General features: G+C 39.3%; 5 protein-coding genes across 9 annotated transcripts; 2 read left to right on the forward strand and 3 right to left on the reverse strand.

The window, feature by feature from the left end:
- Positions 1-6,688: 6,688 nt before the first annotated feature.
- On the reverse strand, positions 6,689-10,237 carry LOC131699439 (small ribosomal subunit protein uS11). The gene is made up of 5 exons (XM_058996085.1): positions 10,142-10,237; positions 8,986-9,136; positions 8,401-8,562; positions 7,144-7,220; positions 6,689-6,799 (listed from the first exon to the last, which is right to left on the reverse strand). Exons 2-5 carry the CDS (start codon positions 9,132-9,134, stop codon positions 6,732-6,734), a joined length of 456 nt encoding a protein of 151 aa, XP_058852068.1. The 5' UTR covers positions 9,135-9,136; positions 10,142-10,237; the 3' UTR covers positions 6,689-6,731.
- A 3,963-nt stretch (positions 10,238-14,200) lies between these two features.
- On the reverse strand, positions 14,201-86,697 carry LOC117431462 (bifunctional heparan sulfate N-deacetylase/N-sulfotransferase 1). Of its 3 annotated transcripts, none has more exons than XM_034926823.2 (15): positions 86,521-86,697; positions 37,402-38,254; positions 34,931-35,413; positions 34,078-34,165; positions 33,424-33,578; positions 30,949-31,134; positions 29,134-29,262; positions 27,231-27,413; positions 24,402-24,498; positions 23,168-23,291; positions 21,924-22,098; positions 21,042-21,212; positions 20,644-20,753; positions 20,321-20,423; positions 14,201-19,891 (listed from the first exon to the last, which is right to left on the reverse strand). In XM_034926823.2, exons 2-15 carry the CDS (start codon positions 37,909-37,911, stop codon positions 19,772-19,774), a joined length of 2,634 nt encoding a protein of 877 aa, XP_034782714.1. In that variant the 5' UTR covers positions 37,912-38,254; positions 86,521-86,697; the 3' UTR covers positions 14,201-19,771. The 3 variants fall into 3 exon arrangements, with proteins under 3 accessions (XP_034782714.1, XP_033908276.1, XP_058852069.1); XM_034052385.3 differs by lacking the exon at positions 86,521-86,697 and adding an exon at positions 86,119-86,387; XM_058996086.1 differs by lacking the exon at positions 86,521-86,697 and adding an exon at positions 40,426-40,508.
- Positions 86,698-92,292: 5,595 nt separating this feature from the next.
- On the forward strand, positions 92,293-100,631 carry LOC117431162 (pre-mRNA-splicing factor RBM22). Its single transcript, XM_034051839.3, has 11 exons — positions 92,293-92,474; positions 93,362-93,415; positions 93,824-93,853; positions 94,430-94,562; positions 94,730-94,830; positions 95,195-95,367; positions 97,651-97,851; positions 98,039-98,203; positions 99,144-99,232; positions 99,578-99,709; positions 100,073-100,631. The coding sequence occupies exons 1-11, from the start codon at positions 92,421-92,423 to the stop codon at positions 100,210-100,212; spliced, it is 1,272 nt and encodes a 423-aa protein (XP_033907730.1). The 5' UTR covers positions 92,293-92,420; the 3' UTR covers positions 100,213-100,631.
- Positions 100,632-100,732: 101 nt separating this feature from the next.
- LOC117431163 (myozenin-2-like) lies at positions 100,733-108,600 on the reverse strand. 2 transcript variants are annotated; one of them, XM_034051841.3, is made up of 6 exons: positions 108,447-108,600; positions 106,649-106,748; positions 104,752-104,906; positions 103,632-103,776; positions 102,952-103,126; positions 100,733-101,097 (listed from the first exon to the last, which is right to left on the reverse strand). In XM_034051841.3, exons 2-6 carry the CDS (start codon positions 106,731-106,733, stop codon positions 100,914-100,916), a joined length of 744 nt encoding a protein of 247 aa, XP_033907732.1. In that variant the 5' UTR covers positions 106,734-106,748; positions 108,447-108,600; the 3' UTR covers positions 100,733-100,913. The 2 variants fall into 2 exon arrangements, with proteins under 2 accessions (XP_033907732.1, XP_033907731.1); XM_034051840.3 differs by having other exon boundaries at positions 103,632-103,782; positions 108,447-108,598.
- A 2,083-nt stretch (positions 108,601-110,683) lies between these two features.
- On the forward strand, positions 110,684-130,741 carry LOC131699440 (soluble guanylate cyclase 88E-like). 2 transcript variants are annotated; one of them, XM_058996088.1, is made up of 20 exons: positions 110,684-110,832; positions 112,660-112,800; positions 113,685-113,825; positions 114,272-114,411; positions 115,282-115,416; positions 115,826-115,949; positions 117,685-117,804; positions 118,171-118,255; positions 119,597-119,683; positions 120,871-120,988; positions 121,208-121,337; positions 121,492-121,638; positions 122,025-122,171; positions 122,463-122,619; positions 122,811-122,920; positions 123,401-123,490; positions 128,536-128,682; positions 129,064-129,201; positions 129,558-129,638; positions 130,305-130,408. In XM_058996088.1, the coding sequence occupies exons 1-19, from the start codon at positions 110,719-110,721 to the stop codon at positions 129,612-129,614; spliced, it is 2,328 nt and encodes a 775-aa protein (XP_058852071.1). In that variant the 5' UTR covers positions 110,684-110,718; the 3' UTR covers positions 129,615-129,638; positions 130,305-130,408. The 2 variants fall into 2 exon arrangements, with proteins under 2 accessions (XP_058852071.1, XP_058852070.1); XM_058996087.1 differs by lacking the exon at positions 129,558-129,638 and having other exon boundaries at positions 130,305-130,741.
- The last annotated feature ends 13,438 nt before the right edge of the window (positions 130,742-144,179 follow it).

Raw genomic sequence — 144,179 nt, forward strand, 5'->3', positions numbered from 1 at the left:
TCACTGATTGGTTGATTTGCAGTTTCAAATAAGTGCCAGTGAAGCATACCCATGTAAGCACGCCCTGTGAGGAATCCTGGGCTCAAAGAAACAAAACATGTAATGGGCTATTGTAATACAGCAACAACCACAATCACACAAAGAGAAAGGAAAGCTTGTCCAGATTTCTTACCAGTACTGATGATTTGACTGCAGACCTGTGTTTAATTTGTTTTTTATATGTCATGTTTTAAGGGTTCAAAATGTTATGCACTAACTGTGTCTGTCTGTCCAACACACTCTGCATGGAATGTTCTAGAATCTTCAAACTTTTATCATAACCTCCTCTAGACATTTCAGATTGCAACATGTTTTCTATAATGTTTATAAGGTGATTTTAGGTAAACACACACAGTATCTCAACGCATTATTAGTTTCTTCTAGCAGCACTTATAACCTCACATCTCAGGCTGGTGTACCATTTGTGGTTCCTGAAATGAACACAGAATTTGAAAAAATAAATTGTCTGTGCTTGCTTTGTTTGTGATTAGTGTGGTTTGCTTAGCCTCTGCCTTGTCCATGTTTAACTTGGTTATACTCTGCATCGACTGTTCAATGTTATTATTACTGATTAACACAGTTAATACAGATCCCTATGCCTTTACTCCATCAATGAATGTATGAAATAATATTTCCTCATACTTCTTTTCTCAGCTACAAAGTAGAAATGACCCAGGATACAGTAAAATATTAGGTTTAGCTGTGGTTATCAGTTCAAAGTTGTCACAGTTTTATAAGGTTTGTTGAATTAATTTATATATTTATCAAGATGACTTTTCCAGTTAAAAATGAAAGATGAAAGGGAGCTCAAATAATTGCTTTTTCAGTAAAATAATAAACTCTTTTAATATTTAGTAACTACCTTATGGCATGTTGCATTAGAATAAATAGTTTTTACTGAAACCTTGTAGGCCATGTTCTTTAGTAGTAAGTTATTAAAAGGACCACAATCTGGGGTATATGGACACAGGCATAAGAAATGTCTGTTTATTAATGACGAGCCTCGATTGACTAGCGAGGTGGAGGAGGGGGAGAGGAGGAACACAAATGTCTTTAAGAAGGAAAATAATCCTGTTTATTGCACCACAGTAAACAGTGGTAATAGTGTAAAGATTTCAGGCAATCGGTTTATTTGAGAATAAATAGTTTTTGCTAAAACTTCCATTATGATTACGAATGGCTAAATGTAGATGTTGTCAGCATTGCACTTTCCCTGACAACAGCTTTGTGTCTGCTGTAACATTCACTGATTGGTTGATTTGCAGTTTCAGATAAGTGCCAGTGAAGCATACCCATGTAAGCACACCCTGTGAGGAATCCTGGGCAATTACAATAAATCGTTTTTACTGAAACCTGGTAGTTCATTAAAAAAAGGAAGCAATATTTTTTTTTTTAGCCGCAGCAGCAAATTCCCCATTTTTATGAATGACTGTTTCTCCTTCACAATAACCAGACCTGCACTTCATGGAAATCAGGGACATCTCTCTGACATCTGCAGTCATGTGCCTCCTGGCTGTATTGACATACGATTGGAGGATTTTCACTTCTACTGTGCTGTTGTGAGGAGCTGCTGCTGCAGTGAGGGAGTGTAATTCTAAATTGTGGAGAGAAACGGGGGTTAAATAACTTAATTAATCAAAATGGGCTTTTGTAAAGAGAGACATTTCTCTTTAAGACTGATTCAGTTACAGTGGCATGACAACAGATCTGACAGACTTTGATGGAGAGCTGATGGGTGCTTGGTTGGCAGGTGTTTCCATGTCCCCATCAGAACATGCTGAACTTTTAGTGGATCCAAAACATCATCTTGAATTGCTGTTCTGCTCCTCGTTTGTGGAACTCAGTTCCGGTTGACATTCGTATTATTTTAAGACTAAATTGAAAACATACTTTTTTAAATGTACTTTTATATAACTGGTTGTAGCTGAGGTGTATTGTACATATGGGCTCTCTTGTTTTATTTTCAATGTTGAATAGCACTCTGGGATGCCATGACATGCAGGGTGCTATGTAAAAATAACGTGCATTGCATTGTACATCCAAGACTACACAAATTCCTATCAGGTCTATTTACATTACCGAAACAGTGTCAGGTCTTAATGGACCTCACTTCGCTGTATATGTATTGTACATAGTAATGTAGTAATAAGTTAGAGAGACAGTGTTCAGATTATTATGTGTTGAACAATATCTGAATGATATATTTTATTCATAGACAGACAAACAGAAAGCACCACCGAGTTTGACCTGTCTCTTCAAGGATCGGAGCACAACTGGAATTCCACAACACATAAAACTCAGTGTGGTTTAGCATACAGTAAAATAGTAATTCTCCTGAACCTTGAGGGATCAACACAGCTTACTCACATCCAAGAAAGAACTCTTTAAATACTGGTTTCAAATACAGAACACATAAGTTTGAGAGTCCGATCCGAGTCTTCACAGAAGAATAATGCTCTCCTCGACAGCCTAGTTCCCTTCCCTGGATCCCACAGATTATGCAGACTTGAACTTTGACTCTGATTCACACAGCCTGGACCTGCACTGATGATTAAACAGCATGATCTCAGGTTTGATGGGCACGTTGATGCAGTGCAGTCACTGAGATTCTTCTGCTTTCCCATGATAGTTGCTGAATAGTTGCACGCAACTCTCACACAGTTTATACAGTTCTAGGGGGTCACATCGCATGACCACATATATTTGCAAACATCACAGAAGAGGGCTTTATCTTATTTTACATTCTCAATTCTTTTGGTCAGTCAGTGGATATGATGCAATAACACAGTACGTGCAGCAAGACTTGGCATTTATATATATATATATATATAATAATGGAACCTGGATTTTGCATTACAAGCATTTTCATCTTAACAGTAATTCAATCATTTTGTTTCCAGTTAGCCACCATCCACATCAAGCTAAACACATCCAAACATACACTTTAGCAGAAATATTATCAGGTTTTGATGAGCCGTATTTTTTTTTATTTAATCTTGAACTGACAGCAGTACAGGGATCCTGCTATTTATATTCAGCATTTTACACCTCTGTGTAGATTAATCACACAAAACCCCCCAAGTCAGTACAAGACTACAGATGGCTTAGACAGGAGAGGTGCCCTCCACTGATAACAAACATAAGCAACCAGATCCAATCTCACTTTTGAAACACAGGCTGCAATTTTAATACATTTCCAGGGTGTCAACATTTCTCTCTCCAGTTCAGTGCTGGTTATTTCCTCCACTTTTACACCTCCCTGGCGTTTGTTCAAGGTTTTTGTGATTTGGGCCACTGCGCCACATCTGTTTCCTGTCACACTCTAATACATATACAGTATCTGCAGACTTGACCTGTCTGAACAAGATAGCGACAGGAGTGGAGGTTTTCTGTGAAGGGCATGTTGGATACCTTGGTTAATGCAGCCACTGCGTTGAGGGACAAGTTGGTAGCACAGACCCCCACTGTCATGGCCCTTGTGAAGACTCGGAGATGCCTCTGCTTTTCCATGATTGTTGCTGCACAGTTGCACACAGCTTATATAGGTCTAGTGGATCACATGGTACGTCACGTTACCACATACATTTACAAACATTAAAGACTGTATGCAAACTTGTAAATGATCAGTGAGCCTGTCCCTCAATCTTTCATCAAATCAACCATGTGAAGCCGCATGGTTAAGTGAAATTCAAGTTTCCTGAAGCAGTATCTCAAGTATATTATCACAGTAAATCACACACAGTAGAACACGGTTTAATGCAGTAACAGGAAACTCAGTGACAAGCGTGTTGCTGCATGACTATAATTATCCACGGTGATAGATTTGTACTGTACCCTATCCTATATTTATTGTGCCATGCATTCATTCATTAAAATTACTTTCAGGTAAGGAACACTAGTTTAAAAGTTGTTCATCCCCATTCTTATTACAAGGAAGAAAGTATTGACAAAAATTATAATCCACAGGCAATAATGAAAACTGTAAAAAAAAAATGTATATAAAATAATATCACACTAATATGCAATAGTGGCAAATGAAGTAGTAATTTAAAGCCAGCGACTCCAATCAGATGCCTGTGTTTAATATTAAACCATTTGATCTTTACTATTTGCTTTTCACCGGATATCTTAAAAGCACAGTCTTAGCACAAACCGGCACACAGGATATCTGCATCACTGAAACACAGAACACATATTTAATACAGTATCATGCAGATACAATGCAGTAGTTTATAGGCTGCAAACTTTACAATGTTGTATCCTTTGTGTTCTATGTTAAGACAATATGGCTGTTTTCTTACAGATAAACATGATCATTAAAATATCAAATAAACTCTACAATACTCAGTGTGGATAAGGTCAATAAGGTATGATGATTCAAGGGTCTGGTTGTTTTGTTACATTTGTTGTAAAACTGGTCAAATAAATAAACAGAGAATGCTACTTTTCTAATATGCAGCCATAAAATGTCACTTTTTTATTTCACTTCTGCAGCAAAATGAGTGCTTTTGTACTACTTCTCTCCCTAGCAACAAATGACTGCTGCAGCATTAGCATTGTATTTGAGGAGAAAAACCACATGTACTGTAGCCAACCTTGAACAATTACTTTTACAGAATAATAAAGGTACAATTCACATAAGGAGTTTTCCAGAGAATCAATAGTTTCATAGTAGAAAATATTTCATATACATATCTTATACTGACCATTAATTTATTGGACAAATTCATTTTTTATAGAATATGCAAAAGAAGTTGGATTAACAGTTAAAGATAATAACACAAATAGTAAGAGGTTAAACTATATATTGTTGAAGTGCATAAATGAAACATCTGAAATTCCTAAAATACTATGATGTATATTAGCACTCAAGTATATTTTTTGTTGGCAGGTTTTAATACTTACTTAAAAATGGTTTGTTGACAACATTTTTTTTTAGTGCTTGCCATGGAACCAACCCCAATAAAGCTCCCAACAAAATGAAACATTCTGAATCTATCAGAATGTGCAAGTCTTAGATTCCTTATGAGACACTCAAGTGAAACAAGAAATCTCCAATGAGATAAAATAATTTGATATACCAGTAAATTGAACGATGTACACATCCTCAACGCTATACCTTGTGGTAATGCTATTAAAAGTAAATATATTTAAAACACACCGTTTTCAGATCACTACAGGTGCTTAATATACTTTAAAAATCAAGACAACACCCTAACCACATCTTTCTTCCAAGCTACGCTGCGGGCCCATAAACGATTAAGATTTTAGCACCATCTAGTGGCAAGATACAACATCTTTCAGCATCACCTCAAAGGGATTCATATTTTTGTGATTGTTCAACAAATGTCCACTAGGTGCGGTGGAAAGACCCATTAATGTGAGAGACATTAACTGGAGTGTGACAATAACCAAGATAGTACTGATAATAAATACCAAGACGCCATTAAAGGCAGGAAACGTAGCTTGGTTTTTAGAAAAAATGTAATTAAAAAAAGCAGTAGTATTTCATAAAATGACTACCTTAGCTTTACACAGCCCATCTGCTGCTACAGAGCCAGTCAGGATTAAAGCACTGTGCGTTTTCACCTGTCCATAGGAAGTACATCACTGTTCTAAGACATCTCTAAATCTGCTTTTAACACCAGATCATTGCACCTTACTGCAGCACTTCCAGGCTACTGCTTTTGGGCCTGGTAACCATTCCTAAACTCACATGACCAACAAATCAAATTGGAAATGGATTTGAAACAGGTTACTCAAGTCCTTGGATCAGATTATAAGAAATCTGATAATTAGACACAAACCAATTCCAAACTGAGAAATGAACACATCTAGATTTCTGAATCCCGTTCTGTAGATTTGAATAGGATTCCATGATATTTATATGTACTGACAAAAAGGGAACCTTTTACCAATTGCACCAATCGCATGTGGAGAGGTAAACCCTAGATTGCCAATCTGCAGATTTTAGTTTCCACTCACCAATTCAGATGTGACTCTTTCTTGCCCTTTCCTTATAGGATGCATTTAACTTGGTATCTTAGTTTGAACCAGGGAGTGAGTGTTGTTTAAATAAACATTAAAACCATCAGTTTGGGGGTTTATTGTTTTAGTTCAAACCATCACATAGACAGCCTTGAAGCTGCTTTTGGGGATTGGATCTGGGGTGGGAATGCCTTCAGAGCTTTTTTGATCCGTCCCCAGGCAATCTTTGAGCACTTCAAAAGCTGCAACAATTTTCTGCTGGTGTATTTCCAGGTATCTATTGCCTTGCTGTTGACTTTAATTAGAAATATGCTTTCAGGAGCTACTTCGAATGACCAACATGTCCAACTTCCAGGGTCACCAGGATAAAAGGGATTATTTGATGAATATGAATCAAAGTGATTCGCAAAGCTCTCCCAAAGAGATTAGAAGATAAATCAGAAGAGATTAAAAATCTCCTTACTAGCAGCACTTGAGTCACAACCCCTAGAGACCATGGTTTTATTTAACAAAGCTACAGTAAGAAGTGAATCCAGCCGACTAAAGAAATTTGGCCATCACTTATTACTTGCGCATTCATTCTCGTTTAGTTATTTTGATCACCAGAATATTGTTTTGAAATATCCAAAGATAATATAATAAATAAAGCAGGGACCAGATGCCAATTAGATTTTTCTTTTTTATTGACAGTAGCAGGAAACATTTTACAGACGACGTCCGCGACGGCCACCCTTTCTGCGGGTGCTGTCTGATGGGATCGGGGTCACATCCTCTGGAAAAAGAAGCACATGCCACTCATTGGTATCTTTTCATACATTAGCTTTCAGATGCATATACAGACTTGACTACAGAACAAGCCCAGCAGAAGGAAAAGTGTTCCAATATGGACTAGATAAGCCCATGCTATAACCAAATTATACTAAAAGGCATGTAGTCATAAATCCAAGGATTACATTTTCTTCTAATGGAACCCATTTCTTCTAAATGGAACCTCTATTGACTTGTCACCTTGTAGATAATGCTGGAGACCAGGATGCATTTCTTATACTCTGCCTCCTATTTAATAGTTTTTTGTTTTTTTTAAAATATAATGCAATTTTCTACATAAATCCTTACCAATACGTCCGATCTTCATACCAGAACGAGCCAGGGCTCTGAGTGCAGACTGCGCACCAGGTCCGGGGGTCTTAGTTCTGAAATAGACAAAACAGCATTTCATGAAGCCCTTAGAATCAACCCAAGAGAACAGTTAAACTGTGCTCGGAGAAAATAGACTATCTTTATCAAACACATCACACGGTTTTAAAATGACGACAACACGTCTGAATTTAAAGTAATCATCACTTTGCTTCCCAAGAACTAAGGGGAGATGTCAATATGTACCCCCATTAATAGCTTTCAGTTATGAAGGGGCTACCAGATTTGCGTTAAGCATACATAAGTTCAATATAGGGCAGCAGTGTGGAGTAGTGGTTAGGGCTCTGGACTCTTGACCAGAAGGTCATGGGTTCAATCCCTGGTAGGGGACACTGCTGCTGTACCCTTGAGCAAGGTACTTTACCTAGATTGCTCCAGTAAAAACCCAACTGTATAAATGGGTAATTGTATGTAAAAAATAATGTGATATCTTGTAACAATTGTAAGTCGCCCTGGATAAGGGCGTCTGCTAAGAAATAAATAATAATAATAATAATAATAATAATAATAATAATAATAATAATAATAATAATAATAATAATAATAATTTTACTTTTATCACCCTCCAAAATGATTGAAAACTAAACTATTTTGCAAAGCATGTATTAGGAAGATTGAATTTGAGGATACCAACCCTGTCCTACCTTACAACCTTGAATCAATTGAACAGACCTCATTCTACACAAATAGTGTTGCTGCTGTTAATTACTCAGTCACCATGTGGTTAGATCCAGAGTGCACAATTTTATCTGTCATCTTAGTTACAGGTCACCTAAAATAACTGGTCCCTGAAGGTTACCACATTTGGTCTCTAGGGTTTTCACATTTTACACAATAGAAGATTCCCAATAAATGCCCAGATTTCCCCAATAGGGAGTTAGTCTGAAGCAAGGTTTTGTAGTATAAGTTCAATGTCAAAGGGTAGAACATCTTCATATAGTATCAGCGACATGCACTTTCATCCCTCACAATATGCAGTCTATATGATAGGGCAGCGAGCACCACATAAACTCAAACGGTTAAAATAAATATACTGCCAAGCCACAGTATCATATTACAAGTCACTTTTCAAACCCCACATCTGTCAGAAAATCTTGAGCATGCGAATACCTTATTCCAAACTGCAGCTTTAAGAAAAATACTGTTTGCAAGAGGTCAATGCCCAGGTGCTCTCACCTGTTGCCTCCAGTTGCACGCAGTTTGATGTGCAGGGCAGTGATGCCCAGCTCCTTGCACCTCTGAGCCACATCCTGAGCTGCCAACATAGCAGCGTAAGGAGAGGACTCATCTCTGTCGGCTTTCACCTTCATACCACCAGTCACGCGGCAGATTGTTTCCCTGGAAACAAAACCAGCACACACTTTAGCCTCACCTTTAAAAACACAGTTTTGTCACTCTTGAATGGTTTTGCAGTTTATTAAGCCTGGTATTGATGGGGCAATTTCTCATACCAAATGTACATGCAGACATCATTCAATTAAATTTGAATCGTAGCAGCATGTGAATACCTGCCATGTAAGCAGGCTATTCCAAACAGTATTCTGGTTTGCTACGCATTGTAATGGAAACCTGTTCATTTTGTTGTGCACAGCTTAATTTTAAATGCAGCAACCCCATTATTTTCCCATCTTCACTGCAAGACATTTCTCAGCAATACAAAGGCAGACCTATTAGAACCCAGGTTTACACACATGTATGACCACTTCTGAAGGAACATGGCCGTGTGGAGGTCGTGACTGAAGGTACCAGTCAGATACTTACTTGCCAGACAGGTCAGTGACATGAACGAAGGTATCATTGAAGGAAGCAAATATGTGGCAAGTTCCGAAAACATTCTCGCCCTCAGCAACCTGAGGTCCCAGGCTGATCACCTGCTCTTCCTTCTTTTCCTTACCCTTACGAGGAGCCATTGCTGGGGACAAACACAGCACAAATCAGCACCAATGTTAAGATTGAGAGAACCAGTTCATTTCTAGTTAGTGGCACTACTGCACACCGAAAAGTTACCATCTCAATCGCGGGCTATGTTCTTTTTATTTTAGGTTTTTGTCAACATGTATGAAAGCACTAAGAAATGTAGGGTTCAGGTAGCCAATACAGAAACAATACAAGGACATTGCCTAGATGTTGGTTTTAATGCACTTTGAAACAGAATTTAATCAAAACTAAGTTTACACCAAAGCAAACACTCCTAATCATTTAAAACCTAAGTTTCAATAACTCAGCGAATCTCAACAATGGATCATGAATTTGGTAGATAACACATTGCCTTCATTCACAGACCAAATTCATGTTAACAAGATTGAGGCCTGGCTCCAAAGGTTTTACTGTTTTTACAGTAAAAGTAGTTCACTGGAACTAAAAACTAGGTACAACGATACCACCCTGACGTTCTAAAAACCGTAAATGCTTTATTTATTAATGTACAAAAATACACGCAATTCTAAATCAGCACAGGGGTTATATGCAAGTTATTGTAATCGTTGTAATCTCAAGCATGAGCGTAAACATAGCACGCTGCAGGTCTCAGTACCAATACTACTGGACCAGTCAAAACAAAATGAGACCAGAGAACATTCAGGTACTGAAGTATAGTAGTACTGACATGCAGACGGCCTCTACAATAGAAAACAATTGTACTTTATTTCAAAATAAATTGCAACATAACGCGCTGCCGGCACCAAACTGCAATACACCTAAATCCACTCAACATAGCAATAGGCTCCAAAAGAGGCCTGTATCTGATTCAACCCAAGTTTCAAATACTTTGTACTATCACCTTTATATCGACCAATTTAATAAATGCTACTTGATACCAGCAGCTATGAGTTTTTATTTTCATATTATGATTTTCATTTACACATATCTTTTAAGATTACAAAGGATTTGATCGGATAAAATCTGGGAGCGCACGTACCTATGTGTGTTTCTATGCTGAGCCGAAACAGGAAAGGAAGGAAAAATTGAAACCGGGGGAAAGGTCAACATTCTATTCCGGAAATAAGTGACGTAGTAACCAATGAAAATGTTTATTTTTAATTTATAATTACCGATTTCTTAATAGAAATTGCATGTAAACGATTTTATCCTTCCACATACACGTTTTATATAAAAATTCAATAAATATAATAATATTCCAGTTAATCGCCCTCACAATGATGGCGTCTCCGTTGCAGCTAAATGAGTGTTTTTTTTAATGTTAGTTTTCGCAACATGGACAGAACAAGAGCCAGGATACAATGCACGTTGCTTATTTATACTGTGCTCTTTAATATTTTTAACAAAATAAATAGGAAGAAAACATCAAGCATAAAACAACATAAAACAATTACAAATAAATGTACAGTAGATTATGAGTCACAGGACGTGTATCATTCATTGGAGTTACGCGTTATACATTAAGCCTAATCGCCTAAGAGTTCAAATGAATGGTTTCTTTTTTTCTTCTTCTTTTTACCTTCTTTCATTGTGGGTCCTATTGCCAACAGTGTTATTTGCAGTGCCCATCACTAAATATAAGCGTAAACGTTAGCTACAGTAGAAATCAAATGGGTTGTAATTTGTAAACATGAAGTAAAATGCATATGTGAAATGGATGTGATTTCACCGAGTCAAAAACTCCAAAGATGCGTTCTGATACAGAAATGCCTAATGTCACATAGCCTCACTATGGCAACCATATTACCTCAGAATTCAATGTCATGGTAACCAACACATTTGGAATGCAGAATTTATGTAACCCTGCAAACACGTAGTCGATACTTCAAATGAGCTCTGAGATATGAGGCCTTGACAGTCCTGCGGTGTGGCAGCTTTATAAAATAACTGTCACTGAAGGTTTATTCATTTTTCTACAGTCAGGCATTTTGTTGTCTGGAAACGAGTCACATCACAAAATATTGGCCCCCTAGTGGACAGTCTGATGAATTAGCATCTCAGCCCATTAAATTGACTGGAAAGGCAAGGGCTGGACAAACCTCAAACGTCTTAACATTACAACTAAAGAGCAAGCTTTGCAGCCCAGAGGTAAGTACTGTATGTCTAATGCTAATGTAAGTATCAATAACTCGTCAGTCAGAGTCATTACAAGTTTAGCAACTTTTTATAATCACATCCTTTTTTATTGAATTGAGCAGTCCCGGGCACAGTTCCAACCAGCTCTTCAATTCTTAAATTGAACTCAATGTTTAATGAAGTGAAGAGACACAAATGATACTAATCTAAACTGAATAGGGTCCTGTACTTACAGTATGGATGGCCATTCCACACCAGGTGTAACAGAGATATAATGCAATAATTCACTGCTTTGAGGCTTAGCTGGAGGTTTAACTGGTTCAAATAAACAATTAAGAATGTGGCTGGACCTGATCTGGTCTATATGTAAGACAGCAGCAGTATCATAGGTGCTGTGTGTAAGACAATTGAATGCTTGCAAAGATACAGTTAAGTACTTATCCACAAAGCCTTTTTTTATTATTATTAGGGTAACAAGCACACCTGGCAGCCACAGTCCTAGTAGGTAACAATAGCAGAATAGGAACATTCTAGAAATAGGGATGACTGATGACATAAAACAGACTGCACAGATTAGGGATAGTGTTAGGCAGATACACCGTTGAAATATATTGGCATCCTCTGGCTTACATGGATATATAAGGGCACCAGAAAACAGCTGATCTTTTATTGAGGAGTTTAAGTGCTAAAGAGGACAAATGGGACATCATAAAGAATGCTTCCTCTGGTATAATATGTTGAGGGCTCACTAATCTGAGAGTATGGAGATTAACGTCAAAGCAGCTTGCAAAGTGTCACTGCTGATGATGTACAGTACTTAGTGCCATACAGGCATTCCCTGAGATTAAAATAAAAGGGAAGGGAGTAAATGCTTACAGTGAAGCACGTCGCTTCTCAGAAGTCTCTCCAATAGTGCAGGAGTGTTTAGCAGTTTCATATATGCAGAGATTCTCAGTTGGCTTTTTTTCTAGATGGCTGTGCAGCTGTCCTCTTAGACAAGAGATAGGAGTCTGTGCTATTCCACAGCTTCACCTATTACCAACCAAACCAACCCTCAATAGCTGGTAGTAAAATGTTGTGTCACGTCTAGTTGTTTGAATCATTAAACCCAGATTTGTTTTGGACTGTGTATAAAAGTATTTGTTAATTAATACCTAACAAATGTTCCCCGCATAAAGTCCAATATATCAAAGAGCAATTGGCTGAAATGGCCTTGTTCTGTTACTTTTCCGTGATGTTTGCAATCACTCTTAGTGGTTCTTACTGCTGTTAATCAAATATTATTTTTTATTTTATTTGTGCTTTGACTAGAAGTCCAGGATCTGCTCATCAGTTCTAGTATCCTGCTATAGACATTTGTAATATAGACTAGATGAGCCACAGAGTCTTTTTATTAGTAAGCGTCAGCACCATCTAGTGCACAGAAGTGTATTACCAGCAAAACTAAAGGAAACTTGTTTCCATAGTGGCAGACCACTCGATGGACCTGGCTGATCTTCCCTAGGTTCCACATAAACATGGCATGCAACTAGAACTGAAGATCAGTTCCTGAATTCAGTTAAAATCACCTTTACTGAGTTATCAAGAAAATCAAACAATGTATGTGAGGACTGAGCAATGAAAGAATCAAATCAAGGTAGCTCGTCTGACTTTAATTGGGTACTGATGTTAATAAACAGGTACGTATCACAGGAAAAAAACCAAAAAAACAAAAAACAAAAAACAAAACAGGAGCCTGGGAAGCAGCATAACACATTTCACGTTTGAATGGTGATGACACGGGGTATTAACTTTGTATAAATACATTGTAAAGAAGCTCATATTTATACACAAACAAGCCAACTCTTTACTAAAGCATGAAAATAATGAAATGCTAATGCAATTTGAAATGGCAGACTGTACTATATTAAATACATACCAGACTGGTTTGCATATGCAATGAAGATAAACTCATTTCCTTCCATATTTTATTAATTTAAACTTGGTTGTCAGAAGTCGAAACAGTTTGTTAAGTAAATGACATGGAATGCAAGCAAGGGAATTTCTTGTGCTGCTTTTCCTCTTTCCCCTGGGGTGTGCCAAGTGTTAAATTAAGTGTGTTATGTTGTTGGAAAGATGCAGCATATCATAAACACAAATGTAAAAGACCATTTTGATTGAGCTTGGGGAAATTTCATAGCTGTTGACAAAAAATGGCATCTGGAGAGAGGCGCTATAGATCATTGCTTCACTGACTTGTCACCTGTGCTCACGAGAAACAGAATGAGAGACAGCTGAGAAAAACACATTTTAGAATATTAAATCATGCAATAACAGAGGAAATGTGGAACAATTTCAATTTGATAAACACATTAACAAATATGACTAATAATAAATAATAAAAAAAAAGAAATGGGTTCACATCTGTTTATTGAACAAATGGGTATTTTCCAGCTACAGTAAAAGCTGATTGAACTGGATCATAGGAGTGCCCACCTCTCTCAATGGTCATGTCAAAAGTAGCTGGGCTGATTTCACAAGATACCGGTGGAGATTTAAAGCCAGAGGACCCCCAAAATGCAAGACAAATGTTATTAATTTTGTGATAATCAGAGAACGTGTTTACAGAGTATTTGATGTCCAGGCTTATTATTGTACCTACATTCTGGGGTCTGTTTTAATGATGTTAAGAATCTAAATGTCTAAACAGAAAACACATTCAAGTGTAATGTTTTTATTACAGAATAACAAAATGGTGATTTTAAAAAGGCATTTCACCTGTCAAACACCACGACAGATTTAATAATACGGACAGGTTTCGTTTTGTAGCTTTTGGTATGGTTCTACCAATGATCAGTAACACTGGGCTTTCTTTTGGCTTTAAGTCCTTGCCTGACGAGATTCAATTTGAGACTCACATTCTGGATGCCACTGGTAGGTACCAACATAAAACAAATTCAAATAAAAACAAAAACACAGAAGATATTGTTCCATGGGCTCTTTAGTCAGTTCTCAGATGAGTGTCCACAAAAAAAAAAAAAAAGTGGTGTTTTTATTTGTAATTAAAAGCACAAAAGTATGTTACACAATAAAAAATATTAACAATTACAGTCTTTTATTGTACAGTCCAGGTTATTATTATCATCATCATTATTATATATATATATTTTTCAATACTCAACATTAAAAATACAGGACTTTTAAAATATAGAAAACACAGCTAGCAGTGTGCAGTTCACATGGATTATGACCAAAACAAAAGGTGGGAATCTCCTGCCAGACAGAGAAATAAATAGTAAGAGCATATGCATGTGCATGATCCCACAGGGTGTACCATAACTTTCCAACTAGCATTTGCTGAACCTGCTTCAGCTCAGAACTATACTGTCTGCATGTAATAACTATGATGCAGCAGGTGGGTTTTCTGCATGAACTATTGTTTAATTCACTACACCTCAAATACTCCTTTGTATTAAATCAGAGTTAATCTAAAATGTACACCCTGCTGTCCTTTAACCCCTAGAATGCTGTTGCTGTACAGCCCCCCCCCCCCCCCCCCCCAATAATAGTGAAAACTCGGTTACATAACATTATTGAGTTCAAATAATTTACAAAATAAATACAACTGACATACGCATTTACAATGTTAATTGTCCTGTTCTAACTTTTAAGATGCATTCAAGGATAGCCTGCTAAGCTGCAGGTAGACCTCCCCAACCCCAGCATATTTCGAAGGGTTAAAGCACATTAAAGCAGCACAGCACCACCAGTTGATGTGTTTAATAATTGAAATGGTTTCACCATGCAGAATCACGAAAACAGCTTTAAAAAAAAAAAAAGTATTTCTTTATTTTTAAACCTGAAATGAGCAGCTGTTATAACAAGTGTTGTTCTGTAGTGGTAATACCGTTTTCTCAGACCGTCTGGTCTTTATTTGTTTCACATCACTAAATTGAGTATCTTTATACATAGTGGATTTTTTCCTTTAGCAAGAACTCTTAATACAAACAGTTTGCATTAAACCCTTTCCCTATTGTCACTGCTACTGCAGAAAGCGACTCCTGGTACAGAGTTGTTTGCCACTGCACTGCACACAGTGGTGCTGCACTGCACACAGTGGTACTGTACTGCACAATGGTCGGCATATACTGTTGAACAATAAGAAAGCTGTTTTTGTTGGTTGCTTCATCAGCAGTACAAAGCACAAGATGCTGCTTGGAGAAGTCAAAAAGACACTGATTAACGACAGGGAGGGATAATGAGGTATAAATTAGACACCGGATAACAGGAACTTACATACTGCATATAAGAATGTGTATTTACAGTGAAGTCTGATAATACAATAAAGGGGTTTAAACATCCCTACCTGGTACAAGACTGCCTGAACAACATTTTGCTGAGAAAGTGATTCATCCTCTTTCAGCCCACCAAAAGAAGTACAAAATAGAATGTATTAGTAGTAATAGCAGTAGCAGTACAGTAGTTATGCACCATCTGCCATGGAATGTAGTTCATTTTCTTAGCACTCTACACATGCTTAAGGCTCTTTGTGCCAAGATTCACTTTTTTGAACTTTGTGTTGCATTGAATCCAATTAAACACACATATCTGTAGAACATGCAGAATGCTTCACAGTTTAAGTATTTGAACAGAGATGGACCACAATGAATTAAACAGGATTACTTATTACAAACTCAGAGCTAGAAAGGAGGAGAGGGGGTAATGCGACTTTAAAAAGAGACAGGCAAGTACATTAGGAAAGTGCTCTTTCAGCTTCTGAGAGATGCACAGCTTTGTTTTCAAGGGTCAGTTTGATCCAATTTTGTTAGGGTGCAAAACACACAGCAATGCTGGGCTGCTAATAAATACATTCCCAGTAGAATCCAACTCTAGTGCGTGTGTCTATAAAATAGAGAGAGAGAGAGAGAGAGAGAGAGAGAGAGAGAGAGAGAGAGAGAGCGAGAGAGAGAGAGAGAGAGAGAGAGAGAGAGAGAGAGAGAGAGAGAGAGAGAGAGAGAGAGAGAGAGAGAGAGAGAGAGAGCGAGAGAGAGAGAGAGAGCGAGAGAGAGAGAGAGAGCGAGAGAGAGAGAGAGAGAGAGAGAGAGAGCGAGAGAGAGAGCGAGAGAGAGAGAGAGAGCGAGAGAGAGCGAGAGAGAGCGAGAGAGAGAGAGAGAGAGAGAGAGAGCACAATCTGCCTCAAATATATATTTGCGTAAAAGCGTACCTCCAAAATAGAAATGCTTTATTTCCAATAAAGCCAAAAGCGAACACAACTGGCTGAAACTAACTTTTGTAGTACAGTGGGAGAGTCACAGCATTATCCATCACTTAGATTAACACTACAACTGAAATAGTTTTTCCACATTACAACAGATGACTTCACACAATATAGAACATCTTGTTTAAAATATGCTCGCAACATACAGTTAAGTGGATATTTATATTTAGTTGTTTTTGGCAAAACCTTGTCCAGATCCTTGTCATGCCCCCCATCCCCTGTAGAAATGTGCTGATGTAATTGCAATAACCATATAAAATATCCAATAAACATGGTCTGATTTTAAAAATAACGTGGTTTGATTTTGTCAAGACTTCAATATTAATATTTCATTTTCTTGAGTTAAGCTAAATAATAATATAAATAATAAAGCCCATATTAATAATATGTGGGCTAAACAAACCTGAACAGGTTTACATTCCTACCATCCTGAATTTTCATAATTAGAATTGAAATGTGGGAAGTTAATATAGCGTGTACCATACCTACATTTAATGGAGTTTTGTCAGTACCTAATTATTTAATACAATCTCTCTGTTTTGGTGGGAAGGAAACAAACCCACCCAATAAAGCAAAACCTGCAGTTCAAAGGATGGTACCTAGGCTGTCATTCGTCTGCTCATTGCAAAGTGAATCACAATTGTTTCTCGGAACAGAGAATTAGACGGAAAGGCACAGCACTCTGCAGAGCAATTTCCTCTTAACTGTGGGGAAGCAATGACCTAAATTAGCAGAGCAGAGCTTACCCTAAGTGTGAGGAGACAGAAACCAAGGGAATTTAGCACAGCTAAACACATTTAAATGGCTTTGCAGAAACATTTGGAGGAAATCTTGGCAAGAATTACCAAGGTGCCATTTAAATTCCTGGCTTTGGTGCACCACTGTTCACAGCAGTACACCAAAAACGACCTTGTCACAGAACATTGCGTTCGATAATAAAAAAAAGAATTATAGTAGAAACTCATTACTTGCCACTACAAGCTTCAGAATGTGCACCAATCAGAAGATCCATTAGTGGATAGATATGGCTTGCACTTTGGGATCGTATTGATGCTTCTTGGTAACTATGCACAATGACGTGACGTTTAAATGCACTGCTCTTGCACAAGGCACTTTCGATCTTGCATGAAACCAACTAAAGCTTTTTCTTATGCCTGGTATTTAATAGTGCGGGTTTCCTTTTGACCTGTCTGTATAACGTCCTTCTGACTCAATCTGCAGTATAAATATCCACCCAACGCAGTTATTAAAACTCAGATACATGACAAAACAAATTAACAGTTACTGTGATGCTTTAAAACTTTGATTAAATTCAGGTCAAGAACAACATATCTGTCACTTACTGTTACTGCAAAAACAGAACAAAAGATCAATTATTGAAATGAACTGAGGAAACAATATACTGTGTATGTGTGTTTCCAAGTAAATACTACCATGGGGACCCCCTTAATACTACACCATGTGGTGGATTATGGCTTTAGCCCTTAGTAACGAATCCTAACCCTTGTGGCACTCACTAAACTTGAGTTCTGAGATTCCATGAACATTTCTGACCTTAAGAAACTCAAGGTTCCGTAAGAGAATCTGAAGGTAAATCTAGGGCTGCTGCTGGGATCCTCTGGCTCTGAAGCAGCATTCCTCATCTTTTATTTTGACCAGTTCACAAACTATACATCCCCACTGAAGCTGCACAGGATAGTTAACTTCCTCAGTTGAAGACCCATACGTCGCTGCTTGTATTGTGTGCCCTTTCTGTGACCACAGAGGAACGACTTCTATATTTGTGTTTCCCTGATCAGGTCTATCACACTCCTTAGACATGATCTCAGGTCGTGTATATCTGGTCATTCAGACAAACGAGATTGCCTTCTCAATGGACCAGAAAGACAGAAAGCGTGATTAGGGCTTGGGGGGTAATGCTGCGTGATCACAGTACAGCATGATTAATGAAATGGATGACTTAATAGCAATACTGGAACAACATTGAAATTGGCTTTAAAAAGGTTTAATAATTATTATTATTTTTTTTTATTCCTCATTGCAAATCTCACATTTGGTGCTAAACGGCATCATTATATCCAATTGCCACAAATGGATAACTCACAGCTGTTTGTATCTCTCCTCTTTCTCTCCCACTGCTTTGTAGGAGTAACTTGCCTACATTCTTCTATTAGCATTTGAATGCCTGTCCTGTTATTGTAACAATGCATCATTTCACGGGATGTTACAAACATTTAACACTGCTGGCGCATACATGGTAAAACACAGTCAGTCAGTCAGCTGGAACTAAAGACATTAACTGCATTGCAACTGAAGTTGCTTAGACTGCTGAATGAAAATCAACCCAGTTTACATTCTCCTCCAATCTCTTTCAGTGGATCAAGCTGGACAAATACAGGCTTGTGTTTTAATAGCCATATCACATTTTTTCTTCGCAAAGCAGCATTTTGTGGCAAACAGGAAACTAGTTAATGGTGCTTTTGGCCTAACCTTGCCTACCTGCTCTCTTTTGCAATATCTCTGCTCACAAGCATGTCCACATTGTTATTTAATACTGTAGAATAAAACGAACATTTTAAAAACAAATCCCAACATCTTCTGATTTCATTTCCTGTTGTGCTGCAGTAATGAACTTTTCTAGGTCTGATAAAATAACATTTTTAAAAAGCCAGTTACAAATCTCCATGATGCAGTTACCCAAATACTGTACATTACCTGTATTCCTACTGGCTATGAGAGTTAAAACACATTGATGATGGCTTTAAAAAAACTAAACAAAAACAAGGAAGGAAAAACAACAACTGGTACTGACGACATTAACCGGGAATGCACATCCTGGCACTTGTAGTTCTTACTGGCTAGTCTAATATGGCTGGACGTCACTGGCACTCACCGGTAATATTTGTTATACCACTGACTGCAGTATGCAGCGATCAACCAGACTTCAGTCTCAGCTTTACCCTCCTCCTCTGGTCCATTCCTCTTCTAAGGCAGCTGTCATTAGTTACAGCCAATGCTACTTTAGAGCCAGAGCAATAAGGACAGAGGACTACAGCTCTACAACAGTAGAAATGCAGCCAGGTCCACAGTTTGATAACTGATCGCTTGTTTTCTCCTCAAGGTTCTCAATACAGTTCCTCTCCAAGCTGCTTGCTTTCTTTGAAAAAAATAAGTATTATTTTTCCTTCTAGTTTCCTCAGTCCTCTGTGTACGTGTATTTCGCAGCTGGCTGGTACCCGTTTCTCTCGATTCTTGCTCCCGTCTCTACTGTCCTCGCTACCTGGTATTCTGCAGCTCCTCTCGCAGCCAGGTGGGCAAAGACTGTCCTGACTTATGCAGCAGCTTTGACAGCTCAATGTTGTGCTCTCTGTAATAGTCTTGCATGAAGGCTCTGGACTGAAAAATGAAAGAAAGAAAATCTAAACATTAAAAAAGGGGCACACATCTGAATAAGACAACTATCATTTTAGTGCACTGTGTAACTGGGATTAATTAACTTTCTGCAGAAAGTTAGTTTAATTGGCTATCCGTAAAACCATTTTATTACCGCTATCAACATACTGTACATTTAGGCTTGTGTTGAACCCCAAACATCCTTGAAGAGAGCTGAACATTATTCTAGTCCAGGCAAAGCTGCTGTAAATGTTAGTATCTGACTTCCCTATACTGTCACCCAGAGAGCCCCTGTCATCACCCCCTCTACACAAAGCACGTTCTGATATTCCATGTAAGGGTAGCCACACCGCATTGTTCATGCAGTGGAGGGTGTTGGTGGTTTTGCTCTACAGAGGGAATAAAGAGCATGTTTAAAACAAGCCTACGTACATCAGAATCCATTTCAGGATACTTCCTTCCTTTACTCTTCCCCAGACATTTTGTCTTCCCTCCTTCCACAAGCTGGCACCAGAACCCTTTCTTTGGATCAAACCTAGAACAAATAAATACAGGAATAATTCTGAGACAGAACTGAAATACAATCCACATATCAAGATTTCTCAGTCTTACAGCAAGTTTTAAAAGTTACAAGGTAACACTATTTTGGCAGCAGCAGGTTCTGTGGGTTCAAGTACTGAAATCACCAGAACTTTGTGCCCTGAAGGCAAATATTTCCGCCTTTCTTCGGAGATTCTAGAACAACTGCTACTTACGCCAGGATTTTGTGGTAGTTTGTGATGTTTGTTAGAGCTAGAAACTTCTGTACTTTCTCCATGACGAAAGCTGGTTCAGTTCGAAGAAGCTGCCCATCGAGCACCAAGATCTAGAAAGCCAGAAAAGAATCAGAGCAGCACCGTTATGAAAAGAAAGAGTTCATCCACTTGAAAGGGGAAGGAAACGTCACCATTAGAAATAGACCCACAAAGCATTTTCTCAGTGTTAATGCAATAAAACCTAGCAAGTGATTCCGTAATCACAGTAAATCACAGGGGGCAAACTTTACACTAAAGTAAATCCTTACAGTGGGTCTGCCCCTATGTTTTAATGCAGCGAGTTATCTCATTTATATTTTAAGCACGCATTCACACACATGCAGGAGAGACCCACACACCTGGTTCGAATGGTAATATTTGAGCCAGCGTTCAATGTGGGTAGCGTACCAGCCCGGTACCAAGCAGCGGTTCTGTAGGATACGGAGCTTGACTGGGGCATCGGGCCTGGCCGTGATCACCTCGTGAAAAGTATACTTCAGAGCCACAGGGTCATCGTGAGCACGTTGGTGCTGCAAACAAAGCAAAGGCAAGAGTGAGTTTGGGCTGGGGCAGTGCTTTAGCATCAGCCAGGTTAGAAGCAGTGATAGCTGGAGCACAGCCAGTGTGCAAAGCACTTGTTTCAGATTTTGAGAGCAAAAGCAGAGCAAGCCAAAAAAAAAAAAAAAAAAAGTTTCTTGCTGTGTGTTTCATCACTGACATGGGGCTCCTGTATGGGTGTGCAGAAAGTACTTAAATGTCTTAACTTTGATAACCCCTGTCAAAGCAACTAAAGGTAAAACCTAAAACAAAATACTTTATGTATAAACTGCAACCCCACATTGATGACATCATAAAATTGTGATCTAAATAGAAAACAGTGCATTGAAAATGAAACCACTTGTCTGTACTAACTATGCTAGTTTACCATTTTATTTTCATTTTTCTTTCATTTAGGTATTTGTGTGTTACAGACAAAACACACACTGTACATTTGTATGCCAAACCATTTAAAGCTACCTGCTTACAAGACAAACTTATTAGCGATAGAATGTACTAACACTGACAGCTTCATTACTAACACATTGGTGCAAAGCCAACACGACTCAAGATGCATTGTAGTTTGTACACTCAGTCAAATAAATCAATGGCTAGTTTAAATTGATAGCTCCCAGGCAGGCGGGCGCTGATTGCTGTTAAAAACTTGTACTGCAAGGTTTCCTCTGGACAGCACATTCTCTTACCTGGTACCAGGAGTATGCCCGGTCTGCAGGGTTGATGAGAATCGTGAGGATTTTGGCCTTGGGCAAGAGAGCAGCTGCCCGCTTCCCTGCCAGCTCTGAGTCAAAGTAGTTGGCACTTTTTTCAAAGTAGAAATCTGAGCTGGCATTGGAAGGAGTGGGAAAGTACTCCATGTACCTGTGGCAGAAGGAAAGGAATTGAGGACTACAAAATGCAATTCTGCTTTGTTCTTATTTCTGTATGAACCCCTTCAACACTGCTGACTTGTTAACAAGCATAGGAAAGAGAACTCCAATCAGACAGCAAACAGTAACGTTGTGCACGCACATACTGTATGTACTGCACTATAGTGCCCATATTTAGATATTCAATGTATTTTTGCTGTCTGAATGTACTATTACTATACCACTGAAAACCTAATGAACTTTTAATGGCAATACATATTTCTTAACATCAAAAGTCTTGATCATTAATAGTGGACACCCATTCAGTGTAGCTTTAAGAAAATGTGGTATTGATTTGTACATGTCTGGGGGATAGCTTTAGTTGCTATAACAAAGAGATCTGGTACCATACCAGGTTAATGAAAGTCGGCATTATACCTGTTATGCCTGTACTTCCTTGATCATTTCACCTGGAGAGTGGCTTCAACAGCTTGTTCCCCAGTCAATAAATACCAGCTGCCTCCCCTGCTTACCAACACTCTTCGAAGCCAAACAATTGTAGCCAGGCAAGGTGAATTGACAGAGGAAGTGCAAGTGTAATAGACTACCTGAAAGTAAGCCAAACAAGATTTCTTTAACCTAGCATGGCACCGGATCTCGCTTTGTACACAGAAAATACATGTGTGCTTTAACAGAGGCTTCTTTCAGGACTGCACATGTGATACTGCATAATGAATGCAGATCCATGACAGGCAGTTATTTCAATGCTATAACCCCTTTAAACAGGTTTCAATTAGGGTGACACCCAAAGGAGGGGTCTTGAAGATCCCATTTAGTAAGAGTTCTAGAATGCTAAGAGGAGTCACAAGAAAGAGTTTTGAACAGCCATGCTGGAGTCTGCAAAAGGAATAAATCCAGCCTACAATCATGCTGCATTGGTTGTCAAGATCCCATTCTGTATAAATCAATACACTTAGCACTAACTCAGCCAGGGTCTGACAGTACTTTAACATTCCAGCTAAGCTTAGTGTGACAACAAGGACTTCATCTGAAACTTGACTTTTGCATTGTGAAGATCGTACCAGTCAATCCCCTTGTGATAGTTGTTCCCATTGAAGAACTGGATCTCTTCAAAGGTTTCCCTGCTTGGGTAATTACTGGTTAGGTCCGGGTGCATTCCCAAGAACAGATATAGTGCTGTTGTACCTTTAAAAAAATGTCAAATATACAACCTTAATGAGGTCAAATAAGCCATGAAGAGCACTTCTTTCCAACAGAAAATATTTTTGTCAATCTCAAATTTCTAAAGTTTTACAACATACTGTACAACAGCAATGTGGTGCATATATCATTCTTCTATATGTTAATTTCTGAAGGAGTAATATTCACTCTCACACAAATCAAGCTTGATTTAAGATATTGTCATCAGAATGGTGATCTTGATAAAGCCTTGTTGTGAAATGCCAGTTCGAACACATCCACCGTGTTTTATTTCACGCTAAGATTTTGCACTGCGGAATTGTGGAATTCTATCACTGGATGGGAGATTGACACACATCTGCTCAGCGATATAAAAGCTCATGACTTCATTCAGTGATTGAAGACGTTGCTTGAATTATCTTTACAGGACCACTTCTGGAGCTCTGAATTAAAAAAAAGACTGTGGCAGGAATAGAGAGATACCACGAGGGTATGATACTGAACAAAAAGCTAAATAGCAGTAACCACACTAAGACACAGCTTCAGTAGCTTCCTGCTTATTAAACATGTAGCAGCTTATTTAAAACCCAACATCAATGTGCTGCATTTTGACAGTATTTGCTTCTAAAAAGTCTTTTGAAAACCTTGGATTTGTTGGCAGGTCTTGAAAAATCACACCAGCCCGGCTTTCAGAACTTCCCTTTTTATGGTAATTCATTGAAATTGCTAAATCTGCTTTGAACTTAAAATCGCACTCATTACATAATGAATAAGTCACACCCACATCTGTAGGTTTACTGGGAGTGGTTCATGCAACTATAACGAAAGAACTTTATTATTTTGTATTTATTTATTTTTTTACATCACTTTCCAGATTATTTCAATAATACACTTAATTGAGGGTAGCTCTGGAAGCCAGACATGAGTGCAGGGCCTAGTACGAGTTTTAAGCCCCCTGTTGACTGTCATTTGTATACTCCACCTGCCATACTTTATAGTTCTTGGGAAAATGTATTTTTTCACAACAGTATTTGAGTGAGTGCTTGAGCAATTTTAAAAGGTTAGTGTCAAATCCCCCCTCCAGGGGGCCCTAGTGGACCACGTCCAGTGCCGTACCTGTTTTCTGTGGGCCAATGATGAGCAGCTTGGGAAACCTGTCACAAGTCTTCTCTTTCGACCAGATATCTTTGTGCCTTTTGTCTTCGCATGGATCCTGAAAGGGAAAAGCAGAAAATACAAATTCAAGAGAATGCCACCAAGTCATTCCTTTTTACAACAAAGGACCTCACTCACAACAGCTGGGTGTGTGGACAGCTTTTCAAGCCTGGACAATGTGTACTTGTGCTTAAAAAGGCTTAGTCATCTTATTCTATTTTAACCCTTTAAAAGAACCAGACTCTCAATTTTAATGCTGAAATCAGAATATGTATCCAGTTATATTATGTATAGAACTCATTTCTATTTTTAGCTGTATATTGATATTCTTGCGAACCTAATGCATTGTTCAATGTGAACTTATTAACAAATACAGCTAACTTAAATTTAGGGTTAGGACGTGTTGAAAGTAAATTGTACATATAGTATATCTTCCTGTACAGTGGAGCTTGTTTATTGTTTTAAACATTTCATGACTTTTTGATGTGTCAGATAGTAAAACAACAAGGAAGCATTGAAAATAATGTTAATACAGTAGCATCCTCAGTGTTTTTGCTAGAAATTGTTATTCAGCCATTACCATAATAGATGCATTCACTTTATCTTGTAACATGGTATAGTTTGCATAGCTGAATAATTGTGTATAAACTACATTTCAGCTATCATCCAGCTATCCGGAGTAAACACTACTAAAGTGCAAATAAATGGGACTGGTGCACAAGACTTACAGCCAAGTGTAGTGTACATTAATACACTCACAGAAAACGCTATTTGTTTCAATCCACAGTTCCTCCGATAGGACAAACTGGAAGCTGGAGTCCTGCCGCGAGGACCAGGCTTACAGTATGTTCTAGTTCCCAGGCTGCTTCCCTGAGGGAGGCAACACGAGAGCAGACTGCACCACTTCCCTTCACCAGACAGAGGGTGGGAACTGACAACAGGCTTTACAACGATGAATACAGCAGGGAAAAGGCTCTGCAGTCGTTTATACTGGAGGGCACAAAGCCTGATTATATGCAGGCTCCACAGAAACCCATGATGTATATTGTATTAGTTCATTAAAAAAGTATTATTACAGAACATAATTTACCAGGGGGTGGGCGAGTACATGCATGAGGCCACAGTATAAAAGATTGACTAGTTCAAGAGGTTGGAATAGCTGCAGACTTCATAGCACCCCCTGATGAGAGAAGCAGGACAGGAACTGCTGCAGGCTCCAATGCTTTCCGAATGGGAGTGGGTGCTTTGGAATAGCCCCTTATTGAACCGTGACAGGAGGAGTCTACAGCAGACAAGAACTTCCCTGTCACTCTTCCCCCTGACACCAACGCCATGCTCAAGCTGACACCAACGCCATGCTCAAGCTGACACCAACGCCATGCTCAAGCTGACACCAACGCCATGCTCAAGCTGTTCCGTTGGTAGAGAAAAAAAAAATTCCAGATTTTTTTTATTTCTCTCACCCAACTTGAGTGTAACCAGCCGTTTACCAGAAACAACATTAATGACTTCAGCAGATTAGGAACAAAAATATACCCTGGGCGATGGTGAACCTACATTATCCTTTAAAATCAGCACTAAAATTACATTTTTGTTAGATGCTAGAAGTGGTGTCTTGCTGCATTGGCGAGTCGCATGTGCAATTTGTTAGAAACTCAGTAATGCAATTTGTTTACAGTATGGTTGATTCTACCTTAGTTCAAAAACTAGATGTTGCTTATAATATAGCTGTGCAGATCTGTATTAAAATTGCATTACTGAGTTACCCCATTGTAGACTATGCAGCAATTGGAGCGTTTAGCAACCATGTTCTAACACTACTTGATACAGCAGTGTGTATTAAAAGAAGTCCTGCTGGGCTCAAGCATGCATATTAAACAAGACCAGGTGAAAACAGCAGCAGTTGTTTCACATATAAAACAATACCACTGGAGAGAAGGCGGTCTCATACTGTGTTCTCATGAGATGGAACAGACTGCCAGTGACCAATAATACTTGACTGAACCATGTACAAATGTTACAGATGATCTTATCTGTTTGGTATTTGTTGTTTGCTGTAAAGCGTTTGCCGACAACTATGGATGGATTCATGATCCCAGGACAACCTACTGTAGTGCATCAAATTAGGGGCCATCCTGAAGAGACTACAGCAATGCTCCAGTCTTGACGAAGAGCACGGACGGGCAGATAGATATTTAGCAAGCCAGTCACTGCTGTCTTGGCTCCACCTGTTGGTGGCTCTCTCATCTCAGAAATGGCAATCCATTCAAATTGCTCTTTATTTACAAGTATTAGTGGTCTGTGTAAACCAACTGATTCAGCTTGTAAATTCAATGAATTGCTTTTGGTTTGCTAAACAAACAAAACCAAGCAGTGACTAGTGTAAGGAACCTTGAACTGAGTTAAACAATTAAAGCTATCCATTGATAAAATATTATTATTATCATCTGTTTATTTAGCAGACACCTTTATCCAAGGTGACTTAGACTACGGTGCATCAGCTGCAGAGTCACTTACAACAAAGTCTCACCCTCCTGGTTACAAGCTCTGTGTGTATACGATCAAATCTTAATTTGCTGCTTTTGAAAATCTTGTTATATGCCTTCTAACTAAAGGAAAATCTGCATAGATAAATAAGTTAACAGTTTTACTTAAATGCATTTAAATTGCTCTTTATTGCAAGGGCTAATAGTGGTTCTTGTTAAAAGCCTGACTGAACCACACTGGATACAAATAACTGAAAGCAATTTAAATGATAATGTCAGGGTGACTCATGCTGGTGGCCTTTACCTGCCAGAGCGAATCCCTCTCCTCTGGAAAGATCTGGAAGTATCTCTGTGCCAGCTGGATGGGTGGCAGGGTCTGCAGCTTCAAGTTGGTCCACGACTGGATGAACTTGATGAGGTTCTTGAAGGTGTACAGCCCAAGCCGGTCATTGCCATAGTTTGACAGGTGGGTCATGAAAATACTGATCTAAACAAAAACAAAAATAAAAAAACACACAATGACCATGCATCTCTTTAATTAACAGGAGAGCAAGTATCTATAAAGTACAGCAGATGTGACCTTCACAAATACAACAAATGTCACAGTGTCTATTTAGTTGACAGTTAGAAAGCTAGTTAGCTGTACTGATACAGTGGGGCAATTTTTTTTTTTTTTTTACTGTCTGATATGTAGGCTATTAGAAAGCAAATTACAATATCTATGAAGGGCTAATAGAGAAAACACTGCGCTGCCTATGCAACTAGCAGTACAATGTGTCTGTAACAAAGAAAAAAGAACACTGGTGACCCAATTGTTGACAGTGAAATCGCTGGTCTGTGTCTATATACATATGAGAGAATGAATTGCAAAGCGTTTACATGGTTAATTGTGTCTATACTCCTAACAGAAAAGTAACTAAACTGTACACAGTGTACAAAGGGATCAGTGTGTCTATATAAAGTAACAGTGAAAGAGTGGCAGCGGCTCACATGCACATTTTCAAACAGCATCACTATTGCATTAACACCCCCTTTCGACCAGCCTCTTAGCAAGTACAGGAGCCTTAGTCATAATTCATTCTTACCACCACTGACAAGATCAAATCAAAACAGGCAACAGGCAAGAGTTTTGCAAGGTATTTAGGCAGTTGCTTTAAAAAAAAAAAAAGTGTTATTTTTCGTTATTTAACCCTTTGCGGTCCATTGTCGGACTGGGTCCGACATTGCAATTATTCCTCACAGGTCCTTTGTCGGACTGGGTCCGACATCATTATAGCAACGCAATAAACGGGTGTCTAGTCGTTTTTTCGCCGGAAAAAGCCGAGAAAACCATTCAATTGCCGAGTGGGAGCGACAGGAGCCGAGACGAGTCGAAAAAAAAAAAAAAAAGGCGTATCTCATGATTAGTCATACATGGTATCAGGTATCAGATAACGGGGGCGGTCTGAAGTAAACAAGTTGGCTGACTGAATCAGCGCACAGAAAACACGGACATTTGCAGAGCTTTTTTGAGATGTTATAGTAATAAAATAATGACTTGGATCGCATTATTGAGGAGTTTGGTGTTAAAACGAGTGATCCGGATATGATCGATCGGTATGTACGACTATTATTATTATTATTATTATTTATTTCTTACATAGGTGAACGCTATAGCAAACGAAAGGGTGGGGCAGGGCTGGAGATGTCTAGTGAGTGCTTTGTTGATATGCAGGGCCATTTAAACCCGTTTGACTGTGAAAAAAAATACTTTTAAACAGCGCGTCAAATTAACTGCGCGTGTGAATATTAATTAGACCTGGCGTGCCTGACGCGCAATTAATAAATGGACCGCAAAGGGTTAACAGAGAATTTCTGTTAACTATATATTACGTGTTTAATACGAGGTGTGCAGTATACTTGGCTTGTAGTATTCTTAATGTATAATACTATAGAGTTTTTGTTAGGGTAGCATAACAAGATGTACACTATAGAAGCATATTCTGCTCAATAATGCTTATTATACATAGAGTGCATGTTATATTCAGAACATTACCGCAATAATTCCTAATGAATTCCAGTATATTGTCCCAAAATAGGAAAATATTCACAAATAATGCCTCTATATATACTTGCAGTATGACAGCTCTTGTATTCCAGTGCTGGCAGTTATCAGCACACACCCATGCAGTCCCTGTGCCCCCTCCCAGGACCCCAGTGTTACTCACTGGGTTGAGCAGGACAGTGAGGAAGAGTTCCCCTCCGTTGATGATTTTATCAAGCTCCTTGGGACTCCCCGGGTACTCGTTATAGAAGATGGTGTGTGTGAACAAGCCGCAGGTCTGCCGTGGAAGAACCTGGAGGAGGAGAATGCAGAGAGGTTAGAGACAGTCTCCAAAAAAAATGTTTGCTTGGAGGAACGCTATAACAACATGTGTCATATGTAACTAGACCCTGTTCCTTGTACCAAGCACAGAATAAAAAAGATCCGCCCTGCAGCACAATGTGTTGCACATGAAAACGTTTATTTTTTGTCTAATTGCATAGATCTGGAAGTGATTCATTGTAACTACTGACCTTCAAAAAGCGACAGTAACCTTTGAGGCACTGCACTAAATGAAGCACCAGCTGGAATGTCCGTTGACTTTTTTTACCTCAAGGTCATACAGGTGCATGGTCCCAATGACTTGACTCATTACATTTGTATGCCAACATAGTTGCCTTGAGCAACGGATGCAGTATTAATTCCATAAATGCTGGAGACACAAATTAGAGCAGGTTAATGTAGATCACCAAGTAAGAGTTTACATAGGATATGTGGTTTTCATTTACCATTTTCAGGAAAAGCAACTATGACATTCTATGCTTCTTTTCCATAAAGGTCCTTGGGAAACAATAGGCTATTTTACATGTTTTAGCAGCACCTCACACATTAAGCTATCAACATTATAGTCATATAATTCAATGAAAGCAACAATGTTACAGCAATATGAACAACTACCAAGGCGCTAACAGATCTCAATGTAACTTAATGTGAAAATGGTCAATGTAGCAGCTGCCTGCAATCCAGGGAGGGTTGTGACACAGTGAATACCTTATGATACAATGCTACCGAGTACACATTTCACTAGATGAACCGTGGCATTTTTTTTTATTGTGGACGTCAGAAATCAATTATTTTACGAGATCAGGGATGTCAGAAATACGAGGATGTTGGAAAGGTCGCAATAGAATAAGCGTGGAGAAGAAAACTTAAGTAGACAGTTTTTTTTTGTAAGGTAACACCCGTGTCTTCAGATCTGTCTTTAACTCAGTCTCAGGGTCTCCCTCCGTCTGACCACTACTGAAACGCACGCACACACACACTGCACCATGCGTGAAGTCATGGCTTGTGAAATAAATCCAATATTTTCAGTTGGGCCATGGCATATTCCCATGAAGGTAACATTATCTGTTACATTATTGCAAATCAGTTGATCATACTGGTTAGGGACTTTGGGTTGTTAGACCATATTTCAAGAGATCATGTGAGGGATTCCCACCTGTTAAACTAGATAATACTGAGGCTTCTTATAAAAACTAGGTCAATCTCTGCTGTGTAGCCTTGGTAATATTAGTCAACTGAAATAAAACAGGATCAAGGCTAAATGGGTGTTACTTCAGCAACAAGGTTCGGGTGCCAAATTCTATGATTGCTGATTTTTTTTTTTCTCAAAACAGTTTGCTTGGTTAGTACACTTGTGGAGATCAAATTCATGAAAAAAAATTAAAACAATTATATTATTAAAAAAAAAAAACACAACTTCACAAATTACGATACAAGGGTTGGCGAACTCCATGTGGATATCACATTTCCCCACACAGTAATTTGGGGTGGGCAGGTGGTGCTGTACGTAGGTTAATCCAACATTGGGACTAGAGTTACCAGTCCACATTGCTCCTGCAGGAAAGCTGATGAAAGCTGCCAGCTGCTTAAACCAGCTGAGACTCGGCATGCATAATGTGAAAAAAGAGGAGAAATACAGAGAGCGGTGCACCCTTACACTGATCCCGGAGTGTATGAAGCCCCTTCGATAGCGGGCAGGCTTCAGATGAGGGTACTCCTCTGTGCTGGTCACCTTGATGCCCCACACATTCTTCCAGGCTTCGTACAGCTGAACATGCACAGGGTACACTCCAGAGTGGTGGGGGGCAACTGCATAGCCCATGTTGGTAGGAATGCCATGTTCCTAAAAAAAAACACAATGTAGCGTCACAACAGATACTCTACTTTTCTTAAAAGCAGGATATCATTATGTCTTACAAATTACATGGTACTGCATAGGTCTGAAAGCAACACCCATATCCCCGCCAAGCAAACTGCACGTACGATAAAATATAATTGATTCAGAAGACATAGGGGGTCTGTTCAATTGATCTTAACACCAAAGGATCTGAATACTGCCACTATTTGCACGTATTATATATATAGTATATATAGTGTGTAATATATATATATATATATATATATATATATATATATATATATTTATATATATATATATATATATATATATATATATATATATATATATACACACACACACACACATATATATATATATATATATATATATATATATATATATATATATATATATATACAGACGTGCTCAAATTTGTTGGTACCCCTCCACAAAAAACGAAGAATGCACAATTTTCTCTGAAATAACTTGAAACTGACAAAAGTAATTGGCATCCACCATTGTTTATTCCATATTTAATAGAAATCAGACTTTGCTTTTGATTTTTTATTCAACATAATATTGTAAATAATAAAACAAATGAAAATGGCATGGACAAAAATGATGGGACCCCTAACCTAATATTCTGTTGCACAACCTTTAGAGGCAATCACTGCAATCAAACGTTTTCTGTAGCTCTCAATGAGACTTCTGCACCTGTTAACAGGTAGTTTGGCCCACTCTTCCTGAGCAAACTGCTCCAGCTGTCTCACGTTTGATGGGTGCCTTCTCCAGACTGCAAGTTTCAGCTCTTTCCATAGATGTTCGATAGGATTCAGATCAGGACTCATAGAAGGCCACTTCAGAATAGTCCAATGTTTTGTTCTTATCCATTCTTGGGTGCTTTTAGCTGTGTGTTTTGGGTCATTATCCTGTTGGAGGACCCATGACCTGCGACTGAGACAGAGCTTTCTGACACTGGGCAGTACGTTTCACTCCAGAATGCCTTGATAGTCTTGAGATTTCATTGTGCCCTGCACAGATTAAAGGCACCCTGTGCCAGACGCAGCAAAGCAGCCCCAAAACATAACCGAGCCTCCTCCATGTTTCACTGTAGGTATGGTGTTCTTTTCTTTGAAAGCTTCATTTTTTCGTCTGTGAAAATAGAGCTGATGTGACTTGCCAAAAAGCTCCACTTTTGACTCATCTGTCCAAAGGACATTCTCCCAGAAGGATTGTGGCTTGTTAATATGCATTTTAGCAAATTCCAGTCTGGCTTTTTTATGTTTTTCTTTCAAAAGTGGAGTCCTCCTGGGTCTTCTTCCATGGAGCCCACTTTCGCTCAAAAAGCGACGGATGGTGCGATCAGAAACTGACGTACCTTCACCTTGGAGTTCAGCTTGTATCTCTTTGGCAGTTATCCTTGGTTCTTTTTCTACCATTCGCGCTATCCTTCTGTTCAGTCTAGGGTCGATTTTCCTCTTGCGGCCACGCCCAGGGAGGTTGGCTACAGTTCCATGGACCTTAAACTTCTTAATAATATTTGCAACTGTTGTCACAGTAAACATCAAGCTGCTTGGAGATGGTCTTGTAGCCTTTGCCTTTACCATGCTTGTCTATTATTTTCTTTCTGATCTCCTCAGACAACTCTCTCCTTTGCTTTCTCTGGTCCATGTTCAGTGTGGTGCACACAATGATACCAAACAGCACAGTGACTACTTTTCTCCATTTAAATAGGCTGAATGACTGATTACAAGATTGGAGACATGTGTGATACTAATTAAAGAAACTAATTAGTTTGAAATATCACTATAATCCAATTATTTATTATCTTTTCTAAGGGGTACCAACAAATGTGTCCAGGCCATTTTAGAATATCTTTGTAGAATAAGCAATAATTCATCTCTTTTCACAGCTTCTTTGCTTTATTCTATGACATACCAAAGGCATGCAAGTATACATGATAAAATAGCTTTTAATTTCATCACTTTTCAGGAGGAATGAAGCATTATTTCAATGAGCTGTAAGGGTACCAACAAATTTGAGCACGTCTGTATATATATATTATATATATATATATATATATATATATATATATATATATATATATATATATATATATATATATATATATATATATATATATATATATATATACAGGTATATATATTCATAGTACTGCTGCATACAGAAGGTTATAATTAAGGTGGTTAAAGGTACAGAAAACTAACTAAAAATTGAAGCGTTTAACAGCTTAGCACAAGGTTACTACTATATACTATAACCCTTACTTACAGTTGCAAATTTTCTGTTGAGCATCATCTGTTCTGCCAGTACAGTTTGGTTGTGGAATAGATGTGGCTGCATATGGCTCCACATGTGAGGGAACCACCAGAACTCCTCCACGTATGACAGCAACAGGTCATCCCCCTGATCCTCCTCATCTGTACCTTTAAATACATCAGAGAACAAAAACTGCTCATCCCAGCTTCTCCCATTCCACTTGGCACAATCCAATCACTTCTAATCCTTCCATCAATTCTGCTTCGTTCATTAATCAATAAGGGTGTAACGATGCATTGTGTACTGATAAATCATGATACTTCTTATGGCACGGGGGACACAGCAATATCAGGAAGGAGCGATCAGCAAATACTACATATTGTTCAAATATAGTTCATTGGAGTTTTTGCAAAAAATCAAATATGAGATTTCCATAATGTGTTTACCTTCTACACAGGAACGAAATGACAGGCAAGATTGACTGGAATAATTCTCAGCTGTATGTACTTCTAACGATCTCTGTATCTTATTATACATCATATCTTATCTTGACCTACATATTGTGATACACACAGTGTTGTGAATTTAGATTATTAAATACAGTTTGCATAGACTTCATTACACATTATCCCTTAGGTAATTTGTTTTATTTTAATTTAAAATTACCTGTGTGAAAGAATTTCCCTGAGAATCCCAGATTGAAAGTGAAATTTGGAACATGGGCTCGAAGATCATTCTGAGTCTCCAGCAGAGCCTAGACACCCCAAAGAGACATGCACACCAGGTGTTAATCACTCGAGACACTGCTGCTGCAGATTCACTGCTCAAGGTGTCAGCGCTACTCCAGCAAGACATGGCATTTCAACATTTATACTCGTTTAACCACATTAAAGGGCCGGAATTTTGTTTAAAACATCTGTACAGTCTGCAGTATTTTGTTTTCATTGTTAAGTCAGCTGCACATTTAAATTAAAAAATAATAATAATAATAATAAAAAAAATTATTAAAACCGTAAGTGACACAGAACATTTTGAAATCATACGAAAGTATGAAGTTCTGGAGGTAGCCCACTTGCATGCGTTTTGCAGTTTTTCTTTCATGTTAAAAATCATATGCAGGGCCGCATTCACAAAGCTTTAATTCAAACTCTTTCAACACCAAGTAGAAGCTTTGTAAAAAGTCAACCCTACGATAACTCATCAAATACTTTCATGTCAGTTTTCACAAAACCTGATTAATACTAATCTTGCAGTACTTTACTCAAGCAGCCTAGAGTTATTTTGTCTAGTCCTCTTTAGAGGTATGCAGTGTTGAAAGAGTTGAAGGTAGCAAAAGATGCCAACAGCAGCCTACAACCTTTTCATGAATATCAAACTGTTTTTTATTCAATGTATTTATTAAATAACTCATCAAGTTTTGAGAATAAGGCCCACAGTTACTAAAAATCAGTCTTTCAATAACATGAACTTAATTTTACGAAGAGCAGACAATTTAGCACTGAACTGAAAAGCCCATGACCTTGACGTCTTCGACCTTCATGCGCGTGCCCTCCTTGCCTACGAAGATGTCATCGACGTCGACGAGGATGTAGCGGTCGAGGGACAGAGACAGCCTCTTGCCCGTCAGGAAGGACACGGCATCCACGAAGACCAGCTTGTGCAGCCAGAAGTTGAGGTTGTTCCCGAAGAGGACGCGCTGGATGCCGTCGTGGAGGCCCAGGTCCTGCACCACGGAGGTGTGCAGCGCCGCGCTCACACCCAGCTGAGGGATGCTCTCCGCAGACTTGGTTTTGGCCAACAGTACTGGCTCGTAGGTGGAGTGGTTGGACTGAAAGACGGTCCAGTCGTCACCCGGAAGGATCCCCCGCTCCACCTCGTTGGCCTTGGTGATGTACAGCAGCGGGGACTTGGGGTTCACGCTGCAGTCCTTCAGCCCCAGGTTTGAGTGCAGAAACAGTGGGAAACCTTTCAGCTGGGCACTCAGCAAACTGTTCTCGTTTGCCTTAAATTAAAAAATAATAAAAATCGTGCAACAGTCTAGAATTAAACTTTTACATGCATTCGTTCTTGAACAGTTTCTCTCTCTCTCTCTCTCAAGGACTAATGAAAACGGAAAGTGCACAAGGAGGACCAAATTAATTTGCATATTCAAATACAAAAAACAGTGCTGGAAAACACACAGTACTTATTTTTTTATTATTATTTATTTATTTATTATAGCAGATCATCTGTCCAGCAGCCAGATTTCTACCAGATGGGCAAATCACAAAGCTTAACCTAAAACTATATGTACTTAAATAAATAAATAAATAAATAAATAAACTATTTTAACTGGGGGAAAGAAGGAAACACACTTCAGCTCCACCCTGCAGCTGTGTGGACAGTAGGGATAGGTCAGTGTAGTCGAATAAAGACTTCTATTAGCTACTAGTAGAAGTGTCTTTTTTAAATGCCGAAGCTTGACAAGTGTTCAGAATCAGTGTTGAACCCTGCGCGTTCATGTGAATGAGATTGGCACATTAAACGTAAGGACCCTAATTAATCATGCAATGCTTGTAACAGCAAAATAGGCAGTAGTGAAACAGCTTCCGGAAGCACCGCACCAGCTAGCTTTAAATTTGTAAACAAATGGATATAGCAAGTGCTAAAAAGGAAGCCTAACTTTAGTAATATTGAAATTAGAACGCTAATTTAGCTTCATGTTGAATATGAAGACTAGCCTAAATGTTAAACAGACCACCGCAATGACTGGGAAAACAGCGTGGAAGTAGTTGTTTGTTTGTTTTTAAACCTGTGGACTGCAGTACAAATGTAAAACATTGACTTTCTGTGAATGGATGGAGTAACGTCAACATTTGCACTGACCATTAAAAGTACAACCAGGTATGCTCCTTGTTTTGAATTATTTACAGATTATTGAATAAGCAAAGTAACTTGAACAAATAAATCTTGCATTGGCCATTGTTTGTACACTTCTTGAACCCGGCCGGCTCCTCTGAAGCGTGTACTTTAGCGGCTCACGCTTTTTATGCTGTCTGCTGTAGTACACATACGTATGTGCCTTTTATTCTTTATTTCAGGTATTCGAATACACAAAAATGTTGGCCCCTGTGTATTCCAATAGGAAACTATTTCACCTCTAGTGGATAACCATTTGGGAGTGGAATCACATGGTAGTGGTATATACAGTAAAGACACAAACAGCTATGCAAACACTTTTTTTGTGGAATGAAATGTAATTGCATTTCTAGCAAACTATTCTTTACTGAGCAACCTTCAACAAACTGAATAAGGTATTTGAACTTTTCCCAAATTACTGTATTCTGATGTCGAGTTTCAAGAATCCGTATTTTTTTCATCTCTTTTAAAAATACACAAGGAGATGATATCATTTGAAGTATCAATTTTCTATTTTTAAATGTGTGTAGACAAAAAGGGAGCCAACCTACCCATTATTCTTGCAGCACATAATGTTAATCATTTCAACAAATGCCTTCCACATAATCCCAATGAGTATCTACTTGACTTTAGTCTTGTAGTTTCAACTCCATTATTCAAGATCCACTTCAAAATGAAAAGTGAAGGGGGGCAGAAAGAGGGGGCTTACAAGCAGCACAGAAAGTGTGGGAAAGAAGGGAAACGGCTGCGTTTAAAATGTTAAAAACACAGTGGTTCTCAGGCATTCGAAAACATTGAATAAAAAGCACGGCATTTTCACCAGCCTCACTAGTTATTATGTGAATTACTCATTTAATTGTAATTTCAGCACCTAGTCACCTACAGTTCTAACCTAAAAGTAAATAAGTGAATTCAGAGATCAAGCTCTGCATCTACTAAGCAACACTGTGTCATTTGCATTTCAACCCTGCCATTCCATCGCTGGATTTCAATGAACTCAAGATTCACTCAACAGAATTGAATACAGACATGCTATTCAGTGCTACCTGTAGATCCCTGAACACTTGTGTAGTACACAATGCTACACCATACCTTAAAGAAGCCAATGATTCCAACACCATACTCCACACAGTACTTGTCCAGTAGTTCTCTGTTCCAGGCGTCCAGGTTCACGTACTTGAGGATGTTTTCGTATATGATGAGGGCAAATCTGCCTCTGTCTGTGTCTGTGAGGGTAGGCATGTCGCCCTTTCCAGGCGCAATCTCTGTCTGGTATTTAAACCTGCTGGACTCGAGGATAGCCACAATCTCCTGGCCCAGCTGGGAGTACAGGCTCTCCACAAACACCAACACCACAGGATCTGTCCGAGAGGAGTCCACTTGCTTGAGGGTCTTGAGGGGGAGCAAGCGTGATGGGGTCACCTTGGGGTCATCGCAGTCCGGGGCCGGCACGTCTCCGGCTGGCTCCAACTCCCGCTTCACGCCGCACAGGAAGTAGGCGGAGATGAAGACGCTAACCATGCAGAAGGCGAAGAGCAGCAGCAGGCTCATCTGCAGTGTGGGCTGTCGAAAAGCCCGCCGCGCTCTCCCGCACAAATGCATTTTTTTTTTTCCTTCGAGAAAGCCTCGTCTTTTAAAAAATAAAAACTCAATAAAAACAACTGTTAAAAATTCGGAAATTCAGCACACCGGGCCTTTTCATGTCACCATTGCAGACAAGTTGTGGGTTTTGCGTCGGAGCACCCAATCATCCGCTTGAGCGGTTTTCGTTTTGTATTTCCCCCCCTAAGTTCTGGATTTCCTTGCAGATTTTGTAGAAGAGTTTGTTGGGTGGTTATCTGCTTGTGGCTGCTGAAGCAAGGTGCAGACTTCAGGAGGAGACACAAACTTGGTGCTATCACTGCAGATCATTGCCTAGGCATTTCCCTACAAACTTCTCGGTGATCTAAAACAAAAGAAGAAATAAATATTGATGAGATCTTTTGGCAGATTGTTTCATTTTAAATTTACATTTTTTTAAATTTATTTTTTTTACTCTCCTTGCTCTACCTACAGCTTTGGTTATGAAAGAAAGTCAAGGGTTATTAATAAGATGTACAGTACTGCATTTGCAGAAAGACAAAAGGGCACGTAAGCACCTTTTTATTTTATTGTGTTACATGTTCCCATGTGTTGCTACAACTGTTTACATAAGGTGTGTGTATTGTTTTAATTATTTTTTTTGTTTTGTTACATTTGGACTACTTTTTTAAACTTTTAAATTGCATTCCCTGCCTCAAGATGGCTTCCCATGTACCCGCATGGACCTCTCAGAACTACATTTCCCATCATCCTCCTGCTCACTGGTAAATCCATCTCAGTTACATATGTGAGCAGGAGGATGATGTGAAATGTAGTTCTGAGCTGTCCATGGAAAGCCATCTGAGGCAGGGAATGCAATTTAAAAGTTAAAAAAAGTGGTCAAAATGCAAATAAATAAATAAATAATTAAATAAAATACACACACCTTACGTAAACAGTCATAGCAACACATGGGAACATGTAACAATAAAATAAAAAGGTCCTTATGTGCCCTTTAAGGAAATTTTAGCAGAAGATTTGTTCATCAAATGCAGAAGAGTGGGGGGAATGGAAAGAATTTTCAGCACACACATCGGCGTTGCTTCGTTTTCAGTTAGGTTGCATAGCACATAATGTGATGTACTAGGTTTTCACATGAAAAAGTCTGGGATCAAACACAGCTTAAAATCACAAGTTAGATGGAGTACGGTCAGCTTTGACCTTCAGTCCACATCACAAATGCACCACATAAAAACATTACACTCTGACAATGTCTTCTTTGTGGATGGGCCAAGACTGGATGGCAGGCTGGGGTGAACTTCAGCTTAGGACTGAGGTGTTCACGGTGCCCCACTAAATGCTCTATACAGATATTTGTATTTCCTTCAGATATTTTTGTATACAATTACATCCTTGAAACAGTCTGAAATACACGTCTGCGTTTAGCTATTCAAACCCAACTAATCACCTACAGTACTACCTACCAGGACAAACATACTTTTTATTAGCTCCTTGATAATGAGAACAATTCCAAACTCATTGTCTTAGCCCAAGTAATACCAAATCTCCTCCAGATTCCAGACCTTTAAGAACAGTGTACTGTACTCAAGGCCTCGACACACTTATATTGCACCACGACTTTAGTGTTGCGTTACCACTTACCGTGAGAACTAAATTATGCAAAACCAACCTTATTGTGTGGGACTTCATTAAGGACTATCACAATATGTACAAAACAGCAACTGTAGGTTGTATTTGTACAAAACAGCAACTGGATCTGGGTTTGTTAGATTGTACAATGTTAAAGTTAGATGTTGAGAAGACATTTTTTTGAAATATAATTTAATTACTTCAACAGAAGAGTAAAATAAATGAAACGGTATCCTCCTGAATTCTTGTCTGTGGAGTTTGTTACAGCCAATAAGAGGTATTTAATATCCCCCAAGGAATTGATGGGGTAAAGTGAAAGCAGAAAAAGAGATCAAGTGAAACAAAGCCAGAGGAAACTCTACAGGAGCTGTAAGGATAAAATATAGAATCTTGGCCGCAACGAACATCCCTGCCTTCTTGGCCCTTTTGTAAGAAGCGCCCGCCAAAAATAAGAAAGACGTTGTCACTCTGTAATCATTACTTTAATAGCCCTTTGGTTTTCATGACAATGCTCTTTGTGAAGTACAGCAGCCTACAGTGCATTACTGAACATCTTCAGGTTATGTTAGATAAGGATAGAAAATAAAACCCCCTTGTCACAGTGGGAGTGTGGGGTGCACTACCGAATCAAACCACTTGAGGCAGTATTGAGTTTCTGGAAAGTTCTCTTATTTTCTGTTTATTATCTTTCACAATCACAAATCAAATCTTCATAATTCCACAGGCTTTCTGTTCACATGTTTCTTTAAAAATTCCTTTTACTTTGATAAATCAAAGTTCCTTTAAAGATCATATTTTCTTTACATAAATCAATAAAATGACTCAAAGAAAACCCTCCCCTCCTACCAACAATGGTATTCAGTTTGGTTAACTTAAACGTAAGAGAACCACTAACAAAGGACTTACAATAAACAAAAGAAGACTGTTTTAAAGTTTTTAAAGCTTCCTGGAGGGCTTCACTCCGTGGGAAGAGTCAGCGTCCTGCTGGTTTCTCTCTCTCTCTCTCTCTCTCTCTCTCTCTCTCTCTCTCGATCTACTTGATAAAAAATCCATACAGAGTGTTAGCGTCTTCTTTTAACAAGCACCCATGCAAACAGCATGCTTGTCTCCTTCCACAAACCAACCCCAAGCTGTTACAATCTGGGCCCTATATACACAAGGAAACGCCCCCCCCTCCAATCAACAGCACTCAATCATCTGCTGATTTGAGAATGTTCCAGCATGTTCCGGGGTTGCTGCCCCCAACAAAGATGGCGACTGCTGTAACTGCACTTCCGCCCCAACGTCAGTCCCACTTCCGGTGATCCTTGTTGGGAACTTCGTGGTTGATTCACAGCCCTCTGATTGCAGTACAGGATCACTTTACTCCGTCACACCCCTATTTGAGAGAAATCCCATCTTAAATCAAGTTTGTACTGTATGCAGCTCATGCCCTGACTCAAACAATTTAAATGATGCTTTGCCTTAACAGGCGGAATGTCATTAGAGTGGTTTGGCCACAGGCACTTGTACATACTGAATACACGTGTTTTAGGATGTACGTCTGTTTATTGGAACGGTACAGGTGATCTATTTTGTTTTGTTTCATGAGTCATTCCACTTGATGCAGCATTACCAAACTCAAATCAATGACTCAAAGTCTTTGGTCCCATATTAACGTATTTCAGAAGCTGCATTGAGTCACAGGTTACTGTAATATGAAGAGCACCTTTACTGTAGATATTACCCATAACACTAAAACTATGAATTCTGCATCCCAAACGGTTTACAATATGTTGGAAGAAACCATTCTTACTGCTCTGCTTAATAAAGACCGTCTTCTGCAGCCCCGATACAAATCTGACAGTTCTGAAATCAACTACTGCACATTTAATAATGGTGCTCTGTAAAACCCAGCCATGCTGAACAAATAGAGTTTACAGTAAAGGCAAGCTAAATAACTACATACAGGGTTGCATCCTGGGAAGATTAATTGTTCAGTAGCATTTTTTTGCAAAGGGGATACATTCTTTTCTTCTATAAATAAACTTGGAAACAGTAAAATTCGTATCAAGCTGCAATTTCCCCTCCTGCCAACACGCCGACAGTAATAAATGATGTCTCTCCATATCCAAGGCAATACCATAGCAACAACACATTCTCCATGGCAACGCCACAGTAGCAATTCTTTCCATGCCAACACCATGACAACACTACTTGCTCAGATGCAAGACCACACTTGAGTTTTAGATGGGTTGAATTAAATCGGGGGAAAAAAAATTAAACAAACTTTTTTTTTTTTTTTTTTTTTTTTACTTTCAGTACTGATTTTCATATTAAAAGGGAATACATACATTTTAGGATGTTGATCTTAATCAAGTCAATAGAAAATCACTAACCATATCAAATCACGTCTCTGTTTGTATGCACACTGGAAAACGAGAAAAACATACATACAGCAGGTACACCTACGTACTGTAAACTTAAACACATGCACAGTCCATTAAATACTACTGAACTCTGAGCTCAGTTAAAGAAGAGAATGACAAACAGAATTACATGTAAACTCCAAACGGATTGCTTTGCAACTCTTACAATCTGGGAAGGTCATGGAACCGTAATCCTAAATCCATAATCCTGTTTATCTGGACCAGTGCAAATGCACAAATAGTCAAAGACAAGCTTTTAAAACGGGCTGCTCATTAAACTCATGACCTGGTCTGACTACATTAGCATCTGTTTTAAAGGCACATCTTGGCATTCAATAGATAAATAATTTAATGCTTGTTATTTTCAGGACTACTGGCTACAGAAATGAACTCATTTTATATTCAAGTTCAGAGCACCATTGAACGAAACACTATTCTTTTACCATTCCATCAAATACTTGTGTTTTAATTCGGGGGTATTTGCAGAATTAGCAGTTTCAAATAAAAATGGTTCGATTTTATTCCCCAACATGTTTCAGATACACAAGAAAAGCAGTCTTCATACAGTAAGCAAGGTTTATACTGTATAAAAATCGCTGGTAAACAGCGGTGCAGCCGACACACAGACATGCCCCTGCCTGCTATATGGCTAGCCAGGCAGGGATTTAGGCCTAATACTGTGCAGTATGGGGATGGTTACAAGCCAATGAGAGGCAAGCATTCACACCGGCCATTGTCTAACATCTAATCCACCTTCTTTAAAAGCACTAATCTGCCCCACATGGAGAACCTGCATGGCCTCCTTGCCCCATGCTATGTGTAAGTGGATTATCGATGTTTCAGCTGAGGAGGCAACTGTCTGTCTATTGCAGGGGAGGGGTTGGGAACAGTGGGTAAGTGTCTGGTGTGTTTGAGATAAGAGACTGGCAGTGCCTCCTGGGGGCTTGTACCCCCAGGCTCCTCAGAGCTAAACACAAAATGATAATGGGCTGGGGCAGTACCAAGGGCCAAGGCTAACAATAGTACTATTTAAAACACTCTGACTGTATTGGCCTGTTGTGACAGACTGTTTGGATGGCAAAATACAAAACACGTTGTAGGCCTATAACTAGGTAAATATTAACAAGGTTTACAGTAGCAGCCGTTACGCAACTGAGATGCCACGTTTTGTTTACAGTTTGGTCACTGCAATGTCACAGGGATAACAGTCTAGAGTACAATATGGTAACGGCATTGAAAAATAATGCTAATTAATAACAGTGAAAGTTGTGAAATACTTGTGAAAATACAGTAGTAAAGTGTGTACTATTACAGCAGTGTAGTAGATGTAATAACTTACGACTTGACACTACAAAAACGCTCACTAAAATGATTACATTTGTTAATATTGCTGATATTATTTACTTGTCATTTATTATTATGCAAACTTCACAGCAAATCAGACTCGCATTACTAAATTAAAAATAAAACAATATACAGTGATCTCTCACTGTTTCAGTACTTTGTTTAAAAGAAAGAAAAAAAAAACACTTCATATTTTATAGGATGCAAATTAAGAAGCCGAAGAGAGACTGGCACTCCAAATAGGATGCAAATGAAGCACTACCACAGCCAACTGCTCCTCAACGGACTGTGAATCGCTAATCAGCTATAAAGGTTTCCTCGGATTGCTTAGCAAAGATTTGAAGTAATTTGCTCTATGGGTTACAGTCAATCTGGATTATAAAACAGCAGGGTGCCCAAAGCAGCAGGTTCCAGAAAAGCAATCTTTTCTCCTCTTCTTTTTACTGAAAGTACAAAGCTCTAATATCTTCCAGAAGGCAGTACTCGTTTTTTTGTTTGGCTGCAACGTATGTATTCATTAATTTGAAAACGCCTGAATGTTTATATTCCAATTCTATATGAGATCACTGCTGGGAAGCTCTATTTGGTTTTTTAAGCATTTTAAAAACTGGCACAGCTACAAACTCTTGGCTTTCATTTTCTAATTCTCTTTATTAACGAAAGACAGAAAACAGCTCAACACTCCAGTCTCGTTCTTAGCAGATGACTGCTATACTCTAAAGCTGCACTTTTACAATTGGGGCATGGGTTATTTTTTAATTCTTTGCACATTATTTGTTGAACTTTTTTTTTTTTTTTAGTTCAATTTGTTTTCTTACAGGCAGTTACTGTACAGAATGGAATTTCCCCATTGTGTAGGCACAGGCTGATCCATACAGCGCCCTCAAAGGCCATCATTAAAATGGTTAGGTTCACACAGCTTGAAGGGAATGGTATTCTAGAAATGCAGCATCCCCTGAACATGCTGATGACTTCTATCAAGTCAAATCATAAGACATGTTGGGTCAGAGCCAGGGCAAATACATACAGTATATTATATATTATATTATTTATTTCTTAGCAGGCGCCCTTACCCAGGGCGACTTACAGTTGTATACAAAAAATACATATCAAGAATTACAGTACAATTAAAAGCAAGATACAAAATACAATGACTTCAGTACGATTTGATATCGGGGCAGTTCAAGAGCAGATAACAGTGTTGATAGTTACATCAGGGATGGATGGATGAATGGATGGATGGGCTTCAGTGAGTTACAGGAAAATAATTCCATCTAGGGTTTATGTGACGTCATAAACTACGAGACCGTTAGGTCGAGTACTGTAGTTTATAAACTGTCACAGAAACCAGAGATGGTATTATTTTCCTTTAACTCACTGAAGCACATCTATTATTTTTTATAATACATGGATATTATCTGTGATTAAAATAAATAAATAAATGGGCGTTAAGGTTCAAATTGCAAGTGAATTTAATGAATAATAACGTAAATTAAGTCAATATTAAAGAATCATAAATATAATTTTCTTTTTGATATTTCAGGAACGGTGAATTAAACTGGGTAGATAATGAACTGCAAAAAATAACGTATTTTTATGGAAAAGGTGTTTCAATGGGGTATGCTTTTTATTTTATATTTTAGTCGCTGTCAGAGACGAAGATTATTTGTCTCGTTCGCTTGGTTGGTGCTGCCGTTGGTGGAGGATTATTGTAAATCTTCACAGAGACAGATTTGTTAAAAGTGCCTAAAAACCACGAATTGTGGCTGTTGTCGAGTCAAATATGGGTCAAGTATAATCTTCTAGACAAATATGCCATTTTGACGTCACTACTGCAGTATTATGCCTTTTTTCAAATGGCTCAGGATGCAAATCTAGCCTTCATACATGTATATACAGTGCCTTGCAAAAGTATTCAGACCCCTGATCAATTCTCTCATATTACTGAATTACAAATGGTACATTGAAATTTCATTCTGTTTGATATTTTATTTTAAAACGCTGAAACTCAAAATCAATTATTGTAAGGTGACATTGGTTTTATGTTGGGAAATATTTTTAAGAAAAATAAAAAAATTGAAATATCTTGCTTGCATAAGTATTCAACCCCTGTGCTGTGGAAGCTCCCAGTTTACACCGATGAAAGAAATTGCCCTAACAAGGACACAATTACCTTATCATTGGCCTCCACCTGTGAACCATTAAAGTTGCTGTCACATTTTCTGGATAAAAACCCCACTGTTGAAGGATCATTGGTCAGGCTGTGAATCTGAAGGAAAATGAAGACCAAAGAGCATTCTACAGAAGTTAGAGATAAAGTAATACAAATGCATAGATTAGGGAAAGGGTACAAAATAATATCCAAGTGTTTCGATATCCCAGTGAGCACAGTTGGATCAATAAATCAGGAAGCGGAAGCTGCATCACACCACCCAGGCACTGCCAAGAAAAGGCCGTCCCTCAAAACTCAGCGCTCAAACAAGAAGGAGACTTGTGAGAGAAGCCACAGAGAGGCCAACAATCACTTTGAAGGAGCTACAGAGTTCAGTGGCTGGGAATGGAGTAATGGTGCACCAGTCAACCATATCAAGAGCTCTGCATAACACTGGCCTGTATGGGAGGGTGGCAAGAAAGAAGCCGTTACTCAAAAAGTACCATCTGAAAGCACGTCTGGAGTTTGCCAGAAAGCATGAGAGTGACCGAGCTGCAATGTGGGAAAAGGTTTTGTAGTCAGATGAGACCAAGATAGAGCTTTTTGGCCAAAACTCAAAGCGCTATGTGTGGCGCAAACCTAACACTGCCCATGCCTCAAGACACACCATCCCTACAGTGAAGTATGGTGGTGGCAGCATCATGCTGTGGGGATGCTTCTCATCAGCAGGGACTGGGCATCTTGTTAAAATTGAAGGAAGAATGAATGGAGCAAAATACAGGGAAACACTGCAAGAGAACCTGCTTCAGTCCACTAAAAAACTGAAGCTTGGGAGGAAATTCACCTTTCAGCAGGACAATGATCCCAAGCACAAGGCCAAAGCAACATTGGAGTGGCTCAAGAACAAAAAGGTGAATGTCCTACAGTGGCCCAAAGTCCTGATCTCAATCCCATTGAGAATCTGTGGCACTATTTGAAAATTGCGGTCCACAAGCGTCATCCAACCAACCGGAACAACCTGGAGCAAATCTGCCAAGAAGAATGGGCCAAAATCACTCCGACACTGTGTGCAAAGCTGGTACATTTACCCCAAAAGACTTAAAGCTGTTATTGCAGCGAAAGGTGGCTCTACCAAATATTAATGTGTGGGGGTTGAATACTTATGCAAGCAAGAGATTTCAGTTTTTTTATTTTTCTTAAAAATATTTCCCAACATAAAACCAATGTCACCTTACAATAATTGATTTTGAGTTTCAGTGTTTTAAAATAAAATATCAAAAAGAACGAAATTTCAATGTACCATTTGTAATTCAGTAATATGAGAGAATTGGTCAAGGGACTGAATACTTTTGCAAGGCACTGTATATCCATATATATATATATATATATATATATATATATATATATATATATATATATATATATTAGAGAGAGAGATAGATATCTATCTGTGATTCACACATTATCCCCATCAAAATTCCACCAGCTGCTCCTTGAGCATAAAGAACACAAGCATATCCATTATTTATACAGATACAGCACTGTAGCATTTAGTTTTATTAGATCTCATTAGATTAGGCATAATATGACTCAGACAAAACTGATTTATTTGTGCGAGTGTGGGCTTTTTACTGTACTTTTACTGCCAGTGTTACAGGCTAATAATGTTTCTATTTTGAGAGTAAAAAAAAAAAAAAAAAAAAAGACTGTGGGCCGCGCTGTAAAACTAGAGGGATTAAGGAAGTCCACTGCAGTTTTAAAAGGTCAGGTTCTTTTCCTACTTAGAGCCCACTGTTAGTAACGTCAGAGTTTTATTTTTGGCCTACAGGGACTCTATAGTGTTCAAAGTATTTCAAAGCTATGACATTTGGTTAAAACTGAGGTTAGCAGTTTTACACGTGGTGCCTCTTATAATCAACACTTTAACCCTTGTAGAGTGAAAGTGTACAGTACATTACAAGCTGCAATTTAGAGTACTGTAATGCCACACTCCCCCCCCCCCCCCCTCCCCCACAGTATAACACACAGTGTTTTTCATTATTTTTGGTCACCACAATCATATCTTTATACAATCTTCACCGCTGTGTATGTGTCATATCAAATGACATGGTTTCTTTTAAAAGGGACCTTACTGCATGCAAGCAAAATCTACGAACCTCACAGCCGTAATACCCAAGCCTTGCAACTACTGTAGAGTAGATGATGATAATCTATCTATTTTCTGGCTTTTCCACGGTTCACATAACTTTAATGAAAGGTCCTTAATCTAGACCTGAATGGTGCACATTTGCCATTACTCTAGCTGGTTTAATCTTGTGTTAAAAAACAAAGAGACCACCAATTTCCAAGTGCCCCTTTATGTACCATGGGTTTTACTTTTATTATTATATGACTACTGGTATCATTTTAAGATACTAAAACAAAAAGCATGGCTTTTGAGTACCTTTCTAAAAACAGTATTTTACTTGACCCTGTTGAACCCTAACTTCTAATGATTGTTCTTTCAAATAAAACTAAAACTACCACCTCCACTCTCTGGACCAATACTACAATAAAATCCCCAGGGAACACAATAAAACCTCCTTACATCTACTGTATGATTGAATCAGTGGTGTTAGAGAAAGCATGCTGAAATGTGTGCTCTCAAGCCACCAAAAGCCCCATATTCCATTACAGAGATGAGCAGTGAGAAATGAGATTGACAGGGGTTTAGTATCACCCTACCCACCACTTAAGAGTGTTTTTTTTATTTATATATATTTTTTATTACTCTTATGATCGCTGGTAATAAGGAAGTAAAGTCATCACCCCCACCACAAATGGAAAAGACAACAGTTTATCTGTTGATTATCTGGAATATAAATGCATTTGTCTGTCTGTGCAATGTAATGGCCAATCAATGCCTGTTTTCTATCATATTGTGTACTAATACCTATAAAAGGAACTAACAAATGGTCAGATGAAATGAACACATTAACACTGATAAAAAATAGGAACAGCTGATTTATATAAAAAAAAAACAAAAAAAAAAACACAAGTAGACTTGACAGACACCAAAAAGTCTAATCTGTTGGAAAGCAAATTGGAGGCCATGCATTTGTAGTTATTGTCTTAATGATTAAAAACAAAGCAAAACAACTCCCTTCTATAAAATGATAAAAAGATTTGCACCAGCATAAAGACATAGTTTTCTGTTTAATTACCTCCTACATTTACAGCAGACTCGGGCTCAATTACGATTGCAACTGGGCAATTCCGAATGAATTGCAATTTCAATGCAGGCTAATTGTAATTGTCGTTGAATTTTGGCACACCTGTGTAATTGTAATTACCATATAATTGATCGATTACCATTCAATTACGCACTTATTTGTCATTCGATCATTATTCTTATATTTTCAACCACTTTTGGTAATCCCATTTGTTTGAAAACTATTATATTAAATATTTGACAACAATATTTGGTGACTCACACCCATAAAACCTATTTCGCTCCAGAAATGTTGGCGACCTTTTAAAATATACGAAGTATGTATTGTTAGTGGAATTTGATTTCGTGCCAAAAATGTTTGCGTTTTTTTCCCCCCCATATGAAACACACATAATAAAAGGCTAGCAAATATTTACGGCTTTACAGAAGTATATTTTTGTTTTTGTACCTAGAATGATTGCTTGGTTATTTAGAATAAATAGAGTAAGCATGTTTATGTGTATGTGGTTGTTACTTCATTTTCCATTCAGAAGATTCCCATTCCCCTCCTCGTTGATTTCTCTTGGTTCAGCATTCCTCCTTACTTTCACCATGAGCTAGATTCCTGCCACACTGGTTTATTCAACATGACTTATTGATCCACCCTTCAGTTAGAACACATATTTACCACTCCTCTAGAATGGGTTGACTGGATGTTGTCATGGAACAAAGTAATGCAGGTATTTTTTGGTTTTAGACCATTAATAGGAATTTGTATTGTTCTTGCCAATTGTATTACAGTCTAAGCTACAAGATAAGCTAGGTCAATACTTTTTTTTTAAACCATAGCTTCTGCTTATTAATCCAACCACAAAATGACCTGAATTTTACCACCCCACCCCCTCTCAATTAAACCATTTTTGGATTCTTTCAGAAGCGGATATCTCTTGCATTCCGTTCAGTTTAGACAGAGGCTGAACTATCTTTTCATTTTCTTTGATTTCTTCAGAGGAAGCTGTGCTATCTCTAGTAGCTGCTTGGGTTGATAAGCGGGATCTACAATAGCTCCTCTTTCACAAAGTCAAGTGTAAAGCCAGGCCTCCCGAAGAGTCCCATTACAGAGTACAGAAGCCTCTAGACTTTCATACTCCAGCCAACCACTCATTTAGAAACCTTGGTTCTTATCTCTGTTTTTCAAAACTTCCACATCCAACACCAACATCTCAGTCTCTCCCCCACACTTTCATCTTCCTTTAGCTTTCAATACATTGAACCTTACCTAAAGCAGCAGAGCCACAACATGTGGCATAGACTGGATCAACTGTCTGCACTACAGAGAGTTAAGACTTGTGTATGAAGTCTGAATTTAATCAGCACAGCAGCACTGCGATTCTAACGGTGCTGAAGCATTGGTTCCCCCAAACAGCACGGAACCATTACATAAATACTTACATGTCAAACTACACAAGAACTGGTATTTCAGATTAGATATCATTATTGTTAGGGATGTGCTTTTGGTACATTTTTATGAAGGTTTAAATGCTATGCAGGTGTCAGCGTTTAAACCATATCTATACACACACACACACACACACACACTCTTTATATTACATAATGATGTATATTGACGGTCCTGGTTAGTATTTTCCCAAGCTAAGAACTCCTAAATAAACAAATAATGTTTTAACATTGCAAAGACTTAACTACAAAAAAAAAAAAACACACGTACACAACACAGCATATAATTAAATTAGGGCTATCACTCGATTCAAATTTTTGATCAATTAATTTATGGGCATTAGTTGATTAAGTGGTACATTAAGCGGTAGATTCATCTGTCCACATTTTTAATTAAGGTAACGATCTTATAATATAATAATAATATATTTATTTTTATATAGCGCCTTTCATAGTGGACCACCATCACAAAGCGCTTTACAGAGGTAGGCTGTGAACTGTGCATTATATGCAGAGTCACTTACAATAGGACATTGATTTAACAACTCATCCACAGGATGGAGCACAAGGAGGTTAAGTGACTTGCTCAGTCAGTGGCAGAGGTGGGATTTGAACCAGTGACCTTCTGGTTACAAGCCCTGGACTTTAACCACTGGATCATAATTTGGTCTTTGTAAACGCATTTGTATTATTATTTTATCTTAGTAAATGTCTCTCTTTGTATTTGTACTGCACTAGTGGCATGCACCTTTGCTGGCCCCGTGGGCACAAAGTGAGAAACTAAACTAAAACTTTTATTTTATATCATATTATATTCAAAAGAACAAAGCCAAACCAATAATAATAATTAATTTACATGTTACAGAATCTATCAAATGCACAGATTTCAATACATTGTTATATTAACTCTACTGTTCTGGGATCGGTGCCACAAACAGGAAATCAATATATTTATTATTATTTCTTTTTTTAAATATCCCCTTCTGCTGACAAATAGATATGAAGGATATATTATATATGTGTATATATATATATTATATATATATATATATATATATATATATATATATATAGTGTTAAACAAATTATTTCTGTAAAAGTGTACTGGTAAATTAAAGTCTATACATAATTTACCACTTAAGCGTTCTCTGAATTAATATTGAAAAAAAACCTTCCTTTTAAAATCGTGTTATACGTATTCTCAGTCGCCATCTAGAGTGTTCTGTTTATTATGGATGTTTGCTTTTTAATCCATCCACAGTAATTCTCAATGTTTTCATTTCAAACGATGATGCATTGAACTTGTGTTTTTGTGGTACGGCAATTCTGTTTGGCACAATTATTTACATACCATGGTTCTTTCGTCCGGTTCCTGAAAATAATTCCAAACGTGGCTTTTCCTCGTTCCTTTGTTTAGAGATGCAATTTTATTATTATTATTTATTTCTTAGCAGATGCCCTTATCCAGGGCCCACTACAGTATGAACCATGCCCACTACGGTATGAACACCACAGCAGTTGGATATGCGATAGACTGCTGTATATGATGAGAAATTACGAAAACGAATACATTTAAAAATATGCGTTTGGTGAAATTTGTCACGTGACCGGTTATACGGGTAGCATATTACTCAACGTTTAAACACTTCTTTAGAGTGGATACGTTTAAATGTTTAAAATTACCATCCTAATTCCTAATTATTACTATTATATCATTATAATTATTATATAATATTATTATTATGCTTAAAAAAAACTAACTGTAATTGGAACTATTTCATGCTAAATATTTCTTAAGTATTCGTAGTTGTAGAAGTTGCAGCCAGGTATGGGCTGTCGTGCTGATTCGTTGGTGTTGCTGTGGTTTGACAGTGTGGGGATAGGTAGAAGTACAGTAGCCTAATTTTGTAATTTTTTCAGGGACCACCTGGAATCATCTCTCAGACCCCAAGTGCCTGCAGTATAGCACCGAGAGTTACAGCACAAGAATCAACCTCGTCTTCAGCAGTGCAGATTACAAGCAACCTTTAACAAGACGAAAATGCCCCAGGTCTGTAAATCTAAAAAGTGTGGCAAATCTGTGAATAATACTGGTTAAAATTCTTCAACCAATATAGTTTGCTCATAGATCTTCAGCAAGGAAACAAAGTAAAATAAACACAAAACCCAATGAAACAGTATGCACAAACTTCAAGGGACAGCACAAAACAAACAACCTGCACCTCTTTTGTTCTAAGGACACTACCAATAGTTTCACTGCTGTAAACCGGTTTTAAAAAAAAACAAAAACAAGACCCTTGAGTATTGTGCCACTAATTTACTGTAGAAGAGTCACATAATGAAGACCTACTGTACAGTACTGCCCTCCCCACACACACACAATTGTATGCGCTTTAAAAATGCAATGTAATTAATGTTCAAATATTTATACGTTAGGTTAAAATATCTTTCATTCTGAACTTCTGCATTTGTTTTGTTTTCACCTATCAATATGTAGTCTAATATAAAGTCTCGATAGGTGTTTTAGGGGGAATAGAAAGCCTGTTCACATACAAAAAGCAGTTTAACAATGAAGGAGACCACCCTAAGCCATCTCTCTCGCAAGATACAGTACTGAATGTCTCTTGCAAAAGATTTATACACGCTCAGCAATACAGTACACAATCCATATCTTTCCCAACACACATTGTGAAAAAGAGCCCCAAACCAATGCGAGAACAGGGTGATAAATATCACATTCCCTCGTCCTTCAGTATGCAGTGTAGGCATTGTATTGTCTGTGTATAGAATTGAATTTATCCTTTGGGCACAAGAAACACGAAGCGAGCTGGAACAATATGTCCAGACAGCGTCGAGGGACTTGGGTAAGATTATACTATGTATTAATTCAGGGTAAGCAGAGTTTCCATCACATACCTCATCTGGAAACGCAATATCTGGGGTCTGGAAATGTGTGAATTACATATTAGTACGACTGATGAGAGGTCATTATAAATCCCAGGGTTTGTCAAGTGGGCACACCTGCAATCCCCCTTCACACCCCTCCCCTCTTTAAAATAATACACTGCACAGCTGAGCAACAGAGCAGCAACCCCCTTTACTGAATGACTGCAGAAAGAGTAGAATTTCAACAAGAGCCAAGGCCTCTGCTCGGGTAGACAGGCTTCAGATCAAGCTGTGACACATCAGCAGCTCCAAGTCTAATCAGATTTACAGTATCTAATCAGCCCAGTGTGGAGGGGATTTAACCCCCTGAGCCCCAGATATCTGTCATATGCAGCAATGTGATCCAGCAGGCAATTAGTAACTTCTGTATATCACCACATCAATCCAAAACAGAAAACAGAAACTGAAAGATTACTGGAAAATGTATTTTTGGATTCTGTAATTGACAGGGTTTTGCACTGAACTCTCGTAATGAAAAACAGACAGTACCGTTATATAGAGAGCTCATTTGAAGCTCTCTATTACAATAATGTAATTCAGTCAGCTATACTGCGGAAACAGAATTCCACTCTTTTAAATGTCATTATTGCATTATTTTACATTTTACCATTTTTTTTATTATTATTTTCTAAAGCTACAGTAATAAATCTGAAAAAAGTTGCCAGTAATCCAGATTTGCGTCTTTTTATTTCTGAAAAATGGTCGTCCCCCCCCCCCCCCCCCCCTCCAATAGAAACGGCTGCAAGTGCCCCCTTTGAAAATGGAGTTGAAATTGCCATGGAAGAAACTGAATGGTGAATGAAATGCTGTAGACTGCGAGGGAATTGGAGGATACGGCTGTGGAGACGAACAACAGGGTTAAATCAGAATAAAGACTGACATCTAACTATCTGTATTCCTCTGACACACATTTCGTTGGAATAAATTGGGTGTTTCACATAGCTAATGTTGCAGCGAATATCTTTGTACTGTAAGTGGCAATGGACGATATGAATGGTTCAGATAACTCAGGGTTTCTTGGTTTTTAATTAAAGTCAAATGGCCACCTTCCTACAGCAAATATATGCTGGTTCTTAGGATCATGCTAAATATTCTCACCTCTGACTAAAAAAAAAAAAAATCTTTTCACAGAACCATTTTTTATGACTGAGTAAAACTGAATATATCAAATGTACTGATATAAATGCATTTTTGTGGCCAAAGAAAAAAAAAAAAAAAGGGGGGCAGATGCTTAAAACACAAAAGGTGTGAGATGTGTATACTTATAATGCTGGGACTGACTGCCAAGCATACAAACCATACACTTCCAATTTAGAGTTATATTACATTGCCCGAGGTGCTTACATTTTATAATGGTTTCACGGCTGTCAAATGCTAAAAAGCATGCACAGCAACACACAGGCAAGACCCTCTTCTAAACCACCCACTGGATTCACAATATCTTTAGTATTTTTTTAGGTTAGATTTCGAGCCATGTATAAACAGGGTGTTTACATAGAACGGAATGTGTGCATCTTCAGCTCTTTCAGTCTGCTGTATATTATTCATCTACACCAACACTTTGATTTCAAGGTTATCAGTTCACAATTCTGGCTGACATTTGCTGCAGCTACAGTACTTATTACATGATTTATGCAGGATCCTTTATAGAACCGACAGGAGAGCCACCAAACTATACTGTTCTTCTCCGCTTCCATTGAAAATGACTCATTCGTTTGAATGCCACGAGTAGAATGGGACCGTCAGTTACAGACCAGGCTATACAGCAACTCCTGAAAACTTAACAAATCAGAACTCACGACCCGAAAGTAAAAATCAATGGGGCTTTTTAAAAGCAAGTTTCTAAGTTTCTAAGTTTCAGGATACTGCTATTAAGATATTCTAGTGTTTGGAATAAGTCATTATAATAGACCCCACACCATCACATGAAAAGATCCCCAATTTGAATCTCTGCATGCATAACAACTTTGCCTCAATCCTGGGACCCAATTAGCACTTTGTATGGTACAATTAGATTGACAAATCTTTACAACAGGCCTGAAGGCAGGGGTTTCGCTGTCGCTCGTCACTCTCGTAATTTGCGAATGTTTTTTGAAAGTGACGACAAAAAAAAATGTGGAATCGTCACTAGTGACGATCGTTTCTGTTTGTACTATAAAAAAAAAACGCATATCTGCATCCTCGGTCTCGCTTAGGCTAGACCGTGTGTGCGCGTGTAGTCTGCTCTGCAGTCTTCCTTCCCCACCGCGGCGCGTTCTACCCACCACGTGGTAATTGTTTACTACACCCTCTTGCTTATATCATTCTGTATATTGTTGCAGCGTCCAACAAAAATAAATAAATAAATAAATAAATAAATAAATTTCCCTTTCACTATACAGAGGAAGACAACCACCAACGTGCAAAATCCCCAGCACCATCAGGCAAGTATTGCACAGCATCAGACACCGTACCAGCACTTAGCGTCTCCGCTCGGCGGGTCAGCTGACGCGTAGGCGTCTGTGCTAGCGTTCCACGCTCGGTACCTGCGCTTCGGCACTTTGGTGTCAGCGTTTCTGCGCTTGGTGCAGCGCTTCGGCGCTTGGTGCTTAATGCTTCTGCACTTGGGGCTCGGTGCTCGACGCTCAACGCTTCGGCGCTCGACGCTCGGTACACGTTGCATTGACGCTCGACGCGTCGGTGCTTGACGCATCGACGCTCGACGCACGCACTTCTCTGCTCGACGCTCGACGCACACACTTCGGTGCTCGGCGCTCGACGAACGCACCTCGACGCTTGACGCACGTACTTCATGTGCTCGACGCTTGGTGCCCGACGCTTCGGTGTTTGACGCCCGCACTTCGGTGCTCGGCACTCGACGCACGCACCTCGGCACTTGACGCGGTGGTGCTCGACGCACGCACTTCAGTGCTCGACGCTTCGGCGTTTGACGCACGCACTTCGGTGCTCGACGTTTCGGCGTTCGACACACGCACATCGGTGCTCCTCGCTTCGCTACTGCTCGTCAGTGCTTGCGAGTGCTAGACACGATGTCTGGCTTCCACCGATGCGTAAAACCGCCCCTTTGAGTGTATCAGCACGCAGCCAACCTGCGTTTGCAAGACCGCAGCGCGGAGGGTGGCGCCCTAGAGGAGGTGGCAGACCGCGTCCTCGTGGCTCTGGCCAGGCCCCTCGTGAGCGAGCGCAGCCTAAGCAGCCCTAAGAAACCCAGGCAGCCGTTAACCCACCCCTACACTGTTCCACAGCTTCTGTTCTGGCAACAATGCACCGACGACATCTGGGTGCGCAAAACTATACTCACCGGGTACACCCTTCAGTTCCGGTTAAACCCCCCCCCCCCCCTTCAGGGGAGTGGTGGTAACTGCAGTGAAGGACTCGGTTCAGTCCTCAGCGCTGAATGTGGAAATACAGGCATTGCTCAAGAAGCGTGCCATTCAACTAGTAGACCCTGATCTGACCGACCAGGGGTTCTACTTCAAGTACTTCCTAGTGCCAAAAAAGGGCGGTGGGCTCCGCCCTATTTTAGATCTGCGAGTACTGAACAAATACCTACGGGTGTTGTCGTTCAAGATGCTTACGCACAGGCACATTGTCCAGTCTGTCCGGCAGGGCGACTGGTTTACCACTGTAGACCTGACAGATGCGTACTTTCACGTTCCCATCTGTCCCGGTCACAGGAACTATCTACGATTCGCATTTCAGAGCAGGGTCTACGTGTTTTGTGTCCTGCCATTCGGCCTGTCTCTAGCTCCTCGAACCTTTTCGAAGTGTATGGATGCCATTTTAGCTCCCTTGCGGGCTCAAGGCGTCCGACTGCTGAACTATCTGGATGACTGGCTCGTCTGCGCGCAGTAAAAGGAGCAGTTGGCACAGCACACAGTGATGGTTACAGACCATCTTCAGCGGCTAGGTCTGAAGGTCAATTCAGAAAAGAGCCGCCTCGTGCCGAGCCAACAGACCGAATTCTTGGGTCTGCATCGGGACTCTGTGTCCATGGAAGCGACCCTGTCGACACAAAGAGTTGCCTCGCTGGAGCGGTGTCTCTCCCTATTCAGGTTGAAAGAAACAGTCAGCATGGAGCTGTGTCAGCGCATGCTGGGGTTGATGGCTGCCGCCTCGCAAGCCCTTCCCTTGGGCTTACTACACCAGAGACCTCTGCAGGCCTGGTTCAATGCCTTCGCGTTGCATCCGCGGAGAGACAAACACTGCAGGTTGAGGGTATCCCGAACCTGCTGGGAAGCACTGCGCTGGTGGAAAGTTCCGTCGAACATCCGCCAGGGCGTACGCTTGGGTCCCATCTTCCGAAGGGAGGTTATTACGACCGACGCTTCCAACCAGGGTTGGGGAGCAGTCTGGAACGGGTCGGGGACTCGCGGAGTGTGGTCAGGACCCTGGCGGTCGGCCCACATCAATGCTCTGGAACTCAGAGCGGTGGACCTCGCCCTTCGGCACTTCTTGCCAGTGCTTCTAGGCAAGCACGTGTTAGTGCGGTCAGACAACACCACGGTAGTGGCGTATATCAACCGCCAGGGCGGCATGCGGTCCCCCGGTCTTCACCAGATGGTAACACGGCTGTTGCTTTGGGCACAACCGCGTTTGGCCTCTCTGCGTGCGGTTCACCTACCGGGCAGAGTCAATTACGCAGCGGATCTCCTGTCCAGAGGAGGTCCTCTTGCAGGCGAATGGCGTCTTCACCCTCGGGTGGTAGAGCGCATTTGGGAATGGTTCGGCACAGCGCAAGTCGATCTCTTCGCTTCGCGAGAGACCACGCACTGTCCCCTATGGTTCTCGGTGAAGGACCTCGACAGCCCCCTAGGAGTCGATGCACTGGCTCACGAATGGCCGCCAGGGCTCCTGTATGCATTTCCACCGATTCCGATGCTCCCCGCCTTCTTGGAGAAGGTCAGGGTAGAGCAAGCGACAGTGATTCTGATCGCTCCTCGGTGGCCTCGGAGAATATGGTTCCCGAGTCTGGTGCAGTTGTTGCACGGTCGCCCGAGGGAGCTCCCTCTGCGAGCGGACCTGTTGTCTCATGCAGTTATGGGCTTGACCCCTGAGCGGGAGCGCCTGTCAGCCTTAGGGCTTTCGACGGCGGTTATTATCGACCATTCAAAGTGCGAGAGCGCCCTCTATTAGGTCGCAGTATGCGTATAAGTGGCAATTGTTTCAGAGTTGGTGTCTGGCTGAGGGCCATGACCCGGTCTCCTGCCCTATGGCAGTGATATTACAGTTTCTGCAGAAGCTGCTAGATGAGGGGAAATCTCCCTCTACACTTAAAGTGTATTTAGCCGCCATTTCGGCTTGCCATGTACGCATTGACGGGTTATCACGTGGTTGCCATTTTCTGGCATCTCAGTTCCTAAAAGGCGCAAGACGCTTGCGGCCTCCAAGGACGGCCAGTTTACCGTCATGGAGCCTTGATGTGGTGCTAGAAGCCCTTACCAAGGCACCGTTCGAACCTCTCCACAGTGTGGATATGAAGTTCGTGTCTATAAAGACTGCGTTTTTGCTATCAGTGGTATCAGCAAAACGCATGGGCGAGTTACATGCACTTTCGGTGCATTCATCATGTACTCGTTTCGCAGGAGACGGTTCGAAGGTCTCCATGCGTCCAAATCTGCCCTTTTTATCCAAGGTCATATCCCCGTTTCATATGAACCAACCAGCCGAGTTGATGGCGTTCCATCCTCCTCCTTTTTCTTCCCCAGAGGAAGAGCGGTTACACATGCTCTGCCCTGTGCAGGCATTGAGGTGTTATATTGACCGCACAAGGACTGTGAGGCAAACAGAACAGCTGTTCATATGCCATGGTTCTAAGACTTTGGATCAGCCGTTGTCTAAACAACACCTTTCTCATTGGATAGTGGATGCTATTCAGTTAGCATATGATTCTATGGGCCTTCCGCCACCAGGGCAGTTGAAGGCACATTCCACTAGGGGTATGGCAACATCCTGGGCCCTCTTTAGAGGGGTGCCGATGTCTGACATTTGCGCTGCAGCCAGTTGGGTTACACCGCATACTTTTACGAGGTTCTGCCGGTTGAATGTACTGGAATCCTCTGCTCCGTCATTTGGAGCATCTGTGTTATACTCTATGACGCCTCAGGTTGCGGACGTGTAGAGTGGTTGACAATATGGTGTGACTATTACACCTTAGGATAGGTGTCATTGCGAGCATAGACGCTGAGGCGCAGCTCCGCATGTGCGTAGATGTACTGCCTACGCAGTTGCGTTATGACGTAAGTCTGTCCTACTGCCGAGAATCCTCCCTCGCGACGGCTTGGGTACTCTGTTCCCATACCTTGATGGTTATTTTCGACTTGAAAGGGAACGATAGGTTGCGGATGCAACCCCGGTCCCTGAAAGAGAAAATAACCATCAAGCCGCGAGGTCGCTCTGGAAGCCTTCACGGCCTGAAGGGCAAAAGAGGAAGTGACTCTCCGCGCGTTGCGTATAGTAAGCTCCCAGGGGGGCGGGCTTACACGGCAGCTTGCGCGGAGGCCTATCGGCAGCTTTGACATAAAGCTCAGCCAATCCCTACTGCCTGACGGCAATGTCCCATACCTTGATGGTTATTTTCTCTTTCAGGGAACCGGGGTTGCATCCGCAACCTATCGTTCTGCTCAAACCTTTGCATCCACAGTGTTAGCGCCATTGCGCCAATGTCCCGCTGAAATTCTCTAAACGCGCTCGTGTGTCCCCCTTCCCTGACCAGACGCAATCAATACCAATACGCAGTAAATTAATGTATGTTGTATTACCATGACATGTTTGACGACAGGCTAATCTTTTTTACTTGTTTCTTTACACTTGCGTTTTCATAATTAAACTCCCGTGCTTTTATTCTCCAGTCCAGTAGAATGTGCTCACACCCGCCCTGGTTACAGGCAGTTTCACAGTAAAGCCTGACGACAACATCAGGCTTGTTAACAACATGGCCCGGTACAAATATAACCTCGTATCCGTTACACACTTCTGGAAGAATAAGTAATAAGCTTCGGCAGTGACTGTTGAAATATAGGTTATTATAGTTGTGCTTAAAAATACTGTCTGCAGAAGATTTGTAAAACGAAAACACATCATTACCTAAAAAAAGAAAAAAAGTAGCCTACGGTAACGTTATAAAATATGTGAAATGTGTCTTTTCTATGACCAAAAATGCTAAAATTCAGGGCCAAAATTATTCTGTATGTGTTAAGCACCAACTGTCTCTTGACCATTTCGCCAGTAGGCCTATAACGAGCATGATAAAATTGTATATATACAGTGTATGTGGTTTTATACGGCACTGTATATATGCCTACAATACATCTTGCATTGAGAAAACACCACTGGAATCGGAATAAAGGAAATTCTTATGTAATACAGTTCACGTGCAGCATGGTTTTGGTAAGTATCATTTTCTAAACTATAATTATGTGCAGTATTAAAATAAGTTAAAAACATAGCAAATCCACAAAACCAACGAAATACATAGTGTATATTTGACATTGTATTTGTAGTGTTCTGTGTAACACGGGCCATCGTTTAACCTGAAGCAGATATACGCGTTTATCATATTATCAACAACACCAACGTGTAAAAATAAAGCAACAATTGTTTTGAAAACTGTCCAAAATATTTACTTGGTGGCTAAGAATGAAAAATGTCAAGATAAAAATGTCATTTTTTATATGGAAATTGTCAAAATAAAAGGGGAAGCTGGAAGAATTTACCAGTCAGGACAACGGCATTTAAATACTACTACTATTAAACTGTATCTGTTGGTAATGTGGTTTCTTTCTAGCAGTTTTCAAACTGGGGTACTCGAGAAAAATTCTGAAATAGCAGACAACGCATTTTATTTAGTACCACTTGCCAATCTATTGCAAACTTTTGTCACGTAATCAGCGTTTAATCGCCAACACCAGACTGATGCGCTGTGACAGCGTTCAGTGCACACATGGCTAATTTACATATTAAATATGTACATTTTAAATAAGCCCTGTTGTTTAAATGTAATATAAACAGTTGGGCGGTTACTGCAGTCTGTCTGGGATACAAAAAAAAGACATTTTAAAAAACTAATCCTAGTCTAACTTATTTTATTTCCTGTGTGCGTTCATGCCTGCAAGTCGATATTTTATTCTTTTCAATGACCCGAAGTTTACTGTAACTTAAGTACTACATTTCAAAATACAGAATGTATGGCCAATCAGAAACCAAAGTATTGTCATGCGGTCTAGTTTGACAAGCCGTTACGTCTGGTGTGAGAGTAGTTTTAGCTTTCAATCCAGTGAAAAAATGTGGATTGTTTGCTCAGTACTAGTACATTACTAGCAAATGGCGATCAAGGCGAAATACCATCAAAGATTAAAAACGCCCCAAATGTCTTGCGACTGAAGCTCTCTCCAATTTCCCTAAATAATTGTTTTGGTCAATACAGTGATTTAAGGTATAAAATAAAAACAGGATTCATAACACCCTTGAAGACTTGAGCTGTGCGCCAGTAGTGACTACTGAATATCTGGAATGACTAATGTTTTTAGAAAGGATTAGTCACTAGTGACTACAAAAATCTAGAACCCAGGGGAAACCCTGCCTGAAGGTGATCATTTTATTGGAGAACAGAAGCTGTACTATTAGATTATAGTGACTGTGGCCTTTACAGTAGCTGCTCTCCTATATAAAGTGCACATGTTTAAAGGAGGGTCATTTAATGGCATCACTTCACCCACAGCAGGCTACTACTGTGTCATTTGAAATGGTAAGTGTACTAAAAGCATGAATGGACAAGATTTGTATTAAACAATTTCAGGAGAGCTACATGGCCATCTGCATATTTCCCCCAGGCCAGGGTTATGTTTTTCTAGTATCTGCAGACTGGCAGCACAGCAGTATAATTTTCACATCTGGATGTGAAGAGCACACAATCTCAATCTCAAAGCGCTACAGTACGCAGGTCTAATTTACAGGCTCCAGCCCCAACAGGCACTTAAAGATATTGACTCCTGTGCTTATTTCACTCAGGTGTGTCAGTCCGACGTTACACATCGCTAAGATTTGGAGAGTATATTCGAATCCACAACTGGGAAAGAAAATGTTTTGATTCATTTATAAAAAATAAATAAAAAAAAAAAGAAAAAAGAAAGTGCCAAGCTCTAGCTCAATAATACTTTTTTTTTAGCTTCTTGAAACAATATCAATAATAAATGAAAAGTCTTGAATTACAATCCCTCCCACCGCTCCCTCCACCAAAAATATATAGAAGGAACAGACCACAGTCTGCAGGTCTCTAACTGTCATTAGGCTATAAAATATTAAAACGCAAGTTAATCTGGGATGGCAGGTTAACCGTATAATGGCCACTAAGCTACATTATTGAAAGCACTCTTCACATTGTTTCTTTTGACCTCAGGGTTTGTAGAGTGAGAGAAGTAAGACTTCATAGATCTGACTAAGCCGCTTAGTAGGGCGATGACTAGCCATCTGACCCTTTTGAATCCATATGCAGACCAACTGACCCGGTGTCACAGTGCAACGATTCCAGTGTTAGGAGATTGCTCTACTACAGGGACATTGCAGTACACACAGTAATACCATATTTAAAGCCCAGAGTGTCTATTCATGTGCACTGGAAAGCAGCGCAGATTTAAAACTATCTGAGATGTGGAGGTGATTACAGTGTGCTGATTAAGAGGCCCTCAGAGTGTCCTACCTTTAAATGAATAATGTGGCTTTCACACTGTACTTCAGCTGGTTTGGAGATGATGAAAGCATTAAATTAGACAAACAGGTGCCTTAAAATATATTAATGATTACTGCACAGTATACTGAAAAAGTTATTTCCATATGAAATAGAATACATTCACATCAGGAGCATAGATAATAATACAGTAGGAGAAAAACAGACAAGTCTGCCTTAAATTATTTTAATTCAATCATGCATTATTCAATATAAAAAGACAAGAGGCTGAGATGATTATACATGTCTCTGACCAAACCCTACTGTACCATCAGACATGACTAAAGTTTTCATAGCTATAAAAAGCAACAGATGTAACACTGACCACAAACAATGGTAATACGAGCAAGAAACTCCTTAGGATGATAAAATGTATTCCTCCCTTATCTTTCAAAACCGAATCCTGGGGCTCTTTGGAAGAAACAAAAAGTACTGTACCAAAACTGTTCTATCACATTACATAATACAAAATGTAATAAACCTTGCCACAAAATGTGCTGCAGCACTTCAAATTATAGGCTACTGTTGTAGTTGACCAAATTCCAGCCTAATGCCTTGTGCAGGGTTACTTCATTGTATTCTAGAAGTACTGCATTAGAAGGTTGTGTTCAAGCAGTGAGACGGTCTGTTGTATTTAAGCTACAGTATCTGTCCTTAAATAGTGTGTGAATGAAAGAATGTGTGTCTCTGCCATATTCGTAAGGTAGGTAAAACAACGGAAGAAAGATGCATGTGGAATAATTAAAGGTATAGCAGTCATTCATATCTGAATAGCAGATGGTTGATTCCGTGCACAATTTCTCATAACCTGCTGCGTTGTTTGCTGAACCATTTTTATTATATTTTGCTTTGAGGGGGTTAATACAGAGCCACGATGAAAGACCGTGGTTTGCTATAACCCATCATTTTAACTCCTAACCAAATATTTTTCAAAGCACTCTGGCATATATTTCTCTCTCATATTTGTATTACAAAAAAACAAATTCCTAGACAGCTTCCAATACATAAACATCTTAGAAATATTTTAACTTGTACTTTGAACAGAAAAAGAATCTCCCTACCTAGAAACCTGGAACAGGCTACAGCAGACCAACATTTTTTGTTTTTTTGTTAAGGGTGGTTCCTACAGTATTACGTTTACTGTAGGCCTAATGACCAGGTTTCTTAATCTTACAATATGCATCAACTTTTCTGTTTTGATATATAACATCCTTCATGATAACATACTGCTTCATTGACAAAGCTTCAAAAACAACTGTACTGCATCAAAGAGGGGCCCCTACAGTACTGAACATAACTACTGTATATACATTGCATTGCTTTAAAGTAAACTGGACTCACATACCCTAAAACTTAGAGACTCAATCTAGGACCAGTAAGGAAGTATAGCAAATAAGAACTCAAGCTGGCTTTATGAGGTGTATAAAGTAAACGCTAGGGATTCAGAAGGGCTGCAATCAATTCCGGAAGTGATCCGACTCCAGATGGTTTGCAAATGCTTCAGTTTGAAAAATAGCATATGAAACGAAAAACCGTCCCATACTTCTACATGGCTGACAGTAAAGCTGTGGTCTACAAAACAAAGCCAGGAAAAAAAAAAAAATCTCATACCATACTGTGCGTGAAGCAGTTAGTAATCTGAACGGACATAAAATACTATTGAATTCAAACTGATCTTTAGGAGAAGAATTAAACATGGCAGTAATGTGATAGTAGTTGTATATTTCATGAAGGTTCTCATCCTGTCAGCATTCCATACTTCGACATGCTTACTTACTTAATGTGATTTACCACCTCCATCATTTCTCCTACTGGAAATTCTGCCCCTCCCATCCAGACATGCAAAAACAACTTCTCATTATTCTCTGGAAATGGCTGCTGGGTCTGACCAATTTTAAGGGCAACAAAATGACCACCTGTCCTCTTATCTGATCTTAACAGATGGTATTCTCAATGTCATAAACCATAAATAGAAAAATAATCACAACCCCCACATCTTTATCTTGGGGGGGAAAAAAAAATGCTTGGACAGACCTCACAAATACACAGCAATGTATCAGAATACACAAATTACTTTTACAGGCAAAACATGAATAATTTAATTGGTTGCCAGAAGGATCAGCACTATCAACCCCTCCAGGACTGCATCTCCTTTTTCATGCATTCCAAGGAAAAAACACTTCAGGTTAATAATACATGGGATTTAGCAGTAATCATTCCCAGGATTTGTATTTCACATTACCTTACATACTCCAGTGATCCTTCTAACGACAGATAATGGAATAAGAAGGAACTGAAGCAGCAGCTGTACAGTAAGTTTCCACAGGGTCCCTCCACGCCTTCCCATGGCCTTTTCAGGGGAAACTGACTTTAAATAATCACAGATGAAGCAGCCCGTCTCATGCGATCTGCCTTCATTACATATTCGAGGCTAGCAACAGTTTACTCAACAAGTTAAGGCATTGCACTCTATTATATAGAAGGCCAATAACATAATAACTTTTGCAAGTGCACTCACAGTTGACTCCAGAATTGGCTTTAGAAGTAGAACAATGGTCCTTGGATGTGTGTGCGCACCTGCAGCAACAATAAGCAACCTCATATTAACCCGGACTGCCAAAATGCATCCAATGTATTCAAGTTGATGGCAAATCTGATTTTTTTTTTCAAAATAAGTGGGATTAGGCAAAAAACTAAAACCATTAGGGGCAATTAAACTCCCCCAATCCCAAATGTTAACCCTCCCAAGAAATTGAGGGCCTGGGGCAAATAAAAAAAGAAGTCTAATGCAATGTAGTACTGGCAATACTGAAGTAGTCATTAGCTTAAATTTGAGTCAATGGATCACATACCTTGGCATGGGATTTCAATGTAATTTTATCCCATCAGCAAATAGGCTTAATGCTATGCCACAACATTGGTCTAAAGTCTTAAGTTTAAAGTCCTTCACAAGTAAATACAGGCTGAGAGCGGTCAGATACGTCTACAGTATCAGCACCTGTTTCCATCAGAGAGCTGGGACAGTATCATACCGACCACATCATAAATCTTAGATACAGAACCAGTCTCGGGCTGCCTCCAGCTTCACCAAGGGTAGAGAATATGCACTGTACACTATACCCAACTGCAATACATATTTGAATCTTAGACTGGAGATAACATTTATACCAGATGTCCCCACCTCCCTACCCCAAATTTCTCAGGAGATATCCTTTAACAGAAGGGGTTAATCCCTACCTTTGGTTTTGCAATATCCTCAGTACAGTACAATGCACAGCTCAGTTTGAATATGCTTCATCATTAAAAACACTAAATCTCCCCCAAGGAAACTAAAATGGAGTATGACTGTATTTATTATTTTATAAATGCCTGTGCATAATGCAAGAATATGCCATGGTTGTGCACCTTCCTCGCAGTTCCCCAGAACCTCAGCTTTGAAACTAAATACAATTTGACGGATCACTGTGCAGAGAAGTGAAGCATCTATACTTTCAAGTTTTAACAAGTTACAAATTCCTGTGTGAGAGGGTGTGTGTGTAGGTATTAAACAGGCCAAGCCCACCAGACCATTCACACTACAGTACATACACCTGGTAACACTTTCCTAAACCGTGAAAAGGTTTTTACTATACACGACTGAACACTGGGCTGTAAATAAAAAATAAAAAAGTCACAGGAATTGATTGCTGATCTTGAACACAGACTAGATTAAATGTTATCCAGATACTGTATGCCACTTGCTGTTCAGTACAAGATTTGATGTTTTATTATTATTTGCAAAAAATCTTCAAAAATTAGGTAGGGATCCTATTTCAATGTTTGATGTCAATCGTTCTGAAAAAATGCAGTATAAATCCACTTTCTAGGCAGCTTTATATTTTTAAAAGGGGGTGGGAGTGACTAACAAGTGTATGTACAGTACAACATACTGTATTGTGTTATTAGATTTCACTTGACATTGTATAAAATTGCCTTACTTAACCACTTAAATAATTACAAATTCTAGAATGGGCTAGACCATCTTAACCAGGACAAAGAGGAATTGTTTAAATATTAATGAATGAAGGTTTTGAACTGACTGAACTGAATACTGCACAGCTCACAGCTCGTCCTCTCCAAAGAAATAAAACGGGCCCTAAAAGCTTTAATAAGTTATTGAAAGATTTTTTTGAAAAATAAATGTTTGATATTCAGGAAGCTTCAAAAACAAAAGCGTTTGCGAAGAGGGCACAGTGCATCAATGTGGCAGTCTGGCTCCAGCATGGATTTTCACAATTCTGCCTGGAGATGTCACTGAACCCTAGTGTTGACAATGTAATAGAACGCAAACCTAATGGGATGGACGATTGGGGAAATCTATATAGTAGCTGAATAAGCAATAAAAGGTTCAAGGACGTGCAATGAGAGCTATTCAAATATGAAGCAGACATTTCATTCAATTCTCAGTAACAGTTCAGTCGTCCTGGTACAAACAGTGTGCACAAACACACAGAACAAATAAACAAAAAACAAATATACATGCATGGCTACAGTTTGCCTTCGACAAACAATTACTAATCACTGCCAACTGGAGCATTATTCTCTAGCTTGTGCTGAAGGACAAGTCAGAAACACATTGTTTAGATCCAAGTCCTGCATACTTAAATATTTAAGAAGGTACTATACAAACTGTAGCATGAAAATCATCCTTGTCACTGGAGGACCGTTATACTGTCCCAGTTACTCCTAGTCCTGATTAGTACTATGTATGGATAAACAATTCCTCTTTTTACATACTGTATATTGCAATTTGTAATATTGCACATTTCCAATCGGATCCCAAACATACCATAGATGATGCTTAACTTGTGCACAGTTTACTGTATTAAAACAACTCACATGCTGCACCTGAAAATATATTTTACAGCATGAAACGAAAAAAAAAAAAAAATCTCAAACAATACACGATTGTCTGAGGTCACATTTAATCAATCCTTAGTCAGTGCAGCTCTATGACACTTTCCACTTTTTGACCCGGCTCAGTGTTAATGTAAATATATATACAGTCAGCACGCAGAAATCCGTTACCCAGATACACGTCAGTCACCTTTTACGGCCCTTGTATTAAGAATAAAATCAATCCCCATTATATACATATAATAAATTAATGCACTTACCCAGTCACATGCGATTTCCGCCTGCAATCAGTTTTCTGATACAAAGCCTAGCACTTCAATGTTTACAATGTATTTGTTTATCCGTCACAGTCTGTTTTTTTTTTTTTCCTCGCATGCCAAATCAATCTGTCTATTGTGCAATTACATAGCGCTTACTCCAATTTCACATGACGAAAATGCAGCAAAAACAATGCCAACAAGACCAGCTACGGTAATGTAAAAAAAATGAATCATTAAAACAGTTTTAGATACTGTGATGCATTTTTTTTTTTAAATCTGTGATCTTTAGTTGCTTTTGTGCATTTTCGTTTGCAAATGAACTGTGAAATTAGGGCCTTATCGAGCACTAGCCTATATTCTGCAATTTTGAATACTGACTTTGGATACTGTTAATTCAGGAAACTGGTGTTGTTTTTTTAATCTTTTGCTAAATTGCATTGTCTTTTATGTTTTACACAGTTATGTGCATGGGTAACATTTTGATTTCATTTTGCTGTTGGGTCGTTAATGAGGAATTTTACACACTGCTACAATAAGAACCAGATTTAAAAGTATGTATTATAGTCCACATGTCGTCTCTTTTAGCAAGTGATATTTTCAGAATCACATCTTTCTGAATTAAAATACTTCTGTTAAAAATATAGTACTGTACCAACAAAACCAACTACAGTACTTCAAAATGGAAGCATACTTCTTTTAAAACACAATCTTTTCAGCTATGTATTTTTGACATAGTATCTTTTTTGTGTTCCCTGAAAAACGGACAAGGGTTGGAACAGGCCGAAATGAAATAATCAGATCTGCGTCACACTCGTTTAACAATCATTTTATAGGATCGGATATGCGAGTGCTGACTGTACATACGATGAACAACCATAATTCAGACAGAAATGACTTCATAGTATTTTTTATTATTATTTTTACAATGTTAAAGGGACATCTTATGTGGACACACGCATATTCTTTTCAGTTGTATGTTAACTATTATGCACAACAGTGTTTTTAGTTATTGGATCTTCTGTTAAAAAAAAAAGAAAAAAACGAGTGTTTGTTCTTTATTTTGCATCGTTGATAAATGCCTACACGATAATTGAATAAGAAATTAGGTTGCAGATATTTTATATTAGGTTAGTTTTAGTCTGCATTGCAGCAGCTTACTAAAGCTTGGTTGCCAGCAAGCAAGAACTGCAACAGCAAGTGCAAAAGGCTTTAAAAGTTGAGTTTGCAATCTGTGCCACACATCATAAATGATTAGCAATTATCTGTCTTAGAGTAGCAATCTCAGCAATAACGCTGGGATTGATTGAATGGTACAGCATAGAAATTCGCTCTGGAGGCTTTTGCAAGAAGGAGCAATACAGCATGCTGCGTAAGGCAAAGAGCTGTTTTTTGGTTTTGGGCTAAGCCATTTTAAAATCTGTGTTTAGATTTAGAATTAAATGCTGATTTTTCATCTGGCAGCTCATGCAGAAGGCAATGTGTTTGGGGGGGAGAATTACATTACAGTACATGCTCGGAATTCACCCCAACCCATCCTTAGATATCTGTGATGAATTGTCTAAAGTTAATTAATCTGAGATCCATCAACAAATAACATGAGATAATTGAACCTGAAGAACCAGAGTAATGAAGTCAGGTTCAGCACTACAGGAAGTGCACAAACTCTCAGTTACACTAGGAAAGTACTATATGTTTGCAGTTGAAGAGCAAAATGAAAGGCAAGGTATAGCAAAAAACAAATATTCTGCTACGCATAAAGATCCACCTCGTAGGAAAGCGCAGAATAATTGATTAACGGTAGAACGAATAATTACACTTTACAGTAATATCTTCACAATTTTAATTAGTAAGATTACACCACAAATTCTCAGAATTTTTCCTTCAAGCATATCTGTACCTCAAATCCCTTCCCCCCTCAATAATATAAATCAGAAGTTTTCTAAGGTTTGGCAACAGATAACGATTTTAAGCTTTATTATCTTTAATTCAGGGTGGTCCCGAGCTTAGACAAAAACAGTATACCCTGCTTTTAAGCTGCTTCACAATCGCTGTACAGTATTTCCTTTAGAAACACCATCCTAAATATAATGTTCGGCACTATGCTAAAATAGATGCAGCAATGTTTGCTAGAAACTTACTTCATCAAACTCAGTTACAAGCATGCAAAAATGCACACGCACTCACACCAATTGCATGTTACTGTACTATGTTCTTTTTATTATGTGTTAAAGTATACTTTTTTGCAAGTTTTACATGTCCATTCTGGAATTAAGCTTCAATTAAATGTAATTAACATACTGTAGCTCTCCAATCAATGAAAAAGTCCAAAACATGAATTAGGATTCTTTATTGTAATGTTGGACACATATTAGAATAAAAGGACTTAAATATATCAAGTAACATGGTTTATGTTCATCATCATCAATAAAGACAGTAATTAGAAGCATTACTCACATTCAGCATTAAGCATGCCGTTAGAAACATGTTTACAGACAGTTCAGTACAGTATTCTAACACACGGACACTTAATTGAGCAAGGAACCAAATACACATTGAATTTCAATGCACAGTATCATTTCCCAGTCAACAGCCTCTGTCAAGTTACGTAGAGCAAACTAGAAAACATGTTTTTGAAAATACTTGCAGGGATGAGTGCAAATACAGTCAGTAAAAAAAAAATGGCATTTGTGAAAGAAAAAAAAGAAATTTGAAATAAGATTCAACTGGGGCAGCAGTGTGGAGTAGTGGTTAGGGCTCTGGACTCTTGACCAGAGGGTTGTGGGTTCAATCCCCAGTGGGGGACACTGCTGTTGTACCCCTGAGCAAGGTACTTTACCTAGATTGCTCCAGTAAAAACCCAACTGTATAAATGGGTAATTGTATGTAAAAATAATGTGATATCTGTATAATGTGAAATAATGTATAATGTGATATCTTGTAACAATTGTAAGTCGCCCTGGATAAGGGCGTCTGCTAAGAAATAAATAATAAAAATAATAATAATAATAACTTTGTGCAAACGTCTATGCTAGCGACAAGAAACGCTGCCTTATGGTTCCAGTGGAATGTCTTGTCAATTTACTTTTAGTATTCTACATATTCTCATTGAGTCTGTTATAGTTTGGATGATCTCCATGGGTGTAGGCTTATTTCATATGACAATGCGTGACAATTCTGCTTTCGACATTAAACTACTGTAATTGCTAATTGCAAAATGTAAAATAATTACAATGTATTAGATTTGCCAAAAGACATACAGTAAAAGCACTGAGATCAGAGACTTGTACATTGCATTGTAATGACTTTAGTTCCGCCACTACCACTGTACATAATGACTGCAGTATTTCATATTTGGTATTACAGGGATGGCACTATGGTCTTGGGGGCACAATTTTGTCTACACAAAGAACATTAAACGGTACTGTTTAAACTTTAAAATGTTCAGAAAAAAAAAAATAACACAACACTAGACACCATCTTGCACAATGAAAAACTAAAACCAGCCCATACGATTAATCTCTACATTACTCCACATTAGTAAGCACCATTACATTACATAATAGTCCAACATTACCATTCAAGCAAAAATAAAGCCTACTTATAGAATTTAGTGGTTGATGTCTCAGGGTACAGGTTAAATATGTGTCAAATCAGGCATGCGTTTCGTTTACAGAAGTATCTAAATCAAAATGGTAATTCATTTAAACATACTGATTGTAATACAGAGTAATACATAATAAATACAAAAAAAATAATCCACCTGGAAGGCCCTAGTTATACAAAACCGGCAGAAATATAAAGCTGGGCTGCCTCTTGTGTGAAGGCTGTGAAATACTTCCTCAAACAAAGCCCCAGAATGCCGTCCTGTGACTCCTGTCTGCTTTGTTGGAGCTGAAGGCTAGTATCAGTGCTAACAGTAGTACTGTTAATTCCCCTGGCTCTACACCAGCCTGAGCTCAGGCACTGGGCCTCTTTGAAAAGGGACATGCATGCCCATGGGATGAGAACAAAAAAGAAGAATTCTATATACTCCAATGACCACAATTCAAATGAGCTTTTAACTAGCTCTGTAAAGAAGTCTATGCATTTGACGCTACCTTTGTTTAGCTGTTGCTAGAGGAATATTTTGTCAGGCTGAGGCAGAATATGATGAATGGGACCCTCTCTGACCTTGCCTCACTGCCTCAGGGTCCTACATTTTTACATGGTGTTAGAATGGGTTTTATATAGGAACTCACCAAAACAACACGCACCAATTGAAAAAAAACCTTTACGAGCCCCTTGGAAATCCTGCTCGTCAGTCTACCACCTGAATGCCCTGGAGGGGTTCAAATGAATACAGTGAAATAGGGGGTTTCTGCTTCTCTCTTTGTGATCCTTCCCGACATTGGCTTTGATGTGCAAAGGCTCTTTTTCACAGTATAAGAGCCGGGGGTGGAATTATTTAAAGTCAGCATTTCAGATTCCATAACTTACGCTTATAGGGCAAGTAACAACGTTATTAGCTTCCAATACTAAAGTGCCAAAAACAAACAGCTTTGAACTATAATAATATCTAACTTACTTTTTTTTTTTTCTTCCAGATAGGACAGTATTGTTTCCCCGACAGGCTTCAAACTGTCTGGCTGTCCATTCAAGAAGATCTGAAGCCATCAACTTGAAAAATGAAACTTCACCTGAATAATCTCACAGTACAACGCCACCACTTTTTTTTCCTGCCACTATCTGACTTGCACATCAAAAAATCTAAAGCAGTGAAATATAGCACTTAAACAATAGCATGGCCTAACTGTGAATGAAACAAACTTGATCATTATCGAATAGTGAACTAACAAGTAAAACCACTGTAATAGGACCGACGCATTTTGTCACTGGAGATGGGAAGAGAAGTGGAACAATGCTGAATAGAAAAAAAAAAATTAAGGACTTGTAAATTCGCAAAGCAAACTCTCTACACTAAAAAACATAATACTAAAAAAACATGACTGCTTTTATAATATTATTCCTTGTGGTTTTAAATAAACATGATTCAAGTTTTGTTTTGTTTTTTAAATTATTATCATTATTATTATTATTATTATTATTATTATTATTATTGACACAAATGCGCTCAATAACTTGGGCATCCAAGTAATTTGGGGTCTGGAAGACTGCACTGTACATTAGGTCATCATGATAGTCTAGCTGCCGAGATAAATAATACTTTACATGTCTAAGAACCCAGTCCAAGACAGTAATTCGGTGGGGAGGTTATGACATCAGAGAGTGGTTTGTGGATGTGTTCCAAACCCTGAAATTAAAATGACTGCCTTGTATCATGTCAAGGAATTCATGGTTTCTGTGTTCATCTTTAATTTTTGTGAAGAACCAGCTAATACATCCCATGTTTTGTTTATAGTGCTTTTTTTGAGTTAACAAGCAGTGTCTGGGGACAGTGGATGAAACCATGGATGTATTCTTTTTGAAGTCGGGAGATGATGACACTAGGAACACCTGTGTGTCTGTGCACTGCGCTCTTCAAAGCAATACCAGTATTGTGACAGGAAGAATACCAAGGTTTCATTTCACTGAAATGCACTGCGTGAAATAAAGTACAGCACAGGTAGTGAATGAGAACACTTAATGAAAAAGTCTGTTCTCTAGAACAGAGATACAGTAGAAGTTACTATCTGGTTCTATCAGTTTCACGTCATGAACGATGAGGAATGACTAAAGAACTTCCTAAGACACACAGAGCGAGGTTATAAAAAGGTAATTCCTCATGGGTGGCAATAAAACTGAATGAACACAACATACTAGATTCTGAACTAACCTATTTCTACCACACAAGCTTATTTTGGCTTTCTAATGTATTCATTATTATTTTTGAAAGGACTATTGTTTTTTGTTCCACTTTGTCCAGTAAAGATTTAGAACCTATTTCCGTGCCAGAAGAAGAATTTAAGTTGAACATTAAGCTGGGGTCATGTGGTAGTTGGTTTGACTTTGCTTGCTAAACCTTTAGTATAAACGATACTTTTATGCAATGGATTATACATCAACTCTGTGGGAGGATGTCCCTTTTGAGACTGCACTCCTGGCATACTGTACATAATGTCAAATCAACCCACTTTTTTTTTAAATGACCTCCTGAGTAATGTTGCCAAAGCTACAGCTTGAAATTTTCAAGGAACGAACTCAAGCATGTGGTATTTTTTGAATAATTATAATAAAAAGTACATTGCCAAAATGAGAAGATCAGCCGGAAAAATTGTGAACAGGGTTTCAATATCTCCGAGGTATCATTTAGTGTAAGCGAAGGACAGCCCATTTACACAAGTGTGTGTTTTTTTGGGACCCTGTCTGTAGAATTATCATGACAACTGAAATACCTATACCCTTTTATAAGAAATGATACACTTATTAGCAGCGGGAATTGTTCTAGTTGGACTCCTGAGCTACAGCAGAAACCTGGTACTCAATTTAGTAATTTGATCCTACTTGTGGTTATTCTACAGCAGGGGTCAGAAACCTATATGGCTCAGGAGACATATCAGTCTCCTTCAAAAGACCAAGAATGGCTCTAATACAGTAGTCATCCAAACACAGGGAGAGAAATATATATGTATGGTCATTCTAATAATATCTGTCAACAAGCACAATGCCCACGCACAGTGCTTTGTAATGTGTTAATACCTTTAGTAGCCTATTTCTTGGATATTTTTCCACATTGCTCATTATGGTGAAAAATATATTTGATAAACTGTAGGTTTTAATTGGATGATACGCTTGCCCCTCAACATACCAAATTTCACAATGCTTGGCTCTTTTGACAGTACATCTGTTACCATTCATTTCAACAAGTAAATATTTTCTATATCGAAAATGTACTTTTCCCTGCAGCTCCCTTAAAAGAACTAAAGGTTCTGTACAGCTATCTCAACAAATGGGGAGGAAAAAAAAGAAATACTTGAAAACCGAAGTTCAAGAGTGTACAGAAAAGTAGCTTCAATTCTATAAAATCTGAGCTCTGTACAGTAATGGTGTTTTTCAAATGCTTTTAGAATCTCACCACCACCCACGGATGAACATCCAACATTCAAAAAACAAGTATGTACAAGATCAGTGCTGAAGTCCTTTTTTTTTTACATCAGTAAATGCTTTGTGGATCTGGCAGTAACAGAGCACTTTGTGGTGGCAGCAGTGGTCCGCAATCTGGGCACAAGCAGAACACTGCATTGTTACAGGGCCTGGGATGCAATAGTGTGCCACACTAGCTGCGGCAGGTCATCCATCTTCTTAGCATTTAGTATAAACAGTGACAAGGGGATGGGTGGAGTGGGGGGTCTGGTAATGGCACCCAGAAAAGGCAGCATTATGGAGCGCTCTGGGTTGGCACTACAGATCAGAAAAGTAACAGTGTTGTTTCGTTTATTCAAGGGAAAGGCTGTGACGGGTTCCCTGAACTGGTACATGTAGATTTCACAATGCTTTCTTTCTTGGTTGCCAAAAGGCCTGAACGCTGATGCATTTAGTGCGATAAGAGTTCTTCTCCGTGATCGCAATGGAACAGAGCCGAGCTAGTGCCCTGAGAGTTGATAAAAGGAATAGGCTCCGACAAACATCTCCACATTGTCCCCCACAAATCTAAGTGACAAGAGAGTGCTCTGAAATGGTGCAGAAGCTAGGCTGTTTAAGAACACTATGTCTTGGCTCTATGTTAACCCAAAAAGAGGGCTTTGGCACCAACTACATCAGGAAAGGACAGCAGACTCACTGTTGACACAAGGTGCTGTACAGAAGAAGACCAGGCAGCTGCATACAGTAAGCAGGATACGGCCATTGAAAGATATTCAATACTGGAATCAAGCCGTGTACAGCAAGGATGATATGATGGAACCAAACCAATTCAGTGCTCTGCATTGGCACTAGGCAGCAACAGGACAGTCAATGCCGGCTCAACATTCGGTTTGTAATAGGATATCGCTGGTCCCCAGATACATGCATTGCTGGAAATCTACTGCATAGTACATTAGGAACAGGACCTGACCCAGTTTTCTATTGTTCTGTGTTGGTGAAAGAATGTAACAGCTTCCCTATAGGGGCTCCTCTATACACTGGCACAAGGGGCATATAGTGTGCAGGCAGTGACAGGTTGCTCAATATTGGCAGTACCGTAGGATCTGCAGTAAACAAGCCATTGTGTTGGCTCTAGGCCTACAGCACAGTATGTAGTGACAGGGTGCTTCATACTGTACTGTAGCTCTTTTTTCCATGAAAGTGATAGATTAGAGCACAAACAAATCCATTACAGCTAGATTTGAAATGTTTGTTTACAAAACATTTAAGGGCTCCAATTCACAATACCCTGTAATTCCCTTTCGGCTCCAAACACACACGTTTCATTGGAACTACCCTCAACTCCAGGGTTTTGGATACACCACGTTATTATTGTTTTGTCTTTAATTTGGAGGGACGTGTTATTGCAGTACAAATAGAGCGGAGAAAGGGACTAAAATAAAAGCTGACAAATGCTGAATGATAATCCACAAAGGATCAAAGAATCTGATAAACAGGTACTGTAAACGAAGAAGTACACCTTGCACGACAATACAGTGAATGCAATAGATTGTGCGCAGACACACACGCACATACGCACACACGCACGGGTACCGAGCGCGTCTTTCTAAAGCTTTTTGCATTGGAATTCCAGCTCTGCCAGGCCAGTTAGGATTTAAACTCAAGCCAGTGATGTGGTAAATATCCCAATCTTGATCACGCATAGCAGCAGTGAGGACAGCATTGTTTCTGCTCTGCTCAGTGACAGGGAGTGTGACTGGAAAACAAGCACTCAGTGCCGGGTACATGCTGTAGACCTGGGAACAGGCAGACAGAGGCAGGAGACGTGTGAAAGCAAGCATACACCTGGAAGAGACTTTTCCTACAGATCAGATGTAATTGGGTTGACATTTTGCATTTTGTTCACGGTTCAGAAGACAACCTCATAAGATTTTTTTTTTTTTTTTAGGTCCTCAAAATCTTTGTCCCACAGTTATCGAGCATTGCTGGTAAAATTCCTTGTCACTGTGGTTTATACCTACATAATGCTGCTTTGTATGTTTTCTCTAGTAGGAATACACTTTTAAAAGGCAAAGATCATTGCTGATTTTTTATTTTTTTTTATCCACACATGAGCCAGAATGCAATTCTCTTACAGTAGGAATATCTCCACATCTGCAGTGTGCTCCCATTGTACTTTAAACATTCTTTTTTTTCTCTCCAATTACAATACCCATTATTTTTTTGCAGCATTTATTACGCCAATGTGTTACAGTGCCCGATACAGTACATGTTTCCATCCCTCTAATGTAGTGCTTTAATGATCTGTACTGTCCTGAGCTAGCCCTTGTGCTTCTTGTCAAGGTGCTCCACTGTATTTTATCAGATTTAAAGGCTTAAGTAGGACCTGTTAATGTCAAACTTAGACGTTCCCACTTCACTGTTTAACTGTGTCAAGATATTAAGCTCTGCACTATTTGCGAATTAGCTAGTACTTAAAAACACGCTTAAACTGCAGTACATCAACATACATTGAACATGGACGCTCATCCTAACCCAAAGATACAGAAGATAAATAAAATAAACGTTTCACAAGACATAACCGCCACCGGCAAAACCAGTGATCAGACAGCAATGCAAAAAGCTCAAACTTCTCCAGTGAAAGCCTTCAATTCAGCCCAAATGATCAAAGTGATGCATCCATTGCATGCCAACTGCTGTCAAAGGTTCTTAATGCAATCACATTCCTGCACCATGTCTTCTTCACTATGCAAGGAAAAGAAAAGCTTGCGGGACCCTGCCAAACTGCAGAGGCCTTGATCCGAGTCTGGCTAAACCCGATAAACACACGACTTTGAATTTCTGCAGAATTTCAAGAGCTCTGTGCCAGTGTTTAATTGAGTTTCTGCAAAAAAAAAAAACAGTGTACAAGTCACTAAAAAAGTATCTTTATTTGCATACCAAGATGTTAATTTGCTACAGAACACATACAAAAAAAACTTTTTATTTGATAATTTTATGAATCATAAAGTACCTGTTGGTCAGGTTTACCAAGGTCTTCTCTGAAGAACACTGGGCATGTTTTTTTGTATACCTTACTTTAGGAACCAGCTGACAAATCCCCCCTCTATAGGGTTTACTGCTCCACAGTTGAGTAACCTTTGTTGCTTTACAGGCTATACTGTACCGTGCCATGCATTGATTGACTGGTTGTGTAACCTCTGTAATGTAGGGCTGTACTGAAATCCTGTAACACATCAGCCAATACAACATCTTATCTGACAGATAAAAGAGAGGCACAAGAAAACAGGCTAATCCTTCCTCTGACAAAATTTTAAGGGGGGAGACTGCAACATGCAACTACAAACATTATTATTTATTTTGCAAAGCTTCCAGCATTTAACAGCACCCAATAAAACAGCCTACTGATTTTCTTTAGCAATTGCCGACAATAAAGTAATTAGACATTTTCTTTACACAGTCAATTCTATCAAATATACAATCTCACATTAGTGCTGTAAATGGTAGACACAGATTGCAAAGGCTTATGTTACGTCTCTTTTAAATATCATAAATAATTTAAACACAGACTTAATAGAGCATTCAAAGTAGCAGTTGAATAACATGCAATGCTTCAATCAAACTGTAAAGCAGCCAGGCAGCACTATTAAGTTAACTACGCGGTGACCTGATTCAAGCATTCAAAATTCTAAAAGGTATTGTCAATGTCGACCCAGGGGTCACAAATAGAGACTAGATAAAGGGGCATTCACTTTTTTACACAGAAAATTGTGAGGGTCTGGAACCAACTCCCCAGTAATGTTGTTGAAGCTGACACCCTGCGATCCTTCAGGAAGCTGCTTGATGAGATTCTGGGATCAATAAGCTACCAAACGAGCAAGATGGGCCGAATACCCTCCTCTCGTTTGTAAACTTTCTTATGTTCTTATGTTCTAATTGTATGTGCAAACTATCAGCCAGAGATGTATGAAACTGAGTGGCACAATGTAATATCATTTAGATATTACATGTTATGTCATATAGCCAAGGTTCAACATTTCTTCAAACCTTTTTACTTCTTTTTTTAATTCAGATTATTCTGGAAGTATCGCAGCTTCACTTCCCCACAGCTGAATGAAGCTTTCTGCCTGTCTTATTAAAGCTCTTAAGAGTATCTATCCTCTTACCACCTAGTCAATGGTATTGATTTAAGATTCACAAGGCACTCCAATTCAGAAGAATTATATGAATAACTGACTACAGTGTACATAGTTTATGTAATCCATAGCTTTAACAACCCCCCCCCCCTGCCCTACACCCTCCTCCCTGCCCTACACCCTCCTCCTGCGTTCAACCAAGCATCTTCATGAGAGCTAGCTGTGCAGAATACTAGTACAAAAAACAATCCCAAAATGGTAACAATATACAAATGTTTTGAGGAATAGTCTTTTCAATGTCATTTTAGAACATCAACAACATCTTCTGTTCTAAACATTTATTTGTAGGGAGTCCCAAGTGGCGCATCCGGTAAAGGTGCTCCGCGTGGAGTGCAGGATGCGCTTTATAGCCTGGACGTCGCCAGTTCGAGTCCAGGCTATTCCACAGTCGACCATGGACGGGAGCTCCCAGGGGGCGGCGCACAATTGGCCAAGCGTCGCTCGGGGCGGGGGGGTTTAGGTCGGCCAGGGTGTCCTCGGCTCACCACGCACCAGCGACCCTTGTAGTCTGGCCGGGCGCCTGCGGGCTTACCTGTAAGCTGCCCAAGAGCTGCGTTGTCCTCTGTCGCTGTAGCTTTTGGGTGGCTGCATGGTGAGTCTGCAGTGTGAAAAAAAGCAGTCGGCTGACGGCACACGCTTTGGAGGACAGCGTGTGTTCGTCTTCGCCCTCCCGAGTCAGCGCAGGGGTGGTAACTGTGAGCTGAGCTTCAAAATAATAATTGGCCATTCCAAATTGGGAGAAAATAATAAAAATAATTGGCAACGATTAAATTTAAAAAAAAAAAACAACATATGCCTAGTTAAATATAATACATTGCCTAGTACAAAAGGCCGGCACACACAATACCACATTCATCCAATCCGACTTTGTATTATACTACAAAATAGAGTAGCTCATTGAATTGTAATGAACATATTGAAGAAATGCAGAGCTTAAAAAATAAATTGTGAAGATGGACAAAGAAAACTTGAAAACGCCAACATGCAGCAGGACTTCTGAAAAAGGGCTGGCACTGAGACTGAGATTTTTGTAAAACGTCACTATCAGGGGATGAAGATAAGGTCATAAAGGGCAAGGCAATGTTGCCTTCGTTGTTTGTGGGCAGAAAGGCAACATGTAAATACAATCCAAGGAAATTTCATACAAGCAACAAAAAATAAATAAACAGAGAACCTATTATGTTGATGAAATGTTCATTCAAACAAACAAAAACCAATGTTTTCTTGGTGATTAACACACTAATCGTTACAAAAATAAAATAGGTCACACTTCCATTTGAAAAATAAAATGGTATAAAAATATCCAATTTAAAAACAAACTTTCATAGTGAAAAAATACAAAAGGATAATTTGGCAAAAAATAAATATTCACCCTGTTAACAAGAGCTAACTATAGCGCTTGTCTGTGTTCTGTAATTAAAGCTTTTTTTAAAACCCTTTATGCCATGTGTTTCATAATTTAGTGTAAGCACTTTCAACTGGATTTCATATAAAAAAAAAGTTGTCTGCTGGTGAAGAGAACGTTTAATCAGTGCATTGTTTAAATGCTAAAAATAGTATTCTTTCAGAAATTGAGATTTTCACGGAGAATTGGATATTATAATTACTACACAGCACTGGTTCTAATTCAAGGAAATCGTGAAATCCATGCTCACCATGAAAAATACAGACTTAGTGATACAACATCACAAATAAGCGATTTTAGTGAAGGGAACGTTAAAGACAGATTTTCAGGCAAAGTGGCTGAAGATTTACTGTTGGCTGGAGTGTAATAACGATAGTGGTCAGATGAGTTGTTCGGTCTGCAATGTGTCTGCGCAACTGTAGTTTGCTAATTGCTGTTAAAAAAAAAAAAAAAAAAAAAAAAAAAAAAACTCGAAATAGAAATTTCATCAGGCAGTGGAGAGTGCTCTGCATCACAATCATGAACAGCTGGATGTACATAATGTTAGATGTTTACATTTGAGAGACTTTTTATAGTTTCAAAGTTCTTGAAATTTACAGTTGCAAAGGATTTACAGTTGTGTTATGGTGCATTGCTGTTTTAAAGCATACGCATTCTAACCGCTTTCGTGAAAGCGCACGTTTTACTGGTTAAAAAGCAGAACTATGCAAGGTAGTGAGAAGGTATTACACAAAAATAAATATCGTGTTTCGTTCACTACTGTTATATCTCCTACTCGTTTCATAACGCAGGGAGCTACTACTTGAACCATGTCATACACAGCTACTTGCTATTTTTTTGTTATTTTGTGGTGTAAGGATTTGAGCAAAACTAGTAATTATCTACCTATTTGTCTGTTCATTTCCAGCGTTGATGTTTTGGGGGGAATAACACAGAATTACAAAAAAGCAACGGTCAATGAAATGTCTAAAATTAGCAATGTATATACACTGAAGACATGGAAGAAGTCAGAATGTGTATTACAATAGTATTGCAATAGAATCAGATATCCTTATACCACATATAATCATAGAATATGTGATTATGTGTAATGTGGTATACGTTAGGTGTTTTTTTTTTTCTTTTTTTTTTTTTACTAAGCTAGAAATTAAAATAGGAAATTGCCAGTGAACACGTGTGATTGAAAATTCCTTGAGGCGCTGTCATATTAAGCTTAGTCTAACAACGTGCCTCCCTCTGTTTGGCGTCATTAACTAATGATAGTGTACGTCTTTTCGTAGCTTAGTGCTGGGAGGTGAACAGTAAAAAGAAAGGCAACAATAATACATTATGATTATGATAAGGCGTCATTTTCTCGCAGGACGAGATTAGACAGAATTCAATTGAATTGTGACAGAACGGGCCAGCTGACGTGAGCAAGCTTGCGAATGGGTTGTAGATAGGGCGTCTGATTTTTGGGTGAATTTTTTTTCCAAATTCGGGTGAATGCTTTTTAAAAAAATCGGGTAGAATTATTTAATGAAAAAAATCAATAGTTTAAATCCCCAGCGTTTGTATATTTCCACACATTGGGGTATGCAAACTTTGAACGACACCTATCTGTCTTTCTCACACACACACACAAACACACTGTATGGAGGCATTTCTCCGTTCCAATCAAGTTTTATTTTGTAGTGCCGTAGCAAGTATAATTGCACACAGAACATACGGGAAAACTAAACAACTTTACTCCATGCTGTTTTACAAAGAGAAACGACCGACTGTTACATCTAATTGCTCTTGGCTTAAACACACACTCCTAAAACAAACAACTGGGAAGAAAAGTGTGCAAAAAAAGCAAAACCCTTAAAGCTATATTGCTGTTATTTTGAAAAATCTAATATATATATATATATATATATATATATATATATATATATATGTATTTATCTTGCTATTATTCTATTACTTGTACTGTAACACTTGAAATGTATTTAAGTCGCCCTGGATAAGAAATAAATAAATAAAAAATAATTATATATATATCATAGTATGTGCCTATTGGGGGAGTTTTGGGGTTTAACCCGAATGCAGAAAGAAAAAGCATTCAGGGGTAGAAATCGGATTAAATCATGTAAAACCTGAAAATCAGACGCCCTAGCTGTAGATCAGATGTGCTGGTGTTGACGGACACCTGCGGCAATGACGGGCGGGCATATAGGCAACTTTTGCTGTAAGTTTATTTATTTTATTATTTTTTTTTTTTTTAATTTGAGAGGCATGAGGCAAGTGGCTTTGCCACTTAGGTAATTGTCGCCTGTTATTTCGCGGCCTGTACTATTCACAATCATAAATGCCATCCTGCTGTCCTTCACAGAGTCCAGCCATAGACGTGCTTAATACATCTTTTTTTAAACTAGGTTCCTACATTATTAGTAGGTGAGAGACCACTAAAAACAAGGAAGAGACACAACACTTCGTTCACATAATGTAGCTCTCAGGAGAGAGACTTGGTTATTATTCTATTGAAATGATTTACGGCAATCATTCCTACTTCCCCCTCCCCAATTTCTTTCCTATAAATGCATTTACTGTTTACAACAAGGTTCTCCACACCACAATATATTAAATGACATCTGTTTTATACACATTTCTTCCATTTAGATAAGAGGCTTCAATTACAGGTTGATGCATATCACAAGTATGCAGCAAAAATAGAAATCCTTCAGTGTAATACTGCTAGTTTACTGCAAAGTTGCATGCATGCAGCAGCTTGTATATTTACTTATGATATATGAATTTATTACTCCCAAGTCATTAGCATCTAGAACATGCAATTAATCTCAGGTGTGACAAGATAAGCTCACAGTAAAGCCTGAAGACCCTTACCTGCTATGCAACGTGTCTTATCTGTCACCCAGCAACACGTACTGGAATGGTCCCAAGTGAATAAGCAGCACAAAGGTCAAGAAGATTGAAAAACTGCAGAAGAGCCATTTGTCTCACTACCCCTGGCATAATGCAGCAATTCCAACTTCTCTGGGCTGAGTTTCCAGTTCATATGGAAACTAAAGCTTGGGCATTCAATTTCTCATGTTCAATTTACTGGAGTTCATCCCACAGAATCAACATGTCCATCACAGATACAAAACAACAAAAAACTGAGCATTAGAATGTATTTGGATTGGGAGTTCATTTTGGTTCAATCCTTACCTAAGGCTGGCTTACCCTGGATGGAAACTTTGGGACTCCGAGACACCAAAGTAACGCTAAACCATTCGTACATCGGGGGTGGCACAGTCACTAGTCACGACTGTCTATTCCCTGGATCCAAATCCGACTAAGTCGGAGGTGAAGTGAGTTTGTAGCTATTAGCGACTTCAGTGGACATAAATTCAGTGTCCGCAAAGCTGAGGGAACACAAGCCACTTTGAGGCTTGGAGCATGGCACACCAGGGGAGACTTGGGGTCTCCAGGAACCAGGTTCCAAGCCACTGTTCCTGAAAAAGTGGCTTTGTGAATGAAGAGTCGTGCTTGGCAACTGGACGGCACTGGGCAGCAAGTAGCATTATACCCGACTTGTCTTGATCGCCAAGATCCACAAACATCATATTTTCATTTCTATAACCCTACAAAATTGATTCTGAGTTACTGTAAGAGTCTGTGAGCTCTGCAAACAAAAGAAGCTAAACATGCAAAGTGCCTTTAACCCTGTGACAGGGAGTACCCCATCGCTGGTTCTTGAGTGCATGTGTGCCTTTATGGAAGCAGCTGGGACTCGCGTTGCTAGGCAACTAATTGCGCAGGTAGGCCCACCCGGAGGTACTGACTGGCTGGGGAGCCTGGGGGCAGCTCAAAAAGTGTCGAGGCTACTGCGCGGCCATAGCCATACAGACGGATGCTGAGTGCAAGCTTGCTGTGTTGACATCGAGGAGGAGAGCGTCCGCTCCATGGAGAGAACTACTACATGAAATCCTTCCACTCCAAGAAGGTACTCATGAAGGCATTGCCCAGCCGAGTCCGTTTGAAGAGTCGCCGTGAGGATGCCAGGACTCCGGGAGAAGTAGGTTAGTTTAGGGGATGTTGATCCCAAACAGTATAGAGAGGGTTTGCGTAGTGTAGTAGGATACTGGAGCGGGACGTTCCTTGTAGCAGGACTAGCGCTCGCCTGTGTGGTAAACTCATTTTTAGCTTTGTTTTCTTTTCTTTATTAAATCCGCCACTAGGATTACTATTGTTGGTAACCCAGCGTGGGACCTGTGTTGTCAAATAAATCTGCGTGCATGTGTGATGTGTCAACACCCACTGCTCTGAATCCGATTCAATATTATTCAGTGACGACCCACATATGTAACATCTCCATTACAAACCCCTACACAGCTCAGCAGCAGCCTGCTTCTATGCAAGCACCTATTTGATTTATGTATAGTTTTCTTGTAATTCAGAGGCTTGTACCCTCCATGTCAGGGAAGTCTTTACTAATGAGTCACTGCTGTGAACCACTATTTCAGCTGATGTGCATTCTGTAGATTAAAACATGTGATACAAAAAAAAAACACCTCTCCATGTCCAGCAATTTGTCATCACATTAGTACAGTATTTACATCAAGATGAGACATAAATAGCAATGATCTCAAATATGTAATGTTGCGTGTTTGCCAACCATTTACCACTTCTACTGAATTCGAGTACTCCAAGCTTTTGTCAGCTAAAACTTTGCTGTTTGTTTTGTTTTCAAGTGTAAACATAATAAACTGATTTTGTTTAATCTTGCTGAGGTGTCACAAATGTCTTGCAATATAACAGGTGGTTTAGTTAATGTCTCAAACAAATCACACTAAAAACAAGGTGTCTGACTGGTCGGTCCCAAGTGTTACAACTCGCTCCACTTTTCAATGCTCTTAAAACTTAAAGTGGTTATCGTCACCATTAACATTTACAGCTTAAATAAAACTACCACTATCTTTGCAGTACATGCAGATGACTTCAGCATAGTTACTGGCATGTGAAATGTATAAATTAAGCAGATTACTTAATAGTTTCTTCCTGTATTTTTTTTTGTTTGTGTGTGTGTTGTTGACTTTTTCTTGGAAATGATGTGTTCACGATTTTCAACTGTTTTGCAATAATATCAACAGCAACGATGATACCATTATTATAATAATTAATTATGTTTTGCAAAATGCACCGATTTCCCCCCCACTAACCTCGTATGAACAACTAAGCACGCCTTTTAAAATGCTCGCACCACACATTAAACCACAGCTGGCTTCCTTGTATTCCACGAGAATTGCCGTATAGCAAAATCCCGTTCTGAGCCAATCAGTGGGTCTTTCGACAGTTTTCAGCGTAAGAAACCCCGCAATACTTCCAGATGTGGGGTAGCACTAAGCAGGAGAGTAACCACTCTAATTCCAGGCTTCTGTTTCTCTCCGGGAATCTGTCAGGCCAAGCTGTTTCTCTCCCCTTTCATGCAGACACACCGAAACGGACTCCGTCAGAGAGAAAGCATTCAGTCTCACGCATACCAAGAGTCCTTTCAGAACAAAACATTCGCGTGCACTTAAAAATGTATTACTCACCCCTTCCCCAGTTCTTTTTAAATCCGTTTTAAATACAGCCATCGCCTAAGAGAGACTTCAGAATCAAAGAGGGGTCTTTCCTTGCTTTTTGAAAGAGACAAACGGAGCAGGCTATAGCAGCTCCCGGTTTTCTGTTGCAGGCAGTCTGGTTGGGAGTAATGTGAGATCCCTTTCTGCTGCAGAGAGCGGGGAAGGAAAAGCACAACACTCGCTAGAGGGCAACAGGATCACCAGGCAGCGGAACTAAATTAACCCTTTCAGTACGCTTCATGCAAGCCAGCGAGCCTCATTCCTTTAGATCTTTTCACATTTTTTTCACATTTATGAAACAAAAAACTCGTAACTAAATGGAAGAGAGACGGTTGATTGTTTTTTGAATGGCAGTGAGTGGACAATACTTACGGTAAAGTATACAATGCACGAAACAACTCTGCACGAAACGCGCTTTTGACTCACTGGTTCATGACTTCAACATAGCGCAGTGGTATTCCTTAAATTACCACCCCAGTGGTTTTTCTCCTACCCCGATAGACCCTGCACACATAAATCTCTTTGCAACCCAAATTGGCACCTGCCTCTTACTGCATCGCATTGTGCACAAACTGCACTAGTCAGTAAATTTTGCCCTACTTCAGAATTCTCTCGTTTGTTTGTGTCCCTTATTCTAAGTGACAAACTATCAGTGGGGAAGCCACACAATGTATTCCTCCCCACTGAATGAGTTGCTTGTTCCTGCTAAAAAGTGCGTGAAAGAAAACAACATACATGACCTAGATAAAGGCATAACCCTCTGAAACGGAATAATTATCTATTCACCCAAATACTATACGATAGTGTAATGCCAGGAAACATTCTTCAATTCATTAAACTACAAAACACACTGCACCCCCAGAGCCTGACTCGTGTCATATTTCAAAATAGAATCGCAAATTCTGAGATATGGCCACAGTGGAATTAATTCAAACATTAAAATATTTGAAAATGTGTCTTTGGTAGTAGTGTCTTTTAGTAATACTATATTCATACAGTGTCACTTGGAGACCAGCTCTTTATTTTATAATTGTTAGAAGAGGTTGAATGAATAGTTGTTCAATATTGTATGTCATACTAAAGGTCACCTTAAATGTGTAGCTTGCAGGAGAGACCAGTCATTTTTATTTTTTTATATTTTGACAAAAGCTTTTACAGTGCTTGCAATATTTATTTTCATGGGCCATCGAAATACTTACATATAGTAATAAAAAAATAGCTAAAAGTAAGGTTTCAAATGAGTTTTTACTGCTACTGTTCTAGTAATCTGACTTTCCATCCTCAAATGCTACAATATCATGTCTATATAGCTTTTTTCAAGATGCAACCTTCAAATGATTAATGATATACATATAAATGCCCAGCTAATTCAACAAACAAAAGAAACTATAGCAGCCAGTTTGCTGCATATGTTCTAAGTGCATTCACTCTGTAAATTTGATCAATTAAATTAAAACAGAGCTGTGTGGAGTGGCTTAAGATGATAGGCTTTTCTGTTCACAAATGAAAGAAATCTGCTGTCATACAGATCCAAACCTGAACCAGCCAGTGGGCAGGATTAACCTTCATCAAATATGAATCCTGTTTTTGCACAGTACATTTTTATGTGTAGCCTTTGCAAGTTCTTTGTCATGTGTGGATTAATGTGTTGGACTAAAGTAATGAATTGCTTTTCAAGAAACACTCATTATAGTAAGGCAAACCTGGAGATGACCTTTTGTATTATATTTTTTATTTGCCGTACAGTACATTTAAATGTCATGTTTTTTTTTTTTTTATGATACACTTTCCTGACATGCATTTTTCAATGGTAATATAATCCCTTTGGCAACCAGTTGGAATACAATATGAATTTATCGATTTATACTCTTCTGGTTTGTGGTGCTTGGGATGAGAAGCCCTGTTTTACTGTTTTAGCTGATTCTGATGACTTTCTTACTAAATATCTTGCTGTACTTTAGTAGGTAATTGTCCACTCTTCAAATATATCAAAGGAGTTCAAAGAGCAAGCCGTTTTACAAGGGCAGTAGTATCTCAAAATCCAACTTCTACTGTTGACAATGACTGTGGGTGATAAATGTATTGCTTGTTAACTCAGACCCGTTCTTTATTTAACAGCTAAACCCCCATTGAATAGAGAATTGTCCATCATCATAAAAAACAGTACTTTATAAGCAATTCCAAAAGTACAGTGGCAACCCAAATGCTATCCATTTACTACCAATGCAGAATGGGTGGAGTTATTTTACTCTGAAACATTTCTTCAATGGTGACTGTAAAGACTGGTGCAACATTCAACGCTAGCTGATGGAGGTGCTAGAGAAAGCAATCCCCATGGAGCAATCAAACTTGGCAGGTGGTGGCATCAAACAATGGAAAACAAGATTCAAAGACTACTGTACCACCCAGATAAGAAGGTCCTTGTGCTAACACCTTCTGTTCTATCGCATTGACTGCCCTTATATGGGCACCATTTCTCTGGAGGAGAGTATAATGCTGACTAAATGGCATCAATTCCATAACCTCTTCTATTGTTTGAATAAGATAACCCCAGTGTGATTTACTAGAAACCTGTCAATGGCTCATCACATGTTCAAGTACAGCATGCTGCTGGGGGTCAAAGCCAAGGCTCTTACTAGAGGATTACATTTTAATGTAAAATTGAACATGATTGTGGGCCACGGCTACTTTAGATTGACTGTCTGTTTGTTTATTTAGGGAACACCTATTGATCTAACTGTGGTGTATGCTGTTAATGTTTATTGATTTTTTTTAAAAATATTAATTAATACAGACATATGAGGAGAAGTATTCAGCCCATAATGCCTCCTCCTTTCTTAGCACACCCCCTACTAAGGGGAGCTAATTATTTAGGACATCATATAATTGTTTTTATAATGTTACAAGTGTTTTAGATGTTACTACTTCACCTGGCATCTTATGGATGTATACTCTCTGTGTAGAAAAACACTTCCTACCTTCTGTTCTGAACTTACTCAGCTTCCATTCATGTATTGATAATGGAATTTCTGGAATTGGAGTTTCACTGTAGCATTCATATCCTTCCGCACAATACTGCTTAACTTTCCCAGTAGAAATCTGCCTGAACCTGCCAGAAGATAACTAATCAACAATTCCACAAATACTTACATAGTCAAAAACGGGAGGCCACCTTCCTTAATAAATATGGATTCAACGTTTCTCCCTTTTAGTTTGTTGCTAGGGTAGTCAAACTGGGACACCACATTTTCCTACCTGACTGAGTCCCAATTGTAAAACGGTTATCTGAGGTAATGATAGGTGAACCTCCTTTCCCAGGGCCATAAAGTTAGACACAGGGCTTGGCTTTAAGACTAAGGATATCCTATTTCAAGTTGCAATGCAACTGTGATGCAGGTTTCACCCGGGGCTGTAGTGCAAATGTATGGCTTTATTACACATTTAGCAGTTGAGGGTATATTTACATGGTTTGAATTGGATTTCTGTTGTTGCTGCACAATAAATGAAAGTGTTGTGATTGGATGAAACAACCTTAGGTGCTGTTCCTTTCTTGGTTAATTAGCTAGGCTAATATTTACACCAGCTGGGTCTTCGTTTCAACAGAGCTCACAGTTACTTAATTGCACCAATTATTGGCTTAATTAGTCAAGATTAACAGGTGTTCCAGATCTTTAGCTATTGATTGCAGACACCTATGAAAGTTGAGGATTTGGGGCTCTCCAGGACTGGATTGGAGACCCCAGGAGCTAGATTATAAAAAACAGCACAGGTTTACAGAAACTAGATCTAATTAGGGAGACACCAACTCATTGACTGTATATATTTTTTTCTTAAAACAACAAAATGAGCATTCTAGTCTTTTGAACAGCCATGTCAGAGTAAAAACCAGCACAACCAGCTGGTATAACTATCAGGAATATCAATCTCAATGTGTAGGAAGAGTATGAATGTTTAGTATACCATTATGTGGCTTTTATACAACACCTATACACTACACATGTATCACAACCAATATGTCAAGGAATTGAACCTGCTCAATGTGGTTATCCTTCAAAAGAAGACCTTGTGGAAGATAATTACAAAAAATAAGTTATTTTGAAGGGTAAAGAAACAGTAAAAAAAGGACAGTAAACTCAAAAAGGTGGAACAAAAGACTTCATCACCTCCAGTAACACAGATGCAAGCAAGCAGGGAGTTCACACCCAATCAGTCCAGACAGAAAGAGATAGCAGAGCACGCAAGCCACAGCAAGTTAGAACAAGTTATAAAATGGGTCTTTTAAATACTCTATCCTGATTGGTCAAAACAGGTCACATGGGGGTGTGAATATTACAGCATATTCCCATGGGTTGAAACTTTTTTTTTTCAAAAAGGGGTGAATCACCTGTAGATATCCATATGCCACTAGAATTTAAGAAAAAAAAAAAAAAACAGGAGCCATATTTAAATTTATATTAATAAACATGACTAACCACATTTGGTATAGAATTTTGAAAAAAAAAAAAACATTAGCCATATTTAAATTCGCAATAAAGATCACTGACAAGGTATATCTTTCGGGAAACCAAACTCTAGATGAGATTTTGGATGAGTCTGAATCAGACACCAACACTTATTCAAGTGGTGAAAAAAAGGTAATACTGCTAGTATCGAACTTACTGAAGCACAGCTTCTGGACGTAGAAAAAGAAAAGGAAAAAAAAAAAAAAACACAGAAGTCATCTGCCTGGGCATCGGGTGTCCTTTTTATGCCACTGTCCGAGTATTTCAAAATGCTTTGTTGCCACTGTGAAACGGTACCGCAAATCTGGCATGGATACCTCCTGTCACTACTCCCAGATCACAAAAATAATAATAATAATCTTCCCCAACACTGTCACCTGACACTGCCGCAGGTCTTGAGGTTTGTATTGATGTGCAACTAAACATGGTCAGCCGTGGCAAAGAAGGTCTGCGTGATTGTCCTGCTGAACTTCCTCAGACAATGACAAGGACAACAATGAATCAAACACCATGTTGCTCGAAACCGCTTGCTGCAGCTCCACCTACTGTTCAGAATGAACTTCTAAAAAAGGGCTGTAAATCTTCAAAGCTGCAATTTCAATGGCAGTGTTCAATTTAACATTTATAAATAGTGCTTCTTGTTTTTTTATCAGTTCAATGTTTATTATTATTATTATTATTATTATTATTATTATTATTATTATTATAATAATAATAATAATACATTTTTATGCATTTTTTTTAAGTTTTAAGGGACTATTTTTTAGGTCAAAAGCAGAAGGATATTTAATAAAAATTACTTTTTTGTTAATTAAAAGATGTTTTTAGGTTTGTTTTTTTATTTTATTTAGTTTGTTGAACCATTTTATAAGCACAATAAGGCACTTCAGGGTGTGGGATATATTCTAATATCCACACGCCCCTGGCGGTTAGACACTCGGTTTCGCCTCGTGACTTATAAAGCACCCGGGCCGTGTGCATATTGGAGTATATCCCACACCCTGTTGTGCCTTATTGCTTACATTTACAGTACTTAAAAGAACAAGGAGCCAGCTACTGTCTCGAGTTGAAAAGAAATGGCCAAGTTAAACTGTGTTTATGTATGGATAAGAAGGCCCAACTTGGTTTTGTTTAACATGGCAATTTTCATAAACTAGAACATAGCTAATCTTTTACTCATGTGAAATGCTTACCATAGCACACTGGGGTTTTTTTTATAATGATTACAGTGGTCATATGCTTTTACCTTGATTTGAATCTGAATAAGAATTAAACCTTGCTATACAACTCCCACGATCGTTGTAAACTTTTATAAGGGGTGCTTGGACCCGTCTTCTATTCAGAAATCGGGCGACGAGTAAACAACACATTATTTTGTTGGAAGTAATTTATTGGCAAATGTCGTGGTTAAAAACACCAGAATTGTGTCATATTGTGACAACAAAAATAGTCCAGTAATAAACACCATACACACTATAGATATATTTCAATGATTGGAATTGTCTTGAATTTCTCAGAAACTCAAGCTTTATATTAAGTAACCTTGAGGCATTTTAAAGCATATTTGACTGCTATCTTATCATTGTTTCGTGATAATGTATGAAGTCTTACAACAGTATACAACTGCCACTATACAGATCAAACTGCCTTTCTACTTTGTTCAGTGACTTCTTGACCGAGCGAGAGTGCGTTGTGTTCTGCTGGTGGATGCTGGGATACAGGCGGGTCTATTGACTTGTTCCGGTGTATTGTGGGAGACGTGTTTGCAAGATGGCGACGTCGTTGGGAGCGAACACTTACAATAGGCAAAACTGGGAAGACGCGGTATGATTAAATATTAGTTATTCTAAAATACTGATTACATAAATTAAACCTGGGGCCATTTGCAGTAGAATTATTGTAAATACAAGGCGACGCTATGATCTTTGGATTAATATTCTGTTCATCTGTTATAAAACTTGCGCATGGATCCCTTCACGTATTTTTTTTTAACAGTTCCGCGAATAAACAATGCAGTCCAGAAATTAAAAACTTTTTATGAATTACAAATTTCGATCGAGAGTAGACGTTTATTACTGGCAAAAATATGTGTTATTCCTGATAAGGTGTTTTTACTGTACAGTACCAGTAGTAAACACAGATCGTGGTTGGAAAAATGTGGGGCCTACTTGTTTATCATTGGCGTTACGTACTGTACTGCTAACTTATAAAAGCATAAATGTGTTAAATGGTGGACTGTTACTATTGCCATACAACTCAATTGTACTGTACATAACAAGACTAAAAAAACAACTAAATGCTGTTTTTTTAATTTAAATACGTGTCTAGTTGGATTTACTTTTTATGAAATGCTCTTATTGTATTACTTGTATTGTAACGCTTGAAATGTTTTTGCTTACGATTGTAAGTCGCCCTGGATAAGGGCGTCTGCTAAGAAATAAATAATAATAATAATAATAATGAAATGTATATACATCTGTTTAACACTTAAGTTGTAAAGTAAGTGAACGAATCCAGTGGCTGTTAAAGTAACGAATTTAAATAAGTACATGCATACATTAAACTTATTAATAGTTTTATGACTTGCACTTAGGCACACTTGCTTTTAAATAATGTGGTTAATAATATATGCCATACATTTATTAAACACATTATAATATCCACTAAACCCTCAGTAGGTTATTTCGCCTAACTAGTCGATCTCTTTATAGGACTTCCCCATTCTTTGCCAAACATGCCTTGGAGAAAATCCCTATATCCGCATGGTAAGTTATTACTGTTTTTTTTTTTTTTTTTCCCCTCACGGAACAAATAGTAAGCAAGATACCGTTAGTTTCAAGAAAAGTCGTCTCAGTTAAAAATGTTTTAACTTATTTGTTCTCTACTCAATATGCTGTAAGCTGATCACACTGAGTTGTTTGACTAACCAGTAATGCATTTTGAATGAGTCTGAATGTACTGTGTAGATCTTTACCAAGTCTGTTTTTTCTGAAGTCCATGCATTCATTCTAAATCAGGTTCAGTATATGAAATCACCAGAAAAGCACACTATATGTTAGGTTGGGTCCAAAGATTATACTACTTAAAAGTAGTCATTCGATGTTGGGCAATAGGAAGTTTTAATATCATAGTGAAGTTGATATATTGATTGCAATATGTTTTTTGTTTTATAGACGAAAGAGAAATATGGCAAGGAGTGCAAGGTAAGACTTTCAGTTTATTATTATAAAGTGGTCTACCTAGCTTCTTGGTAAAACAACTGGGCATTATCAAGTATTATATAAGTCAACCAACTGTTGTCACTTGCCTAGCATTATACATTACATGATGTACAGTTGTTGTTTAGTTAATGGCACTTAAAATTCAACACTGCAGACCCCAAAGAGGTTAAAAAAAACCCAAAAAAACCTCAACACAACAAACTAGTGCTGGTCTTTAGTATGCCCTTGTATCATTTATGTAATAGTTAATTCCATAATAAGATGCAAAATCTATTTAATTGGTTATAGTATGGTTGTCTTTGCAGCTCTCAAAGAGTTCAGGTGTGTCATAAGTCTTTCCGTAACTGACAGTATCACCACTATATTGCTTATTATAAATCATCTAGTAAATACATTTAACTGTTAAAGTAAAGTCATTTTTATCCGACACATTTCTCAATTTTCAGTGTACTTTTCAATTATATTTTCAGTTTTACTCCTATCACATCATTGCCCCAAATTGTTGTTTTAGTTTCAAATAAATTCTATGTTACCCCCCCACCCCCCACCCCCATACAGATCTGTGCCAGACCCTTTACAGTGTTTCGCTGGTGCCCAGGGGTGCGGATGCGCTTCAAAAAAACAGAAGTGTGTCAGACATGCAGCAAACTGAAGAACGTGTGTCAGACCTGTCTGCTGGATCTGGAATATGGCAAGTTGCTACTAAACCCCTTCAACTGTTTAACCTGGAAATTAGTACTGTTAGTACGTTTCAGTATTATTTATCACCCCAGTTTGTACTTCTTAATGTAACAGTTCCTGTGATTGACTGTTTGTTATTCGTACTCTTCTTATGAACTCTTCTTTGTCTTTCTCCAGGATTGCCAATCCAGGTTCGTGACACTAGTCTGTCCATCAAAGACGACATGCCGAAATCGGATGTCAATAAAGAGTTTTACACTCAGAACATGGAAAGAGAGGTAATTTTTCTATGAAATAAGCATTTAAAATGTTTAGTTTTGGCTTTGTACCATTGTTAAAGAAATTGGAATATGAGCTTTTATTTTCTTTGAATTTATATAGTTTTGATTTAACTGCAGTCGTAGTTAAGACCAATAACAGTCTATATACTTGCACCTTTTCGTAATACATATTTCAGGATTAGATAATTCATTCAATTTAAAGTAAGACTGTAAATTGTACATATTTTACTACACTATGTGAGGACTGACCTCAATGTTTCACTTTTTTTTATATACATAAGCCTGCAGCTTTGTTATATTTATTGTTGACAGTCTAGATTGGTATAGATTCATTCCCCAGTCTGTTTCCTGTGCTCTGCAGATTCAGAACTCTGATGGGACAAGGGCGGTTGGGTTACTGGGGAAAGCACCGAGCTCCAGTGACATGCTGCTGAAACTGGCAAGGACCACCCCTTATTACAAACGTAATCGACCCCACATCTGCTCCTTCTGGGTGAAAGGAGAGTGTAAGAGAGGAGAAGAGTGTCCCTACAGGTAGGAAGACATAACTTACTAACATTACAGTACCCAGGGCTAGAAATCATAATTAAGGAAATGATTACATCACAGTGGTCACGACTTTCACATGCATTTTGCCATTTAGTTTCCGCTTGGCGTGAAAAAAGGAAATGAGTAGTACAGGTCTTTTGAATTGGCAGCAGTACAAAGTTAGAGGTTAACAAATGTCAAAAAAGGTGAATACTTACACAGCTATAAAAAAGAGTGGTGAAATTAAGTTCTAAGCAAGTAGCAGAGCAATATCCCAAACAATTTCATGAAAGTGGAGGGAGCAGCTTTGTTTAACCCTTTGCGGTCCTATGTCGGACCTGGTCCGATATTGCAATTATTCTTATCTGGTCCAATGTCGGACCCTGTCCGACATCATCAAAAAGATGCAAAAAACGGGTTTCTAGTCATTTTTTCTCCGGAAAAAGCCGAGAAAACCATTCAATGGCCGAGTGGGAGCGACAGGAGCCGAGACAAGCCGAAAAAAAAAAGGGCGTATCTCATGAAGTCATACTTGCCCCTGGCATCAGATAACAGCGGCCATAAGGAAACAAGCTGGCTGTGACTGCATCAGCGCTCAGAGGATATCACGGACATTTGCAGAGTTTTTTTCAGATGTTATAGTAATAAAATAATGACTTGGATCGCATTATTGAGGCGTTTGGTGATAAAAACGAGTGATCAGGAGATGATTGATCAGTATGTAGGACTATTATTATTATTATTATTATTATTATTATTATTATTATTTATTTCTTAGCATATGTGAAAGCTATAGCGAATGAAAGGGTGGGCCGGGGCTGGAGATGCCTAGTGAGTGCTTTGTTGATATGCAGGGCCTTTTAAACCCGTTTGACTGTGGAAAAAAATACTTTTAAACAGCGCGTCTAAAATTAACTGCACGTGTGAAAATAAATTGGACCTGACGCGCCTGACACGCACTTAATAAATGGACTGCAAAGGGTTAATGCATGTTTAATAATGGAAATCTTTTTTTGGTATATTTAGACAGTATCGATTTTATGTTGTTTTTTTGGGTTTTTTTTTTAGTTCTCGTACCTCTGAATAACAAGGACTAAAGATATTTTAAGCACTAAGCTCCTTGATAGGAGTAAGTAGTATTTAAATAGTGTCTTGTTTTAAGAATTAGTCAAGTCAAACACATGCAACACATTTTCCCCTAACATTAGGATTTGGGGGACGGTCAATTTTTTTGAACTTTGAACTAGGGATGAAACAGTATAAAATTTGCATATGATAACCGTTAAAACAAAAAAATACACTGGTAACCTTAATTTCACGGTATACAGTACATCATGCACGTTATAAAATAAAGGCTTACAATGAATGAAGAAAGACTAATGCAAATCACATAAATTCCTGTAATTCACAAAAATAAAACAAACAAATCACACTTCTTTTCATGGAATTATTTAAACATTTGGTATTTTGTATTTTAAAATTTAAAATTGTTTTAATTTATCAAGACAATCAGACTTGAACAGAACACCCTAAAGTTGTACACCGTGTTATACAACAACAGTATTAAGATCTATTATTTGCTCAAAATGACGTGGTGCTGGAGTTTGCTAAAACATTTTAGCGTAAAAAATTAAATAAATACTTTTGTTTAGCTGATGGTAAACAGAATTAGGAAATGGTCGGTCTTATTGCTTAAAACAAAAGGTGCTTGGAGAAGGCGTTTCTCTAGAAGCTGCGTGTGACATCAGAAAGACAGCAGCCGGCGCAGCAAGCTCTGGGTAACAGAACGCAACCATTGACACGTGTATTCTGTGTCGACAGTTTCCTTCAAAACCATTATCAAAGTACAGTATCAGTTCACAAAAAGATCTTCATCAGACACTTTGCTAACGCTGCAAGTATCATCACTTGATTTAGAAGAAGCATGTTTGCAGTTGAAAAATGTTAACTGTTATATAAGTAATTACGATAATTGCGGTGCAGAATAAAAGGAATGGTATCAATGCCGTAATGTACCTGAACCGCGTTAAACCGAAAAACCGATATACTGACCCAGCCCTACTTTGAACTTGTAAGATGGACTCCTCTTACAGAGTTGAGGAAAACGCTTGTGATTTTACATATATAAATTAGTATAAAAAAGGCTTTTTTTTTTTCTTCTGCTATTCTCAAGGCACAATTTAGGGGAATAAAATTCCTGCAACTACCCTCGCAAAATTTGCATCTCTTTTGAAAGTCTCGTGCAAAGAAAAATAAAGTTGAACTTGTAACACTGTTTTTAACTTTTAGGCATGAGAAGCCAACAGACCCAGATGACCCCCTGGCAGACCAGAATATTAAAGACCGTTATTATGGGATCAATGACCCTGTGGCAGACAAGCTTCTTAAACGAGCCTCTACCATGCCACGTCTAGACCCGCCTGAGGACAAATCCATCTCAACCTTGTATGTGGGCGGGCTGGGAGACACTGTTACAGAGACCGAGCTCAGGTCAGTACACTTCAATTGCTTTTGATTTCAAGAACACACGTGTTTACATTTACAGACAAATGAATTAATTAGAAGCTTGAGCTGAAGGATTTTACACTTCAGAAAACAAGTGTTTTTAAAAATGTCAATTTAAACCTGAGTTGGAGTCTTTTGTGGTACCTAATTGAATATGCTTTTGTTTTTACAGGAATCACTTTTACCAGTTTGGAGAGATTCGCACCACAACAATAGTGCAGAGGCAGCAATGTGCGTTTATTCAGTTTGCTACAAGACAAGCGGCTGAACTTGCTGCTGAAAAGTCCTTCAACAAATTGATTATCAATGGCCGCAGGCTCACAGTCAAGTGGGGCAGGTGAGAGATCCAGCAGAATTTTAACGCTGAATGTATTTGAAAGCATTTGTTATCAAATAAGAGGGCTGTTAAAGCCCACAGATGGTCTTTATTTATATAGTGTATTTCATGCATAGTGAGTGCTGTATTTATCTTTCATTTTGACATGAATTTTTAAACAGAGCCCTGTCTACATCAGTAAGGGACTTCTATGTTGTGAACATAGCAGCTGCAGTAAGTGAATGAAAGCATTGCAGAAATTGCTTTTCTGATTTGTTTTCTTCTACCAGATATTAAGCTCCCTGAATTGACCTAATCTTTGTTGGGAACCTTGTCAAAAGTGAGAGCTGCATTTTAAGTGTGAAGGTCTTCCTGTTTCATTCCCTTGGCTGTGGAGAGATTACGCTTCAGAATTTTAAATCAAAGGCTTTGAACTAATAAGCTGCAGGATTACTGCCTCAACTTTAAGAAGCTGTAATTCAGTAGACTGTGTAAATTTAATCAAACCTAGTATCTTTAGGGCCTAAACATAAAAATGATTGCCAAAAAAGATGAAAATGTTCATATTTATCTTGTCTTTATAGTTTCATTGAAACTAGTTTATGCTTGCAAATTAGCTCTCCCGTGTAAAAGCTGAATACTAATTGACGTTGGCATGTAACGTTGTCAAAGTAAATCTGTTTCCCAACTTTTTTCAGTGCTGCTAGAGTTATTCTTGAAAATATAATTGTTAATTTCAGTCAGTTTCTTAAGCTGCTTCAAAATAGCTTACTTGCTCAGTAGCCTCCTGTGCTGTTGCTGCAGTGACCAAGTTACTACACTAGAGGGCAACCACACCTAAAGCCTGAAATGTAATCAAAATGTGAACATGCTGCTTCTGCATACAAACAGTGAAGTGTTTTTTGATGCAGTGTACCATTTCTTTTGTTTAATATAAGTCCCTGTCTTCCCTGTGTATCAGGTCCCAGGCAGCGAGAGGAAAGGAGAAAGAAAAGGATGGCGTCACAGAGGCTGGCATGAGATTGGAGCCAGTACCAGGTCTTCCAGGAAGTAAGAGTTGTTGTTTAAAATTACTGTTTGTCTTTCATAGGCAGGCCCACATAGAGCCCGCAAACCAGATGTATTTTAGCAGACACAGGATCATGCTCATTTACATACTATTAAGACATTAAATGACTGTGACGGGATGTTCTAGTATGTTGCAGTAGCAAGGAACATAAGGGCAGTGCTACTTATTTGATGGCAAAACGCAACCAGTTATGCCAATTTATGCTTCTGTGCAAATGCTCATTCCCAAAAGGTTCTATTATCTGTAAATGTATCGTTCTCAAAAGTCCACTGTTTTTTTGCTTGTTTTTTCAATTTCATTTAACATTTATTTTATCCCCCCCACAGCCCTGCCCCCTCCCCCTGTTGCAGAGGAAGAGGCTCCAGCAAATTACTTCAACCTTGGTCCAAATCCATCTCCATCAGTGATGAACATCGCCCTGCCACCCCCACCAGGCATTGCACCCCCTCCTCCTCCAGGTAATAACTACAGTGATGTCCACAATTGCATTTTTAGTGACATGTTGAGGAAAGCTTATCTGATTTATTAAACTTGACTGATTGTGTTAAATATTCATATTTTGTGTAATATGGTATTATCTCTATGTGTGATTGGCTAAGCTTTAAAAGCCTGTATCTTTGGGACTGTGTTAGTGGGCAGACAAATTAAATGTAAAATAAATGAGTGCTCCATATAAGAAACAAACACAAGTATTAAATGAAGTGTAAAGTAGAACATTTAAAATCAGTTTTGGGTAACACTGTCCACTAATTGCATGTGTGGATACTGTGTAAATACAAAAACAACTTCATCATGGTTTCTAAACTTCTTTCCCCCTGCAGGTTTCGGACCTGCCATGTTCCACTCAATGGGCCCACCCCCACCTCCCCCTCAGTTCATGAGAGCCCCAGGTCCCATCCACTACCCTTCCCAGGATCCCCAGCGAATGGGCGCCCATGCCAACAGACATGGGAATTCGTAACCTCCCTGTTTCTGTCTTTGTCCTTTTTAAAGTTTTTGGTATCCCTTTAATTATCCTGGTAATGTAAAGATTGCTTGATCAACATCGAACTACACAATTGAAGATGTAGTCATGCTACTGTAAAGAACATTTGCAAGTAAAATACCTGGAGTCTGTAAAACTTCCTCTAAGCTACCATAATTTCACTGGGACAGTTCATTATTAAATTATAATGTACCAATACTGTGATTTGTGGAGAGGGGAGGGCCGGGTACACTTTAACCAACTTTCTAATGAAGCCCATGTTAACTAAAGATACTTAATTTTTTATTGTATTAGTTTAGTGTTACATGTGTAAATGACCAGAAGAAACGTCATTTTTATAGCATGACAATTTCAAGTAATTTCTTTTCTAGAACATTAAACAAGCATCAAGCTTTTCCTCTTGTCAAGACCCTTTTTAATGTTAATAGTGATGTCTTATCATCTTTACAGTAAAAGAACAGTGTTGCGTTCAGATGCTGGAGTACATTTGTTCTGGGGAAGAAAAAAAAAATAGTTTACCATTCTCAACTACCCTCTCCTGTATATTTTAAAACAAAACCTAATTGAATGGCGTTTATATTTTGAATGGTCTGGCTCATGAGGGTTGTAAAGAGTAAGATAGGGAGGCAGTGCTTTTCTGTGCGATAGCTCTGATTTGTAGATCGTAATCCCTGGGTTTACAGCTCAGCAGACTCTGGAGAATAGCAGACCCCCCAGCCTCTAGGTGCACGGTTGAAGTTGGGTCTGTTTAGGATACGAGCCAGGCTTAAGCTGGGCTCAGTCTGTGCATGGGAGAGCTCGAAGCCTGGCAAAGGAAATGTCCTCTCGTATCCTGCTGTTCCTCCAAAAGGCAAAGGCGCTCTGGAAAACATGGATTAGAATTTTTAAATATCCATTCTTAAACTGTTTGGAATCTGGAATTCTATAGAATAACTACATAGTTAATGTTAGGAAACTGCCACCACAAACTTATTGTTTTAATATCTGAAACACTGCTTAATTTTTTTAAATATAAAAACAAAACCTAAATTGCTTTTCTTTTGCTTTATTCTTATAAAATGTAATTTGTTGGTTGTGTTATTTATGGAAGGGCTGAGATTCCACAACTCCATATTACATGCCTGTGCACATTTACATGAACTCTAATTCTCTAACTTCAGGTTAGACCCCTAACCCAGCCCCTGCATTTGTGTACCTGAGTTATAAGTATAGAACAGCTTTAGTTTACATCTTGAGAACAAATGTTGTGCAAACACACAATTTAGATGAATTAATTAGTTTTTTTTTTGTTAAGTTCACTTTCCAGTGGTTCTTAAACATTGTGTTTTTATATATATATTGTAACACAGCCACTCTGTCACGTTGGTTTGTCCCTATAAAAACATAGACCCGACACAAACTTGAGGGTTTAGCGCTTTTACGCACTCTTGTAATAATCAAAAAATAAGACAAAATAACACCTAGCTCTACCCGAGCACTAACTAAACATACAGGAACACACTAACTGTAAACAGGACAGTTAAGCTGTTTACCCGTTAACAAACAAACCCACTGTTTTACACACTAGCACGGTAATGCACAGTACCTTTCACCTGACTGCTCGGCAGCAGGTACACCTACCTGGTTTTTTCTACTCAGCAGTCCAGAACAGGCTGGCTGTCACCCTTTTAAACTCTGCACCTGGCTTTAATTTACAGTAACTGCCAGGTGCAGGTGATAATTTAACAACAATAAAATTAAACAATTGACACATGCATTTGCATGTGTGTTTGGCAGAGAGGATTTTAACCCCATCCCTGCCTTGCTACCGTATATATATATATATATATATATATATATATATATAATTTATTTTGTATTGAACCAACTTTTGTGTTATTTACTTTGTGCTGTCTCCGTTATTCAATATCTTGTAAACTCACACAGCCTGGAGGAGCTGAAAGGTTGGCAGTGTTGGACAGTGTCAGATTTCTGCTCTGAGGTTTAAATAGAATCTGGCCCCTCTGTCAATGTTGAGATCAATTTTCAGAAACACAAGGTCTGAATGGGGAATCCCAATAAAGGCAATGAGAAGTCAAGAAGCAAGTGTTCCACAGAAATTATAAAAAGTACCACACTTAGGCAAAGAAGCAAGCAGTGATGTTACTGCACAACCCGTTCACTGTTTCAGAGTGGATCTATTCACTCACTCATTATAAACAAGGATATTATTACACGAAACCTACTAAAACTGAAAACGGGTTAAGATCCAGTTTCTGGTGCATGGGGCATTTTGTCATAAACAGCATAATGAATTCAAGTGGTATAGCATTGGTGCAGTCATATTTTTCAATGCCTTGCCTATGGTGAATTGCCATTCACTATCTTGAAAGAAATGCAATTGCAAAAGAAAAAAGATTGGGAAATGTTGATTTTTGAATACATTTCCTTCTAATGTATTTGCAACTACTTTTGAAACTTTTTACACATTGTAATTTCTATAACCAACCAACCACCTAATAAAGACTGACCAGCTTTGAAATACAATGATGAGAGAAGTAACCTCTGGATGTCCAAGCAGTTAAAAAGTCACAAGCACAACCTGTTGTGAACTCTGCTATTTTAATGTGGATGGGGCTATCGGCTGGAGCCACCAGAACTCATTTATCATTAGACCCTCGGGGCAGTGAATCCTGTCCTTGTAGGCAATGAGAGGGATACTCGGGAGTGTCTTACCTGTTAAAGCACCTGAACTGTGGTTTCGGGGGAGGCTCAGGGAGCTGTTGGTTCAGGGAATGCAGGAGCTCCTCCGTGTCAGTAAGGGACTCCCTCCAAGGTGACTGGTAGGATTTTGGGATGACTGTGATGTTAAACTTCTCATGTGGGATTTCCTTCAGGGGTCCAGAGTACCCTAATGACACACATACAGTGAAACCTGTTAAATGATCTAAAAGGCTTGGATTCCATCACACACACAGTTAAGGGAAAGTGGATACATTCAGGTCGCTGGGGTTGGTTCGCAGGGTCACAAAGATTCCTGCCAGTGTAATAGCTATACAACGTTAATGAAGGTCAGGTTAATACACCTGACCCAAGAGCAATACCTTACTTGAAAACCATTAACAAACTGGCTTGTTCTCAGTGGCTACGCACATAACAAAATGTGCGGTTAAAAGTTCAGAGGTTGAGAGAGGGTCAGATGTTCCTATCTAGGAAATTCCTAAATGGTCCCCTGTGGTTACACATCCCAGGTTAGTTCAGCTTTGAACCAGATCTTCCCTATTAGGCCTATGGTCCTGAGAAAGCTTCTCAGTAAAGTGTTGAGCATTCCAGTAGAAGTGCTTTTTTATTTATAAAAACAGACAACTCTAAATCTGGGATCTGAGCCCTGATTAGAAAGCATATTGCCTGGTTACCTGGTGCAATGGAGTTTGGATTTCCGCTTTTTTTAGCTGCCTTTTTCTTCAGTGTTGAGAGGAAATCACCTTTGCCAGGTTGCCCGATGTAGATCTCTGTTCTGAAATTCTCTTTCCCGCTGTCTGACAATGGCTGAGTGCCATTCTGAACCTTGTACAAAACAGGGTATTTACATATGAGAAATCAGTTACTTTAACACGATCAATAGGCTGGATATTCCTCTTGCTCTCAATAGTTTGTGTTGAAAAGTGAAAGCATTGGTACAGCAAAGCTAAGCATTGTAAAGCCCACAGAGGTATGGTAAAGCACATTAAAAACATGATGGTAAACTACTAAATGCACAGGAAAAAGCATGGAAAAATTACACAATTACAATGCACATTTACTGTAGGAAACTTTTAGGGACATCCCAGTTTAAAGGTAAGCCTGGCCTTATCATTGCAGCTTAGTATGCCTGAATTCATTATTTATTTGTATTTTTTCCATGGTGGTTCTTGTTTGTACCACAGTTATGGCAGTGACATCATTGTACTTTCACAGATAATTTGCAGAAATTCAGTATTACCAGAGCCCATGACCCACACCCCAAGTCTAACTTTAGGACGACAAACTAATCTGTTGCACCATTGATGGCAAAGACTAATTGAAATGACAGCCCTACTAAATCTCTTGATTTAAGGCTGGTTCTGTAGATCATGATTAGCACGAATCTTGGACTACCTTAGTTTATGTAAGATAGTCCATCATTGGTGTTAATCAGGGCCAAGGTTTTTAGAAAAGGGAGGTTAGTGAGTTGTGCACAAGAGTAAGTGGGTATTTTAGATGTTCATTGATTTAAAATACCTCCCACAAAAACTATGTTGTGCTCACATAACCTCCCATTTCAATAAACCTTAATGTGGGTCTGTGAATCAGCTGTTAGTGTTTAAAGATATAGATATGCTCTACAGAACAGTGGTTAGATGCCTTGGTCAAATGCCTGTTTTTTTTTTACTATTTTATCTTATTTCCTGAATTTGTATGACTGTATCATGGCTGAGTGATTGGTGTGCAGTATTATACAAATATAATATTTTGTTAAACTCAATAGGGAAAGTTTTGAAAACCGGTGCTACTCACAGTGAGAGGCCCCTCTTTCATGTTCTCCAGAGTGAACCTGTCGACCCGTTTCTGCCTCTCGTGAAACATCCTTGACCCCTTATTGGAAAGCAAGGCCAGCTCCTCCATCATCACATCCCTGGGGACGCTGATCTTCTTCCCCAGGTTCAAGTGGTCTAAAATAGGGAAGACACAGTGCCTCATTTTCACACTCTGAGTCAGTTACTTGTATTACTGTATTTAACTAAATTTAAAGTCTACATTTACAATTTATGAATTGGTGGATATTCCCTATTAATTACACAGTAACACATTGCTACCAGTTTAAGGGAACATGATGTCTCTTAAAGGGACAGTGTATAATGTGACATCCCTACAGCACTATAAACCTGCTGTGGATTAAGCCGACCCAACAATACTGCACTTTTACCCTCATAGAGATGGCTACTTTCAACACTAATGCACGCATCCACCGTGCCAAATTTGTGTGTGAATGGTTTTAAGAGCATGACAGGGGCTTCAGCCATCTTCCATGGCCACGACAACCCCAGATCTCAATCCAATGCAGCATATTTGGGATGAAATTGAAGTGCATTTGTCAAAACGATCCTCTGCCTACCTCTCTCCACCAACTGCTTGCAATATTAATGACTGAATAGATTAACATGCCTCGGGACACCTTCCAGCACCTTGAGGAGTATATGGTAATAATAACAAATAAACCAAGTTCATAAAAATGGACCCTCTAAGATCAGGACCCTCTAAGACTTTAAAGAGCGTTGACTGGGAAACGTGATCTTGATTATAACAGGTGGAGCTGCAGAGCCTGTTTGATGGCTCAGTGGATTTATCTCATCCTTCCCATTCTGCGATTGTAAGTTTACTGCCAAGCACATCAGGCAGTGTGGACAGCTGCACATACAGTCGCCAAAATAATTCTGGAAAAGCAGCAACGTGGAGGGCTTCCAGAATTATTTTGGAAATGGCAGTATGAACCGCTGACTGTTTGTTTTTGAGGTAAAATAGGCAATTTACCCATTGACTTAAAGTACAAGTGCGCTTAGGACCTATAGTCAGCTGTAGTTTTGAAAGTTATACAGTAATTTCTGCTCTTAGATCCTGATTTTTTCACAAAGCATAAAAATGTTGCCAAATTTTTACCACATCATTTTTTCTTAGAACCTGATCTACACTGTTGTACAGGTGACTCCATAGAAGTACAGTATAATAAACTAATTTATTATAGAGGATTTATTGCAGGCTGTAAAAAAGACACTTTTAACAGGCCCTCACAAACATCATAACAGCATGTGTGTGTGTGTGTTTGTTTGTGGGAGAGTGGTTGCATTGGAAACAGGCTTATAAATAGACATTGTTTTAGCGCACTCTGTAAAGGGCTGTAAGTCTGGATTGCAGATGGAAATATATTTATATTGGACTGCTGCATGCACATGGCATCAGCAGTCCAATATAAAACATGTGTCAGAGTCACACTTTGATGAGCTAAGTCACCTACAATCCAATGAAATATCTGAGTCAAAATGGAAATGCACACATCTAACAAGTCTTAACATTGTTTCCGTTGCTTCCACCGCGTACTTAAATCATATTCATTTATATATTATACACCTCTGTGAGAGCCACTTCTAGGTACTAAATATCAAAGGAGGCTGTGCTTAATAATTAAAAACTGCCAGCTAAAATTGCACAACACATTATTAAACCATTCTTGATAAGCACTTTTTTTTAGTTTATTAAATTACAGCTTATCAGTGTGATTAACACTATATACAGTTACCTACACTTGTAAACCAAACAGAGACAAACTATGACATCAATGACTTAATTACTAGTGATACGAGTCAAGATGACTCCCTTAGCATATTTCACCAGTACTGGCTTATTGCAAGATACCTACCTCCCTCAATCTCTTTATGAACTGCTTGAGCCCTTTCCTTCCTCTCCTTGACCAGATCTGAGTAAGATGTTGGCATCATATTCATTCCTTAAGTTTCCTCCTGTGAAAGACAAAAACAAAGGTACTGGAGTATTATGTCTGGCTACTAGGGGTTGATGTGAATCTCTACCCAACGAGGATAAGCCGCAGCTGGATTGTATTAGAGCATGTTACAGCACCAGGGGATTCCCCTGGACCTCACTGACCACCTTCACCTCCCTAGTGCTGTGAATTGATGAAGTCCAGCTGCTGCTTATTCCAGTGGGCTCTGGCTTGATCCAACTCAACCCTTTGTCTTCTTTTCTTTAAAAGAAATAGCAAAGTTTCGTTTTGAGTTTTTCAGATTCTAGAAAACATGGGATTTGGTGTTCATGAAAAGTTTATTATGAAATAGATTATGATATAAATGTAATTTATTTTCACACAGTAAATAATGAGGTAATTTCCAGCAATCGTCTCTGATAATTAGGTTAAGGTTAAGGCTAATGAAAATACAAAATGACTTCATAAAATATAACAATATGAAATTGTATCTTATAAAATGGCAATTCATGGTAATTGTTGCTCAGTTAATATAAAGCTCTATCCAATATAATAATATAGTTGGATTCTTCTCTAGCTTTGATATAAAGACTGGTTCAAACTGCGACTACAGGGAGATGAGAAATCGGAGTGACAGTGCTTGCAAACTCTCTTTAACATGGTTTTAAATAAAGAGAATTCAGACATGTCTGCAGTCATTCTGTATGGTTCATAGTTCTGTTGCTCCAATATTAAGTTATTATCATTATCATTTCCCTCTACATCTGTCTTTACCTGGCAGTGAGCTTTACTTTGGGTTTCAAATCATGTGCAATGTGACCTTTCAACATTGTATCTGTCGATATGTAGGTGGGTCTAGCAGAGCTCCTTTTGATTTTGAAACAGGGTTCAATATCAGCTTAATGTTAAATTAAACCTTATTCATAATTAAAGTCTGTTATCTGTAGCTAGATGTTCTAATCTTTTACTTTTCCAGACTTTTTTCATTCAAATTATGAGGAATCCTTAAGCAGGTCATATTAGGCTTTGTTTTTCAGTAGAAGCAAATGAAACAGACTAATTAGAAAGATCCTATTATAGAAATTAAACACATCCCCCCCATGGGTTTAGCAGCATCAGTATGCTCTGTTCTTATTTTCTTACGGCATTGTTCCTTCAGAACACATAAACAGCATATAACCCCAATCTTAATAAGTCCCTGGAATCAGGAAATGAGCAGCTGAATTTGTTACACAATAGGCAAGGGAATCTCGACTTTGGTTTATGTATTCCCTCCAGAAATCTCTGAAATGCAGCTTTAGGTTTTATCCTTGTCTCTGTAAGACACAAGCCTCACTGAAGTTAAAGATAGGTTTTCTAATACTTTCAAAATAGTCTTCAACCATTCTTACAGATTTATAACTAAAGACTGTTTAATCTCCCAACTGACCAATTTAAATTTGGTACATCATGAAAGTCTTCACACGACTGACAGAACCTTGTATTCATTCAAAGATGGCTAGACAATGATTTTGCAGTCTTCTTCAAAGCCCTGTCCCAGCCCTAATTCTGTGAACTTTGTAGCTCTGAAAAATCATTTGGGGAAATAAGCTAGAGTCCATCAACAAATGCTGTAATTGTAGAGCGTGTTTAATTGGAATCAATTAACACATACTGTTTATAGAATACGTTAATTTGTCTTACAGTCCAATTAACGTACCGACCGGCAATCACTTACCTGCTCCAGTAGGTGAAAAAGTGAAAAAGCTGTTAAAAAGAATCTTCGAGTTACAGTGCTTCTTAACACTTGTCTGCTGTTGTCCCTCCCTGCCAGTAGCCCTTCTCAGGGAACAGCTGGGCAAGCTGAAAGTCTTGGACATCTCCACATGACATCATAAACTGAATTTAGCTGAGCCAGAGTTGGCTTGGAAATGTGAACACTGTCGGAGTTTTAAGTCAGTCTCTGGCTGCATCATCTTAATGATAAGAATACGATCTGGGTACATTACACTGTGGGCTGACCAGGAGCAGCTGGGTTTGACTATTCTCGTTAAAACCAGGGACATCGCAGGTGTAGCAATTTTGGACATTGAGTCAGGTTTAACTCCAGTTCTATTGCTTTAATGAAAAGTTTTGTGACCACTGGGAGCTGGACTGAGAGAAACAGAATTAATTTCACATAGGCTCCTGACAACCACCAAACAAAAAAATATAACTATTACATATAACCATTTCAAATGGGCAGTGCTTGAACTGCAAACATAAAAAAGCAGCACTACGTCATGTTAATTCCATGTCCCATGGGAACAGACAATCACAGCTTTGGATATAAAAGTATTGCAGTAGTCCACCTTTCATTTTTTTTCTTTTCTTTTAATATATTTTAATTGGACCAGCTTGGGTGTCATTATGTCTACTCCAGCTTTCTGGATAACATACGTCCCTTGATCAGGTAAAAATAGATTGTAAACACGTGTTCTTTGTAAACATATGTAGACAACTTATCAACATCCATTTCCTCTGGTGGGACATATGTAATAAGCTTGGATAAACTTTGGTCCAATAGAAAGTTATTAAAAAAGTAAGCAGGGATATAAAGGTCTGCCGACAAACAGGCCATTGTGTTATCGTCTAATTAGCTCCTCTGAACTGTAAAAACACCTGTTCACTACACCTACATGTCATTAGAAGTCGCCCTAGAACAGGAACATAAGGCAGCCACTGTGTTTTCTGATTAAATCCCCCTCTAAGGTTTTCATAAAGAATTGAAATACTTGTCCTGCTGACAATCCCCTAATCCAAAAAGCAGTCAATGTGTCATGGGCATCCTGACTGGATGACACCCCCCTAAAATAGCATGAGTGAAGCACATTTGTGTGAGGGGAGGCACTAATTCCACTCTCCAGCTATTACATCCAGAGGTAACTGACAAATACATTTCACATGTACAAAAGGAGCCACTATTGTTCAAAAATATTGATAAACAGAAAACAACACCAGCAGTGTTTTAAGGTAAATGTCTGCCAGTTTGCCAACACTCTAGCACTGGCAATAACGGCTTAGTAGGCATTTCCATTAGCCTACAGATACACTCCTGTCGGCTCTAAAATGATAACACGAAGGTGAAAAGAATGATCTGTAAAATATCAGTAAAAACGTGTCTCTCACTTAAAGGTGTAGAACCTCATACTTAGACATAGAACTGTATTCAATGTATGTATTTTTGAGATATTTATAAAGGTTGTTATTGGTTCATTCTTATACTCTTTCACATAGGGCCCTTTCTCTACCAGTTTATCAAAATCAAAATTTGAATAAACGCAACTAACCTTTTACATTTCTGTTTGCGTTGCATTGCTTTGTGAGCTGCAACTTGAAGCTATAACCTCCTACTGTTGCAGGTAAAAGCAAGAGGAAGCTTGAACACAAATCCACGAAAGCTAGCTCTGAAGGTCTGCTTTCTGACAATAGAAATCACCTGAGGCAAAACCATGGTGGTAAACAGACACCAGTGAATTCAGTTTCAGCAGTAGATCCCTAATCAGAGGGCATTACTGTCTGATATTTGACTACATTGGAAAGGTAAGAGCCCAAGCTGTGCACTTTCAAATGTTTCAAATGTTATGTACATCTGTTAATATAAAGTGGGTCATGATTGTGGGACACTGCAGGTTCAATGTCAGATTAGGTTAGGTTACAAGATTTACTGGCATTGTTATAGGAATATATTCGCCTTAAAATGCAGTTTTATGCTTTAAAAACAATTAGTCATATTGATTTGAAACACCCATAGCAATCCATGTAAACCACTGGATTATTTGCCATATTTGCTATAAAATGGAATGTGCAGCAGGTTGGTCTTTCAGCTGCTGTACTTGTTAAATAAGCACTTTGGGCAGGCATCTGTTTGCAGTCTGTTTGTGTCATGAGGTGCTATAACTGACCACTGTTTCACATGTGAAGAGGCACCAGGTACTGACAGGTGCTTATCAACATGCGGGTGTGTATAAATGAGGTCACTGTCAAAACCTTGCTGTTTTAGTTACCATGTATTGTCCAACTTGCTGTTTAGAAATCAGTCAACCGAGATATCCCTAAGACAACTACCCCAGAGTCTGCTGCAGGTATTTTTATTTATTTATTTATTTTTACTTACATGTTGGTTTCTAATTATAAATAGCTTTGATATATAGCGTATTTTAAATAACTTTCATTGCTTGTATAAAGATATTTAGTTGATATGGTATAGTATTTATTGTGGAAGGAATTATTTCTGTAATCCATGAGTGACCAGTGATTATGTTAATTGTGAAATCTCAGTAGTTTAGCAATGCGTATTTTTGTCTATGCTGAACTGTTACCGAGGGCAGGTTTTCTGTCGTCCTCTTAAAAAGGCACCAGGGCGTCTGCTACTCCGCGAGTATCTTATTGTACGCACAGACTAAACACATTTACGTGCTTTTCTAGCACCGTCTTCGCTGGATTCCCTGAAATATCTTTGGTTTAAACATTTCCTTAACCTAATTTTAACAACTGTTAATGCAAGTATGCGTTTCCCTTTCTCTAAAAGTAGCAACCATGACGCTATCAACTATAGCAAAATAACAACACATCCTAATATTACTTTTTGCTCGAAAGGTCATTGAATTTGAAAAGTAAAATAAACTTTTAACCTTTTTTTATTTTTGTAAATAAATTAAAAATATTATATTCCCAAGATAGACGTTGAAATCCATCTCTACATAGTGGAGGTCTAGACAGCAAAAACAAAACATGAACCTGAAGCTTTTTTTTTTTTTTTTTTTTTTTTAACAATTTACTAACATTAATAAAAGTGTATGTATTAAATACTAAATAACATATAAACTAATATGATCTCACAGGTTGTATAGTATTAAAACTAATATTATGTAAGTACATAAAAACGTTAAATAATGAGTGTTGGATAAAGAAACGTGTCTGCCAAACAAATAAATAAATAAACAAATACATACATACATACATACATACATAAATAAATAAATAATGCAATATCTCACTAGCACAAGTACAGATTCACAAATCAGGCGAAACTGTCATGCATGGCTGATGTAGGAAACAAAACCCGATTCTATTTTGGATTAGGCCTGGCCAAAGTAGCAAGTTATTTTATGGAGCCTGTGAAATCAAGAACGCGGTGTCTGACGCGAGTACGTGGAGATTTGGGACTGACAAATACTGGCACTGGTTTTGTTGGTAATAATGTTCTCGTGAAAACGTAAAGATTTAGCATAAGTATTACGTTATAACGTAACAATTATCTCGTGAAAACGGAAATACATGTATATAATACATTGCTCTACAGTTACACGGTTCCGTAGACTGCATCTTAAAACTGTCTATGAAGATCCAGCTATCAAACCCACATGTACCACCCGATGCAATTTTCTAGCAAGGTAAAATGAATGGCGCGTTCTTGTGACATTTAATCGTTGACTTGCACTGTTGAAGCGATTCCATGTTATGCATTAGCCATACTTTTTTTAAAAATGCAACTAAAAATGTTTTTGTTTTTTTTTTCACACGAAGTGCAATGCGTTACCTTTCAAATTACTGAAAAATCAGATCACAGGAACACCTTACATCTCCCCCAACACTGCTGACAGGAAGCTGTTAAAAGTTTAAGATGAAACACAACAAGTCCTCCTAAAATGGTGTGTGACAATAATATTTTTAATGTAATTCAGTTAAAAATGATGTAATGCGTCGGTCTTACATGTAAAACACAGAACACTGCATTTATTAGGCATTCTACTCAACCTGTGTTCATTTTTACATTTGAGAACCAGCCCCTGTGCCTCTATAATCTTAATGGTGCTCTGTGTTATTAGATGGCTGCAAAGCTCCCCTCTAGAAAAGAAAGCAATGTGTTTGTTTGAATGCTTGAAGGGAACTCCATTCTGTTCACGCAGTCTCTGGCAGCCGCTTTGATGATGTACGGATTGCTTTGTGAGAGTCTGCACGATTTTATCAAGGAGTCGTATGGAGACGATGTGTGGAAGCTGGTCCGGGAGAGAGCAGACGTCAGACTGCATTCCTTTGTGACCCACCAGGTAATCCTCCACTTCATGAGTGTACTGCTTCATCACCAGTTCTGCTGGTGCGAGGCAACAAGTAATAAAGAGTTCATAATAAAGTCATTAATCATCAATCAAAAAAGATTCCCTAACCATTACGGTTAGATGGTCTCACACAAGGAATGTACCATTTTAGATTTTTGTTTATTAAAATGAAAATATCTTGTATATCTTGCTTCAAGGGGCTACTCCATTGCGACATTTTTTTTCCAGAAAGCTGAAATACACGCTGTAAACATATAGCCTTATCTCTTTTGCACGCTTTCAAGATTTTTCATTTAACCAGGATGAAAATCCAGTCTGATCTACATCTGCTCCCAGGAGGGCCCTGAAAGACAGCAGCAAGCAGCAGCACACAATCAGACTCTCTGTTCTCTATAGAACTGGGATGGGTCCCAGATACTGTTTGGGAAAGAAATTATACAAGCTCAGTTTATTTGGCCGTGGGAAAATGTACATTTCGATGGCATGATCATTTCCATCTTGACATTCAGCAAACTTCTTATTCCAAAAAGTAACATACAATTATTATACAGCAGAGCACAGACTAGTAATGATATCAGTATCGCATGTAATATCAGTTGCACATCTCTGTGGTCTTGCTGGCTCATTTTTGAGGATCACTGGTTTAGATATGCAGTGGCTGGTTTACCAGATCCTTTTATTGGTAGGAGAATGAAGCGAGATTCAGTGCAGCAGTTATGTAAGGATACGGATGGAGTTCTTGCAGGAATAACCCAAGCACATTCCAAAGACTTACCTTGCAGTTTGACTGGCCTGCGCACGTAACACAAGCTCACCTCCTCCTTCTCCCAGCGAGTTGCAGCTGCTGATACATGCCCGGTCCTCTTCTCCTGCAGGTGTACAGTGAGAGTGTCATTCCCCGCATCGCCAAGGCAGCCAGTGGAGTCACCGGCACCCCATACAATGAGCTGATGAACTCCTGGGGGGTCTACTTCTTAGGGTTTGTTGGGAAGTACGGATATGACAGAATATTAAAGGTGGGTACATATAATCTGTAAGGAAACATGTCCCACTGCATATTAACAATCTTTTTATATTTGAATGATATGAATAAAGTTGCCTAGGGTATATCAACACCTAAATAAAGTTGCTCAGGGCATATAAACACGATGCTGAATGTACGAGCTGAGGCTTCAAACACACAGCATTACAGCTGTTTATAGTTAATTAACCATGCGTTATGCACATATGGGCTTCAGCTTGTTTATTCCTGCATTGTGTCCCTCATTGCTTGTGCTGTGCCAGTACCAGCAACCTGGATAAGCCACAGGATGTACGTAATATGTAGAGACAACCAACTTTATACCAGCTCTGTAAATCTGAGCTTTACCATTCACTGGATGTCCGTTTGTTACACTTTGGTCTGATTTTACCATGGTACAGTTCAGTAAACCTTCAATGAAGCAGCCCCTCTTTGTTGTAGGTGCTGGGTCGTCACGTCCGAGACTTTGTCAACGGACTGGATAACCTGCATGAGTATCTGCGCTTCAGCTACCCCAAAGTGCAGCCTCCTACCTTCTTCTGCCAGGAGGAGTCTGCTACAGGAGTCACTCTGCACTACAGGTACCTGAGCTCACACTCCTCTCTGTGCTTTACAAAGTCCAGCCCCCACCTTCTTCTGCTACAGGAGGAGTCTGCTACAGGAGTCACTCTACACTACAGGTACCTGAGCTCACACTCCTCTCTGTGCTTTACAAAGTGCAGCCCACACCTTCTTCTGCCAGGAGGAGTCTGCTACAGGAGTCACTCTGCACTACAGGTACCTGAGCTCACACTCCTCTCTGTGCTTTACAAAGTGCAGCCCCCACCTTCTTCTGCTACAGGAGAGTTTTTTTCAGTTTTTTCAGTGATGCGTTCATAACCCCATCCCTGCCAAATTTCACAAAAACTTCTAAATTTAACTAAACTACAAAAATACAAAACCAAATAAACACACTGGATTTCTGGGTTTTAAAATAGGTGTTTAAGGAGCAAAACTGCAGTTTAAAATATATTATATTACTGGCATAAATATTTATTGAGCTTGAATATGGTCCAGCCCTGAATTAAGCATTTTCATTACCTGGCTGGGAATTTGGTGCCGGTGGGCGAGTGCACAAATATTTCAAATTGGAAAAAGGAACGACAAATGTCAAAATTAAGGTATATTTTAACAAAGACACGCAAGAAAACTAAATATAATTTAGTTTAGTTTTTTCTAGATACATGTATATATGATATGCCCTCTGACACATTTTGCTCCAAATTCCACCTGTGGTGTAGAGATGATGGAAGATGCAATAGCCTAATTTTAATTTTTTGTTATTTGTTTTTTTTAAGGGATCAGCTGGGATTTGCTCACAAGTGATCCCCAGCCTTACTGAAATTGTATTTACTGTAAACAAGTGAATGGATGAAGCTGATCTTTTCCTGTGTCTCCTGTCCTTTCTGCAGGAGCAAGCGGAAGGGCTACCTGCATTATGCTATGGGCCAGCTGCGGCAGATGGGGAAGCAGTTCTACGACACAGACATCCATGTGGAGGTTCTGTCTGAGCAGCTGGTGGGGGACTATTCTCACGTCACCATGAGGTAGAACAGAGATCTCAGGGAACAGCAAAGCAAATGTACACCTGCAGAGAATAGCAACTAGAATGCATTCTATTTCAAATAAGTCATGCCATCTCTCTGTAAACTTCATCCAGAATTATAAAATTAATTGTAGGGTATGTAACTTGTAAAACTATTTGACAAAACTCCCTCCACTTTCCATAGCAGTATGGCAACATGAGCAGATTCTCTCAGTAGAGCTCCATTGTAACACTAGGGGGAGTGTTTATCAGGCCTGAATCTCTTGATAACCGTAAGCTTTTCCAAAAGGTATGATTACATTCAGTACTGTATAGAAACTCTCCCACCTTTTCACAGCCCGCTTTCTTCTGGAGTTAGAAATATAGATCTGTTTTCTCATGCCGATGTCCATCCTGCTAACTTGTTGCAGGTTAAACTTTGATAACTCTGCGTATCGCTACATCCAGAAGGAGGATGAGGAGGAGCATGAGATCTTGCCCATCACCAGTGATTTCTTCTTCGATGTCTTTCCATTCAACGTCGTCTTCCGCCAGGTAACTGTCAGCTTTTCTAAAATTCATTCTACAGCTATGGCAAAACATTTTTCGCCTACAATTTTAGGATTGAGACACACAAAAAAAAAAACAAAAAAAAAAAAAAACATAATAGTAGTACAGTATTTCATGTTAGATTTCTAAATGTCACATTTTTCAATTTTTGTCAGTTTTTCATTATTCAGCAGGTTTCATTCGACTTTATGAAGCAAAATTAGTGAATTCTATCGGGTGATGCAAAACGTTTGGCCATAGCTCTACCTGCTTCAACTTTTATTCCAGTGCAGCAAACATGGAATAAACACCCCATGTGGTTGTGGAGAGTAACTGGAAATGCATGTCCCAGACACCCCTCTAGCAGGTAGTGCAATCTGGAAGTGCACCCATTAAACTTGCACCTGGGGTGGGTTTAACAGACAAGCATAACAGCCATGGCGTGTTTCAGTGACCACATACCAGTACATGGACTTATCTGGGAGTCACACAAGGTTTTTTTTTTCCAGTGTCATCTAGGAAAGCTGCTGTTTTATTGACAGAGATACAAAAGGGCACTTGATTCACAGTAGATCATCACTAAACCCAGCTGCCACAATGTTATTGACACTGATCTAAGCAATGCTAAAAGAGAGGCAACTGCAACTCAAGAGCTGCTCTTGACCATAGGGCAAGACACCTTATCATAGACGCCTTCATAACCGGAATAAAACACTGGATTTGCAATGTGGACCACTCAGAATGATGGCCAACCTCAGAAAAGGCTAGGAGAAATCTACTTCACATAGAAATCTACATCTAGGGCTATTACATAACTATGTTACATGATGTACAGTACAGTATGGAATTGTCAATATTTTTACAGCCTTCATTTGGGTGGTATCCTCTGTAAAAGCAATCCTTTCAAAAGTATATTATATCCATATAAGGCTTCATATACTGAACAGCATTGTAAAGTACCCCTGATAACAAGATGGATTGGTCTTTGCACTGGAGCTTCATAAATGTGCCCCAATGTCCTCCAGATTAATCACAAGCATTCCTGATCCTCTCCCACTCAGCCTAGGCTTCACTGAAGATTGGACCAAACAACTCAGAGGTGTTGTAATGGCCACTAAGTGGCCGCTAAGACCACGAAACTCATTTCAGGAAGTCATTTAGAGATGTGCTAAAATGCACAGGAAGTTATTTTGAGATATCTCAAATGAATAAGAAATCATTTACATGTATCCTATAATGAATGATATCTCCAAATGAAGCGGAGATAACGAATTCAAGGTACCTCTAAATAATCTAAATAATTTAAAGCGGTTTGCTTGTTGTGATTTTGTTCTTAAACCTTATCTGCCCACACATTTCAGCACTTTTCTGAGCAATGCTAGATGAACAGCTCCATTGAGCAAAGGAGATCTGTAGAGGAGATTCTAGGTCTCAGACTGACCCGAGTGTTCCTTCTGTCTCCTTTGTATAGTAACCCATAGTCTTAACGTGCTAATTGGTGATGGTTTGTGCTCCAGGAATTAAGCCTTTCCTACCTCTCTGTATGACAGAGCAGTCGGCTGTGTCACATGGCCAAATTTATTCCAATAGCTCAATAAACCACTGCCATGTGGTTTTCAATGCTGGAATTTCATAGTGAATAATTATAAGGGCGTTATAAGGGAGAGTATCTTTAAGGACAGGGGATCGTTAACTCATATGAAACAGTTATAACCAGTAACGAGTGTCCTTGCGGTTTTAGGACATGGTGGTGCATAACATTGGCTCAGGACTGGCCACAGTTTTCCCTGATTTGGACGGAAAGAAAATTAATGATGCTTTTCTACTGGCACGCCCCCTGGCGGAGTTCACCTGGAATATGGTTTGTAAATCTCTTCCATTCTCCAAGGGAAATGGCAGTTAACTAGTTCAGCTCTACTTCTGAATGCATCAGTGAATTTGAGCATGTTGAACCCCTTTTGTTATCTAGTCGTCCCAATCCAAAATGCTTTAACATAACATAACATATACCAAGTTTTACTTTTTTAAATAGCTGATGAGTTCAAGCTTTGTGAACAGGGCCTATTAAAAATGTCAGAAGGAAATCTTTAAGTGTGTTATTGATTTACGTTCCAAACCTTGAATCAAAATCACAGCCTGTATTTTATTTTAATTCTGTTGGTACTCATTTCCACAGTTTTGGTGTACAATATAATGACGGTTATTCTGGGCTTTTCACTGATTTCAGATTAATTCACACCCCAACAATTTATTCGAGATCATGTCCAAGGAGCCAGTGAAGAGAGAGCGGAACCTTCAGAATCGCGTGCAAAGTAATTAGCTTCTTTATAGAAGAAATGCTGCCTTTTGATTATATTTCAGATGTCAATTTAGATTAATGTCTGTGGACCACATCCTTCTATTGTTATTATTATTAATTACTTAGTAATGAAAGGTGGTGCATGATGGGGATGCTAAAGGGCTCATCATTGCAAATTAGCTTATGGAATTTTTAGCTAGACATAAGATGATGGGTCACATTTACTATGCTTTTTTCTGCAGTCCACTTTCATGTGTTTTATTGATTAATAAATAAAAAGAGCTAGACATAAACAACTGTAAATGTTAATACGAGTGCTGCTAAAACATTCTGATGGGTAACTACAATGCAACAGCAGGCTCTAGTCACGGAAATTCATAAGCGATTTAAATAAAGTTTTTTTTTCCAAAGTCTGTTTTTATGAAAATCCAGTTTGGTATTCCTGAAACTGTCTGTGTTTTCATTAGCAACAGTACAGAACAGTTCCATAAATGTTTTTTTAATGACATAGTTTTTATACACGTTTGTGCATTTACAATGTAAATCATAACATGTTACCCCACATGCAATTGCACTGTAATTAACGTGTAGTTAGAGACACTAAAGTGTTTAGTTTTTTTTTTGTTTTCACGTTGAAGTGTAGCAAACTGCACTGGAGCAAAGGCGTAATAAATCCAAGCCAATGCTACTTAGAGTAGTATCAAAATATTCCTGATTCCTGACCCTCTTCCATTCATCCAGGCTACACTGCAGATTGGAGCAAATAACACAGTGGTTTTGTAATGGCCACTAAGAGATAGACTAAGACCACCAAACACATTACAGGAAGTCATTTAGAGATGCATTGAAATGCACAGGAAGTTATTTTGAGATATCTCAAAATGATCAAGAAATCATTTAGTGGTATCTTATAATTGATAATATTTCCAAATTAAGTGAAGATAATGCATTAAAGGTATCTCAAAATGCTAAATTTAAAATATCTCTTAATGGTTTGCCTGCTTAACATAAAAACATAATTTCAAAAGATCTGTAAATGAATGTTAGATATCTTTAATTGATTTGCAGAGATCTCTAAATTGATTTTAGATATCTTCAAATTTACTAATAAGATATCTGCTATTCATTTAAAGATACCTGTCAATAATTTCGAGATATCTTAAATAAAACATATCTTGTAATATAATCTGAGATATCTGTACATGATAATTTGGCTTGGCATATGAACAAGCTGCATGCGTCTCAATTAATTTCTAATACATTAATAAATACAAATAAATAAATCACATTAACTATATTGCATGAACTTATTTCATTGAACTGAATGGGTCCTTTGATTGAATTCCTATTTCAGACTCTGATTACGAGAATGCAAACCGCACTGCTGACGTGGACGTGGAGCTCATGGCATTTCAGTCCATCATTGGCGATGATTATAAAGGTATTGTCACATCCTGAATCTCTCCACTGTGATAGTAGGGGATTAGCTAAAGATGCTATTTTATAACATGGGATTCACATCTGTATCCCTTTCAAAACACACCGGTCAATAACATATCTTAAAGTGATTATACCCAACAAAATAATTCAATACATCTGTTGAGCACTTCTATTCATTATTTAGGTCTAAAATGGGTTTCAAATCAGCACATTTTAGACCTAATAAACACATTTTAATTTTAAAACATGAAATCTGGTACTACACTAAGTTAAGGAAATTTCTTTGACCTCTAGAAGCATAGGCTTAGTAGTCATGCATATGAGTTTAGTAGTCTTAGATTGCACCTCAGGGGATTAATTCGTCATGACTGGCACTGAGCACCTTTGCAGACAGCCTCAGCCTACCTGTATATGGGAACCGAGACTAAACTGGCTGTAGGTTAAGTGGGCACTGTGCTTGTGTTGCTGCCAATCCAGTATTCCCAATATCAGAGTCCCAGCTCTGGCAGCACTGGTCAGTAGAGCTGCTCAAACAGATGAATCAGTTATTCAGTCTGAGCTCTCCACAGCAAGCAGGTGCTGACACCCAAGAGACTGGGCTAATGTACCATGCCACTTGAACACATAAAGCAACAGAAGCAAATTGATTAAGTGCAGCCAATTTGCGCTGAAGGAGAGCAGCAAACAGCACAAACTGTTTCCGTTTGCAATCTGTGTGTTACTGTAAGGCAATCTGAGATTAGTGCTGCTCAGGGTCTGTGGGACCAGTCATTAACGCCCTGGTTGACTGGGGTCTGTCTAGTTTCTGTAAAGGCTGTGTATATACCAGCTTGGTATACAGTGTAGAAAACAAAAGCTGGAAATGTAACTCTGTACAATAGACCACCAGAAATAGTGTTTCACAAGGTCAAACATTCCCCAAAAACGATCAAATAAATAAATGAATGCGAACCAAAGTAGGTAATACAAAATGTAGCTTTTTCTTAGATCCTCAGTCAGGACAAACAGCACTTCTTTGCTTACGATTGTAAGTCGCCCTGGATAAGGGCGTCTGCTAAGAAATAAATAATAATAATAATAATAATAATAACTCCTTTGTTTTGTGAAGTTGTCAGGTAATCCCTTGGACAGGAAAACCAATGGGCTTCCTTTTGCTGAGTGTTTTGTGTTTTGTAATACACTTCTTAGATGGGAACAGTGCAAACGCAACGGAGAGTTGGGGAGACGGGAGCCGTTGCCTGAAGCTGAAAGGACAGATGAGATACATGCCTGAGTGGGAGTCCATCATCTTCCTGGGCACACCTGTGTAAGACACACTGCTAGGAGGAGAGTTTATACTGTGTTGGCCTGTATACAGCCATTTGAACGGTTTTTACCATGGTTGGTTACTCTTTAGATTAAGGGCATGAATATCAATTTAATTACTTTGTAATAACTTTGTTATTACACAGTAGTTACCACGGTCATTATAATTAACCATTTTAGGCAAATTGACATTTGTTTTGTTTGCCGTCTCCCTGTATAGAATGGAAAGCCTGAGTGCCATGTTTAAGACCGGGCTGTACATCAATGATCTGAGCATGCACGACTCCAGTCGAGATTTAGTGCTAGCGGGGACACAGCAGTCTGAGGAGCTAAAGCGAGCATTGATACAGGTACGATATCATCTTTAAAACACGGAAGATTCAACAGCACCGAAATTGAGTGTTGTACTAAAAAGCTAATGAAAAGCAGGATACTGCAATATATGTCAGTCTTACTGTCATTGAATTCAGTGTATGTACAATAAATGATGCTCTGTTGGTTTAGGAACAGAAAAAGTCCAGTAAGCTGGAGGAAAGCATGAAGATGCTGGACTATGAGATGAAGAAGACAGATGACCTACTCTACAGGATGATCCCCAAGCCGGTTGCTAAGCGACTGCGGAAAGGGGAGCCGGCTGTACACACGTGTGAGGTAAGCCTGCGCTTACACCCAGCAACACAGCAAATGTACTATTGGCTAGTTTCACTGACCCTTATCTTGCACAACATAATGTAACCAATAGTAAGGTTGTCCAAGGAAAAATATGTAAGTCAATTCTGAGTAAAACAGAATAAATGCAAATGATTGCCAATGGAAATGCAGTGTATCTACATTGGCAATACAATGGTTTTGAATTATGGGGCACAAGGGTGGCTGCAGGTAGCTATTTTGACATACTAATGGTATCATGTCATGAACCACCACATCAGGACAAGCAGGTGTCCTGTGAAGCAGCAGCAGCAGTTAGCGTTATTATCCTGTCAGTTGCACAAGGAGTGTGTTTAAGTTGCTAACTCCCCTGCTCTTTGCTTCCCCAGGTGTTCCCGGATGTGACGATCCTCTTCAGTGATGTGGTGGGCTTCACTCGCATCTGCAGTCACATCACTCCCTTGCAGGTGGTCTCCATGCTCAACACGATGTACACCCTGTTCGACACCCTCAGCGAGAAGCACCGGGTTTTCAAGGTACAGTTTGTGCCCTGCCTTGTACAGATGACCTTTCACTGCTGGGACCTCACAAAGTTCACCATGGTCATTGTAATTCCCCATGCTTTAGCTGTGCTTTCCTAGAGCTGGTTTTCGCCATTCATTATCACAACGCTCAGCGATTTGCCATTCTTAGTGATCCATGACTGTTTCTTGCACACTCTTTTTTTAAGTCCAGCCCAAGTTGTTATTTCACTTCTTATAATTATACAAAGAGAAGTTTACAATTTCAAAGCAGTGGGTTCCACAGACTGAATTGTGTGTCCTTAGGTGGAGACTATCGGAGATGCATACATGGTGGTGGCTGGAGCTCCAGATAAGACCAAGTACCACGCCCACAACATCTGCGACATGGCGCTGGACATGGTCCGCTCCATTGACCACCTCAAAGACCCCTCCACAGGAAACAACATTCAGATCCGAGTCGGTGTGTGCAGACCTTTCACTACAGGACTCCTCTGCTGTGTCTAGCTACACTGCTTTAGATCGTATTCTATACCTATGATACTGCCTAGCTGTTATTGAGCCGAACCCACAGTGCTACTGAACACACCCTGAGTGTGTTTCTTCTTTTTGTTGTGGGCTGAAGTATGTCTTTCCTTTGTCAACTGTGTTTAGGAATCCATTCTGGCATGGTGGTGGCGGGTGTGGTGGGTCACAAGATGCCTCGCTATGGACTCTATGGGGACACTGTGCACACTGCTTCTGCCATGGAGAGCAACGGGAAGGTGCACAGATATTGCATTTCTTTTACTTTGTTGCTGCTTTGTCTGTAGGAGGCACAACCGAGGGTCGCACTGTGGCCACATTGCAGAACAGAATTTTCAGCTGTTTCGGCTGTTTCAGTGTGCTGGTTAAACATTGCAGCTGTGCTCTTTTTTAAGAGAAGAATGAATAAAACCAAAAGTGGCTTTTAGTTTAAGCTTAATAAGGCACCTCCTAAGCTCACAGTAACCTAGAGTAGCTCAAACTGCTATGTAGTGGGATTCTTTTATTATTCATTGCTACAGTACCTGCTATACAGTATTGTGTATAGTATGTGGTGTCTCCTTGAAAACGGCTGAAAAGGTGATGGATTCGTCTCAATGTGTTTCTTCCAGGAAAAATATGTACTGTATAACTGAGTCAATAGTATCCAGTGACCTTATCAACAGCATGTAAGGCATTACAATTCCATTTCACGTTCTTTTGTGCTTCTCTTGCTACAGGAAATGCATATTCAACTAAGCGGGGCCACCTACGAGCACCTTAAAGGAAGCCATTTTATATTTGAGCGCAGAGGAACCATCACGATTAAGGTGACAAGTCCCATGTATTTATCTGTGACCCTGGACATGTGAAGAAAATATAAAAACAATTGCATTAAGTCAAGCAGCCCATGGGCAGGAGCTGTTAGGAAGGTATTTTTGTACCTTCATTTTATGCTATACTGTAATATTTCAGTTTAGTTTTAAAGCCGCTTTCAGTGAACCATTTAGATCTGATTGGTTCTGTCTGGCTCTGCATGGGCTCTCTGTTATGTTTTTCAACCATATTATAGGGAGGAACAATTAAGTTAATGGGCTTCTAACGTATACACCCAGTACAAGCTTTAAAGTCTTTATTAATCAGGAAATTAAACAGGAGCACATTAATGCTATATTCTAACAAACATGTACTGTGACATAACCTGCTAAGCATGGTAAAGTGTAATATAGGAAAAGTGCACACTGATTGCTTCAAACACAGCCCTGCACTCATATGATGAGTGTGATTAAAATGAAACACCCCTAGTGGCAGTCTAATGATATGGTAATTTAAAAATCAAGTAGGTTTACGAACCTCATACCTTTAATCCACCAATCATGAAGCTGGATTGCAGGCCACTGCTATACAGTAGTTGACCGCAGAACATTCAGAGAGAATGTCTAGCTTTAAAAACTGAAATGAAATCAATCCTAAAAATAAATGAAAAAATCCTGTAAAATAAATATTTAAAATGATTCAAATGATAACAAAGGGTCCCCGAGTGGCACACCTGGTAAAGGCATGGTCGTGTGGTGTGCTGGGTGGATCATACAGTTAGGGGTCTGGTTTCCCTTGGGGATTCCAGAGGGAGCATGGCATTAGCTTTGGCAGGCAACATGGTCAGGGACTCCTACTGGGCAGGTGCCTGGTGAGCTCCTGGTGGACAGGGCTGGCCTTTGTTCTCCAGCATCTGCTCTCGAGTTCCTGGTTTTGAAAAGCTTAGTCATGGGATTGGAAGATGCCCACTGACCTTCAGTTCTCCTGAGCTGTGAGGGAACGTAATGGGACATTCTAAATTGGGGGTAAAATAATTTCCTACTCAAATTAAAAATGTAACGTAATAAAAAAGACAAAGCTACTAGTTTCAGGCACTACTTTGGTAGTTGACCTTGTCTGTATGGTAGCACCCACGCTGTACTTTCCAACGTGTTCAACTAACAGACGGCAGTGCCCTCCAATCAGGGATCGATTGCTTAATTAAAGACACTGCCAATTTAGAACGATAAAATAGTTGGGTTAGCCTAATAGAAAAAGGGGGATGAACAACCTAAAAAGTCACACATTTTTATTTCAGAATCAATAGTTTAAAAATACAATTAACAGTAAAAATTCCATGTTAATGGTACAAAAATGAGAGTACTGTATATGTACACAGTCAAATGGCTGAATGGATTAAACACAGCTGTGGCTCAGGACAGCTTGTGCTTTACTTTGAACGGTAACTGCTCACAGTTCTTATAAAATATATTTTTTTACACATTCTTTTATAGTGTAGATTTTCAAGTGACTGCTATAACGTATTTTCAGTTATTATAGTATTCGCAATTTGAGGATAGCAAAAGCTATTATCAAGTCTGCAGTAATGGTATTCTTGTATATTGCTTCAGTAAAACGAAAGGGTTAATACAAGAACATCAAAACAATGGAACTATTAAAAAAATGATGCAGATCCCCACTTTTGAACTACCCATTTCAAAGACATTGACAGACTACAGATGGCTGATATTTTATTTACCATCAAACATCAATCAGGAGTACTGCTCTTCAAAGCCTTTTGACCCATGCTGTTTCTGTTGTCTACACAAGAAGTCAGACAGTTTTTCTTTTCCAGGCCAGACCAGATCTAGTTTTGCCATTTTTGAGGCCGTCTGTAAAAATAAGATCTGCTCAGTGTTAAATGTTTGATAATTTTTTTTTAGGCAAGTGGCCAGTTAAGTAAGCAGCTATTTTACCCTGTTCTTACCACCCATTATTATTATTATTATTATTATTATTATTATTTATTTCTTAGCAGACGCCCTTATCCAGGGCGACCCATTGCACCCATTGCAGCACACGTTGTTGTGAAATTGTATAGCAGCCAATCATTAAAGAAGTGCATGTTACAATACCAAGGTCCTGACTGTCTAATAGTCTGTGGAGATGTGTGCTGGTTGCTTTTTGAAGGTAAATTGCCTTACAGATACAAAATGTTGCCCTCCCCCCCCCAAAACAACTTGATGAATCCATTGTCATTGTAATAATCTGTCATACCAAGGAGTTAATATTTCAATTCCTTGTGAAACGCACGCACCACACCCCCTCATTACAACAACACACTGTCTGTTATTGGCACATCCCATGAGTGGGATGTGCATCACCATCAGATTACTGAGTAATTATTTGCATCTCTTCTTTCTACAGGTTTTAGAACTATTCTGTTTTCTTTGACATTTTAGACTAATCGGAGTAGTTGCTGTTGGCAGACAAAGCCGCTGGGTTCTTTCTTGTGTTGGCATCACGTTCATGCTGGCAGGGTGATGTTAGTAGTGCTCTGGACTTAGTTAAAGTTGGTTGTCACACTGAAGACTGCCTGGGAATGACTGTTGCTCATTCTCAGTTTGAAGCCCGTAGTCTGGTAGTAATACACTACTGGATCCAGGCAACTGTTGAAACTAGCCGCTGCTAAGGCAATCCGGTACGATATGCAAAATGTATGCATGGTTTCACTGTCATTGGGGTTCTTGAGAAAGCTGAAGTAGTTAACGATCTGGATGGTGTGGTAAGGAAGAAAGCAGACAGTCAGTACAGTCATCACAATCAGAATGGTCCTTGTGGACTTCTTCTTAATGTTCAGAGTGGCAGGACTCTCTCCAAGCAGGGTGCGTAACTTGCAGATCATCAGGGAGTAGCAGATGATCAGTACGAAGTAGGGCACAACAAAGCCAACGAAAGAAGCAAACATGCTGATGATCCCAATCCGATCGGTAAATTCGCTGCCAGAGAAGTTCTCCATGCATGCAGTTTTGTTGTTTTGGAATGCATTGGTCAGTTTTCCAGTGCAGGTCAAACCAAGGATGATAATAATAATCCCAGCCCAGATACAACAGGAGAGAATGATTTTGTATGTTGACTTTCCCAGCTGGATGTTTCTGACTGGATGGACAACACTGATGTAACGCTCCAGGGAAATGCAGGTCAGGATCAGTGGGCTGCCATAAATGTTTGAGAGGTAGAGAGACATGGAGATTTTGCAAAGCACTTCACCAAAGATCCAGTCATTCCCCTTTGCATGGTAAACAATTAGCAATGGCAAGGACAGGGCAAACAGCAGGTCCATGGCCGCCAGGCTTACCATAAAGGGGTTTTGATAGACGGTGGTGTATTTTTTGGTGAGCAAGTTCCACAAGTAAAAAAAGTTTTCCATCAAACCCAGGCAGCAAACAACGCTGTACACAACTGGTAACAGAATGAACTGGAAACTGGTAATTGAAGCACATTCCAGCTTATTATCTAAATCTAATTTATCAGTAGAATTCAACTCTGTGTTGGCCATGTGTTCCGGAAGGTCTTTGGAGATGTTATATCTCAGCAGTCTGGTTTACAGAATCAATTAAATGTTTTTCACAGACGGAATGGCTGTATCGACAAACCTAGAATAGGCAAAATACCAAAAGAATAGTTTATTAGCACAGCTGAAAACAAAAATGACACTAAACAATATGCGATAAGAAGTAAAAAGTGCGTGCACATACGAAGGGTGCTCATAATCGTATTTATATTTTTCAAATGTACATTTTTTCTGATTAAAGCCAAATGCAATCCAAAAGGTATATATGACTTAAGAAGCTTGGAGTCTATGACAAAAGATTGGAGAAGCTTTCTGAAAATTCGTGGTAGTTATTGCGTTCACCAAGCACGCCAGCAAAAGTCCCAGCCCAGATACAGCAGGAGAGAATGGTTATACTCTCAATGGGTAGATAGATGGACATGATCATTGACTAAAGGTCCTCATTTTGATTGAGGATCCTAAGAAAACAGTAACCAACTTATATATTTATGTTCAAAACTCACAATTTGAAGAAAAACATGTGTTTGTGACTTTACTAAATGCTAACATTTGCATTTTATCTTTCTGATTTTATTTAGTAAATAACCCATGCTTTTGTATTATTTTTCAACAAAACGGTCAGCAACTGCTCTGCAGAAATGAAATATAAATATTAAAGACCTGTTCTCACCTGTGCAGCTTATCCTCTGCTTACTGCGTTCTTTCAAAATGCTAATGCAGAAACAATGAGCCTGTCTGTTTAGTTTATAAACAGAAGACATAAATAAATACACGGAATCACACCACTAGCAGCATTACTAATATTGATTTGCATGTTGCTATTTTGCATTGTTCTCAATTGTAAGTAACATCCATTCACTATATATGTCTCAATGTGCCATTATGAAAGAAAAACATAACAAACATGTTTTGATTTTAAGACATAATTTCTGGTATTACACTTGGTTAAGGAAATCTCAGTTTGCAAGTCATGCTTTTAGACTGTTCCTGGAGAGTAAAATAGCCCCCACCCTTTCAGGGCCTTCTTTCCTGTCAGAAGCCAACCAGCTGCTCTCCCCAATGACTGACATTCTTTGCAGCCTGTAAGACGCTTCTGGATTGAAACCAAATCTTATGTTTTTAAATGAAAATGCTTGGAGAGATTGAGTTCTGCGAGCCTGCAATCCTATCCAGGGCTGAGAGAGTCCCAAATGAAATTGATTTGATCTTGATCTGCTGCTGATGGAAATCAACAAGTCTGATTTTAAATCTCTTTCAAGTCAATCGTACTGTCAGGTGGAAATGTGAGAGGACAAAGATGTTGGAGACTTATTTTTTATGCTTATTTTATTGTTTTTTAGATACATGTGTTTAAATAGAGGGCTTTCAAACAAACTGGACTATCACAGTCTGCTTTCTAATTATTACATAGTGTGTACACCAACTATGACAGAATGTAGTAAAGTGAATTCTGCTTTACTGTGTAACTGCACATGAAACTGGATACTATCATCTCCCTTACTCTAGGGTAATGTGGAAATTGAGACCTACTGGCTGAAGGGTAAGAGGGACAAAGATGGCAATGCCCAGGCAGCTTGCCCACAGTTCGAGGCGCAGACCATCAGCAAGACCACCATCTCTCCCCCAGCCTCCCCGATCCATGAGAATAAGCTGGTGAGTTCTCCCTGCTTCCCTTTATTCCTCTTGTCTCAGCACGTTGAGTTTAGTTTACGCATCTTTCATAATAATCCATTAAAGAACACTATTTTTGTATATTATTTACAGTGGATAGAGGTATCTTTAGGGGGCCAGAAAGGACATTGGAAAATAGTCAACCAGTATTTTTTTAAGACAGTACAGTGTTTTGCAGAATCAATCAGAAGAAAGCCATCCTGATGTTCTTTTGCAACTGTTCTTCATACACCTCTAGTTTGAATTTCTTTGTAAACACAGTACCTTAATATCCACATGTTCTACTGTTAGTCATCAGTTATTTTAGGAGTCTCAGAACAACAGTGGCTGTCTTAAGCATTCATTCCTTTCTTCTTCTTCCAGAATTTCCCTTCGGTGGTTGGAGACGATGAAGATGATGTTAAATCTCTTCACTCTCAGCGTATAAAGATAGAGGCAGCCGGGAACTCCTTGGAAGAATCCTTGGAGGAGAGCGGTTTGGAGGAGCAGCCAATCAGTAAGGTAAGAGGGGCTCTGTCAGCTCATTTAACAGAATGTAGAACGAACCCCATGTGCAATTATTCTGAAACTTTTTACTGTGGGAAGTGTATGAGTGAATCGTAAGAGTGTGGTTTGAACCCTGGTTGTGCTGAGTTGCTGATCTTAGAGAGCGCTGCACTGAGAGGAAAAACTGTTTGGTATATTTCACCTCAGACAGCAACTAGCCAGGCTGTGGCCTCCCCAGGCTAGGTCCTCGCCTCTGGGGTTCAGTAACTCTGCAACCTTTGTGTCTTAGGTACAGTGGGGAGAGAAAAATGATTGTTTCTACAGTGGAAATTATGGTCGTCTGTTCATCTTTAGTTCTCCTGATTTGTTAGCAGATTGCAGCGGTGAGGCAACATTCAAATTGGGTAGAAAAGGGGGTCACCTGGTAGAAGCACAGCCACGTAGTGTACAGGGTGAGTCATACAGCGCAGGTTCAGCATCCTGGCTGTGCGAAGTCGCCGGTCTTCGCTGGGGATGCCGAAGGGAGCGTCACATTGGCTCTGGCGCTTCCGTTGGTTAGGGAATAAAAACCGGCAGGGACTGTTTCTCCTCATCACGCTACAGTGAACCCTGCTGGCCAGGCGCCCAGTGAGCTCACTGTCCTCCAGAGGTCGGTAGCTTACTTACATCCTCTCTCGAGTTCCTGGGTGTGAAAGAGGAAGCTGGCTCAGTCGTGGGACCAGAGGACGCCCACTGAACCTTCTGAGCTGGGTGGGGAATTACTGCAATGAGGGGAAACAATTATTGGACATTCCAAATTGGGGAGAAATATAAGGGGTAAAATAATTGGCCACACTTAATTAAAATAAATAAATAAAAATGGGTAGAAAAACTATAAAAAATGTAGTGGTCTTTTTTTACATTTTGTATAACCTTCTTGGCCAACTGTTCTCAGTTTGTGTAATAGTTGTGTTATACTTGAATTTTTACGGAGAACTACAGTATATTTGTTAGACAAATGAGCCATGGCTAATGAAACTTGCAGTACATTTTTGGTACGTAAATGTAATACAAATATAAAACACTGTATATGTGCAACGGTATGTTTCCCAATACTACATGTTTTCTTCTTTCTGTAGTCTCATTTTAAAGACTGTCACATGGATAACGGTTTGCAGGATGCCAGCGATGTGCTGGACCCTCCTGAGTTCAATGGGAACGACTCCATCATCAAATCTCCCACTTGTTCTACAGAGAAGAGTGTCACGTGCTCCCTCTGCTGATTACAAGCCTCCACGCCAGCAGCAAGCGCAGAAGCGCTTCCTCTTTCAAGAGAAAAGAGCTTTGTAAATGACACTGGAATGTTGTTGTTGTTTGTTTGTTTTTCACATTTCCTTTATCTTTTTATATGTGCGTCATTCACAGTGGTTCTGAGTTTTGATGCTCAAGAGCATAGAGCTAAAACGCTAACGTGGTTGAAAGGTCACAGCCTTGCATGGCTTGCTTGACTGAGGAAAACAAAGACAATGGGAAAGTTACCTGTTCAAATTCTGTAAATAAATTATTCTGAAATGTTGTTTTGGTACTCGTCTTTTGTAAATGCATCAAACATCTTTCATTCAAACAACTTATGGATTTTAACCAGGAAAATACTCTTCATACATACATACGTACTCTTTTCAAGATCACCACAAACATGTAAAACCCCACATTAATTTATGAAAAGGAAATATAGTACTGTTTAAAAGTCAGCTACAAAGTGAAGAAGCATGGCATTTTGTTTATGTATTAAAGTAGCATCCAGTTTTCTACTCCCCCAAAGTTACATTATATCAATTGTGGTATGTATTTGATTTTTTTCTTCCTTAAATGAATATGGTAGCCCAATTTAAGTACTGCACTACATCTGTATACTGCAATCTACAAGGAATACAAATTACTATTAACTGAGAATGCAAGCAACAGATTAACAATACACCTTTTATTAACTACAACCTAGCTTTACTGTGTCCCAACAATGCAAAGCAGAAGGGAATAGTAGGCTCCTCAAGCAGTGTCATCACTAGGCTCTCAATACAAGTCATTCCTGGAATGTAATTGTATCAGCTCTGCTAGATCTCAGCACAAGTAGCAGTCTGTAATAGCACAAGTGTGCCAATGCAGACATAGGATGGTAATATAAAGGTTAGAATTAAGGGTTCCCAAGTGGCGCATCCGGTAAAGGCGCTCCGCGTGGAGTGCAGGATGCGCACTATAGCCTGGACGTTGCCGGTTCAAGTCCAGGCTATTCCACAGCCAACCGTGGACGGGAGCTCCCAGGGGGAGGTGCACAATTGGCCAAGTGTCGCCCGGGGGGGGTGGGAGTAGGGTTTAGGTCGGCCAGGGTGTCCTCGGCTCACCACGCACCAGCGACCCCTATGGTCTGGCTGGGTGCCTGCGGGCTTGCCTGTATGCTGCGTTGTCCTCTGATGCTGTAGCTCTTGGGTGGCTGCATGGTGAGTCCGCAGTGTGAAAAAAAGCGGTCGGCTGACGGCACACGCTTCGGAGGACAGCGTGTGTTCATCTTCGCCCTCCCAAGTCAGCGCAGGGGTGGTAGCGGTGAGCCAAGTCTAAAAATAATTGGCCATTCCAAATTGAGAGAAAATAATTGGCAATGACTAAATTAAAAAAAAAAAAAATTAAATAGTGTTTTTTTTAATTAATTTATTCGTAAGTCCTTAACTGAAATTAAAGAAACAGAAAGCTACTTTCAGACTTTTTTTATTTTATTATATTAACCTTTATTTTGTCTTTTACCAAGATATTAAAACTCTTGGTTCTTTTTCATGGTTCCTTTCAACATTCCTTCACAGAGATGCATGTAATACAGTTTTGTACCACTGGTAGATCTGAATTTAAGGCATTTCGGTGTCTGAATTAAAGCTGATAAAAATGTTGATACAGTAATTATGGCCCCTAAACTATTCCAACAGGATTGCCTATATTAGAGGTGTAAACATGGATTACAGGATCACAGAAATACTACTCAGGTTGGTTTGTTCACCTAGAGTAAAAGTCAATTGTTCTATATGTTAATACCAGCTTTAAGATAGCCTCAGATCCAGGATTGTATAATGAACGATGCCATTGCATTAGGGTGCTTTGCATAATCTTTCATTCTATTGTTTTCTGTGCTTTCTGTTTTGCATTTACTGCTCAACGAAGGTTGTTACTCAAGCATGACACAAGCCAGACCTAACACAAAGTTTCCTCCAGATGTCTCAGTCCCATTTTGAACAAAAATATGATTATTATTTTACACATTTCATGTACTGTTTCACTGACTTTCGAAATACTTGGGTTTATTTAGAGCTGAATTAAGAGCATGATGTTCTTGTGTTATGAATGGGTTATAATATAACCGTTATATTATAACACAATTATATGTATATGTTTATAATATAACCCAATATGTAGGACCAGCACTACCCCGGCAGGAGGCGCTGGTGTCTAATAAATATCCAGGGCAAGATTAGTGTTACCAAATTAACTCAAGTGTTACCAAATTGAACCCAATCTGACCTGCCCTTAGCAGGACAAGCCAGTAGCCAGGCTATGGTACTGGGAACAGACCACACCCAGAAACATATTAACAGATTTTAAATTTACCTCAAAATGATTAATAAGCAGGTTCTTTGAAATAGAGGAAGTTTGTTGGTTTGGTCAACAAAAAAATGGAGAGGAGACAAGAATTCATGTCAAGGTCTTTTATTATGCAGATACTTAGTGACAGAATAACAGTATCCTAAATATCAAATACACGGTTTAAATCTTAATCTAAATGAAGTAATGCAATCAATACACAGCCCTTTAATTGGCAAGACTTAAACAACCGTAATACAATCAATAGATACATCACAGGCTTATTCGGGTAAGTCCACAAAGTCACCCAAGGTTCCTTACTGCAGAGATAGGCAACAGCCTATATCAAGACCAAGTGGCAGATTACATGTACATTCTGTGCACCGCATTAGCTAAGGTGGGATGAATGTTGGTATTAAAACCAAAATTCCCAATGCTGCCCAATTGCTTTGCATTAAAACTACATAAAAACACATTCATTCAAGCGTTGTGGAATCCAAAATAACATATAAACAAAATATAAAATGGCCATTATATTATACCAAAATACATCAAACATAGCAAGTGTAAACTGTACAAAATGTTAAAGAAAAGCCATGGCTATATCAACAATATATATATATATATATATATATATATATATATATATATATATATATATATATATATATATGCACAACCTGAAAAAACAGAAAAACCTAACAATGCACATTCAGGTTAAACCTGTAAATAGGGCTCACTTAAGCCACAGCTGGTACGCAGGAGTTAGGAACTTGTGGTTTAAAGTGCATAGAAATAGCGACTAAGGCAATTTTAACGGTCAAACTAATTTATCAATCAGTGAATTAGGTATTCTTTTTACAAACTGTGTGATTTCCTACATACAGTAATTCCATTGACATCCAGTATTATGGGGTCTTGGCTGTAGGATTCTCAGTTCTGGTGGTGGGGTCTGGAGTCTCTCTCTGTACTTCGGTGTCATTGACTGGCTCAGTACTGCAAGGCATCCTCCATTTGAATCCCATCAGCTGGTATTTGAATAATTCTCTGACTAAAACACAAGTATTGTACAAACCAAATATCTTTCTATCAATAAAACTGTGCATGTTACTGGGCCAGATTCTTAAAGCTTTTTATTACAGGCCGTATATTAATAAAATATATTTCGAGACGATAGGGCCCGGGCAATGGCACTAGCTACAATTCGGTATAAAAAAATCTATACTCTCTGATATAAGGTATGAAAAAATCACAATGGAAATTTTGGTTTTCCAAGATCTCCATGACAACAAAGGATGTACCTTAAATGTGAAATTTGGGGCATCATTTGTGAGAAACCATTGACAGTAATAACAGTAATTAATAACAGTACTTGGCCCCTCTGATTAGGGATATGGCCACGGATTATGGGGCGTTTGTAACTGGGATGTCAGTTCTGGTAGCATGCTTGTGGCTCTCTCTCTGTTCCCTGTTGGCTGCTTCATCAGTTTCATCCTGGGAATGGCAGCAGTGACTCATCCAATTGAAGCCCTCAGCCTGGTGGTAATACACTATAGGGTTCAAGCAGCTGTTGAAACTCGTTACTGCTTCCAATATCGAATATGCTGTACAGAAACGGTTGTAGGAGCTATTTAACTTCTGCAGTATCAATGCGGTTCTGGTAATATTAACAGTGTGAAAAGGAAGAAAACAGACGGTCAGCACAGTGATCACTATCAGAATGGTCCTCATGGATTTCTTTTTGATGTTGAGAGTAGCTGGGTTCTCTCCGAGCAGGTTGCTCAGCTTCCTGGCGATCACAGTGTAGCAGACAATCAGTATTAGGAAAGGAACAAAGAAACCAATGCATGAACCTACAATGCTCATGATCCCTATGCGATGAATCCATTCGACTTGAGAGAAACTCTCCCCACAAGCGGTTCTGTCTTTATTTAACTGGTTGGTCAGTTTTCCAGAACAAGTTAAACTGACACAAGCTGTTAAAACCACTACCCAGATGAAACAGGAGAGAGTGATTCTGAAGGCTTGTCTATGCAGCTGGGGAGTCCTGGTTGGTGGGACTAAGGCAATGTAACGCTCTATGGAAATGCAGGTCAGGATCAACGGGCAGCCAAAAATGTTGGAGATGTAAAGGGAGTGGAAGACTTTGCAAAAAACATCCCCAAAGATCCAGTTGCTGCCCTTTGCATAGTAAATAACTTTGAATGGCAAACAGAAGGCAAACTGCAGGTCCATGACAGCCAGGCTTATCATGAAGGGGTTACGGAAGATGGTGGTATTCTTATTGGTTAGTAAGGTCCAGAGAGAAAAGCTGTTTCCAGTCAAACCCAGGAAACAAATAATGCTGTAAACCACTGCTCTCAGAATGTACTGGACACTGTGGTATGGAGGAATACATTCGATGGTCACATTTAAAACAGAATTGTGCACTTCATTTCCAAGGGGTGTATTGCCTGCCATTTGAAGAGCCAGTGTAAAAATGCCTATAAAATCAAAACACACATTAGAATCTGCTCAGTATTTACTTTGTACTTCAAAATAGTTCCATAACCATACATATCAACTGTAAGACATGGTAAAATAGAACATTTTACACTGTCTTTCTTTTACAAAAGAAAACTACAGAAACCTATTTTCCACTGTCAATAGGGTATGTTGCTGAACCAAATACCCAAATACTGATATTTTGTTGTTAATATGGAAACGAGGAGCCTTATAACTTCTAAGCATTTTCAGTAGTATTGTTGGCTAGGTGTAATAAATAGTTACATTTTATTACTTTTGAGTTTTATTGTATGATTTATGTGTTTTACCCAATAAAATATTGAATTCCTTACATTGACGTTGGTGTAAACAGAAATCAAACTTAGTAAAAAATAAATCAAACCAATACCCAAGGGTTACATAACTAATAAAATAAGATTGTTAGGGTGTTTACTTACAATCTTTGTTGTTTTTATTCCTGGTAGATCCACCGAGAGTGAAAGAAGTCTAGTAGGTTCTGTAGCCTCAGAATATTTGCATTGTACACCCTTAATAGAGATAACATCAGAAACTCACTGACTGGTGATGATGCGAGCTGCTTTGAATAGTTGCTGTTATCATTCTAATGACGTGCATTCTATTTTCTCTCCTCTTCTTTTTGATTTTAATGTTTAGAATGTGATGCTCAGGAAAGGCGGGGTCATTTATAAATGGCCAGATCAGGTATGACAAAAACTCCTCAAATGGTGCATTAGTGTCATGAAAGCAGCCATCAGGAATGCTTCATATAAACATTTTTTGTTGATCAAGTGATCCAGACAGCGTTGGTCTGAAATGTTCAATTATTATTATGTGTTACTGCAGAGTTTCATTCTATTGTTTTGTGTCCTAAAATGCACATGTACTCTATTTGTCTATATTCTTTTTGGAAGTCTTTTGATACAATAATACCTTGCTAGCTTTCGTACATGCACTTGGATGTCTTAACTTCCTGTTGATGTGATAAGCACTTGTACATAAGTGCATTGGATAACTATCATATAATTGCATAATCACGAAGACATGACACATAACAATAGAAGGATCTGCACAAAATCTTTTACATGCAAATGACTCCTCTTAACATGAATACATGAGATTTAAAAAAAATAAATGTGTTGTTTTGGGGTTGTAAATTCTCACTTCTTTCACATATAGTTTTGTTATTCAGTGTAAAACCACAGGAGCATGAAAAAATACGTAGGTCTGTAGTCTTAGTCTGTAGTCTCTGTATTTGGTTTACAAACTGGGACTCTGGTGTAAGTAAACTGGAATTAGTGGTTGTTTAAAAGTGAGGTCAAAATACAGCTCATGAGAATTACTTACTGGTGCTGTAATTCTAGGACATGTTATGTACTGGAAACAAATCAGAAGAATAAAAAAATGATGGCTTCACATGTACCCGCATGGACCTGTCAGAACTATATTTCCCATCATCCTCCTGCTCACATATGTAACTGAGATGGATTTACCAGTGAGCAGGAGGATAATGGGAAATGTAGTTCTGAGAGGTCCATGCAGATACATCTTGAGGTAGGGAATGCAATTTAAAAGTTTGGTCAAAATATTAAAAAAAAAGAATACACACACCTTACGTAAACAGTTGTAGCAAGACAGGGAACATGTAACACAATAAAATAAAAAGGTCCTTATATACCCTTTAACACATAGGTCACTCCATCTAATTACATTAGAATAATGATGGTGGCATTCTAAGAAAGGATACATTAATTGTGAGCCAAGTATGTAGCTATCAGTACTGTTATTTTCGATTAGGAAACAAAGAAATGTCTTCTTATTCAGGGACTAGAGCTTAAAATGACTATGAGACTGGCTGGCAGAGAACTTGTACAGTAGAAGCACCCACACAGGAAGTGAGAAGTCAACAAAAGAGGGCTCCTGGCTACTGTAAAAAAAAGTGAAGATGTGAAGTTGAAGTTGAAGCTCCATAATGGAATACTATGAGGGACTAAATTCAAAGGGTGGAAAATCCTCATTCTGCATATAATCCTGAGGACTGGTGAGACTTGTGACATACAGTACATTAATTCACACTGTTTAAAAGCAAAACCTTTAATACTAATATAATAAGCAGATGTCCAGACAAAATACAGTGAAGTTACAGTACGTCAAGTGTGAAGCTGCACAAAGCCAATTTTTTTAAGCCAACACTAACAATTACTGGTAACATAACAATTACAGTGCTGCCAATATACCTTTGGTGCCCGCAGCCATATGCACGTTATGCACTGTGCGTACCTTTGGTTTGCAAAACTTAATCTTCATAAGTGTGGACTCGCATGTATCTTGTGCGATGGGTTGATGTGAAACAGACATTAAGCTTATAGAATCGTACTGTTTATTTAGGGGTAGTAATGAGCAAACGGAAGCAGATAGGTTTGGTTGAAGCTTCAAAAAGAGCAAAAATCTCTCTTCTGATGATCCAGAATGTCAGAGGGAACAAATCAGTAAAAGCACCGAACCGTCTCTGTCTGGCAAATACGTCGGCGGCTTCGAACGTTAGTACAGCACTACTGCATGATCTGAATTCTGCTGCTCTTCCAGGATTGAGCACGGGAAGTGCACATTTAAAGTTTCATTTGTATTTTAATTTTGTCTTATATTAAATGTAATAATACATTTCCTAATCCTTAACACACAAGTGTGTTATTATTATTATTATAATCAGCAGTAGTGTTTACAGCACTATATATTATATTAGAACCCCTGCAGCTTACAGTCTTATTATGTACACTGTATTATTATAAGGGTTATTATGTACAGGTAACAAATAAAGTACACCAAAGTGTTGTGATGGGGTGCAGCCTATTTTGTGGTGGTTCTGTGTTTTTTGTATTGGTAGAGTGGATGTGAGTGAGTTTGGGGTGTGGTTCAGTGAATTTATGTGTGAGGAATGTGTGGAATGTGCCTGGGCTAATGAGGTGCGAATTGCCCAATTAGCCCAGGCACCTATATAAAAGGGAGTGGTTGGGTATGTTAGGAGGAGAGTGTTTGTTAGGAGGTGAGTGTTTGGAACAGTGAAAAGACGTGTGTGAGAGAGTGAGTGATTCTTTCTGTATAGTTTATGTTTAAAGCCTGTTTTTGTGTTCGTCTTTTTGGTTGGCCACCGTGCCTTTTTATTTGTGTTTTGTTAATTAAAATATTTTGGTTTCACTGCACTTTCTGTCTCTGAGTCTTCCCTCTGCTGCTATCCTGCCACAGGTTGGTGTCAGAAGTGGGATAGTGCCCCCTGGAGACTCAGAGCGGAAGTGCAGTTTTTTTTGTTTTGTTTAAAAAAAAAAAAAAAGGGAAGAGAGGATGAGGTGGAGGAAAATGGAGCTGGCCCAGGAGGAGGCAGATGACAGCTGGGAGCTATTTTTAAAAGGGCTCGCGGCAGAGTTGTGCCCCGGCTGTGGGGCATATGGACACACAGTGGCCATCTGCCCCACCCAGTATGAGGAGGAGGAGCTGCCGCTGCAACAGCCCGAGTGGGAGGCGCCCGAACGTCCACAGCCCGAGTGGGAGGAGCCCGAACGTCCACAGCCCGAGTGGGAGGAGCCCGAACGTCCACAGCCCGAGTGGGAGGAGCCCGAACGTCCACAGCCCGAGAGGGAGGAGTCGGTGCGTCCACAGCCCGAGAGGGAGGAGTCGGTGCGTCCACAGCCCGAGAGGGAGGAGTCGGTGTGTCCACAGCCCGAGAGGGAGGAGTCGGTGCGTCCACGGCCCGAGAGGGAGGAGTCGGTGCGTCTACGGCCCAGAGGGAAGGAGCCAGTGCGTCCTAGGTCCGGAGGGGAGGAGCCAGTGCGTCCTGTGTCCGGAGGGGAGGAGCTGAAGGCCCAAACCCCTATTTTTTTTTGGGAGGGACGAGGGCGTGAAGCTCAGGCTCCACAGCAGCCGCTGTTTTTGCTGCTGAAGGGAGCCCAGCGGAGACGCCCGCCACCAGCCCTACCCCCGCTGTCGGAGGAGCCGGCCACCAGCCCTACCCCCGCTGTCGGAGGAGCCGGCAGCGCCAACAGCTCTAACCCCGCTGTCGGAGGAGCCAGCAGCGCCACCGGAGGGAGACGAGCTGCTGTTCCCGCCGCCACCACCCGAGGGAGAGGAGCAGGAGCTGCCTCTGCCTCCACCACCACCACCCGAGGGAGAGGAGCAGGAGCTGCCTCTGCCTCCACCACCACCACCCGAGGGAGAGGAGCAGGAGCTGCCTCTGCCTCCACCACCACCACCCGAGGGAGAGGAGCAGGAGCTGCCTCTGCCTCCACCACCTGAGGGAGAGGAGCAGGAGCTGCCTCTGCCTCCACCTCCCGAGGGTCCGCTGCTGCTGCCGTCGCCTCCCGAGGGTCCGCTGCTGCTGCCGTCGCCTCCCGAGGGTCCGCTGCTGCTGCCGTCGCCTGGGGTCGCCAGGGATCCTGCTTCGCCTGGGGTCGCCAGGGATCCTGCTTAGCCTGGGGTCGTTGAGGGTCCTGCTTCGCCTGGGGTCGCTACAATGTGGCCGGAGCCCCACGGAGGGGAGCTGCCAGCCATGAAGAAAGGGGGGGAGGTCAGGAGACCAGCTCCCCCAGCCGCACGTTTGCGGCAGGATAGTGTGTGGCGGGAGCCCCGGAAGAGGGAGCTGCCGGCCACGAAGAGTTGGGGGGTGCCGGACCTCCCACCATGGCCACCCCCATGGACACTGTGCTTCCCCCTCTTCCGGGACTTTGAGACTGAGGGGGGAGGTGGCCATTTAGGCCATGTTGTGCTGCACACAAGGAGGGGAGGTGTGTGATGGGGTGCAGCCTATTTTGTGGTGGTTCTGTGTTTTTTGTATTGTTAGAGTGGATGTGAGTGAGTTTGGGGTGTGGTTCAGTGAATTTATGTGTGAGGAATGTGTGAAATGTGCCTGGGCTAATGAGGTGCGAATTGCCCAATTAGCCCAGGCACCTGTATAAAAGGGAGTGGTTGGGTATGTTAGGAGGAGAGTGTTTGTTAGGAGGTGAGTGTTTGGAACAGTGAAAAGACGTGTGTGAGAGAGTGAGTGATTCTTTCTGTATAGTTTATGTTTAAAGCCTGTTTTTGTGTTCGTCTTTTTGGTTGGCCACCGTGCCTTTTTATTTGTGTTTTGTTAATTAAAATATTTTGGTTTCACTGCACTTTCTGTCTCTGAGTCTTCCCTCTGCTGCTATCCTGCCACAGTGTGCAATAAAAATCCTGTCATTTTATCTTGGGTTTCTGGTGACATGGATACTCCACCTTCAGTCTCGTCATTTATCTTGCCACGAGAGTTTATTCCTTATATTATTGTTATTGATGTTTAAATTTTTTGGCTGTCACGGTAGTTGCTGTTCTGTCTCGATGGCAGCGTGCTGTGTTTATTCATTTTTAGAAACGGAAACAGTGATGCAATTTAATTCCAGTTTTCTAATGTGACAGTGTAGGTGCTGTGAATCTCAGGAAAGAACAAACATGCAGCACTCTGATTGGCTGAAACACTTTACAGCATGGTGATAGAGTCGTTATCGGCATGATAAGGGATGTTGGTGTGGTTCAGTACCATGTGAAAGATTACTGGGGGCGCTCCTGAATATACTGTATACACGATATAACGTTGAGTCCTGTAGTTCTACCAGCTTTTATAGTAGGCACACCCAAGCATGTCCTGGTGTAAGGCTGTACTGTAAACTGTGTCTCACAGAAAAATGATATCAGGTTTCCACTAAATGATATGTGGTAATATCCCAGGACCATGTGGTTTTGTACAGTGTCATGACCTATCACCGACGGTGATGGTTGCCAATGAGGTCTGTTCCAGTCTAGGACTTTATCCCAGTCAAGTCCTAAATTAGTTCACTGACCCTGAGTCTGTTCAGTTAACAAATGTAGGGCCTGGTTGGAAAAAACACCTGGACTGGCTCTTGATGGCCAGAGTTGGGAACCACTGACCTACGGTGTACACAGAAATAAAAATCCTCCCACAAGGTGAAAAGTGTTCAAATGGAGTTGACCACAGAGGGCGAGGAGCTTCTCCTGAAGGTGGCGTCCTCACGATCTAGGCTGCACTTGCCCCGGCTGTCCTTGGGCACAGATGCTGTGCTGCAGTGGAAACAGAAGGCGTAGAAGAACGCTACCAGCAAGAGAAAGCAGACGATGCAGAAGATGATGACGATCAAAATGGTGTGGACTCTCATGTGAGACTCCTCGAAGGTGTAGCCCAGGAAACCCGTGGGAGTGGGAGGCTGTGCGGTCCCCATGCTGACAGCTGGGCTGGTGCTCATGAAGAGGATTCAGGAAGGATGTGCTTTTCTTTTAACACTGTTGCAGTGCAAGATAGGAATACAATTCTCACGAATCACCTGCAAAATAAATCGATGCTATTTTACATTCTGATAGTAAAGCGCACATTATAAGAGTAGCATGCATTAAATAAGACAAGGAAAGCTAGACACCACAAGTTTTCATGATTTGTATTATAAGCAGGCCCAGAGCCCACCTAAGACACCCAGGAGAGTTATTTGATTTTGGATGCATTTTAAATTTAAAATGCAGTAGAAATACATTCAGCGTCATGCCTGATTCAATAAATTAGCAGGAGCCAGACATGGTTGAGTGTTGCTTTACTGAAGAGACACAGATCATGCTGTTAATGTAAAGCACTCGAATCCTGGAAACACCTTTGCTTCCATGCTGTTTATATGAGTTTGAGTCAGGCTCTTATTTTTTTTAACAGAATTTCAGGAATGAAATGCTTTGTTACATTCCAACCAATTTTATGAAAAACAATTTGGAAGGACTCTTGGTAAACATTCTTTATCCACTTACTATAGGGAAATCAAAAGCTGCTAATTCATTGTATTATACTGAAGGTAGATGAAGCAATGCATTCATGGCAATTACGCAAAAAAGAGATATATAGCCTGTCTATGACTATTGTCTAAAGATCCAGTCGCAGATTAGGTTATGTAATGTATAAGCAGATACACATTAGGCAACTCCCTAGTTTGATACTGGAACGAGGTTGGTCTGGTATAATACTGGAATCCTTATACAGACAACTGTGTTAAACAAAGTGGCTTCTGTTTCGTTCAATAGAAATCCGGTATATTTGGAGTCCTATGCAGTGTCGATGCATGGCATCAAAAGGCTTCCTTTAAAGCCAAGTCACATTCTGTAGCTTTCTGCAGCGCAGTGACAAAGCCTGGTAAATAATATACACAATTTAAAGCTGTACTCAAAACCTAGCCTTACTAAAAACTAAAAACAAAGCTGTGATAGAAACAGTTTTTCTTTCTACATAACAAAGAAAAGAAAACCAGACAAAAAACAAGCTTTCAAACTGTAAGTTGACCAAACAGCCTATTGCTTTGCCTTTTTCTCTTGCATCATTACCGATATAGCAAGAGCTACCTGAAAAAAGGTTAGCAGCTCAGAATAAGGTCGTAGTTTGTGGAGCTTACCTTGTCTCTGCAGGGCAGAGCATCCTCTTGTTCTCTCACTGCTTCCAGTTTATGAAATGAACACATTCGGTATCAGCATTGCTTTATCAGTTCTGTAATAGGAGTGGCCTACTGGCCTCAAAAGGCACGGTTGCCATGACAACTGATAGCAGGAGACAGGGAACAGCCAAGCTGATCATGTGACAAGAACTTTGAGTGACATCACCTGAGTGTGGAAAAAACAGATGTGTTGAAAATAATGTCAGTAATACTAACATGTTGCACCAGCCTGTCAACATTTCCCTCTGAGGACACTGCACTTTCAGTGCTCACCAAGCACCAAGGCTTTCATCAGGTATCACTTCATATGCCCTCAGCCCAATTACATAAGGCTTTTTTCTGTGCAATTGTGTCCTTACATTAGCAAATATCAACAATGCTGGACCTGCTCTTCAAGCTGATAAGGGACCTTGTGTATACTCATTGTAATTCCAACACCTTGTTCATATGTTGATGTAAGTCTGTGTCTTGTTTCTTTGAGCTTGTATTAAGAGCTTTCTTCACCAAACAACATGGTAATCTATTGCAATACTGTGGTACCATCTCAGTGTAAGGTTTAGAGTCGGCAATTTGTAAGGTTCCCATTAAGTTAGGTCCTGTAAAGGTAGTCACGGTAGTGTCCCTCCATCCTTTATTTAATGAGACGGAAAGATTCTGGCTGGGGACAGGTAAGTAAGCTGGGCTGAGTTGAGTGGGGGACGGAGGGGGGTGATGCTGGGACGCCAGAATCACCGTCGAGCCCTCTTGAGGTGTCGTGGGCTAGTCGACGAAACACTGAGGATGGAAGGTGCCCACTTGAAAACCCCAGAGATGTACCCTACTTAGCTCAATCCAGACGGTTGTCATGCTGATGCGCTGGGGAGGCCGCACTTTGGTTGATCCCCGGAGCCAGCATCGCAGCCGTTGTGTGTGCTGATGCGCCAGGGAGGCAAAATAAGCTGATCCCTGGAGCCAGCATTACACTTCAGCCATTAACACCAGACAGAAGGATATCTACATCATCATATGGAAGGAAACGTAAATGGATGGAGACACATATGGATCACATTAGTTTACTGTAAAGCTACGTCTTAGTTGGTGCTTATCTTGGCGAGAGCCGAGTTCAAATCAGCATGAAGTTTTAACATCTACTCTCGTGTAATGGAAATCATGACTGGGGTGACTCCCACTATTCCAGTGGTGATTGTTTGAAATATGGAAATCAATGAGCAAGGCAGTTTGACCTGAGCATGCAGACCTGAACTATATCAAACAATTATTTAAGTAACATAGGCGGTGTTTACATGCACAAGTCATGACAGTTTTCCTTCGACGTGTTTGCTGTACTTTTCAGGAAATGCGTTGCTATGCAGTTCTGATTTAGGAGCCTTTCTGTAGTAGATTACGTGAGATTAAGTCAGAAGA

This window comes from Acipenser ruthenus, chromosome 22 (genome assembly GCF_902713425.1).
Source record: "Acipenser ruthenus chromosome 22, fAciRut3.2 maternal haplotype, whole genome shotgun sequence".
Classification (NCBI taxonomy): domain Eukaryota; kingdom Metazoa; phylum Chordata; class Actinopteri; order Acipenseriformes; family Acipenseridae; genus Acipenser; species Acipenser ruthenus.

Coding starts and splice junctions, on each gene's coding strand:
- LOC131699439 (XM_058996085.1), bottom strand. CDS start 9,134: ATGGCTCCTCGTAAGGGTAAGGAAAAGAAGGAAGAGCAGGTGATCAGC. Junction 8,563..8,985: donor GTCACTGACCTGTCTGGCAA/GTAAGTATCTGA, acceptor TTTTGTTTCCAG/GGAAACAATCTGCCGCGTGA. Junction 6,800..7,143: donor TATGAAGATCGGACGTATTG/GTAAGGATTTAT, acceptor TTCTTTTTCCAG/AGGATGTGACCCCGATCCCA.
- LOC117431462 (XM_034926823.2), bottom strand. CDS start 37,911: ATGCATTTGTGCGGGAGAGCGCGGCGGGCTTTTCGACAGCCCACACTG. Junction 24,499..27,230: donor AGAGGGATTCGCTCTGGCAG/GTAAAGGCCACC, acceptor TTTCCCTTTCAG/GATCCATGCGAAGACAAAAG. Junction 19,892..20,320: donor ATCCTGAAATGGATTCTGAT/GTACGTAGGCTT, acceptor TTCATTTTTCAG/TCCAGAGCCTTCATGCAAGA.
- LOC117431162 (XM_034051839.3), top strand. CDS start 92,421: ATGGCGACGTCGTTGGGAGCGAACACTTACAATAGGCAAAACTGGGAA. Junction 93,854..94,429: donor AATATGGCAAGGAGTGCAAG/GTAAGACTTTCA, acceptor ACCCCCATACAG/ATCTGTGCCAGACCCTTTAC. Junction 97,852..98,038: donor GTTACAGAGACCGAGCTCAG/GTCAGTACACTT, acceptor TTGTTTTTACAG/GAATCACTTTTACCAGTTTG.
- LOC117431163 (XM_034051840.3), bottom strand. CDS start 106,733: ATGAATATGATGCCAACATCTTACTCAGATCTGGTCAAGGAGAGGAAG. Junction 104,907..106,648: donor TCATAAAGAGATTGAGGGAG/GTAGGTATCTTG, acceptor TCCCTATTTTAG/ACCACTTGAACCTGGGGAAG. Junction 103,783..104,751: donor TGAAAGAGGGGCCTCTCACT/GTGAGTAGCACC, acceptor GTTTTGTACAAG/GTTCAGAATGGCACTCAGCC.
- LOC131699440 (XM_058996087.1), top strand. CDS start 110,719: ATGAGGTCACTGTCAAAACCTTGCTGTTTTAGTTACCATGTATTGTCC. Junction 115,950..117,684: donor TCAACGTCGTCTTCCGCCAG/GTAACTGTCAGC, acceptor TTGCGGTTTTAG/GACATGGTGGTGCATAACAT. Junction 129,202..130,304: donor AGGAGCAGCCAATCAGTAAG/GTAAGAGGGGCT, acceptor TTCTTTCTGTAG/TCTCATTTTAAAGACTGTCA.